We start from the raw sequence: 144,179 nt of genomic DNA, 5'->3' as shown, positions 1-144,179 counted from the left end.
GTCTGTAATTTACATCATAGGTAGACCTCAACTATGGGAGACAAACTGAGAAAAAAAAATCCAGAAAATCACATTGTCTGTTTTTTTAACATTTTTTTTGCATATTATGGTGGAAAATAAGTATTTAGTCAGAAACAAACAATCAAGATTTCTGGCTCTCACAGACCTGTAACTTCTTCTTTAAGAGTCTCCTCTTTCCTCCACTCATTACCTGTAGTAATGGCACCTGTTTAAACTTGTTATCAGTATAAAAAGACACCTGTGCACACCCTCAAACAGTCTGACTCCAAACTCCACTATGGTGAAGACCAAAGAGCTGTCAAAGGACACCAGAAACAAAATTGTAGCCCTGCACCAGGCTGGGAAGACTGAATCTGCAATAGCCAACCAGCTTGGAGTGAAGAAATCAACAGTGGGAGCAATAATTAGAAAATGGAAGACATACAAGACCACTGATAATCTCCCTCGATCTGGGGCTCCACGCAAAATCCCACCCCGTGGGATCAGAATGATCACAAGAACGGTGAGCAAAAATCCCAGAACCACGCGGGGGGCCCTAGTGAATGAACTGCAGAGAGCTGGGACCAATGTAACAAGGCCTACCATAAGTAACACACTACGCCACCATGGACTCAGATCCTGCAGTGCCAGACGTGTCCCACTGCTTAAGCCAGTACATGTCCGGGCCCGTCTGAAGTTTGCTAGAGAGCATTTGGATGATCCAGAGGAGTTTTGGGAGAATGTCCTATGGTCTGATGAAACCAAACTGGAACTGTTTGGTAGAAACACAACTTGTCGTGTTTGGAGGAAAAAGAATACTGAGTTGCATCCATCAAACACCATACCTACTGTAAAGCATGGTGGTGGAAACATCATGCTTTGGGGCTGTTTCTCTGCAAAGGGGCCAGGACAACTGATCCGGGTACATGAAAGAATGAATGGGGCCATGTATCGTGAGATTTTGAGTGCAAACCTCCTTCCATCAGCAAGGGCATTGAAGATGAAACGTGGATGGGTCTTTCAACATGACAATGATCCAAAGCACACCGCCAGGGCAACGAAGGAGTGGCTTCGTAAGAAGCATTTCAAGGTCCTGGAGTGGCCTAGCCAGTCTCCAGATCTCAACCCTATAGAAAACCTTTGGAGGGAGTTGAAAGTCCGTGTTGCCAAGCGAAAAGCCAAAAACATCACTGCTCTAGAGGAGATCTGCATGGAGGAATGGGCCAACATACCAACAACAGTGTGTGGCAACCTTGTGAAGACTTACAGAAAACGTTTGACCTCTGTCATTGCCAACACAGGATATATTACAAAGTATTGAGATGAAATTTTGTTTCTGACCAAATACTTATTTTCCACCATAATATGCAAATAAAATGTTAAAGAAACAGACAATATGATTTTCTGGATTTTTTTTTCTCAGTTTGTCTCCCATAGTTGAGGTCTACCTATGATGTAAATTACAGACGCCTCTCATCTTTTTAAGTGGTGGAACTTGCACTATTGCTGACTGACTAAATACTTTTTTGCCCCACTGTAGGAATAATGGTACTGCGTCACGAAAATTATACAAAATTGCACAAAATGTGCAGATCATACAATAAGGCACAGAGATTGAGCCACGATCTACTTATCAACTTAGGGAGAGTGCCCTGATCATTTCAACATCCATTCACTATGGCTACATGTCTTTCCTTTGGCATATTTTAAATGGATTTTCTTTCCATCAGTGTTAAAAGGGCTAAGGACTCTTTCCATGTTGGCTGGGAACATATGGCGTTTTTAGTTTCAACTGCAGCTGAGGATATAATTTCCTTTTCCTACATATGCTAGCGGATATAATTTTCTTTTCCTGCATATGCTAGCTCTAGGCATTTCTTCCTTGCCAGTGAAAGAATCTTCTTCCTGGAAGTGTTGAGCTATGCAGTTGGAGATAGGAGTAGTTGCTGGAGTGTTTTGTGTGCAGTGGTTTCATGATTGTTTATCTCCTTGCGCTTATTCCTATTTAGTTTGTTTATTCCTCCCTTTCCCTATTCTCCTCCCTATTTTTGGTGAGTGTTTTGTACTTAGTAGTTTTCAGTTACCCCTGTCTGTCTTTGTGTCTTGTTTCTCTTACAGTTCTGTCCCATGCCTCATAGGGTGGAGCAGGGGACATATTAGGGTTTAACAGGAGTATACTAAGGTTGGATACCCAGGCCTCTCTGCTATCAAGAGTACCCCTGGGCCCATATCCCTTACTTAAGACCGTCACATCATGACAGGTGCCTATCCACAGTCTTTCTAAGAGGTTTTCCATTCAAGAATTAAAAACAGCCACATATAAGGTAATCAAAAGTAACAGTAGCAGCTGAAGTTTGATAATCATCTGGATGTAGTGCCTAATGTTGCAAAGGTGAAATTAAAAAGTGCATCCATATTGGTTGTCACTGTGGAGAAACAAATGACTGGATTTGAAGCAACATTAGTGGAAAAGCCACATGTAATAACATTCAGTCTATGCATATTTTTCTGTGGCCAGTAATGTTTTATCCAAACTGTGCCCTAGAGATACCAGGCGTTCTGTGCAACAAAATGGCCTTAAAGTGCAGAAATAGCCAGATTTGATAGTTACAATTAAGCTTACAGAAATCACTATTAGCTCAACGTACAGAACCTTATTACGTGCTAATATATTCATGCTCATCAGAGTGATTTATTACCAAGTATTACCAATACATGTAATTGTTTGCTTACATGCTGTCTGGGCCACAATAAAGGCAGTTTGTATTACAAGAGTGTGAGTTTCATGCTAGTGTGTAGCGCCAAAAATGTGAATCATCACATTAGTTAAATATTTAAAAAATATATTTTTTGAAAAAATAAAATAATGGGATACGTTAAAAGAGGGCTAGATGCTGAGAACATAGTTTTGCCTATATACAAGTCACTACTGCGGTCACACTGAGAATACCGTGTACAATTTTGGTCTTCGGTGTATAAGAAGGAAGAAGGGCATAGCTGAACTAAAGCAGGTACAGAAAAGAGTAATCAAGGTTATTAAGGGAATGGGTAGATTGCAATATCAAGATGAATTATTAAACTTGGGGTTAATCAGTTTGGAAAAGCAAAGGCTTAGGGGTGATCTTATTACAATATATTTACCGCATATACTCGAGTATAAGCCAAGATTTTCAACCCATTTTTTAGGCTGAAAGTGCCCCTCTCGACTTATACTCGATTCATTGTCCCAGGAGGTCGGTGGGGGAGGGGGAGCGGAAGGTGTCAGTGGCCGTCACATCATACTCACCCACTCCTCGCACGATCGCTGCAAGTCCTCCCTGCATCACTCTGTTGTCCCGGAGCAGCAGATCTTCCTATGTTCAGCAGTCACATGGTATCGCTCATTAAAGTAATGAATATGCACATGTCTCCACTCCCACAGGCATGGAGCGCATATTCATTACTTTAATGAGCAGTACCATGTGACCGCTCTACACTGGAAGGAGCTACCGGCCCCAGGACAACGGAGAAGCAGGGAAGTGCAGAGACCACACCAGGAGGGTGGGTATGATGGGAGAGGGTGAGCCATGTTATATTCACCTGTCCCCGTTCCACCACCGGGCTGTGTCTTCCTTGTCCTCTGGCTGTGACGTTCTGGTCAGAGGGAGCAAAGACGTGTTTAGTGCGTGTCCTCTGCCTGCACAGTCACGGCAGAGACCCGGAAGACACAGCGGCTCACAGTGATGGAACGGAGACAGGTGAAAATCGCAAGTTCCGGGGGCCTGAGCCAGCAGCGACTCTAGCGACGATAGGTGAGTATGTCATTTTTTTTTGTAATCGCAGCAGCAGCATATGGGGAATATTATTCTATGGAGCATTTTATGGGGCTATTAACCTTTATGGAGCATTATATGGGGCATATTTTGTATGGAGCATCTTATGGGGCCCATCATGAACTTCAAGGAGCATTATATGGGGTTCCTGATTCAATGTGGATATTCAAAAACCTTTAACCTACTGATGTCTCAATTAATTTTACTTTTATTGGTATCTATTTTTATTTTGGAAATTTACCAGAAGCTGCTGCATTTCCCACCCTAGGCTTATGCTCGAGTCAATAAGTTTTCCCAGTTTTTTGTGGCAAAATTAGGGGCCTCGGCTTATACTCGGGTCAGCTTATACTTGAGTATATACAGTATATATGAGGGGGCAGTACAGCAAACTTTTTAATGATCTTTTTATACTTAGACCTGCGACAAGAACGAGGGGTCATTGTCTATGTGTATAGGAGACAAGGTTGAATCTTAATCACAGAAACAGATTCTTTACTGTAAGAGCAGTAAGAGTATGGAACTCTCTGCCACATGATGCTGTAATTGTTGATTCACTGCTACAATTCAAGACGGGCAGGATGCATTTTCTTGATGAATACAATATTACAGGTTATGGGCACTAGATTCTGTGGTGGGGTGTTGCTCTAGGGAAATTAGTCTAATTTCCATATGGAGTCACAAAGGGATTTTTCTCCCAATATGGAGCTATTGATGTCTGTCTCATAGTAATATAGTTAGCAAGGCTGAAAAAAGATATTTGTCCATCCAGTTCAGCCTATATTCCGTCAGAATAAATCCTCAGATCTTCATCCTGCTAAAGAACCTAATAACTGTAAGATACAATATTGTTACGCTCCAGGAAGACTTCCAGGCCTCTCTTGAGCCCCTCGACTGAGTACGCCATCAAACCTTCCTCAGGCAAGGAATTCAAGATTCTCACTGCCTCATGGAGTTTTTGCCTTCCACTGGATCAACATTTTATGCTATAGGATGAACTTGATATACTTAAGTCTATCTTCTATGTTAAAACTATGAATTCACAACATTATTTTCACAATAGCTACACCATCCCATTCCCCGCTATGTCATCATGTGTTTTATCACTGATCCTCTCTTGCTGTGAGCTCTAATTTCAGGAATGAGAAGCTGTTAAGAATACATTTTCTGTCACTTTTTTGAATCACTAAAGTTATTGGCAGTGATGTACAGTGCTGTAGATGCATCTAAAGCTTTCAAAGATAATTACCGTTGGTTTTGAGGTAATTATGTGTGAGCTGAAATCTTACCCACAGGCCTCGGTCCACACATCAGCTATACACAGTGGTTGGCTTAAATATGGTGTTGAACAAAAAGGAATTAGAGTTACTGGAACCCCTACTCTACTTCCTATTTTATGATAACACTCTACAGTTATAGATTAGGTGAATTGATTTTCCCCACCAACACCAGTATCTCACTTAGTGCCTTCATTTTGAGAAAAAGGGGTTGAATCTGCTCCAGAGCTGAAAATGGCAACAGACTGAACTACCCAATAGTAGGATTACAAGATAGATTTTTCTTTAGTTATAGTTGTTTATTGTGTAGTTGTGTATTCGTCAACTAAAACAGTAATGTGAGTAATAGTGGCATAAAATGTTCACAATATTGTAGCAAAATATATTTGATGGGATTAACAATTAGAAATACATTTCTGCAGATGACATTTGGTGGCAGGGCTGGTGCAAGCACCCAGTAGACCAAAGAAATATGTGGTTTATTGTGTCTAGGGGCTGACTGGGTCTTGTGGGAACTGCGCTTAGTAAGCTAAGGAAATTATCCCGCTCCATACAGTAAGGGAGCTAGCTGTGTTGTAAAGCTGGCATTAGAGTCTAATGTTAACTCATGGCAGCCAGGCGGGCCAACTGAAATGCCTGTCTGCCTGGGATTGGATTTTATAAGAGAGGCAGTTTTGCAATATACTACAATTTTAAAATATTGCAGTGTATTGTACAAGCGATTGCAGGTTCAAGTCCCATAGAGCAAGGGTCTCAAACTTGTGGCTCCCCAGACCGCATGTGGTCCCCGAGACTCCTTAGTGAGGCCCTCATGCTCCTGGGCCGATTGCAGACAACTGTGGCACAGAGACCGACTCTCTGCACCATAGTACAATACTTGTCTCTGGCAAATAAGTGGCTGGAAGCGGATGTCGGCATCTCCGTCATAGTAAGATCAAATAACGTAGCTACTACTAATGAGTGGTGCTCAGGTAGGTGCCCAAGCCGTAGTAAATTTTTAGATAAACTTGGCACACACAAAATGTAAATGCAGTGAGAAATTTAATGAGGTAGAGTACATACAGTAGACGTTTCGGCCTGTTTAAGACCTTCATCAATGTACCTCACTCTAATATTTCTGGGTACCAGGGTCATATACAGGACTAGGAGTCCCTGTCGTGATCAACTGGCTCGTGATGCAAAACAAGTCACAAAGTTAGGGGATATGCGTATACATATACGTGACCTTCAAAACATTTTTTCTACTATCTAATCTGTATCTTCTCCCTTTCAGTTTCATTCCATTGATTCTTGTGTTTCTATTGCAAATGAGAATAAGAATGAGTCCTCTACACTGTTACATCTTTTCAAATCTTTGTAGACAGCTATTAAGTCTCCTCTTAGTGTTCTTTTTTGCAGGCTAAACATTCCTAGATCTTTTAACTGTTCCTTGTAGGACATACTTTGTAGTCCGCTCACCCTCCTGGTAGCATTTCTCTGAACTTGCTCCAGTTTTGTAAAGTATTTTTTTAAAGTGTTGCGTAGAACTGGACACAGTATTCCAGATGAGGCCTGACCAAGGAGGAGTAGAGGGGGATAATTACTTCACATGATCTAAACTCTATACTTCTCTTAAAACATCCTAGAACTGTGTTTGCTCTTTTTGCTGCTGCATCACATTATATTAATAATAATAATAATCTTTATTTTTTATATAGCGCTAACATATTCCGCAGCGCTTTACAGTTTGCACACATTATCATCACTGTCCCCGATGGGGCTCACAATCTAGAATCCCTATCTGTATGTCTTTGGAATGTGGGAGGAAACCGGAGTACCCGGAGGAAACCCACGCAAACACGGAGAGAACATACAAACTCTTTGCAAGATGTTGTCCTGGGTGGGATTAGAACCCAGGACCCCAGCGCTGCAAGGCTGCAGTGCTAACCACTGCGCCACCGTGCTGCCCCGTGCTGCCACATTGTTGACTTATGTGTAGTCTGAGATCTATTAGTGTACCCAAGTCATTTTACATGTACTGTTTAGCTCTATTCCTCCTATTCTGATGTAATTTTTGTTTTTATTGCCCAGATGTAGAATCTTGCATTTCTCCCTGTTAAATACCATTGTATTAGGTGTTGCCCAATGTTCAAGCATATCTAGATCCTTCTGAATACTTTATCTGCTTTCTCTAGTGTTAGCTATGTCTCCTAGCTTTGTATCGTATACAAATTTGATTAGTTTACCTTCATTTCCCTTATCTAGATCATTTATAAAAATGTTGAAGAACACTGGGACCAGGACAGAGCCTTGTGGTACTCCACTTGAATCACTATTTCAATTGGATGTGCAACTATTTATTATCACTTCTTGAGTACGGTCACTGAGCCAGTTATGAATCACCTAACCGTAGTCTTGTCATTCCATTCTCAATAAGGATAGTATTAGATACTTTATCAAATGCTTTGCTGAAGTAGAGCTATACTATGTCTGCCGCATTCCCTTGATCCACCCAGTCAGTGCTTCCCTCATAGAAGGAAATTAGATTAGCCTGGCATGACTTGTTTGCTATAAAGCCATGCTGTCTCAGGTTAATTACTTACGGTAATTCTTGTCCAATACATGCTGTTTAATAATTTGTTCAAATATCTTTCTTGGTATAGAAGTAAGGCTCACTTCTTTCCTTTTTTGAAGATAGGGACAACCTTTACCTTTCTTCAATCTTTGGGACTTCTCCTGTTTTTCAGGATTTTTCAAAGGTTCTGCAATTTCCTCTGCTAACTCTTTCAGTACCCTAGGATGTAATTCATTTGGACCAGGAGATTTAAATTAATATAAATTAGCTAAGCGTTCCCTCACCATCTCTCTGTTTATGGAGAGTGTGGATTCTTTTTTTTTCCTTCAGTGGCACCGAGAAGATCAGTTGATCTTAAGAGGGGCGCTCATAAAAGATATCCCCTGACCCACTTGTAATTATCATAGGATACTGAAACTGAACATGTGTAACACAAGTCTCTATAGGTTATGTGCCAATTTGCAACTTAGAACTGATAATGGCCTTGATTTTACAGGTGCTAAAGTGGTGTGAGGTTTGATAATGGATCCAGTGGAATACAGAGCAGTAATCAAGTTCCTTTACTTGAAAGGCCGCACACCAAAGGAGACTTTCGATGAGATGAAAGAGGTTTATGGTGATGATTTCCCATCATATTATGTAGTCAAGAACTAGCATAGTCATTTCAAATGTGGTCAGACTTTGGTGCAAACAGCTCCAATTCCAGGGTGACCTCACTCTGCTATTGATAAACATACTATCCAGCAACTGGAGGTCGCCATTTTAGAAATCGCCGAGTAGCCATTCGTCACCTAGCCTAAAATATCAAGATTAGTGTGGTTTCAGGGTCGGACTGGCCCATCGGGACACCGGTGAAATGCCCGGTGGGCCCCGCCCAGAGGGGAGAAAGAGGAGGAAGGAAAAAGAAAAGGAACGCGGGCCCGCTAAATCTTTGGGCGGCGCCGATCAACGCCACAACCAGGGGCCCCCCCCCAGTGCCAGTGCTGGCATCGGGCCCCCCTTCTAATACTCACCTCTCCTCGTTCCGGCGGTAGCTGCAGACGTCTTCAGCGCCCTCTGACTCTGCGACGTCTCAGGGCAGAGGGTGCGATGACGTCATCACTGCGTGCTCAGCCTCTCTGTCCTGAGCATTGCAGAGCCAGAGAGACGCTGAAGACACTGCAGCTGCTGCCAGAATGAGGAGAGGTGAAGATTTTACTTTTTTATGTTTTTTTTCTATGGGCCCATAGTAATGTATGGAGGAGCGGGGGGTATATTGCTGTGTGGAGGAGTGGGGTCCCATAATACTGAATGGAGGACCTGGGGGGCATAATACTGTGTGGAGGAGCTGGGGGTGGCATAATACTGTGTGGAGGAGCTGGGGGCCTAATACTGTGTGGAGGAGCTGGGGGGCATAATACTGCCTGGAAGAGCTTGGGGACGTAATAATGTGTGGAGGAGCGGGGGACCATATTACTGTGTGGAAGAGCTGGGGCCTAATACTGTGTGGAGGAGCAGGGGGCCCATAATACTATATGGAGGAGCGGGAATGCATAATACTGTATGGAGGAGCAGGGTCCCATAATACTGTGTGGGGGAACGGGGTCCCATAATACTGTATGGAGGAGCGGAGATGCATAATACTGTATGGAGGAGCGGGGTCCCATAATACTGTGTGGAGGAGCTAGGGGGTATAATACTGTGTGGAGGAGCACGGGGCACACAATACTGTATGTAGGAGCAGGGGGCCCATGATGTGCTGTATGGATGAGCATTATATGGGGTCCATAATACTTTATGGAGGACTATGTGGTTGGCCATAATACTGTATGGAGGACTATGAGGTGCTCATAATAATGTATAAAGAGCATTATATGGGGCCCATAATACTGTATGGAGGAGCATTATATGGGGCAATAATACTGTATGACAGACTATGTGGTTGGCCATAATACTGTATGGAGTACTATGAGGTGCCCGTAATACAGAATGGAGCACTGTGTGGATGCCCATAATACTGTATGGAGGACTATGAGGTGCCCGTAATACAGTATAGAGCACTATGTGGTTGCCCATAATACTGTATGGAGGACTATGAGGTGTCCGTGATACTGTATGGAGCACTATGTGTTGACCATAATACTGTATGGTGCACTATGAGGTGCCCGTAATACTGTATGGCGGACTATGAGGTGCCCGTAATACTGTATGGAGCACTATATGGTTGCCCATAATACTGTACAGAGGACAATGAGGTGCCCGTAATACTTTATGGAGCACTATGTGTTGACTATAATACTGTATGGCACACTATGAGGTGCCCATAATACTGTATGGAGCACTATGTGTTGACCATAATACTGTATGGAGGACTATGAGGTGCCCATAATACTGTATGGAGCACTATGTGTTCACCATAACACTGTATGGTGCACTGTGTGGTGCCTATTGTTGTGAATTCTGCTCTTGGGCTCCCTCCTGTGGTTATGAGTGGTAGTGCTGCTGTCTTTGGATCGCAGCATTTATCAGGTGTGTCCACTTATTGCAATTTGGACTGGGCTATTTAGTCTTGCTTGATCCTTTAGTCAGTGCCAGTTGTCCATTGTTTTTGGAGGATTCACATCCCTACCTGGTCTCTCCTGTTTTGCTGTGCTTTTCTACAAAGATAAGTGCTGGCTTTGTTTTTGCTGTCCACATGCTGTGGGCCTTATAGTTCAGTGTATTTTCATGTTTTGTCTTGTCCAGCTTTGTCTGTGTAGGGATTTTTTGCAGCCAAGCTGTATCTCTGGAGATACAGATATACCCTCCATGTCTTTAGTCAGATGTGGAGATTTGTATTTTCTGTGGTGGATATTTTCTAGTGTTTTAATACTGACCGCATAGTACTCTGTCCTATTCTTTCTTTTTAGCTAGAAAGGCCTCCTTTGCTAAATCCTGATTTCAGTCTGCGTATGTCATTTCCCTCTCCTCTCACAGTCAATATTTGTGGGGTGCTGTCTATCCTTTGGGGATTTTCTCTGAGGCAAGATATTTTTCCCTTTTCTATCTTTAGGGGAAGTTAGTTCTTAGGCTGTGTCGAGGTGTCTAGGGAGTGTTAGGTACATCCCACGGCTACTTCTAGTTGCGGTGCTAAGTTCAGGGTCTGCGGTCAGTACAGGTACCACGTTCTCCAGAGTACGTCTCATGCTGCTTCTAGGCCACCAGATCATAACAGCCTATATATTGTACTATATCTGTTTTTTTTATCTGTGCATCAGGAATCATGGCATGTTTTAAAGGGGCCCACTAATACTTTTTCGCCCGAGGCCCATGAAAACCTGGAGCCAACCCTGGCGACAACGCACGTCAAGATGAATGCCGGCTGCAGCTGTGACAGGGCGCTCTGCTCTGTGACAGGCCATGTGTTGAAGTCACATAACTGCTTTGTTAAATGACTGCTGCAACCTTTGATGGGCAGGTGACCTTTCAATGTTACTGCTATGTGACGTCAGCGCGAGGCCTGTCACAGAGCAGAGCGCACTGTCACAGCTGCAGACGGCAGCCATTGTGATAACCATGCCGAATATGAAGCCACAAGAGGATGCTGGGGAGTGCAAGAAGGTGAGAAGAATCCCCCCCTCTGTAGTTGGGCGAGGTAGTGGCCATAGGGACGGACATAGGGGTCCAGGAAGGGTATATTAAATAAAGGGGCCCAGGATGAGGACATTATTACTGGAAGGGCCCAGGATAAGGACTTTATTAAGGTGGACATTGGGGTCCAAGATGGAGACATTAAATAAAGGGGCCAAGGATCTGGCACCTTATTAAATAAAGGGGTGACATGATCACTGTGTTGAGGTCCGGATGAGGAACATACATTATTGGTTTATGGTGGCAAATGGGGACATAATTACTGTAGGGGCCAATCAGGGGACATTATTACTGCTGTAATTTACTTTTGAGCTTACTGTCTTCCATGGGGAGAACAAAAGGGGGCCCTACTACTGTGCAGGGTGGCACTATGTCTTTTTTTTCTTCATCTGACATAGCATAGAAGTCGAGGAAAATAGTAAGGAATGTGCTCTGGAAGCGATCAGCTATAGCTTTCTGTTATTTTCTGCAGAAACGAGTCATTGCTGGAAGAAGTAATGGCGGTCTGCACTGGATGAAGAAAAAAGACTTCAACTACAGATGTCACTGGTGAGTCTGTGTGTTGCTTGTACACTTACACTATATACTTTATACTGTGTATAGAGCTTTTTTGTGTATTGTCACTGGTGATCACTGTATTATGTGTACACTGACACTATATACAGAGCTCTTGTGTATAATGTCACTGGTGATCCCTGTATTACCTGTACACTGACACTATACAGAGATCCTATGTATAATGTCACCGGTGATCCCTGTATTACCTGTACACTATACACCATGAACAGAGCTCATGTGTATAATGTCACCGGTGATCACTGTATTACCTGTACACTGACACTTTATACAGAGCTCCTGTATATAATGTCACTGGTGATCACTGTATTACCTGTACACTATACACGATATACAGAGCTCCTGTGTATAATGTCACTGGTGATCACTGTATTACCTGTACACTATACACTATATACAGAGCTCCTGTGTATGTCACTGGTGATCACTGTATTACCTGTATACTGACACTATATACAGAGCTCCTGTGTATAATGTCACTAATGATCACTGTATTACCTGTACACTATATACAGAGCTCCTGTGTATGTCAATGGTGAATACTGTATTACCTGTACACTGACACTGTATACAGAGCTCCTATATATGTGACTGGTGATCACTGTATTACCTGTACACTATACACTATATACAGAGCTCCTGTGTTTAATGTCAATGGTGATCACTGTATTAACTGTACACTATATTCAGAACTCCTGTGTATAATGTCATTGGTGATCACTGTATTACCTGTACACTGACACGATACACAGAGCTCCTGTGTATAATGTCACCAGTAGTGTTGAGCATTCCGATACCGCAAGTATCGGGTATCGGCCGATACTTGCGGTATCGGAATTCCGATACCGAGATCCGATACTTTTGTGGTATCGGGTATCGGTATCGGATACATAGAGATGTGTAAAATAAAGAATTAAAATAAAAAATATTGATATATTTACCTCTCCGGCGGCCCCTGGACTCAGCGCGGGTAACCGGCAGGCTTCGTTGTTCAAAATCAGCGCTTTTAGGACCTGAGAATCACGTCCCGGCTTCTGATTGGTCGCGGGCCGCCTATGTGACCGCCACGCGACCAATCACAAGCCGCGACGTAACCGCAAGCTATTAACGCGCTCATTTTTGAAAAATGAGCGCGTTAATGACTTTCAAAGACGTAGCGGCTTGTGATTGGTCGCGGCCACGCGACCAATCACAAGCCGCGACGTCACCGCAAGCTATTAACGCGCTCATTTTTAAAAATGAGCGCGTTAATGGCTTTCAAAGACGTAGCGGGTTGTGATTGGTCGCGGCCGCGACCAATCACAAGCCGCGACGTCACCGCAAGCTATTAGCGCGCTCATTTTTGAAAAATGAGCGCGTTAATGGCTTTCAAAGACGTAGCGGCTTGTGATTGGTCGCGGCCACGCGACCAATCACAAGCCGCGACGTCACCGCAAGCTATTAGCGCGCTCATTTTTGAAAAATGAGCGCGTTAATGGCTTTCAAAGACGTAGCGGCTTGTGATTGGTCGCGGCCACGCGACCAATCACAAGCCGCGAAGTCACCGCAAGCTATTAACGCGCTCATTTTTAAAAATGAGCGCGTTAATGGCTTTCAAAGACGTAGCGGGTTGTGATTGGTCGCGGCCGCGACCAATCACAAGCCGCAACGTCACCGCAAGCTATTAGCGCGCTCATTTTTGAAAAATGAGCGCGTTAATGGCTTTCAAAGACGTAGCGGCTTGTGATTGGTCGCGGCCACGCGACCAATCACAAGCCGCGACGTCACCGCAAGCTATTAACGCGCTCATTTTTAAAAATGAGCGCGTTAATGGCTTTCAAAGACGTAGCGGGTTGTGATTGGTCGCGGCCGCGACCAATCACAAGCCGCGACGTCACCGCAAGCTATTAACGCGCTCATTTTTAAAAATGAGCGCGTTAATGGCTTTCAAAGACGTAGCGGCTTGTGATTGTTCACGTGGCCGCGACCAATCACAAGCCGCGACGTCACCGCAAGCTATTAACGCGCTCATTTTTAAAAATGAGCGCGTTAATAGCTTGCGGTGACGTCGCGGCTTGTGATTGGTCGCGTGGCCGCGACCAATCACAAGCCGCTACGTCTTTGAAAGTCATTAACGCGCTCATTTTTCAAAAATGAGCGCGCTAATAGCTTGCGGTGACATCGCGGCTTGTGATTGGTCGCGTGGCGGTCACATGGGCGGCCCGCGACCAATCAGATGCCGGGACGTGATTCTCAGGTCCTAAAAGCGCTGATTTTGAACAAAGAAGCCTGCCGGTTACCCGCGCTGAGTTCAGGGGCCGCCGGAGAGGTAAATATATCAATATTTTTTATTTTAATTCTTTATTTTACACATCCCTATGGATCCCAGGGCCTGAAGGAGAGTTTCCTCTCCTTCAGACCCTGGGAACCATGAGAATACCTTCCGATACTTGATGTCCCATTGACTTGTATTGGTATCGGATATCGGTATCGGCGATATCCGATATTTTTCGGGTATCGGCCGATACTATCCGATACCGATACTTTCAAGTATCGGACGGTATCGCTCAACACTAGTCACCAGTGATCATTGTATTACCTGTACACTGACACTATACAGAGCTCCTGTGCATAATGTCACCAGTGATCACTGTATTACCTGTATACTGACTCTATAGAGAGCTCCTGTGTATAATGTCACTGGTGGTCACTGTATTACCTGTACACTGACACTATATACAGATCTCCTGTGTATAATGTCACCTGTGATCACTGTATTACCTGTACACTGACACTATATACAGAGGTACTGTGTATATTGTCTTTGTCACTGGTGGTAATAACAGTGTTGTTAGTATTGTGGTTTGCATTCATCATAATCAATATTGTAGTATTCGGGCACTATGTTGGTAATTTGTGGTCTGGTCACGGCGTGGCAGTATTTCTCCTTGTATGTGGTATCATTTGGTCCCTATATGCTGGTAATATTTATTTTTATTTATTTTTACACATTTATATAGCGCTATTAATTTCACAGCGCTTTACAGACATTATTGCCACTGTCCCCGATTGGGCTCACAATCTAGATTCCCTAGCAGCATGTCTCTGTAAATGTGGGAGGAAACCAGAGTACCTGGAGGAAACCCACGCAAACACGGGAGAACATACAAACTCATTGTAGATGTTGTCCTTGGTGGGGTTTGAACCCAGGACCCCAGCGCTGCAAGGCTGCAGTGCTAACCTCTGAACCGTGCTGCCCTAATATGTCATATTATTTGGTCACTATGTGGTGGTAATATGTGATCTGGTCATGGTGTAGCAGCATTTTTCCCTTGTATGTAGTATTATTTGGTCACTATGTAGTCTGGTCATGGTGTGGTGGTATTTCTTCCTGTATTTGGTAATATTGGTCTTGGTATAGTGGATTGTGTTGTATGGCAGTCATTTGTTCACTCTGATATTAATTAAGAGAGGATTCTTTATTTCCATTAGAGTTTTAATGTTTTGTACACAGCGGCAGAGATGCACTTACAGGGGGTTTCCTGTGGGAAAAAAGTAATCACCTCTCCACAGGATAAGTGATAACGTATTGATTGGTGGGGGGGTCTGACTGCTTGGACCCATTCAGCAATATGTGGAACTTTTTATCCCAATTAGACTGGAGTGGCATGTCCGACTAGATCACTGATCCATTCATTCACTCTGTGGCTGCACTTGTTTTTTTCTGGAAGCCCCAAAGAGAATGAATGGACCTGCGGTCAGATATCCCACCTGCATTTTAAAATAGGGATAAAAGTGTCCTGACAGGGATAAAACTTCCCCATTCTTCCGATCAATGCAGTTTCTAATGGTCGGACCTAAGCGATCACCTATCCTGTGAAGCCCATGGATCGGTGATAACTTGTTTTAACCAAGAACCCCATTATTGTAAACTATCGTGATTATACATCCCAGTTATGGGGGCGCACAGTACCAGCAGCCGCCTGTGCACGGAACCAATAGTCCCATCAAACGTAGCAATGTATAATCACTGCACTCGTACTATGAAACTTGCTTGATGCAGGTGAAAAAGTTTATTGAAACAATTGTAGCAAAAGGTAAAATGGTGAAGCGTTAGGCATAAACTCGTGGCCTTGATCACGTTATCGCTGGAACAAATGACAAAAAAGAGACAATAAATAACTATATACAGAGCAACTATGTACAAAACTATTTACATATATACAGAACTGGAAAACATGTCCAAGGACCAAAGGTGGAGGTCAAACAACAGATGCCAATGCTCATACACGTAGCGCAAATGATGACAGGACGGAAAATAGAAGCACAGGAAAACAGGAAGATACATGTATCATGCGCTAGAATTGGTGAACAAGATGATGAGACTGTAGCATACCCTAGTAGGAGGTTCCTTATATTTTGCTGTATTACAGTGTTGCCAAGGGTGTCAGCCAAAAATAAAGGAGTTTAAATAGTCCTAGAGAAAACCGAAGGCAATAATTCCGATTATTGTCATCCAGACATGATATTATCTTATAGTAGGGGCAAAAAGAAAACGGCTAAAACGTACTTATTAATTGCCTTTTAATACACGTGTGACGAACTGTTGGTCGCCGTGTAATGGAGTATGCATTTGGGTATGACTGTAGGAACAGACAATAATACGTTATCCGTTGAGTCCGTAGTAGGTATATAATAAGTGAGATAGACTATGGTATACTTGCCAGTACAATGTTCTTATTGCACCCAGTGTAACAAGCCGGTCGCCGTGGTATGAGACATATGTATAGGTTTGACTAGGGAGATACATAGATATATATTGAAATGGATGCTCAGGCTATATCAGGACAAATAGAAAGGAACCATGCTATACTTGCCAATTCGATAATTAACTTGTAGTGCACCGGATGTCCCCAATCTAAGGAAAATATACGTGGATGTCGCTGTGGGAACAGATATGCGTATGGTAAGTGGGTTGTGAGGTAGGCCTATAGTGGACAATTATACGGTTGGTGTGTTACCTGCCAATATGCAGGTTCAGTCCCGGTCCAAATATAGGGGTCCCGGATTCCACACTGAGCAGGAGCTATGATGTACAGAGATTTGGCTGCAATATAGTAGGGGGGGGGCTATTAGGATAGAGTACTAAACATCCCCTGTTACTTATCTGTAAAGTGGTCTCACATCTGTGCTTCGCTGGTAGCGTTCGGTGGGCCGGCGTCGGTGGCCAAGTGGCAGGAGCAGACGCAATCTGCGTCTTTGCTGTGGAGCGGCTGCCATGTCAGATCTGGCAGCGCTGTATAAGGCCATGGTCGGTCAGGTGACCGGATGTGATCCGGAGTGCCCACGCCTGCGCAGTCAATGCAGGGACAGGAGGGGAGGGGGAGGAAGGGGGGAAGGTCAATGGAGCTGACGCATGCGCTGTGCCTAGAGTCTCCATCTGCGTCCATGATGTGGAGGGGAAGCCGGCGTCTGTGCGGTAGCAAGATGGCGCCCGCGCATGGGTAATGCGAACTGGAGTGGCGAGGCAGGGACTGTAAGATGGCGTCCGCGCATGCGCAGTCCATATTAGAGGCTAGAACGGTGCAGGGACAGCAAGATGGCGCCCGCACCTGCGCAGTGCACATTGTGGGCTGGAGCTTCAGTGTCCAAATACCTGGGGCTAAAGAGATGTGGAACATAAGTGACCTGGGTGCGTGTACAGAGAGTGGGGATGCATCGGTGTAGTTAGAGGACCCATATAGATATTTAAATGCACAGAAAATACAAGGTGTACAAATTCATACCAACACTGTAAATATAAATGCATATATAAACGGTAGGAGTCCAAACTGAAAGAAAATAAAAGAAAAGAAAATAGGGAGAAAATAAAGAAAATGAGAAATGAAAGAAAATGGAAATAAATGGGGATGGAAATAAAGTTCTCTAAAGTAGAATCGGGGTATGGGGTTGAAAACCAATGTTGGGAAAAACAAAAATGATGAATAAAATTAATAAAAATAGTAAAAATATAAATAAAAATAATTGAAAAAAAATTAATTGAAAAAAAGGGGGGGGAACGGGGCAAATAAAGCGCTGGTTGAGGAACCAGAGGGGTATGAGTCTTACCGTCTAGAAAGTGCGCACGGTTGAGGCTATAAGTGCAGTGGGTCAGTTCGACTAGAAAAAACAAGGTAGCTCATGTTAGCCAATCAATCTCACGATTTAAACCCCTAGGGTGAAGGGTATCTAGGGTATGAATCCAATATGTCTCCCTTTGCTTTAAGAGTTGGATATGATTGCCACCCCTTCTCGGGCATGGTACCCTCTCGATTATTTGAAACCTGAGTTGGGCAATATTGTGCCTTGCCTCCTTGAAATGTGCTGGTAGTGGTAGCCATAGTTTCTCACGCCTGATGGTAGATTTGTGGCTGGATATGCGGTCCCTAATCGCTTGAGTGGTCTCACCCACATATAATAACTAGTGTTGAGCGATACCTTCCGATATCGGAAAGTATCGGTATCGGTTTGGATCGGCCGATATTCAAAAAATATCGGATATCGCCGATACCGATACCCGATCCCAATGCAAGTCAATGGGACCAAAATATCGGAATTAAAATAAACCCTTTCTTTCCTTGTAGGTTCATTCTACCTGAAGGAAAACAACTAAGAATAATGTAGGATGTATGGGGGAGGTGGCGGAGACATTAAAGGCAATGAGGATTAGTCCAATCAAATAGAATAGCATGTTTTTTTTTTTTTTTTAAAGAAGTTCGGATTGAAAAAGATATTGAGTATGTAAATTTTTTTTATTTTGTCAGATATTGATGTTTCACTATTCCACGCCCTTCCCCTTCTTTTTTTTCTTTTTTTTTTTTTTTTCTTTTCCCACACTTTCATCTTCATCATCATCAGCATCCTTGACATCAACTTCTTCACCTTATTCATCTTCTTCTTCATCTTCTACCTATTTTTTTTTTTATTACATTCTTCATATTCATTTTCTTCAACTATTATTATTCTTCCTATTCTACATATTCTTTTTATTCCACTGTTATTATTCTTCCTATTCTACTTCTTCATCATATTCTCATTTGTGACAGGCATTCCCGTAGTTGTTGTCTATAAAAGTTGGAAGATTACACCTTCCGTTCTGCCAGTCACAAAAGTTACATTTGTCCGCGTTCAGTTTGGCCTGCAGCATCAGGCTTTATCCAGGGGCACCACGAGGAGGAACGGACTCACCCCCTGCTTAGTCTTCTTCTGCATATAATTTAGATAATATCTTTTGCTCTGATATTAAGTCTTATGCTTAATGTTCTTCTGCTCTTTGTTCTGCAGCCTCTTGTTCTTCTGCTTCTCGGTCTTCCATGTTGTCGTCTCCAGGGTCTTCGTCTCCAGTGTCGTCATCTCCGCCGTCGTCGTCTCAGCCGTCGTCGTCTCCGCCGTCGTCGTCGTCGTCGTCATCGGGGTGGTCTTCCGGGTCGTCGTCATCGGGGTGGTCTTCCGGGTTGTCGACGTTAGGGTCTTCAACTTGGAAATGTAGCAGAAGGTACAAGAAGGCTGAGAAAATGCCAAGAACCAGCTGATGGAACTGGAACTCGGATGGCTACCCGAAGGTTCAAGAGCCTATGGAACTACCGAGGACCAGCTGACGTTACTGGAACCCGGTTACTAAGCAGGAGGTACCCGTGCTAAAAAGCACTACCAAGGACCGCCTGACGTTGGCGGAACTCGGATACCCAGAAGGAGGCACCTAAGCCAAAGGCTCTGCCCGGAACCAGATGACGTTACTGGAACCAGGATGGGGAGCAGAAGGTACAAGAGCAAAAGACACTGCCGAGAACCAGCTGACGGTACTGGAACCCGGATGGGTAGCCGAATGTCCAAGAGCCAATGGAACTACCAAGGACCAGCTGACGTTACTGGAACCCGGTTACTAAGCAGGAGGTACCCGTGCCTGAAAGCACTACCAAGGACCACCTGACATTGGTGGAACTTGGATACCCAGAAGGAGGCACCTAAGCCAAAGGCTCTGCCCGGAACCAGCTGACGGTACTGGAACCAGGATGGGGAGCAGAAGGTACAAGAGCAAAAGACACTGCCGAGAACCAGCTGACGGTGCTGGAACCAGGTGGTGGACCCCAAGGCCCACAGGAGAGGAGAGAACAGCTAGGCCGCGAGGCAGCCGCAGTTACCGAACCCCAACAGTCCTACAGGGGGAGCTGGGCCTACTGGCACTACAGAACCAGCCTTGACTACCAGTTCACGCAGCCCACATAGGAAGCTCCTAAACTGGAGGCACCCTGGAGTTGGCTAACTCGACCGCCCCACGACGGGGCAAGCATAGGCGTCTCAGTGAAGTTGACACAACCCGGAAACAGCTGACGGTGCTGAAACCAGGCTTGGCACGAGGGAGTACCTGTGACAAGAACACTGCCGAGAACCAGCTGGCGGTGCTGGAACCCGGATGCGTTGCCCCAGTGTGCAAGAGCCAATGGCACGACCGAGGACCAGCTGACGGTGCTGGAACCCGGTTACTAAGCTGTAGGTGCCCGCGCTTAAAAGCACTACCAAGGACCGCCTGGCGTTGGCGGAACTCGGATACCCAGGAGGAGGCACCTAAGCCAAAGGCTCGGCCCGGAACCAGCTGACGGTGCTGGAACCAGGTGGTGGACCCCAAGGCCCACAGGAGAGGAGAGAACAGCTAGGCCGCGAGGCAGCCGCAGTTACCGAACCCCAACAGTCCTACAGGGGGAGCTGGGCCTACTGGCACTACAGAACCAGCCTTGACTACCAGTTCACGCAGCCCACATAGGAAGCTCCTAAACTGGAGGCACCCTGGAGTTGGCTAACTCGACCGCCCCACGACGGGGCAAGCATAGGCGTCTCAGTGAAGTTGACACAACCCGGAAACAGCTGACGGTGCTGAAACCAGGCTTGGCACGAGGGAGTACCTGTGACAAGAACACTGCCGAGAACCAGCTGGCGGTGCTGGAACCCGGATGCGTTGCCCCAGTGTGCAAGAGCCAATGGCACGACCGAGGACCAGCTGACGGTGCTGGAACCCGGTTGCTAAGCTGTAGGTGCCCGCGCTTAAAAGCACTACCAAGGACCGCCTGGCGTTGGCGGAACTCGGCTACCCAGGAGGAGGCACCTAAGCCAAAGGCTCGGCCCGGAACCAGCTGACGGTGCTGGAACCAGGTGGTGGACCCCAAGGCCCACAGGAGAGGAGAGAACAGCTAGGCCGCGAGGCAGCCGCAGTTACCGAACCCCAACAGTCCTACAGGGGGAGCTGGGCCTACTGGCACTACAGAACCAGCCTTGACTACCAGTTCACGCAGCCCACATAGGAAGCTCCTAAACTGGAGGCACCCTGGAGTTGGCTAACTCGACCGCCCCACGACGGGGCAAGCATAGGCGTCTCAGTGAAGTTGACACAACCCGGAAACAGCTGACGGTGCTGAAACCAGGCTTCGCACGAGGGAGTACCTGTGACAAGAACACTGCCGAGAACCAGCTGGCGGTGCTGGAACCCGGATGCGTTGCCCCAGTGTGCAAGAGCCAATGGCACGACCGAGGACCAGCTGACGGTGCTGGAACCCAGTTACTAAGCTGTAGGTGCCCGCGCTTAAAAGCACTACCAAGGACCGCCTGGCGTTGGCGGAACTCGGCTACCCAGGAGGAGGCACCTAAGCCAAAGGCTCGGCCCGGAACCAGCTGACGGTGCTGGAACCAGGTGGTGGACCCCAAGGCCCACAGGAGAGGAGAGAACAGCTAGGCCGCGAGGCAGCCGCAGTTACCGAACCCCAACAGTCCTACAGGGGGAGCTGGGCCTACTGGCACTACAGAACCAGCCTTGACTACCAGTTCACGCAGCCCACATAGGAAGCTCCTAAACTGGAGGCACCCTGGAGTTGGCTAACTCGACCGCCCCACGACGGGGCAAGCATAGGCGTCTCAGTGAAGTTGACACAACCCGGAAACAGCTGACGGTGCTGAAACCAGGCTTGGCACGAGGGAGTACCTGTGACAAGAACACTGCCGAGAACCAGCTGGCGGTGCTGGAACCCGGATGCGTTGCCCCAGTGTGCAAGAGCCAATGGCACGACCGAGGACCAGCTGACGGTGCTGGAACCCGGTTACTAAGCTGTAGGTGCCCGCGCTTAAAAGCACTACCAAGGACCGCCTGGCGTTGGCGGAACTCGGCTACCCAGGAGGAGGCACCTAAGCCAAAGGCTCGGCCCGGAACCAGCTGACGGTGCTGGAACCAGGTGGTGGACCCCAAGGCCCACAGGAGAGGAGAGAACAGCTAGGCCGCGAGGCAGCCGCAGTTACCGAACCCCAACAGTCCTACAGGGGGAGCTGGGCCTACTGGCACTACAGAACCAGCCTTGACTACCAGTTCACGCAGCCCACATAGGAAGCTCCTAAACTGGAGGCACCCTGGAGTTGGCTAACTCGACCGCCCCACGACGGGGCAAGCATAGGCGTCTCAGTGAAGTTGACACAACCCGGAAACAGCTGACGGTGCTGAAACCAGGCTTGGCACGAGGGAGTACCTGTGACAAGAACACTGCCGAGAACCAGCTGGCGGTGCTGGAACCCGGATGCGTTGCCCCAGTGTGCAAGAGCCAATGGCACGACCGAGGACCAGCTGACGGTGCTGGAACCCGGTTGCTAAGCTGTAGGTGCCCGCGCTTAAAAGCACTACCAAGGACCGCCTGGCGTTGGCGGAACTCGGCTACCCAGGAGGAGGCACCTAAGCCAAAGGCTCGGCCCGGAACCAGCTGACGGTGCTGGAACCAGGTGGTGGACCCCAAGGCCCACAGGAGAGGAGAGAACAGCTAGGCCGCGAGGCAGCCGCAGTTACCGAACCCCAACAGTCCTACAGGGGGAGCTGGGCCTACTGGCACTACAGAACCAGCCTTGACTACCAGTTCACGCAGCCCACATAGGAAGCTCCTAAACTGGAGGCACCCTGGAGTTGGCTAACTCGACCGCCCCACGACGGGGCAAGCATAGGCGTCTCAGTGAAGTTGACACAACCCGGAAACAGCTGACGGTGCTGAAACCAGGCTTGGCACGAGGGAGTACCTGTGACAAGAACACTGCCGAGAACCAGCTGGCGGTGCTGGAACCCGGATGCGTTGCCCCAGTGTGCAAGAGCCAATGGCACGACCGAGGACCAGCTGACGGTGCTGGAACCCGGTTACTAAGCTGTAGGTGCCCGCGCTTAAAAGCACTACCAAGGACCGCCTGGCGTTGGCGGAACTCGGCTACCCAGGAGGAGGCACCTAAGCCAAAGGCTCGGCCCGGAACCAGCTGACGGTGCTGGAACCAGGTGGTGGACCCCAAGGCCCACAGGAGAGGAGAGAACAGCTAGGCCGCGAGGCAGCCGCAGTTACCGAACCCCAACAGTCCTACAGGGGGAGCTGGGCCTACTGGCACTACAGAACCAGCCTTGACTACCAGTTCACGCAGCCCACATAGGAAGCTCCTAAACTGGAGGCACCCTGGAGTTGGCTAACTCGACCGCCCCACGACGGGGCAAGCATAGGCGTCTCAGTGAAGTTGACACAACCCGGAAACAGCTGACGGTGCTGAAACCAGGCTTGGCACGAGGGAGTACCTGTGACAAGAACACTGCCGAGAACCAGCTGGCGGTGCTGGAACCCGGATGCGTTGCCCCAGTGTGCAAGAGCCAATGGCACGACCGAGGACCAGCTGACGGTGCTGGAACCCGGTTACTAAGCTGTAGGTGCCCGCGCTTAAAAGCACTACCAAGGACCGCCTGGCGTTGGCGGAACTCGGCTACCCAGGAGGAGGCACCTAAGCCAAAGGCTCGGCCCGGAACCAGCTGACGGTGCTGGAACCAGGTGGTGGACCCCAAGGCCCACAGGAGAGGAGAGAACAGCTAGGCCGCGAGGCAGCCGCAGTTACCGAACCCCAACAGTCCTACAGGGGGAGCTGGGCCTACTGGCACTACAGAACCAGCCTTGACTACCAGTTCACGCAGCCCACATAGGAAGCTCCTAAACTGGAGGCACCCTGGAGTTGGCTAACTCGACCGCCCCACGACGGGGCAAGCATAGGCGTCTCAGTGAAGTTGACACAACCCGGAAACAGCTGACGGTGCTGAAACCAGGCTTGGCACGAGGGAGTACCTGTGACAAGAACACTGCCGAGAACCAGCTGGCGGTGCTGGAACCCGGATGCGTTGCCCCAGTGTGCAAGAGCCAATGGCACGACCGAGGACCAGCTGACGGTGCTGGAACCCGGTTACTAAGCTGTAGGTGCCCGCGCTTAAAAGCACTACCAAGGACCGCCTGGCGTTGGCGGAACTCGGCTACCCAGGAGGAGGCACCTAAGCCAAAGGCTCGGCCCGGAACCAGCTGACGGTGCTGGAACCAGGTGGTGGACCCCAAGGCCCACAGGAGAGGAGAGAACAGCTAGGCCGCGAGGCAGCCGCAGTTACCGAACCCCAACAGTCCTACAGGGGGAGCTGGGCCTACTGGCACTACAGAACCAGCCTTGACTACCAGTTCACGCAGCCCACATAGGAAGCTCCTAAACTGGAGGCACCCTGGAGTTGGCTAACTCGACCGCCCCACGACGGGGGAAGCATAGGCGTCCCAGTGAAGTTGACACAACCCGGAAACAGCTGACGGTGCTGAAACCAGGCTTGGCACGAGGGAGTACCTGTGACAAGAACACTGCCGAGAACCAGCTGGCGGTGCTGGAACCCGGATGCGTTGCCCCAGTGTGCAAGAGCCAATGGCACGACCGAGGACCAGCTGACGGTGCTGGAACCCGGTTACTAAGCTGTAGGTGCCCGCGCTTAAAAGCACTACCAAGGACCGCCTGGCGTTGGCGGAACTCGGCTACCCAGGAGGAGGCACCTAAGCCAAAGGCTCGGCCCGGAACCAGCTGACGGTGCTGGAACCAGGTGGTGGACCCCAAGGCCCACAGGAGAGGAGAGAACAGCTAGGCCGCGAGGCAGCCGCAGTTACCGAACCCCAACAGTCCTACAGGGGGAGCTGGGCCTACTGGCACTACAGAACCAGCCTTGACTACCAGTTCACGCAGCCCACATAGGAAGCTCCTAAACTGGAGGCACCCTGGAGTTGGCTAACTCGACCGCCCCACGACGGGGCAAGCATAGGCGTCTCAGTGAAGTTGACACAACCCGGAAACAGCTGACGGTGCTGAAACCAGGCTTGGCACGAGGGAGTACCTGTGACAAGAACACTGCCGAGAACCAGCTGGCGGTGCTGGAACCCGGATGCGTTGCCTTGCCTATTAAAGATTGTCTTCCTAGAGCCCCAACTAGCGGTGTTGGAGCAAAGGGTAAGCAGGGGGAGATGAGTGTAGGCCGAAGCCTGCACTGGAGGCAGCTTTGTGTCTGCGTTGCGTTTGCAGGACACTTTGCCGGCTACACACTGGGGGAACAGCTGGCGTTGCTGAACCCCACTAACACAATGGCGTGTGTTTTTATCTGTGCAGCTAGCACTTGCGGGCAAAAACTTGCGATGTTAGAGCCCGTGTTGAAGCAGGAGGAGGAGGAGAGGAGCAGAGTGTAGGCCGAAGCCTAGTTGAACCAATTTCAAAGGAAACCTTTAACCCCCCCCTCAGGTGTTACAAAGTACAAGAGACACACCTTGTGCAGTATTAATGCTGCACAAGTGAAAGGTTGCTCTATTAATTTGTCTACTTGCACACGCTGAATGAAAGACATACACAATTTACCCCATTCTACAGTCAAACTGTAGTGGATGCGTGACTTGGTTTTTTGATGAGACGCAGCACAGGTGTCCAAAATAACGCCTTGGTGCTTGGCGCAGCTTCCTGAGCGTTGTTATTTGCTGTACAGGAGTCTGCGCTCTTGTGTTATCCCTTGGCAATGCCCTGTTAGCGCTGCCCATCTTATGACCTCATTTCATGTTGGCCGGTGCGGTTAACGATGGCCATAAATCCCAGACCCACAGTGTCTTTTCATAAAGCCACACTGCGGTGCTGGGATTCGTGGCCTTGAGCAGTAAATATTTTGGCCGCTCACACACGTCCTTACACCTGCTTCAGACTGGGCGGCCTCTGCTGATCCCTTCTCGCATGCCGCGGCCATGAGGCTGCACAGTCTGAAGAAGGCGGAAGGAGATGAGTTAAGACAGGCGAAGATATGCACTGCTCGTGCCCATCAATCACACCCTCGCAGTCAAAATAATTAAGACAACGAGGAGCATTTTATTCAGGCAGGGCGGACGAACAGGCGCAAGTAGCCAACCAATGATGTCAGAAGACGGGAAGCGCTACCAAGGGGGGTGCTGCGTATCATTAGAAAGGAAAGTCACACCTCAGGGACAGTGGAATGGTCTCAAAGAGACACATTTTGTACGTGTTGAGTTCCACGTGGGCAAGGAGAAAACGTCAGCCACCTTGTACAAATGCAGCAGTACTGCTGTACAAGGTGGCTGTTATACATAGAAACACCTGGGGGTGGTGGCCAGGCTCCCTTCAATTTCAGTTCATGTGCCTGCGTGGCGTTTGCAGGTCACGTTGCAAGCTGCACAGCAGGGGAACAGCTGGCGGTGCTGAACCCCACTAATACATTGGCTGGTGTTTTTCTCTGTGCAGCTAGCATGTCCGGGCATAAACTGGCGTTGTTTGAGCCCAGGGTCAGCAGGAGGAGGAGAGGAGCAAAGTGTAGGCCGAAGCCTGCACTGGTGGCAGCTTTTGTTCTGTTGTGCCAGCGTGGCTTGTGCTGGACACGTTGCCGACTACACAGCAGGGGAACAGCTGGCGGTGCTGAACCCCACTAACACATTGGCTGGTGTTTTTCTCTGTGCAGCTAGCATTTCCGGGCAAAAACTAGCGGTGTTTGAGCCCAGGGTCAGCAGGAGGAGTAGAGGAGCAGAGTGTAGGCCGAAGCCTAGTTGAACCAATTTCAAAGGTTACCTTTAACCCCCCCCTCAGGTGTTGCAAGGTACAAGAGCCACACCTTGAACAGCATTAATGATGCACAAGTCAAATTTTGCTCCTTGCACACGCTGAATTAAACACGTACACTATTTAGCCCATTATACTGTCAAACAGTTGTGGAGGCGTGACTTGTCTTTTTAAGGAGACGCAGCACAGGTGTCAAAATTTGCACCTAGGTACTGGGCGCAGATTCCTGAGCGTTGTTATTTGCTGTACAGGAGTCTGCGCTCTTGTGTTATCCCTTGGCAATACCCTGTTAGTGCAGGCCGTCTCATGACCTCATTTCATGTTGGCCGGTGCGGTTAACGATGGCCATAAATCCCAGACCCACAGTGGCTTTTCCTAAAGTCACACTGCGGTGCTGGGATTCGTGGCCTTGTGCAGTAAATATGTTCGCCGCTCACACATGTCCTTACACCTGCTTCAGACTGGGCGGCCTCAGCTGATCCCTTATCGCATGCCGCGGCCATGAGGCCGCACAGTCAGAAGAAGGCGGAAGGAGGGGAGTGAAAACAGGGGAACATATGCACTGCTCGTGCCCATCAATCACACCCTCGCAGTCAAAATATATGAGACAACGGGGGGCGTTGTGTCGGGCAGGGGGGACGCACAGGCACAGCCAGCCAACCAATGATGTCAGGAGACGGGCAGCGCTAACAATGGGGGTGCTGCGTGTCATTAAAAAGGAAAGTCACACCTCAGGGACATTGTAATGGTCTGTAATGAGACACATTTTGTACTTGTTGAGTTCCACGTGTGCAAGGAGAAAAAGTCAGCCACCTTGTACAAATGCAGCAGTACTGCTGTACAAGGTGGCTGTTATACATAGAAACACCTGGGGGGGTGGGGGGCAGGCTCCCTTCAATTTCAGTTCATGTGCCTGCGTGGCGTTTGCAGGTCACGTTGCAAGCTACACAGCAGGGGAACAGCTGGCGTTGCTGAACCCCACTGACACATTGACTGGTGTTTTTCTCTGTGCAGATTGCATGTCCGGGCAAAAACTAGCGGTGTTAGAGCCCAGGGTCAGCAGGAGGAGTAGAGGAGAGGAGCAAAGTGTAGGCCGAAGCCTGCACTGGTGGCAGCTTTTGGTCGGTTGTGCCAGCGTGGCTTGTGCTGGACACGATGCCGGCTACACAGCGGGGGAACAGCTGGCGGTGCTGAACCCCACTAACACATTGGCTGGTGTTTTTCTCTGTGCAGCTAGCATGTCCGGGCAGAAACTGGCGTTGTTTGAGCCCAGGGTCAGCAGGAGGAGGAGAGGAGCAAAGTGTAGGCCGAAGCCTGCACTGGTGGCAGCTTTTGTTCTGTTGTGCCAGCGTGGCTTGTGCTGGACACGTTGCCGACTACACAGCAGGGGAACAGCTGGCGGTGCTGAACCCCACTAACACATTGGCTGGTGTTTTTCTCTGTGCAGCTAGCATTTCCGGGCAAAAACTAGCGGTGTTTGAGCCCAGGGTCAGCAGGAGGAGTAGAGGAGCAGAGTGTAGGCCGAAGCCTAGTTGAACCAATTTCAAAGGTTACCTTTAACCCCCCCCTCAGGTGTTGCAAGGTACAAGAGCCACACCTTGAACAGCATTAATGATGCACAAGTCAAAGGTTGCTCTATTTAATTTTGCTCCTTGCACACGCTGAATTAAACACGTACACTATTTAGCCCATTATACTGTCAAACAGTTGTGGAGGCGTGACTTGTCTTTTTAAGGAGACGCAGCACAGGTGTCAAAATTTGCACCTAGGTACTGGGCGCAGATTCCTGAGCGTTGTTATTTGCTGTACAGGAGTCTGCGCTCTTGTGTTATCCCTTGGCAATACCCTGTTAGTGCAGGCCGTCTCATGACCTCATTTCATGTTGGCCGGTGCGGTTAACGATGGCCATAAATCCCAGACCCACAGTGGCTTTTCCTAAAGTCACACTGCGGTGCTGGGATTCGTGGCCTTGTGCAGTAAATATGTTCGCCGCTCACACATGTCCTTACACCTGCTTCAGACTGGGCGGCCTCAGCTGATCCCTTATCGCATGCCGCGGCCATGAGGCCGCACAGTCAGAAGAAGGCGGAAGGAGGGGAGTGAAAACAGGGGAACATATGCACTGCTCGTGCCCATCAATCACACCCTCGCAGTCAAAATATATGAGACAACGGGGGGCGTTGTGTCGGGCAGGGGGGACGCACAGGCACAGCCAGCCAACCAATGATGTCAGGAGACGGGCAGCGCTAACAATGGGGGTGCTGCGTGTCATTAAAAAGGAAAGTCACACCTCAGGGACATTGTAATGGTCTGTAATGAGACACATTTTGTACTTGTTGAGTTCCACGTGTGCAAGGAGAAAAAGTCAGCCACCTTGTACAAATGCAGCAGTACTGCTGTACAAGGTGGCTGTTATACATAGAAACACCTGGGGGGGTGGGGGGCAGGCTCCCTTCAATTTCAGTTCATGTGCCTGCGTGGCGTTTGCAGGTCACGTTGCAAGCTACACAGCAGGGGAACAGCTGGCGTTGCTGAACCCCACTGACACATTGACTGGTGTTTTTCTCTGTGCAGATTGCATGTCCGGGCAAAAACTAGCGGTGTTAGAGCCCAGGGTCAGCAGGAGGAGTAGAGGAGAGGAGCAAAGTGTAGGCCGAAGCCTGCACTGGTGGCAGCTTTTGGTCGGTTGTGCCAGCGTGGCTTGTGCTGGACACGATGCCGGCTACACAGCGGGGGAACAGCTGGCGGTGCTGAACCCCACTAACACATTGGCTGGTGTTTTTCTCTGTGCAGCTAGCATGTCCGGGCAGAAACTGGCGTTGTTTGAGCCCAGGGTCAGCAGGAGGAGGAGAGGAGCAAAGTGTAGGCCGAAGCCTGCACTGGTGGCAGCTTTTGTTCTGTTGTGCCAGCGTGGCTTGTGCTGGACACGTTGCCGACTACACAGCAGGGGAACAGCTGGCGGTGCTGAACCCCACTAACACATTGGCTGGTGTTTTTCTCTGTGCAGCTAGCATTTCCGGGCAAAAACTAGCGGTGTTTGAGCCCAGGGTCAGCAGGAGGAGTAGAGGAGCAGAGTGTAGGCCGAAGCCTAGTTGAACCAATTTCAAAGGTTACCTTTAACCCCCCCCTCAGGTGTTGCAAGGTACAAGAGCCACACCTTGAACAGCATTAATGATGCACAAGTCAAAGGTTGCTCTATTTAATTTTGCTCCTTGCACACGCTGAATTAAACACGTACACTATTTAGCCCATTATACTGTCAAACAGTTGTGGAGGCGTGACTTGTCTTTTTAAGGAGACGCAGCACAGGTGTCAAAATTTGCACCTAGGTACTGGGCGCAGATTCCTGAGCGTTGTTATTTGCTGTACAGGAGTCTGCGCTCTTGTGTTATCCCTTGGCAATACCCTGTTAGTGCAGGCCGTCTCATGACCTCATTTCATGTTGGCCGGTGCGGTTAACGATGGCCATAAATCCCAGACCCACAGTGGCTTTTCCTAAAGTCACACTGCGGTGCTGGGATTCGTGGCCTTGTGCAGTAAATATGTTCGCCGCTCACACATGTCCTTACACCTGCTTCAGACTGGGCGGCCTCAGCTGATCCCTTATCGCATGCCGCGGCCATGAGGCCGCACAGTCAGAAGAAGGCGGAAGGAGGGGAGTGAAAACAGGGGAACATATGCACTGCTCGTGCCCATCAATCACACCCTCGCAGTCAAAATATATGAGACAACGGGGGGCGTTGTGTCGGGCAGGGGGGACGCACAGGCACAGCCAGCCAACCAATGATGTCAGGAGACGGGCAGCGCTAACAATGGGGGTGCTGCGTGTCATTAAAAAGGAAAGTCACACCTCAGGGACATTGTAATGGTCTGTAATGAGACACATTTTGTACTTGTTGAGTTCCACGTGTGCAAGGAGAAAAAGTCAGCCACCTTGTACAAATGCAGCAGTACTGCTGTACAAGGTGGCTGTTATACATAGAAACACCTGGGGGGGTGGGGGGCAGGCTCCCTTCAATTTCAGTTCATGTGCCTGCGTGGCGTTTGCAGGTCACGTTGCAAGCTACACAGCAGGGGAACAGCTGGCGTTGCTGAACCCCACTGACACATTGACTGGTGTTTTTCTCTGTGCAGATTGCATGTCCGGGCAAAAACTAGCGGTGTTAGAGCCCAGGGTCAGCAGGAGGAGTAGAGGAGAGGAGCAAAGTGTAGGCCGAAGCCTGCACTGGTGGCAGCTTTTGGTCGGTTGTGCCAGCGTGGCTTGTGCTGGACACGATGCCGGCTACACAGCGGGGGAACAGCTGGCGGTGCTGAACCCCACTAACACATTGGCTGGTGTTTTTCTCTGTGCAGCTAGCATGTCCGGGCAGAAACTGGCGTTGTTTGAGCCCAGGGTCAGCAGGAGGAGGAGAGGAGCAAAGTGTAGGCCGAAGCCTGCACTGGTGGCAGCTTTTGTTCTGTTGTGCCAGCGTGGCTTGTGCTGGACACGTTGCCGACTACACAGCAGGGGAACAGCTGGCGGTGCTGAACCCCACTAACACATTGGCTGGTGTTTTTCTCTGTGCAGCTAGCATTTCCGGGCAAAAACTAGCGGTGTTTGAGCCCAGGGTCAGCAGGAGGAGTAGAGGAGCAGAGTGTAGGCCGAAGCCTAGTTGAACCAATTTCAAAGGTTACCTTTAACCCCCCCCTCAGGTGTTGCAAGGTACAAGAGCCACACCTTGAACAGCATTAATGATGCACAAGTCAAAGGTTGCTCTATTTAATTTTGCTCCTTGCACACGCTGAATTAAACACGTACACTATTTAGCCCATTATACTGTCAAACAGTTGTGGAGGCGTGACTTGTCTTTTTAAGGAGACGCAGCACAGGTGTCAAAATTTGCACCTAGGTACTGGGCGCAGATTCCTGAGCGTTGTTATTTGCTGTACAGGAGTCTGCGCTCTTGTGTTATCCCTTGGCAATACCCTGTTAGTGCAGGCCGTCTCATGACCTCATTTCATGTTGGCCGGTGCGGTTAACGATGGCCATAAATCCCAGACCCACAGTGTGTTTTTAAAAAATCACACTGCGGTGCTGGGATTTGTGCCCTGGTGCACTAAATATGTTTGCCGCTCACACATGTCCTTACACCTGCTTCAGACTGGGCGGCCTCATCTGATCCCTTATCGCCTGCCGCGGCCATGAGGACACCCAGTCTGAAGAAGGCGGAAGGAGATGAGTGAACACAGGCAAACATATGCACTGCACATGCCCATCAATCACACCCTCGCTGTCCAAAAAAATAAGACACCGAGGGCCGTTGTTTCGAGCAGGGGAGATGCACAGGCGCAGCCAGCTAACCAATGATGTCAAAAGACGGGCAGCGCTAACAAGGGTGGTGCTGCGTGTCATTACAAAGGAAAGTCACACCTCAGGGACATTGTAATGGTCTCTAATGAGACACATTTTGTACGTGTTGAGTTCCACGTGGGCAAGGAGAAAAAGTCAGCCACCTCGTACAAATGCAGCAGTACTGCTGTACAAGGTGGCTGATATACATAGAAACACCTGTGGGTGGGGGGCAGGCTCCCTTCAATTTCAGTTCATGTGCCTGCGTGGCGTTTGCAGGTCACGTTGCAAGCTACACAGCAGGGGAACAGCTGGCGTTGCTGAACCCCACTGACACATTGACTGGTGTTTTTCTCTGTGCAGATTGCATGTCCGGGCAAAAACTAGCGGTGTTAGAGCCCAGGGTCAGCAGGAGGAGGAGGAGAGGAGCAAAGTGTAGGCCAAAGCCTGCACTGGTGGCAGCTTTTGGTCGGTTGTGCCAGCGTGGCTTGTGCTGGACACGATGCCGGCTACACAGCAGGGGAACAGCTGGCGGTGCTGAACCCCACTAACACATTGGCTGGTGTTTTTCTCTGTGCAGCTAGCATTTCCGGGCAAAAACTAGCGGTGTTTGAGCCCAGGGTCAGCAGGAGGAGTAGAGGAGCAGAGTGTAGGCCGAAGCCTAGTTGAACCAATTTCAAAGGTTACCTTTAACCCCCCCCTCAGGTGTTGCAAGGTACAAGAGCCACACCTTGAACAGCATTAATGATGCACAAGTCAAAGGTTGCTCTATTTAATTTTGCTCCTTGCACACGCTGAATTAAACACGTACACTATTTAGCCCATTATACTGTCAAACAGTTGTGGAGGCGTGACTTGTCTTTTTAACGAGACGCAGCACAGGTGTCAAAATTTGCACCTAGGTACTGGGCGCAGATTCCTGAGCGTTGTTATTTGCTGTACAGGAGTCTGCGCTATTGTGATCCCTTGGCCATGCGCTGTGAGCGCTTCCTGTCTTCTGACCTCATTTCATGTCGGCCGTTGCGGTTAGCGATGGACATGAATCCCAGACCCACAGTGTGTTTTTAAAAAATCACACTGCGGTGCTGGGATTTGTGCCCTGGTGCACTAAATATGTTTGCCGCTCACACATGTCCTTACACCTGCTTCAGACTGGGCGGCCTCATCTGATCCCTTATCGCCTGCCGCGGCCATGAGGACACCCAATCTGAAGAAGGCGGAAGGAGATGAGTGAACACAGGCAAACATATGCACTGCACATGCCCATCAATCACACCCTCGCTGTCCAAAAAAATAAGACACCGAGGGCCGTTGTTTCGAGCAGGGGAGATGCACAGGCGCAGCCAGCTAACCAATGATGTCAAAAGACGGGCAGCGCTAACAAGGGTGGTGCTGCGTGTCATTACAAAGGAAAGTCACACCTCAGGGACATTGTAATGGTCTCTAATGAGACACATTTTGTACGTGTTGAGTTCCACGTGGGCAAGGAGAAAAAGTCAGCCACCTCGTACAAATGCAGCAGTACTGCTGTACAAGGTGGCTGATATACATAGAAACACCTGTGGGTGGGGGGCAGGCTCCCTTCAATTTCAGTTCATGTGCCTGCGTGGCGTTTGCAGGTCACGTTGCAAGCTACACAGCAGGGGAACAGCTGGCGTTGCTGAACCCCACTGACACATTGACTGGTGTTTTTCTCTGTGCAGATTGCATGTCCGGGCAAAAACTAGCGGTGTTAGAGCCCAGGGTCAGCAGGAGGAGGAGGAGAGGAGCAAAGTGTAGGCCGAAGCCTGCACTGGTGGCAGCTTTTGGTCGGTTGTGCCAGCGTGGCTTGTGCTGGACACGATGCCGGCTACACAGCAGGGGAACAGCTGGCGGTGCTGAACCCCACTAACACATTGGCTGGTGTTTTTCTCTGTGCAGCTAGCATTTCCGGGCAAAAACTAGCGGTGTTTGAGCCCAGGGTCAGCAGGAGGAGTAGAGGAGCAGAGTGTAGGCCGAAGCCTAGTTGAACCAATTTCAAAGGTTACCTTTAACCCCCCCCTCAGGTGTTGCAAGGTACAAGAGCCACACCTTGTGCAGCATTAATGCTGCACAAGTAAAAGGTTGCTCTATTTGTTTTGCTCCTTGCACACGCTGACTAAAACACGTACACTATTTAGCCCATTATACTGTCAAACAGTTGTGGAGGCGTGACTTGTCTTTTTAACGAGACGCAGCACAGGTGTAAAAATTTGCACCTAGGTACTGGGCGCAGATTCCTGAGCGTTGTTATTTGCTGTACAGGAGTCTGCGCTATTGTGATCCCTTGGCCATGCGCTGTGAGCGCTTCCTGTCTTCTGACCTCATTTCATGTCGGCCGTTGCGGTTAGCGATGGACATGAATCCCAGACCCACAGTGTATTTTCAAAAAATCACACTGCGTGGCTGGGATTCGTGGCCTTGTGCAGTAAATAGGTTTGCCGCTTACACATGTCCTTACACCTGCTCCAGACTGGGCGGCCTCAGCTGATCCCTTATCGCCTACCACGGCCAGGAGGCCGCACAGTCTGAAGAAGGCGGAAGGAGATGAGTTAAGACAGGCGAACATATGCACTGCTCGTGCCCATAAACCACACCCTCGCTGACAAAATAAATATGACAACGAGGGGCGTTGTTTCTAGCAGGGCGGATGCACAGGCGCAGCCAGCTAACCATGATGACAAAAGACGGGAAACGCTACCAAGGGGGGTGCTGCGTATCATTACAAAGGAAAGTCACACCTCAGGGACAGTGGAATGGTCTCAATGAGACACATTTTGTACGTGTTGAGTTCCACGTGGGCAAGGAGAAAAAGTCAGCCACCTTGTACAAATGCAGCAGTACTGCTGTACTAGGTGGCTGTTATACATAGAAACACCTGGGGGGGTGGGGCCAGGTTCCCTTTAATTTCAGTTCATGTGCCTGCGTGGCGTTTGCAGGTCACGTTGCCGGCTACACAGCAGGGGAACAGCTGGCGTTGCTGAACCCCACTAACACATTGGCTGGTGTTTTTCTCTGTGCAGCTAGCACTTCCGGGCAAAAACTAGCGGTGTTTGAGCCCAGGGTCAGCAGGAGGAGGAGAGGAGCAGAGTGTAGGCCGAAGCCTGCACTGGTGGCAGCTTTTGTTCTGTTGTGCCAGCGTGGCTTGTGCTGGACACGTTGCCGACTACACAGCAGGGGAACAGCTGGCGGTGCTGAACCCCACTGACACATCACCTAGTCTTTTTTTCTGTGTAGACAACACTTCCAGGTGGCAACTGACAGTGTTGAAACCCAGGGAATCAAAGAGGAGCAGAGTGTAGGCCGAAGCCTGCAGTGGAGCAAGTTGAAAGGGAACCTTTAACCCCCCCCCCCCAGGCATTTGTTGCTGAAAGAGCCATCTTGTACAGCAGTAATACTGCACATGGAAAATGGTGGCTCCGAAAATTATGCTCCTTGCAAACGCTGAAGTACACACTCATATAATGTGTCCCCTCACACCGTCAAACCATCCCGGAAGTGGGACTTTCCTTTGTAATGTGACACAGCACAGCCGTCATTCCAACCCCCTTGGTGCCGGGCACCACCTCCTCAACGTTGTTTGGTTCTGTCACGGAGCCCGCACTGTAATGTTATCCCTTGGCCATGCACAGTTAGCGGTGCCCGTCTTCTGACATCATGTAGGTGTCAGGCTGGCAGTGCCTGTGCGTCCAAGCTGCCCGAGATCCAACCTTGCAGTGTCATCTAATGTAGTCCCACTGCGGGCCAGGGATCCATGGGCATGCGCAGTGCATATCATCGCCTCTCACTCACCTCCTTCCTGCTTCTTCAGACTGTGCGGCGTCACGGCCGTGGCATGCTATTAGGGATCAGCTGACGCCGCCTAGTCTGAAGAAGCGTGAAGAAGGGGAGTGAGAGGCTAGTATATGCACTGCGCATGGCCATGGATACCAGGCCCACTGTGGGATCACATTAGACGACACTGCGAGGTGTGATTTCGGGCAGCGTGGACGCACAGGCGCAGCCAGGACGACAACAAATGATGTCAGAGGACGGGCAGCGCAAACTGTGCATGGCCAAGGGATAACATAACAGCGCAGGGTCCATGACGGAATCAAACAACGCTAAGGAGGCAGCGCACGGTGCCAAGGGGGTAGCAATGACGGCTGTGCTGCGTCACATTACAAAGGAAAGTCCCACCTCCGGGACGGTTGGACGGTGTGAGGGGACACATTACATGAGTGTGTAGTTCAGCGTTTGCAAGGAGCATAATTTCAAGAGCGACCTTTCCCTTGTGCAGTATTAGTGCTGCACATGGTGGCTCTTTCAGTAACAAACGCCTAGGGGGGGGGGGGGACAGGTCCCCTTACATTTTAGTTGTGCCAGCGTGGCGGTCGCATGACACGTTGCCGGATACACAGCTGGGGATCAGCTGACGTTACTGAACCCCAATAACAGAGGAGCGACTGTTGACTGTGCACACAGCACTTCCAGGCACCAACTGGCGGTGTTAGAGCCCAGGGACAGCAGGAGGAGCAGATTGGAGGTATTGCCGCACACACAGCTGGGGATCAGCTGACGTTACTGAACCCCAATAACAGAGGAGCGACTGTTGACTGTGCACACAGCACTTCCAGGCACCAACTGGCGGTGTTAGAGCCCAGGGACAGCAGGAGGAGCAGAGGAACAGAGTGTAGGCCGAAGCCTGATTGGAGCAAGTTGAAAGGAAACCTTTAACCCCCCCCCCCAAGACGTTTGTAGCTGAAAGAGCCATGTTGTGCAGCACTAAGGATGCAAAAGGAAAAGGTTGCTCTTTTAATTATGCTCCTTGCAAACACCGAAGTAAACACTAAAAATGTGTCCCTTTATACCGTTAAACCGTTCCGGAGGTGCGAATTTCCTTCGTAATGGGACACAGCACAGCTGTCATTCCTATCCCCTTGATGCCGTGCGCTGCCTCCTCAGCGTTGTTTTAAGCTGCCACGGAGCCTGCGCTGTTCTGTTAGCCCTTGGCCATGCCCAATTAGCGCTGCCTGTCTTCTGACATAATTTGGTGTCAGGCTGTCAGTGCCTGTGCGTCCACGCTGCTCCAGATCCCACCTCGCAGTCTCATCTAACGTAATCCCACTGCGGGCCTTGGAACCATGGGCATGCACAGTGCATAACCTCGACTCTCACTCCCCTCCTTCCCTCTTCTTCAGACTGTGCGGTGTCACGGCCGTGGCATGCTAGGGATCAGCTGACGGCGCACAGTCTAAAGAAGGCGGAGGGAAATGAGCGAGAGCCCGAGGGGAAGATATGCACTGCGCATGCCCATGGATCCCAGGCCCGCAGTGTGACTCAATCAGAAGACACTGCGAGGCGGGATCTCGGGCACCGCGGCCGCACAGGCGCAGCCAGCCTGACACCAAATTATGTCAGAAGACAGGCAGCACAAATAGGGCATGCCCAAGGGATAACAGAACAGCGCAGGCTCCGTGACAGCTTAAAACAACGCTGAGGAGGCAGCGCATGGCACCAAGGGGGTAGGAATGACGGCTGTGCTGCGTCACATTACGAAGGAAAGTCCCAGCTCCGGGACGGTATAACGGTATCAGTGAACACATTTTATAAGTGTTAAGTTCTGCGTGTGCAAAGAGCTAAAAAAAAAGAGCTACCTTTTCCTTGTGCAGCATTACTGCTGCACAAGATGGCTCTTTCAGTAACAAACGACGGGGGGGGGGGGGGGGACAGGTTCCCTTACATTTAGGTTGTTGTGCCAGCGTGGCGGTCGCAGGACACATTGCCGGCTACACAGCTGGGGATCAGCTGACGTTACTGAAACCCAATAACACTGGGTCGTATGTTTTTACTGTGCAGCCTGCACTTCTGAGCCGCAACTGGCGGTGTTGGAGCCCAGGAATAGCAGTTCAGGTGGTAGAAAGATGAACACAGCAGGAGACCTGGATGACACCCAATTACTTAATCAGGCAGAGGAGTGGCAAATTCCTGCGAGATCCAGGCCTGGTTCATTTTCAGGAAAGTAAGCCGGTCAACGTTATCGGAGGATAGTCGCATGCGACGGTCTGTTAGTACACCACCTGCGGCACTAAAGACACGTTCCGATAAGACACTAGCCGCAGGGCAAGCCAGCACCTCCAATGCATACTGGCTTAGCTCTGGCCATGTATCCAGCTTAGAGACCCAAAACTTGAACGGGGAAGAGCCGTCTGGGAGTACAGTAAGAGGGCAAGCCATGTAGTCTGTCACCATCTGACGGAACCGTTGCCTCCTGCTGACTGGAGCCGCCGGTGATGGTGTAGACATTTGGGGCGGGCACACAAAAGTGTGCCAGAGTTGTGCCATACTGGGCTTGCCTTGGGCAGAGGCACTGCTTCTGCTCCCTCTTTGGGCAGAGCCTCCCCCACTGCCTCAACGCACTGAGCTGCTTTGTAAAGCACTAGCAGCACTCCTCTCAGTTGGACAGGAGAAGATGATGGAATTCACCAGTGTGTCGTGGTACTCCCGCAATTTACGCTCCCGGGTCAACGCAGGGATGAGGTTTTGGACGTTGTCCCGGTAGCGAGGATCGAGGAGGGTGAACACCCAATAATCAGGCATGTTGAGAATGTGGTCGATGCGGCGGTCGTTTCTCAGGCACTGCAGCATGAAATCCACCATGTGCTGCAGAGTGCCAACCGGCCCAGAAACGCTGTCCCCTGCTTGAGACATGATCTCTGCCCGCTCGTCATCACCCCACCCTCGCTGTACACACTGACCACTGGACAATTGTGTCGCTCCCTCCTCTGGACGGAGCTCTTCCTCCTCCATTGACTCCTCCTCATCCTCCTCACAAATTGGCCCCTGCGTACCCCTTTGTGAGGAACCACGTGGCGCTGACTCTCCAGAAGCTGATGGAAAAGGTGACTCCTCATCCTCCACCTCTTCCACCACATCATCCCTTAACCCTTGCAAAGTTTGCTGAAGCAGGCAGATAAGGGGGACAGTCATGCTGACTAGTGCATCATCTGCACTTGCCATCCGCGTGGAATAATCAAAAGGACGCAAAACCTGGCAGACGTCCTTCATAGTGGCCCACTCTGTGGTTGTGAAGTCTGATCGGCGCTGACTGCGACTTCTTTGCGCCTGATGCAGCTGGTACTCCATAACTGCTTGCTGCTGCTCACACAACCGCTCCAACATATGTAACGTGGAATTCCACCGGGTAGGTAGGTCACATATGATGCGGTGTTCCGGAAGGCGGAATCGGCGCTGCAGAGCAGCAATGCGGGATCTGGCCAAGCTGGAACGCCGCAAGTGAGCACACTCTAGGCGGACCTTGTGCAGCAGGGCATCAAGATCCGGATAGTCCCTCAGAAAACTCTGCACAACCAAATTGAGCACATGTGCCAGACATGGGATGTGAGTGAGGTTGCCAAGGGCCAAAGCTGCCACCAGATTTCGGCCATTGTCACACACTACCATGCCTGGCTGGAGATTCGCTGGCAGTAACCACACATCGCTCTCCTGCTTTATGGCATTCCAGAGCTCCTGCGCTGTGTGGCTTCGATGCCCCAATGAAACTAGTTTCAAGACGGCCTGCTGACGTTTGGCCACGGCTGTGCTCATGTCGGTCATAGGTAAACGTTCACGGGTCCATGTGGGGGTGGACTGTGACGGATCCTGCAGAGAGGAATCAGAGGAACTGGTGTAAGAGGAGGAGTCGATGCGTACAGACTGGATTCCTGCAATCCTTGGAGTGGGCAGGACACGTCCTGCGCCACTCGCACGATCTGTACCTGGCTCAACAACATTAACCCAATGGGCAGTGAGGGAAACATATCGCCCCTGTCCATGCTGACTGGTCCACGCATCGGTGGTGAGGTGGACCTTGCTACTGACGGCGTTCAGTAGCGCATGTTTTATGTTTGCCTCAACATGCCTGTGCAGGGCAGGGACAGCCTGCCTGCTGAAGTAAAAGCGGCTGGGCACCTTGTACTGTGGGACTGCCAATGCCATCAAGTCACGGAAGCTGTCAGTCTCCACCAGCCTGAACGAGAGCATTTCCAGGGACAACAGTTTGGCAATGCCTGCATTCAGAGCCTGTGCTCGGGGGTGGTTGGCCGAGAATGCCCGCCTTTTCTCCCATGCCTGTACTACCGATGGCTGTAGAGTAGACTGGGAGTGTGAGGATGACTGGGAAGGTGGTGCTGTGGGTGGAATTACACAAGGTCTCTGGGAGGAAGCCAAACCAGCTGTGCGTGAGCTGGAGGAAGAGGCAACACGAGCTGAAGAGGTGGTAGCTGCCGCTGTTGGTTGGCCTACATCTTCAGTGTGTTTCTGTAACTCCACCGCGTGCCTGGTCCGCACATGTTTCCACATATTTGTGGTATTGAGGTTGCTGACATTTTTCCCTCTTTTTACTTTATGATGACACAGCTTGCATTTGACAAAACAAATGTCATCTGCAACTGTGTCAAAAAAGGACCAGGCACTGCAAGTCTTGGGAGCGCCCTTTTTGGCTTTGGAAAGAGACAGGCTCCTAACGGGTGCCAAAGTGGAGGCTACAGGCTCCGCAGTCTTCCCCCTCCCTCTCCCTCTTTGGCCCGTAAGAGGAAGCTCTTCCTCTGAGCTGCTCCCACCACCTTCCTGTTCCTCACGCCACGATGGGTCAAGGACCTCATCATCTCCACTACCCTCTGCCACCAACTGCTCCTCCTGGGTAGTCTCAGCAGCACAGTACGCACGAGAAAGCGGCACCTGAGTTTCATCATCAGATGCGTACTGCGCTGTGGTCACCGGAGGCACTGGCCCACCTGCCTCTTCAGAGTCAGAGAGAAAAAGGTGTTGGGCATCACTGCACACTGCCTCTTCTTCCATTTCTCCAATGCTGCTTGGCTGGCCCCCTGTTTCCAAGCCAAGAGATTCAGAGAACAGAAGTAGAGACGGCTCCTGTCCTGGGCTCTCTGACTGCCTGGCCAATTTGGCAGGTGGTGAAGAGACAGATGGCTGCTCTCCAGTGCTCTGTGCCTGAGAGGATGTGGCACTAACTGAAGTCGATGCCGAGGCGTTAGCTGCCATCCACCCGACAACGGCTTCAATTTGGTCTTCACGCAGCAGCGGTGCACGGCGCTCTCCGACAAAGCTGCGCATGAAGGACTGTTCCCTGCTGAAACTGAGTGACGACGAGTCACCGGCGCCCGCAGCAGGCACAGAATCACCACGTCCTCTCCCTGCTCCTCTCCCTGCTCCGCGCCCACGCCCACGTGCCTTACTCCCTGCCCTCTTCATCTTGGTTGACAGATAAAGATAAGCAGAAAAGTACTAAGGCCTTAGTGTGCTTATTCCTGTAATGCTCCTCCTAACAGGTGTAAGAAACACTAATGTTGTAAATTGTGGACTAAACTTTATTATTTTTCAAATGTGGCCTACACAAGTGTAAGTTGTGTTTGGTGAACTTAACCTTTTTTTTGGTGCAGATCGGGCTACAGAGCTAGTTTAAATCACACGGAGACCGTGCAGACAGCCGTAAACGGCGCTGCAAGGCCAAGAAACCCTCCTCTAGGTTATCCTATATAGTGTTTTTCCACTATTTAGCTGGATACAAGTGGAAAGACACTAATAGGAATTTTTATTTTCAAATTTTAAACTGGCTGCACTATTTGAAAAAAAGGAAATTGTTTTTCAAGGTATGAGGCAGTAACGCACCCTGAGCTGAATCCAACCGGCTATGGCTGCACACAGACTACAGGGCGAGCTGCGCTCACACAGAGACCGTGCAGACAGCCGTAAACGGCGCTGCAAGGCCCCCAAAAAAACCTCTAGGTTATCCTATGTAGTGTTTTTCCACAATTGAGCTGGAGACTGGTGGAAAGACACTAATAGGAATTTTTTTTTTTTTCAAATTTTAAACAGGCTGCACTATTTGAAAAAAAGGAAAATTTTTCTCAAGGTATGAGCCAGTAACGAACCCTGAGCTGAATCCAACCGGCTATGGCTGCACACAGACTACAGGGCGAGCTGGGCTCACACGGAGACCGTGCAGACAGCCGTAAACGGCGCTGCAAGGCCAAAAAACCCTCCTCTAGGTTATCCTATATAGTGTTTTTCCACTATTTAGCTGGATACGAGTGGAAAGACACTAATAGGAATTTTTTTTTTCAAATTTTAAACAGGCTGCACTATTTGAAAAAAAGGAAAATTTTTCTCAAGGTATGAGCCAGTAACGAACCCTGAGCTGAATCCAACCGGCTATGGCTGCACACAGACTACAGGGCGAGCTGGGCTCACACGGAGACCGTGCAGACAGCCGTAAACGGCGCTGCAAGGCCCAAAAACCCCCCTCTAGGTTATCCTATGTAGTGTTTTTCCACAATAGAGCTGGAGACTGGTGGAAAAACACTAATAGGAAATTTGAGAAAAAATGTGCAGCAGGCTGCACTAAGAGCAAAAAAGAACAACTGTGTGAGGCAGTGTGAACCCCCCCTGAGCTGAATACAACCGGGTATATGGCTGCACACAGACTACAGAGTGAGCTGCACACACACACACACACAGAGACCTTGCAGAATGCTGTTAAAACAGCGCTGCAAGGCAAGAGCAAGGTGAACAGTGAAGAACACACAGCGTTTTGCTAAATTAGCCTTTGGAAAGGAAAATAAAGCAATTAGCAAGCTCAACTGGCCCTCAGTTAGAACACAGCGTCCTGTCCCTAACTGAAATCACAGCAGAGTGAGCGCAAAATGGCGGCAGCGCTTTTTTATAGTGCAGAGTGACATCATTTCAGCAGCCAATCCCAGCCTTGCCAGTACTTACATGCCCACCATGCTAAACAGGATGTGCCCACACTTTCATTCATTCCTCATTGGCTGCTGCGTTCAATTTGAATTCTGGGAACTTCCGATTCCGGTATCCGATACGCGGGAAGTATCGGAATTCAGTATCGGAATTCCGATACCTCAAATATCGGCCGATACCCGATACTTGCGGTATCGGAATGCTCAACACTAATAATAACCCACATGGGCACTTTATAATGTAAACCACAAAGCTTGTTGTACAAGTGTAATAGTCTCTAATGGGATATGATTTCCCGGTTCGTGGATGGACTATTCCATTACCTTTGATAATGTTTGAGCAACTCATGCAATTCAAGCAGGGAAAGGTGCCCGTTCTTCTTTGGTCCGTGAGGGTCCTAGTGAGTGGTGATTTAAGTGACCTCAAATCGGCTCTTACCACTCTATCTCGTACGTTTTTGGGTCGTCTGGTGCACATTAATGGGGGATCCTTGAAGACAGGAATATTGGGATAGGCCTTATTGAGGAGGGGCCAATGTCCCCGAATGAGATTATGAATTTTGTGCATAGTGGGGTGGTGGTTATGTACAAAAGGGAGTCTTGGGTTTTTTTGTGTGTTGACTGCCCCGATGTTCAGGTCACTGATGGCTTGAGAAGATTCCATATTAAGGAGATCGGTTGGTTAGTTGCGGGCTTCAAATTTTTGTGCCATCTCCTGTATTCTGGTCTCCCTAATCAGGGGGTCGGAAACGATTCTAGTTACCCTTTTAAATTGTGATCTGGAAAGGCTGTTTTTGATGGATTTGGGGTGACAGCTGTTGTATAGTAAAAGACTGTTGCAATCAGTCGGTTTTGTGTAGATATCCGTGGTGAGATAGTCATTGATATCTTTCAATACTCTAGTGTCTAGAAATGTGACTTCATTGTTGTGGTGTACCAGCGTGAAAGACAGCTCAGATCTGACAGCATTAATGGTAGTGTGAAATTCCAGAAGACTAGTTAAGTCACCTTGCCATATACAGAAAATATCGTCTATGTACCTATACCAGGTACGTGCATGTTGTTGAAAGATGGCGTCTGGGTACACATATTCTTTTTCGAAGCGGTCCATATATAAATTAGCATAGGCTGGGGCCACATTTGACCCCATGGCGGTACCACATGTCTGTACAAAGAAATCATCTCCGAACAAAAAGAAATTCTCTCTGAGTACCAGGTTTAATAGATCCAAGCATAGTTCCTGGATGCCCATGTCTACGTTGGCCTCATTGAGAGTCAGGGATACGTTGGCCTCATTGAGAGTCAGGGAATCGAGGGTACCACGCCCGAGAAGGGGTGGCAATCATATCCAACTCTTAAAGCAAAGGGAGACATATTGGATTCATACCCTAGATACCCTTCACCCTAGGGGTTTAAATCGTGAGATTGATTGGCTAACATGAGCTACCTTGTTTTTTCTAGTCGAACTGACCCACTGCACTTATAGCCTCAACCGTGCGCACTTTCTAGACGATAAGACTCATACCCCTCTGGTTCCTCAACCAGCGCTTTATTTGCCCCGCTCCCCCCCCTTTTTTTCAATTAATTTTTTTTCAATTATTTTTATTTTTATTTCTACTATTTTTATTTATTTTATTCATCATTTTTGTTTTTCCCAACATTGGTTTTCAACCCCATACTCCGATTCTAGTTTAGAGAACTTTATTTCCATCCCCATTTATTTCCATTTTCTTTCATTTCTCATTTTCTTTATTTTCTCCCTATTTTCTTTTATTTTCTTTCAGTTTGGACTCCTACCGTTTATATATGCATTTAAATTTACAGTGTTGGTATGAATTTGTACACCTTGTATTTTCTGTGCATTTAAATATCTATATGGGTCCTCTAACTACACCGATGCATCCCCACTCTCTGTGCACACACCCAGGTCACTTATGTTCCACATCTCTTTAGCCCCAGGTATTTGGACACTGAAGCTCCAGCCCACAATGTGCACTGCGCAGGTGCGGGCGCCATCTTGCTGTCCCTGCACCGTTCTAGCCTCTAATATGGACTGCGCATGCGCGGACGCCATCTTACAGTCCCTGCCTCGCCACTCCAGTTCGCATTACCCATGCGCGGGCGCCATCTTGCTACCGCACAGACGCCGGCTTCCCCTCCACATCATGGACGCAGATGGAGACTCTAGGCACAGCGCATGCATCGGCTCCATTGACCTTCCCCCCTTCCTCCCCCTCCCCTCCTGTCCCTGCATTGACTGCGCAGGCGTGGGCACTCCGGATCACATCCGGTCACCTGACCGACCATGGCCTTATACAGCGCTGCCAGATCTGACATGGCAGCCGCTCCACAGCAAAGACGCAGATTGCGTCTACTCCTGCCACTTGGCCACCGACGCCGGCCCACCGAACGCTACCAGCGAAGCACAGATGTGAGACCACTTTACAGATAAGTAACAGGGGATGTTTAGTACTCTGTCCTAATAGCCCCCCCCTACTATATTGCAGCCAAATCTCTGTACATCATAGCTCCCGCTCAGTGTGGAATCCGGGACCCCTATATTTGGACCGGGACTGAACCTGCATATTGGCAGGTAACACACCAACCGTATAATTGTCCACTATAGGCCTACCTCACAACCCACTTACCATACGCATATCTGTTCCCAGAGCGACATCCACGTATATTTTCCTTAGATTGGGGACATCCGGTGCACTACAAGTTAATTATCGAATTGGCAAGTATAGCATGGTTCCTTTCTATTTGTCCTGATATAGACTGAGCATCCATTTCAATATATATCTATGTATCTCCCTAGTCAAACCTATACGTATGTCTCATACCACGGCGACCAGCCTGTTACACTGGGTGCAATAAGAACATTGTACTGGCAAGTATACCATAGTCTATCTCACTTATTATATACCTACTACGGACTCAACGGATAACGTATTATTGTCTGTTCCTACAGTCATACCCAGATGCATACTTCATTACACGGCGACCAACAGTTCGTCACACGTGTAAGGCAATTAATAAGTACGTTTTAGCCGTTTTCTTTTTGCCCCCTACTATAAGATAATATCATGTCTGGATGACAATAATCGGAATTATTGCCTTCGGTTTTCTCTAGGACTATTTAAACTCCTTTATTTTTGGCTGACACCCTCGGCAACACTGTAATGCAGCAATACATAAGGAACCTCCTACTAGGGTATGCTACAATCTTATCATCTTGTTCACCAATTCTAGCGCATGATACATGTATCTTCCTGTTTTCCTGTGCTTCTATTTTCCGTCCTGTCATCATTTGTGCTACGTGTATGAGCATTGGCATCTGTTGTTTGACCTCCACCTTTGGTCCTTGGACATGTTTTTTTCAGTTCTGTATATATGTAAATAGTTTTGTACATAGTTGCTCTGTATATAGTTATTTATTGTCTCTTTTTTGTCATTTGTTCCAGCGATAACGTGATCAAGGCCACGAGTTGGCCGAAACATCGTTTATGCCTATCGCTTCACCATTTTACCTTTTGCTACAATTGTTTCAATAAACTTTTTCACCTGCATCAAGCAAGTTTCATAGTACGAGTGCAGTGATTATACATTGCTACTGACCCTGTGTAGGGTCTGTGGAAAAAATCATCCAATACCATATTTACATGCATAAGGCATCGCTCACTGGGTTCCCCGGTTGCTCACACTGTTCCAGAAGCAGGAACGAGTCAGGCTCTATTGATGATGTGCCATGGAAACCAGGAAGACTTTTTCAAAAGACTGATCACACAGGATGAAAGCTGAGTCCATCACTATGATCCTGAGACTAAAGTCCAGTCGATGCAATGGAAGCATCATGAGTCATCGCCTCCAAAAAAGGCACATGCCCAACCCTCAGCAGGCAAGGTCATGCTTACAGTATTTTGAGATCAGCATGGATTAATATTGATGGATTTCCTAGTAAAGGGTACCATGATCACTCTGGCATATTATGTTTCACTACTATGGTAATTGCGGGAGGCCAACAAAACCAACAGATGTGGCATGCTCACCAAAGGTGTTTGCCTTCTGCAAGACAATGCGTCAGTTCACAACTCACATGTTGCCCAAATGGAAGCATGCCCATGTGGCTTTGAAATTCTACTGCATCCCCCTTATTCACCAGACATCTCACCATCGGACTTCCACCTCTTTCCAACAATGAAATTATTTTTGAAGGGCAAGCATTTTCCAGATGATGAGACTCTTATTTTCAAAGTCACATTTTTGGAGCAACCTATCGACTTCTACAATCGAGGTGTTCACTGTTGCTTAAAGAGATGGGAAAAGTGTGTTTCCCCAGGTGGCACCTATGTAGAGAATGACTAATAACTGTGCCAAGTTTCATCGCTCTCAGTCCGCAGGAAGTGGGTCAGGGGAAATCTTTAATGAATGCCCAGGGTACAATTGCTTTTTTAGAGAACATAGATGCAAAACAGGAATTTAAAAGTTCGGCCTTCTCAACATCATTTTTGACCACTTCAACGTTTTCATCCTGTAAAAATTGTATAGCATCTTTAACTTTTCTTTTGCTTTTGCCATACCTCCAAAATCCTTTTTTACTGCTTTTGGTCTCCCTTGGAAGCATTACTGGCTTTAGCTCTTCTATCTCTTGCCCTGCATTCCCTGAAAACAGCATTATATTCTTCTTTAGATATGCCTCCCTCTTCACATTTGATGTACATTTCTTTTTCCTTTTTAATAAGTGATTAAAGGGAACCTATCAGCAGGATTGTGCACCGTAACCTACAGACAGCGTCAGGTTGGCACCATTATACTGATTAAAATGATACCTTGGTTGATGAAACCTGTCTTGTCGCTGTTGTTTAATCTTCATCTTCAGTTTTGAGTTAATGATATGCTTGTTCTCAGGAGTGGCCTTGTGGGAGCTCTTTCTGTAATGTTCTGATGAGGTATTCATCTGTATCGCTTCTGACAGAGATAGAATAAAAAAAATTCTTCCTCCAAGATGGTGCTACCGGTCCCTGCGCAGTAGCAGCTATCGGCGATCGACTATGCAGGCGCGGCTGGTGCCATTTTCAAATGGATTTTATTTTTTTACATGAATATAAGGATAAGATCAAACAAAATACAGTGGGTAAATAAAGTATTTAGTCAGCCACCAATTGTGCAAGCTCTTCCACTTAAAAAGAGAGAGAGAGAGGCCTGTAATTGACAACATAGGTTGACCACAAATATGAAAGTCAAAATTGAGAAAACAATTCCAGAAAATCACCTTATCTGATTTGGCAAGATTTATTTTTCAAATTATGGTGGAAAATAAGTACCGTATTTTTCGGATTATAAGACGCACTTTTGTTCCCCCAAATTTTTGGGGAAAGTGGGGGGTGCGTCTTATAATCCGAATCTGTGTGCTGTGCTGTGCTGTAGAGGAGGGGAGCAGCTCTGGAGAGGTGTCAGGGGGCTGGAGTGGGCTGGCTGCGAGCTGCAGAGACAGCAGGAGGTCCCTGCTCCCGCTCATTAGCCTCATGTAATATTCACTGCACCTGCTGTCCATCACCTCGGTGCTGAAACTGCACGGAGTTGATTCACAGGGGGAGCAGGGAATATTACCTATGCCTGCATCTCCCCCACCTTCCCATCATGGATATGGCCCCCCCTGTCACTGGCAGACACATGCCCCACTGCTGCTGGAAGACACATGATAAAATAACAAACACTTAACTCACCTTCCGATGATGGCTCCCTGCTCACAGCTCCTCGGTTGCTTCCTGTGTCTGTGCTGACATCCGATCATGTGATCGGCACAGCATAGTGATGACATCACTGTGTGCCCAGGTCACATGATCCGATGCCTGGGAAACAGGAAGCACAACCGAGGAGCTGTGAGCAGGGAGCCATCATCTGAAGGTGAGTTAAGTGTTTGTTGTTTTATCATGTGTCTTCCAGCAGTACAGGGGGGGGGCATGTCTGCCAGCAGCACAGTGGTGCATGTGTCTGCCAGCAGTACAAGGGGGCATGTGTCTGCCAGCAGTACAGGGGGAGCATGTGTCTGCCAGCAGTACAAGGGGGCATGTGTCTGCCAGCAGTACAGGGGGGGCATGTGTCTGCCAGCAGTACAGGGGGAGCATGTGTCTGCCAGCAGCACAGGGGGGGGGGGCATGTGTCTGCCAGCAGTACAGGGGGGCATGTGTCTGCCTGCAGTACAGGGGGGGGCATGTGTCTGCCAGCAGTACAAGGGGGCATGTGTCTGCCAGCAGTACAGGGGGGGCATGTGTCTGCCAGCAGTACAGGGGGAGCATGTGTCTGCCAGCAGCACAGGGGGGGGGGCATGTGTCTGCCAGCAGTACAGGGGGGGCATGTGTCTGCCAGCAGTACAGGGGGAGCATGTGTCTGCCAGCAGCACAGGGGGGGGGGGCATGTGTCTGCCAGCAGTACAGGGGGGCATGTGTCTGCCTGCAGTACAGGGGGGGGCATGTGTCTGCCAGCAGCACAAGGGGGCATGTGTCTGCCAGCAGTACAGGGGGGGCATGTGTCTGCCAGCAGTACAGGGGGGGCATGTGTCTGCCAGCAGTACAGGGGGAGCATGTGTCTGCCAGCAGCACAGGGGGGGGGGGCATGTGTCTGCCAGCAGTACAGGGGGGGCATGTGTCTGCCTGCAGTACAGGGGGGGGCATGTGTCTGCCAGCAGTACAAGGGGGCATGTGTCTGCCAGCAGTACAGGGGGGGCATGTGTCTGCCAGCAGTACAGGGGGAGCATGTGTCTGCCAGCAGCACAGGGGGGGGGGCATGTGTCTGCCAGCAGTACAGGGGGGGCATGTGTCTGCCAGCAGTACAGGGGGAGCATGTGTCTGCCAGCAGCACAGGGGGGGGGGGGCATGTGTCTGCCAGCAGTACAGGGGGGGCATGTGTCTGCCTGCAGTACAGGGGGGGCATGTGTCTGCCTGCAGTACAGGGGGGGCATGTGTCTGCCAGCAGCACAGGGGGGGGCATGTGTCTGCCAGCAGTACAGGGGGGGCATGTGTCTGCCAGCAGTACAGGGGGGGCATGTGTCTGCCTGCAGTACAGGGGGGGCATGTGTCTGCCTGCAGTACAGGGGGGGCATGTGTCTGCCAGCAGCACAGGGGGGGGAGCATGTGTCTGCCAGCAGCACAGGGGGGGGGGCATGTGTCTGCCAGCAGTACAGGGGGGGCATGTGTCTGCCTGCAGTACAGGGGGGGCATGTGTCTGCCTGCAGTACAGGGGGGGCATGTGTCTGCCAGCAGCACAGGGGGGGGGCATGTGTCTGCCAGCAGTACAGGGGGGGCATGTGTCTGCCAGCAGTACAGGGGGGGCATGTGTCTGCCTGCAGTACAGGGGGGGCATGTGTCTGCCTGCAGTACAGGGGGGGCATGTGTCTGCCAGCAGCACAGGGGGGGGGGGGCATGTGTCTGCCAGCAGTACAGGGGGGGCATGTGTCTGCCAGCAGTACAGGGGGGGGCATGTGTCTGCCTGCAGTACAGGGGGGGCATGTGTCTGCCTGCAGTACAGGGGGGGCATGTGTCTGCCAGCAGTACAGGGGGGGAATGTGTCTGCCAGCAGTACAGGGGGGGCATGTGTCTGCCAGCAGCATAGGGGGGGGGCATGTGTCTGCCAGCAGTACAGGGGGGGCATGTGTCTGCCAGCAGCACAGGGGGGGGGGGGGCATGTGTCTGCCAGCAGTACAGGGGGGGCATGTGTCTGCCTGCAGTACAGGGGGGGCATGTGTCTGCCTGCAGTACAGGGGGGGCATGTGTCTGCCAGCAGCACAGGGGGGGGCATGTGACTGCCTGCAGTACAGGGGGGGCATGTGTCTGCCAGCAGTACAGGGGGGGGCATGTGACTGCCTGCAGTACAGGGGGGGCATGTGTCTGCCAGCAGTACAAGGGGGCATGTGACTGCCTGCAGTACAGGGGGGGCATGTGTCTGCCAGCAGTACAGGGGGGGCATGTGTCTGCCAGCAGCACAGGGGGGGGGCATGTGTCTGCCAGCAGTACAGGGGGGGCATGTGTCTGCCTGCAGTACAGGGGGGGCATGTGTCTGCCTGCAGTACAGGGGGGGGCATGTGTCTGCCAGCAGTACAGGGGGGGGCATGTGACTGCCTGCAGTACAGGGGGGGCATGTGTCTGCCAGCAGTACAGGGGGGGCATGTGTCTGCCAGCAGTACAGGGGGGGCATGTGTCTGCCAGCAGCACAGGGGGGGGGCATGTGTCTGCCAGCAGTACAGGGGGGGCATGTGTCTGCCAGCAGTACAGGGGGGGGCATGTGTCTGCCTGCAGTACAGGGGGGGCATGTGTCTGCCAGCAGTACAGGGGGGGCATGTGTCTGCCAGCAGCACAGGGGGGGCATGTGTCTGCCAGCAGTACAGGGGGGGCATGTGTCTGCCTGCAGTACAGGGGGGGCATGTGTCTGCCTGCAGTACAGGGGGGGCATGTGTCTGCCAGCAGTACAAGAGGGCATGTGACTGCCAGCAGCACAGGGGGGGGCATGTGTCTGCCAGCAGTACAGGGGGGGCATGTGTCTGCCTGCAGTACAGGGGGGCATGTGTCTGCCAGCAGCACAGGGGGGGGCATGTGTCTGCCAGCAGTACAGGGGGGGCATGTGTCTGCCTGCAGTACAGGGGGGGCATGTGTCTGCCTGCAGTACAGGGGGGGCATGTGTCTGCCTGCAGTACAGGGGGGGCATGTGTCTGCCTGCAGTACAGGGGAGGCATGTGTCTGCCTGCAGTACAGGGGGGCATGTGTCTGCCTGCAGTACAGGGGGGGCATGTGTCTGCCTGCAGCACAGAGGGGGGGCATGCGTCTGCCAGCAGTACAGGGGGGGGCATGTGTCTGCCTGCAGTACAGGGGGGGCATGTGTCTGCCTGCAGCACAGGGGGGGGGGGGCATGTGTCTGCCAGCAGCACAGGGGGGCACGTGTCTGCCTGCAGTACAGGGGGGGCATGTGTCTGCCAGCAGTACAGGGGGGTATGTGTCTGCCTGCAGTACAGGGGGGGGGGGCATGTCTGCGAACAGCACAGGGGGGCATGTGTCTGCCAGCAGTACAAGGGGGCATGTGTCTGCCAGCAGTACAGGGGGGGCATGTGTCTGCCAGCGGCACGGGGGGCATGTGTCTGCCAGCAGCACAGGGGGGCATATTGTGACCGGGGGCATGTGCCTGCCAGCACAGGGGGGCATATAGTGACCCAAGAGGGCATGTGCCTGCCAGCAGCACAGGGGGGCATATAATGAACCAGGGGGCATGTGCCTGCCAGCAGCACAAAGGGGCATATAGTGAACCAGGGGGGCATGTCCCTGCCAGCAGCACAAGGGGACATATTGTGACCCGGGGGGGCATGTGCCTGCCAGCACAAGGGGGAATATAGTGACCAGGGGGGCATGTGACTGACAGCAGCACAGGGGGGCATGTGCCAGCACAAGGATGGGGGTTATATAGATACCAGGATGAGGGACATATGATTTGTAAGACGGACACTGGATTTATAAGACAGACCCCCATTTAACATAAAAAATTATTTTTTTCTCTTTTTCTTCACCAAATTTGGGGGTGCGTCTTATAATCAGGTGCGTCTTATAAAGCGAAAAATACGGTATTTGGTCACCTAAAAACATGCAGTATTTCTGGCTCTCACAGACCTGTAACTTCTTCTTTAAGAGGCTCATCTGTCCTCCACTCATTATCTGTAGCAATGGCACCTGTTTGAACTTATTATCAGTATAAAAGACAACTGTCCACAACCTCAAACAGTCACACTCCAAACTCCACTATGGTGAAGGCCAAAGAGCTGTCGAAGAACACCAGAAACAAAATTGTAGCCCTGCACCAGGCTGGGAAGACTGAATCTGCACTAGGCAAGCAGCTTGGTGTGATGAAATCAACTGTGGGAGCAATAATAAGAAAATGGAAGACATAAAAGACCACTGATAATCTCCCTCGATCTGAGGCTCCACGCAAGATCACACCCCGTTGGGTCAAAATGATCACAAGAACAGTGAGCAAAAATCCCAGAACCACACAGTGGGACCTAGTGAATGACCTGCCTAGAGCTGGGACCACCGTAACAAAGGCTACCATCAGTAACATACTACATCACCAGGGATTCCGATCCTGCTGTGCCAAACCTCCTCCTGCTTAAGCCAGTACATGTCCAGGCCCGTCTGAAGTTTGTTGGAGAGCATTTGGATTATCCAGAAGAGTATTGGAAGAATGACATATGGTCTGATGAAAACACAGTAGAACTGTTCGGTAGAAACAAAGCTCTTCGTGTTTGGAGGAGACAAAATGCTGAGTTGTATCCAAAGAACACCATACCTACTGTGAAGCATGGGGGTGGCAACATCCTGCTTTGGGGCTGTTTCTCTGCAAAGAGACCAGGACAACTGATCCATGTACATGAAAGAATTAATGGGGCCATGTATCGTAAGCTTTTGAGTGCAAACTTCCTTCCATCATCAAAGGCAAGATGAAACGTGGATGGGTATTTCAGCATGATAATAAGCATCCTGGAGTGGCCTAGCCTGTCTTCAGATCTCAACCCCATAGCAAAAATTTGCAGGGAGTTGAAAGTCCGTGTTGCCCAGCGACAGGCCCAAAATATCACTTGTCTAGAGGAGATGTGCATGGAGGAATGGGCCAACATACCATATCAATGTGTGCCAACCTTGTGAAGACTTACAGAAAACATTTGACCTCTGTCATTGTCAACAAAGGATTTATAACAAAATATTGAGATGAACTTTTGTTAATAATAATAATAATAATAATTTTTATTTATATAGCGCCAACATATTCCACAGCACTTTACAATTAAGAAGGGACATATACAGACAATAAATTCAGTACAAGTTAAGACAATTTAAACAGTGACATTAGGGGTGAGGTCCCTGCTCGCAAGCTTACAATCTACAAGGAAATGGGGGGACACAATAGGTGAAAAGTGCTTGTTATTTCAGGTCTGGCAATTATAATAAATAGGGATTTTCATATAAAGCTGCATGATCCCCGGTCATCAGCCCGTGTGTTTAAGTGCAATAGTCAAGTATCAAGTGCAGTTATTGTGTGCATGGAGGGTGTGGAGACAGATGAATAGTAGGGTGCAGATTCACACGCAGATAATATTTGGAAGGAGGGAACAGGACAAAGTTAGTTTACTGAGTAGTTGATGTGGTAGGCTTGTTTGAAGAGATGGGTTTTTAAAGCGTGCTTGAATAGGTCGGGGCTAGGTATCAGTCTGATCGTCTGGGGAAGTGCATTCCAGAGAGCTGGCGCAGCACGAGAGAAGTCTTGGAGAAGGAGGTGCGAGGTTGGGATTACAGGGGATGTTGGTTAATGACCAAATCCTTTTTTTTTCACCATAATTTGGAAAATAAATCTTCCCAAATCAGACAAGGTGAGGATTTTTTTTTTTGCAATTTTAACTCTCATGGTTGTGGTCTACATATGATGTCAATTACAGGCCTCTCTCATCGTTTTAGTGGGAGAACTTGCATAATTTCTTGACTGACTAAATACTTTTGTTCCCACTGCAATTATCTGCACAATAGATATGTGATCATGCTGCAGTGCAGGCGCCGCCTCCGGCACTTTCCTGCAGAAGGTTTTTTTTCCCAAGCTATATAAATATTCATTTTGTAAACTAGGGGGCAGGTCACTAAGGGATCAGATACCGGTCAGAAACCATACACATGAATACCTAATCAGAGCACCACATGAAGACCCCCACAGACCCACCCTGAAGCACAAGCAAATCATTAACTCAAAACTGAAAATAAAGATTATACAACAACCACAAGACGGATTTCATCAACCAAGCTATCATTTTAATCAGTAAAATGGTGCCAACCTGACACTGTCTGTAGTTTACTGTGCATAATCCTGCTGACAGGTTCCCTTTAAGTTCTGTGTTTATCCACCCTGGTCTCTTTAAATGCTTCCACTTATTCCTTTTTTGAAACCAAGTGAGGAAAACGGTATTACGTGGCCACATCACGTGGGTGATATACCTACGTGTGCACAAACGTGTGCTGGCCGGACTAAAATACACTGAGTCGTTACACTAACATGTAAGGGGGGTTGTGGAAACCACAAGAAAACGACAAAAGACCAAAATATAGAACTTACCAAATAAATCTTTATTAATGTACATCACATACAGATGAAGATAAAAACCGGACCAAACTACAGGACAAAGTGCCAGACGGTGAAACACACAGGGACACTGCCACCTGTGTGAAGCAAAAGACGTGCGACTGGGGAACTGGCTATAAAGGGCAATAATACAAAACAATGCAGAGAGGTACAAAAAAGTAAAGGGATAGAGCTCATGAAAAACTGATACATAAAAATGGTTCCGCCTGTTACGGATGTAAACCATATATTCCTGGACATAAAACCCTATATTTAATTATGCACTATCAATGTGGCACTATGGTAAGTGAAAAAAATCTGTCAATGCCACCCTGGGCCCACATATAGGCTAAATTGAATAGGGAAAAGCCTGTATAAAACAATCACATAGCAGGAACGGGTATACCAAGTGTCCAGAGCTACTGGCCCATACTTAGGACTGACCCCACCCTAGCTAAACTACTCCCTGACCATCCTTTGATCACCTATCGGAGGGCCAAAAACATACGTGATCATCTCGTAAGGAGTCATTACGTTGGTAATCCCCAGAGAACACTTCCGTATGCCTCTGAGTTGAGAGTACGAGGCGGATGTCGTCCGTGTGGCCAATGTGTGGCCTGTAAAAATATTGAACGGGAGGACACCTTTGTAGACTCTTCTGGTCTAAAATGTTTAAAAATATTAAAACCAATTACGTGTACGACAAAAAACGTTATTTACTACGCTTCGTGTCCATGCCCACTCATCTATGTGGGGTTGACCTTGCGACAGTTGAAAATTAGAGTGAGGGAGCATGTTCGGGGGATCGAGGCGGCAACACAGGTGGTGGATCTTGATACATTAAAAACGATACCCAGGCATTTCAGGGTCCTGTTATGGCTGGCAATCAGGCAACACAGCGTGCAGTAATCAGCGCACATACAGAGATCTGGCAATAACCAAAAACAATAGGACGAGCTCTGAGACGTGGAATCTCTGTAGACTGCAGTACCTGATCTATCCTCACACAACTGGAAGCAGCAGTGGATTGCGCCTATCAACTACCTATGCAACTCGGCACTGCCTGAGGAGCTGACTAGCCTGAAGATAGAAATACAAGCCTGACTTACCTCAGAGAAATACCCCAAAGGAATAGGCAGCCCCCACATATAATGACTGTTAGCAAGATGAAAAGACAAACGTAGGAATGAAATAGATTCAGTAAAGTGAGGCCCGATATTCTAGACAGAGCGAGGATAGCAAAGAGAACTATGCAGTCTACAAAAAACCCTAAAACGAAAACCACGCAAAGGGGCAAAAAGACCCACCGTGCCGAACTAACAGCACGGCGGTGCACCCCTTTGCTTCTCAGAGCTTCCAGCAAAAGATAATAACAAGCTGGACAGAAAAAACAGAAAACAAACTAGAAGCACTTATCTAGCAGAGCAGCAGGCCCAAGGAAAGATGCAGTAGCTCAGATCCAACACTGGAACATTGACAAGGAGCAAGGAAGACAGACTCAGGTGGAGCTAAATAGCAAGGCAGCCAACGAGCTCACCAAAACACCTGAGGGAGGAAGCCCAGAGACTGCAATACCACTTGTGACCACAGAAGTGAACTCAGCCACAGAATTCACAACAGTACCCCCCCCTTGAGGAGGGGTCACCGAACCCTCACCAGAACCCCCAGGCCGACCAGGATGAGCCACATGAAAGGCACGAACAAGATCTGGGGCATGGACATCAGAGGCAAAAACCCAGGAATTATCTTCCTGAGCATAACCCTTCCATTTGACCAGATACTGGAGTTTCCGTCTAGAGACACGAGAATCCAAAATCTTCTCCACAATATACTCCAATTCCCCCTCCACCAAAACAGGGGCAGGAGGCTCCACAGATGGAACCATAGGTGCCACGTATCTCCTCAACAACGACCTATGGAATACATTATGTATGGAAAAGGAGTCTGGGAGGGTCAGACGAAAAGACACCGGATTGAGAATCTCAGAAATCCTATACGGACCAATAAAACGAGGTTTAAATTTAGGAGAGGAAACCTTCATAGGTATATGACGAGAAGATAACCAAACCAGATCCCCAACACGAAGTCGGGGTCCCACACGGCGTCTGCGATTAGCGAAAAGCTGAGCCTTCTCCTGGGACAAGGTCAAATTGTCCACTACCTGAGTCCAGATCTGCTGCAACCTGTCCACCACATAATCCACACCAGGACAGTCCGAAGACTCAACCTGTCCTGAAGAGAAACGAGGATGGAACCCAGAATTGCAGAAAAATGGAGAGACCAAGGTAGCCGAGCTGGCCCGATTATTAAGGGCGAACTCAGCCAACGGCAAAAATGACACCCAATCATCCTGGTCAGCGGAAACAAAACATCTCAGATATGTTTCCAAGGTCTGATTGGTTCGTTCGGTCTGGCCATTAGTCTGAGGATGGAAGGCCGAGGAAAAAGATAGGTCAATGCCCATCCTACCACAAAAGGCTCGCCAGAACCTCGAGACAAACTGGGAACCTCTGTCAGAAACAATATTCTCAGGAATGCCATGTAAACGAACCACATGCTGGAAGAACAAAGGCACCAAATCAGAGGAGGAAGGCAATTTAACCAAGGGCACCAGATGGACCATTTTAGAAAAGCGATCACAGACCACCCAAATGACAGACATCTTTTGAGAAACGGGAAGGTCAGAAATGAAATCCATCGAAATATGTGTCCAAGGCCTCTTCGGGACCGGCAAGGGCAAAAGCAACCCACTGGCACGTGAACAGCAGGGCTTAGCCCTAGCACAAATTCCACAGGACTGCACAAAAGCACGCACATCCCGTGACAGAGATGGCCACCAGAAGGATCTAGCAACCAACTCCCTGGTACCAAAGATTCCTGGATGACCGGCCAGCACCGAACAATGAAGTTCAGAGATAACTTTACTAGTCCACCTATCAGGGACGAACAGTTTCTCGGCCGGACAACGATCAGGTTTATTAGCCTGAAATTTCTGCAACACTCTCCGCAAATCAGGGGAGATGGCAGACACAATGACTCCTTCCTTGAGGATACTCGCCGGCTCAGATAACCCCGGAGAGTCGGGCACAAAACTCCTAGACAGAGCATCCGCCTTCACATTTTTAGAGCCCGGAAGGTATGAAATCACAAAATCAAAACGAGCAAAAAATAACGACCAACGGGCCTGTCTAGGATTCAAGCGCTTGGCAGACTCAAGATAAGTAAGGTTCTTATGATCAGTCAAAACCACCACGCGATGCTTAGCACCCTCAAGCCAATGACGCCACTCCTCGAATGCCCACTTCATGGCCAGCAACTCTCGGTTGCCCACATCATAATTACGCTCAGCAGCAGAAAATTTCCTGGAAAAGAAAGCACATGGTTTGAACACTGAGCAACCAGAACCTCTCTGTGACAAAACCGCCCCTGCACCAATCTCAGAAGCATCAACCTCGACCTGGAACGGAAGAGAAACATCAGGTTGACACAACACAGGGGCACAGCAAAAACGACGCTTCAACTCCTGAAAAGCTTCCACGGCAGCAGAAGACCAATTAACCAAATCAGCACCCTTCTTGGTCAAATCGGTCAATGGTCTGGCAATGCTAGAAAAATTACAGATGAAGCGACGATAAAAATTAGCAAAGCCCAGGAATTTCTGCAAACTTTTTAGAGATGTCGGCTGAGTCCAATCCTGGATGGCCTGAACCTTAACCGGATCCATCTCGATAGTAGAAGGGGAAAAGATGAACCCCAAAAATGAAACTTTCTGCACACCGAAGAGACACTTTGATCCCTTCACGAACAAGGAATTAGCACGCAGTACCTGGAAAACCATTCTGACTTGCTTCACATGAGACTCCCAATCATCTGAGAAGATCAAAATGTCATCCAAGTAAACAATCAAGAATTTATCCAGATACTCACGGAAAATGTCATGCATAAAAGACTGAAAAACAGATGGAGCATTGGCAAGTCCGAACGGCATCACCAGATACTCAAAATGACCCTCGGGCGTATTAAATGCCGTTTTCCATTCATCTCCCTGCCTGATTCTCACCAGATTATACGCACCACGAAGATCAATCTTAGTAAACCAACTAGCCCCCTTAATCCGAGCAAACAAGTCAGAAATCAATGGCAAGGGATACTGAAACTTAACAGTGATCTTATTAAGAAGGCGGTAATCAATACACGGTCTTAGCGAACCATCCTTCTTGGCTACAAAAAAGAACCCTGCTCCCAATGGTGACGACGATGGGCGAATATGTCCCTTCTCCAGGGACTCCTTCACATAACTGCGCATAGCGGTGTGTTCAGGTACGGACAAATTAAATAAACGACCCTTAGGGAATTTACTACCAGGAATCAAATCGATAGCACAATCACAATTCCTATGCGGAGGAAGGGCATCAGACTTGGACTCTTCAAATACATCCTGAAAGTCCGACAAGAACTCTGGGATGTCAGAAGGAATGGATGACGAAATAGACAAAAATGGAACATCACCATGTACTCCCTGACAACCCTAGCTGGTTACCGACATAGAGTTCCAATCCAATACTGGATTATGGGTTTGTAGCCATGGCAACCCCAACACGACCACATCATGCAAATTATGCAGTACCAAAAAGCGAATAACTTCCTGATGTGCAGGAGCCATGCACATGGTCAGCTGGGCCCAGTACTGAGGCTTATTCTTGGCCAGAGGTGTAGCATCAATTCCTCTCAACGGAATAGGACACCGCAAAGGCTCCAAGAAAAATCCACAACGTTTAGCATAATCCAAATCCATCAGATTCAGGGCAGCGCCTGAATCCACAAACGCCATGACAGAATATGATGACAAAGAGCACATTAAGGTAATGGACAAAAGGAATTTGGACTGTACAGTACCAATAACGGCAGAGCTATCGAACCGCCTAGTGCGTTTAGGACAATTAGAAATAGCATGAGTAGAATCACCACAATAGAAACACAGTCTGTTCAGACGTCTGTGTTCGTGCCGTTCTACTTTAGTCATAGTCCTGTCGCACTGCATAGGCTCAGGCTTACTCTCAGACAATACCGCCAGATGGTGCACAGATTTACGCTCGCGCAAGCGACGACCGATCTGAATGGCCAAGGACATAGACTCATTCAAACCAGCAGGCATAGGAAATCCCACCATTACATCCTTAAGAGCTTCAGAGAGACCCTTTCTGAACAAAGCCGCTAGTGCAGATTCATTCCACAGAGTGAGTACTGACCATTTTCTAAATTTCTGACAATATACTTCTACATCATCCTGACCCTGGCATAAAGCCAGCAGATTTTTCTCAGCTTGATCCACTGAATTAGGCTCATCGTAAAGCAATCCCAGCGCCTGGAAAAATGCATCAACATTACTCAATGCAGAATCTCCTGGTGCAAGAGAAAACGCCCAGTCCTGTGGGTCGCCGCGCAAAAAAGAAATAATAATCAAAACCTGTTGAATAGGATTACCAGAAGAATGAGGTTTCAAGGCCAAAAATAGCTTACAATTATTTCTGAAGCTCAGGAACTTAGTTCTGTCACCAAAAAACAAATCAGGAATCGGAATTCTTGGTTCTAGCATCGATTTCTGATCAATAGTATCTTGAATCTTTTGTACATTTACAACGAGTAGTGTTGAGCATTCCGATACCGCAAGTATCGGGTATCGGCCGATACTTGCGGTATCGGAATTCCGATACCGAGATCCGATATTTTTGTGATATCGGGTATCGGTATCGGAAGTGTAAAATAAAGAATTAAAATAAAAAATATTGTTATATTCACCTCTCCGGCGGCCCCTGGACATCAGCGGGAGGATCCGGCGTCCGGCACGGCTTCTTTCTTCAAAATGCGCGCCTTCAGGACCTGTGGAATGACGTCCCGGCTTCTGATTGGTCGCGTGCCGCCCATGTGACCGCCACGCGACCAATCAGAAGCCGCGACGTCATTCCTCAGCTAAAGTCCTAGAATGAGCGCCTTCTAGGACCTGAGGAATGACGTCGCGGCTTCTGATTGGTCGCGTGGCGGTCACATGGGCGGCACGCGACCAATCAGAAGCCGGGACGTCATTCCACAGGTCCTGAAGGCGCGCATTTTGAAGAAAGAAGCCGTGCCGGACGCCGGATCCTCCCGCTGATGTCCAGGGGCCGCCGGAGAGGTGAATATAACAATATTTTTTATTTTAATTCTTTATTTTACACTTTGATATGGATCCCAGGGCCTGAAGGAGAGTTTCCTCTCCTTCAGACCCTGGGATCCATGAGGATACATTCCGATACTTGATGTCCCATTGACTTGTATTGGTATCGGATATCGGTATCGGCGATATCCGATATTTTTCGGGTATCGGCCGATACTATCCGATACCGATACTTTCAAGTATCGGACGGTATCGCTCAACACTAACAACGAGATTATCCATTGAGGAGCACAGAGCCTGAATATCCATGTCCACAGCTGTGTCCTGAAGCACTCTAATGTCTAGGGGAAAAAAAAGACTGAAGACAGAGCTAAGAAAAAAAAATGATGTCAGGATTTCTTTTTTCCCTCTATTGGGAATCATTGGTTGGCTCCTTGTACTGTTATGGCTGGCAATCAGGCAACACAGCGTGCAGTAATCAGCGCACATACAGAGATCTGGCAATAACCAAAAACAATAGGACGAGCTCTGAGACGTGGAATCTCTGTAGACTGCAGTACCTGATCTATCCTCACACAACTGGAAGCAGCAGTGGATTGCGCCTATCAACTACCTATGCAACTCGGCACTGCCTGAGGAGCTGACTAGCCTGAAGATAGAAATACAAGCCTGACTTACCTCAGAGAAATACCCCAAAGGAATAGGCAGCCCCCACATATAATGACTGTTAGCAAGATGAAAAGACAAACGTAGGAATGAAATAGATTCAGTAAAGTGAGGCCCGATATTCTAGACAGAGCGAGGATAGCAAAGAGAACTATGCAGTCTACAAAAAACCCTAAAACGAAAACCACGCAAAGGGGCAAAAAGACCCACCGTGCCGAACTAACAGCACGGCGGTGCACCCCTTTGCTTCTCAGAGCTTCCAGCAAAAGATAATAACAAGCTGGACAGAAAAAACAGAAAACAAACTAGAAGCACTTATCTAGCAGAGCAGCAGGCCCAAGGAAAGATGCAGTAGCTCAGATCCAACACTGGAACATTGACAAGGAGCAAGGAAGACAGACTCAGGTGGAGCTAAATAGCAAGGCAGCCAACGCGCTCACCAAAACACCTGAGGGAGGAAGCCCAGAGACTGCAATACCACTTGTGACCACAGAAGTGAACTCAGCCACAGAATTCACAACAGGGTCCATCATAATTGCGATAGTAGGTTGCTACGTGTTAAGGGTATCGATATGGTTGAAGTCGGTATAAGAGGTGGTAAGATCTCTCAAAGTTTGGCACAGCTCGAAACTCGCTGGATGTGGACACTGAATAGTGTCCACCCAAACGGTCTCAATGAGACCATAAGTTTTGCGCCGTTTCTGTGATCACTGGTATGACGCGATTGATGGTGGGACATATGGTGTACTGCGCCAGTACTTGATTTTAACGTTGTTTTTAACCCATTTTCCAGCTAGGTATACTACAAGGATTGGTCGGACCGTTGGGTGTATCTTTGCAAGATCTATCGTGTCTCATTGAGTATTCCATCAGGATGACATGAATATACCACAATTACTTCGGTCCGCCTCCATCTGGCGGAGACTTTGTTTTAGTAATACGCATATTTTGTGTGTGATGTTTGTTGTTTTTCTGTTTCTTTGTTTCTCGCCACTGTCCAATTTTGGTACTTGTTGTAATGTTAGTTGTTCTAGCTTTTATTATGTGTTGGTTATCAGGTGTACATTTTTGTGTCAAGTTCGGTCTCATGCTTTGTTCATTTCACGATTCTGTATATATATGCGGCACTTTTCTATGAATATGTCCTCATTGTGACCCAGTACTTGGCCTATGCAGCCAGTCTTGCCTTATCTATGTGGGTATTTATGTGTCCTGGATCTGTGCGGTGGCACCTGCACGCATGCGTGCTGGACACTATCACTCTGGGCGGCTTGCGGCGTCTGTATGCTTGGGCGGTTGCCATGGTTTTGGCGTCGCCCTCGCGTGACGCCGCCGCTGTGAGTGTCATGTTGCCCCGGCAGCGCCTGCGTCATTTCCGGTGCGCGCCGCACATTGATCCTGTAGCAGAGTATTTAACCTGGCATGTGACCGCTTCTAACACGCCCCCTGACGTAGGAGTTCTTCTCCGAAACGCGCGTCGGGCGGACGTGCGGTCTGAGGTCCTGAGCTGATTCCTCCTCTTGGCTACAGCAGGTATATCATTTCAGCAGCCTTGCTGCCTATACCATGTGGGGAGTCTTTACATCCGGTGGGTAGTGATTATGGGACAGTAGCTCTGGACACTTGGTATACCCGTTCCTGCTATGTGATTGTTTTATACAGGCTTTTCCCTATTCAATTTAGCCTATATGTGGGCCCAGGGTGGCATTGACAGATTTTTTTCACTTACCATAGTGCCACATTGATAGTGCATAATTAAATATAGGGTTTTATGTCCAGGAATATATGGTTTACATCCGTAACAGGCGGAACCATTTTTATGTATCAGTTTTTCATGAGCTCTATCCCTTTACTTTTTTGTACCTCTCTGCATTGTTTTGTATTATTACCCTTTATAGCCAGTTCCCCAGTCGCACGTCTTTTGCTTCACACAGGTGGCAGTGTCCCTGTGTGTTTCACCGTCTGGCACTTTGTCCTGTATTTTGGTCCGGTTTTTATCTTCATCTGTATGTGATGTACATTAATAAAGATTTATTTGGTATTTTCTATATTTTGGTCTTTTGTCGTTTTCTTGTGGTTTCCACAACCCCCCTTACTTATTCCTTTTTTGGAATTGTTATGAGTTGTGTAGTGAGAATTAAATTTAGCAATATCTCCCATCCTTTTTAGACATTTTTGTCCTTTAGAACATTCAGCCATTGGACCTTTCCTACACTTTTTTTGAGTCCATTAAAATCTGTCTTTCTGAAGATGAACCTTAAAGTCTGAGTCCTCACTGGCCTTCATCCTCTTGTAATCCAAAATTCAAGGATAGCATGGTCTCTGCCTGCTAATTTCCCAGCCACCTTCACTTCCTCAACCATTTCATCCCTGTTGGTAAGAATTAGGTCCAAGATTGCAGATCCTCTTGCTCTCTCTTCTACCTTTTCAAAGATAACGTTGTCAGCAAGAGAAGATAAGAATTTTCTGTAACCAGTTCTTTTTCCTGAGAGATTCCCAACAAATATCTGAATAGTTAAATTCTATCTTGATCACTATGTCGTAGTTTTTTTTAGAACAGAGACATCAGATGTAAAAAGAGTTCATCCATATCTTCAGTCTGTCCAGGTGGCTTATTGTAAACACCTACAATAGTGTCCTTTCTGATTTCTCCTTGAATTCTTATCCAGTTTCAACAGAGCTACCAGTCTCTTACTGGGGTGTTTTCTGTGTAGTAAGTAAAGTTAAAGTTGGGCATATATTACCGGCGGTGTGCAAGTGGAAATCCCAGGAGTCCCTACAAGGGTGTTCTTTGTGGACAAAGCATTTTTTTGATGTACATCTTCATACTCGTCCTGTGTAAGAGCCTGGTAGTGGTTCTTCAGCGTTATGGTGCTTACTGCCCCCTCATCTTCCATGCTACCATTTCTCTTCTTCTACAGGTACATTGAATGGTGCTTCTTTTCGAACATTCTAAATAGTTATTTCTAATCTGTCATTATCTTCTGCAGGACCCCTGAAAAGTTCTCTTGCAACATTCTGAAGAGATTTTTCTGCTGGCAAGGAAATCCTCATCTTCTTTGATGAGCTTCAGTGTAGCTATTCTTTCCTGAATACTTTGCACCTTTTCCTCTAACAGAGTCACAAGCTTGTGTTTTTGGCACGTAAAGTTTGTCCTTTCCTCAGCAAATCTGTAAACATATTGCACACAATATGCTATTTTTTTACATTTTTGTCAAATTTATATTATTTATAAATAAACAAAAAACATATTGATCTAAATTTACCATTATCATAAAGTATAATGTGTCATGAACAAACAGTCTCCAAATCAATGGGATATGTTGAAGTGTTTCAGAGTTATTACCACATAAAGTGACACTGGTCAGATTTCAAAAATTAGGTCCCATCACATGGTATAGCCCAAAATAATGTACACAATATTACACTACCATATAGCAGATATTCTTTAACCCCTTCCCGACCTGTGATGCCACTTAGGCGTCATGAAAGTCGGTGCCAATCCGACCTGTGACGCCTATGTAGCGTCATGGAGGGATCGCGTCCCTGTAGATCGGGTGAAAGGGTTAACTCCAATTTCACCTGATTTGCATGGACAGGGGAAGGGGTACTTCAGCCCAGGGGGTGGCTTCGCCCCACCGTGGCTACGATCGCTCTGATTTGCTGTTGAAAGTGAAACAGCCAATCAGAGCAATTTGTACTATTTCACCTATGAAAAGTGGTGAAATATTACAATCCAGCCATGGCCGATGCTGCAATATCATCGGCCATGGCTGGAAACCCTGATCTGCCCCGCGCCACCGATCTCCTCCCCAGTCCTCCGTTCTGTCCTGTACTGTGGTCTGCTCCTGTCCGCTCCCCCCATCCACCTGTCCACCCCCCGTGCTCCAATCCACCCCCCCGTGCTCCGATCCAACCCCCTCATACTGACCGAGCCTCCTGGTGTCCGTCCGTCTTCTTCATGGGCGCTGCCATCTCCCAAAATGGCGGGCGCATGCGCAGTGCGCCCACCGAATCTGCCGGCCGGCAGATTCGTTCCACATTTTGATCACTGTGATAAAACTTATCACAATGATCAAAATAAAAAAAAGTAAATTAACCCCCCCTTTATCACCCCATAGGTAGGGACAATAATAAAATAAAGAAAATATATTTACTTTTATTTTTCCCCTAGTGTTAGGGTTAGAACTAGGGTTAGAACTAGGGTTAGGGCTAGGGTTAGGGCTAGGGTTAGGGTTAGGGCTAGCATTAGGGCTTGGGTTAGAATTAGGGTTAGAACTAGGGTTAGGGTATGTGCACACGGTGCAGATTTGGCTGCTGCGGATTCCTAGCAGTTTTCCATCAGGTTTACAGTACTGTGTAAACCTATGGAAAACCAAATCCGCTGTGCTCATGGTGCAGAAAATACCGCGCGGAAACGCTGCATTGAATTTTCCGCAGCATGGCAATTCTTTGTGCGGATTCCACAGTATTTTATACCTGTTCCTCAATAGGAATCCACAGGTGAACTCCGCACAAAAAACACAGGAAATCCACGGTAAATCCGCAGGTAAAACGCAGTGCCTTTTACCTTCGGATTTTTCAAAAATGGTGCTGAAAAATCTCACACGAATCCGCAACGTGGCCACATAGCCTTAGGGTTAGGGCTGGAATTAGAGTTAGGGTTGGAATTAGTGCTAGGGTTGGAAATAGGGTTAAGATTAGGCTTGTGGTTAGGGATATGGTTAGGGTTAGGGGTGTGTTGGGGTTAGGGGTGTGTTGGGGTTAGGGTTGTGGTTAGGGTTGGTATTAGGGTTAGGATTAGGGTTAGGGTTGGGATTAGGGTTAGGGGTGTGTTGGGGTTAGGGTTGTGGTTAGGGGTGTGTTGGGGTTAGGGTTGTGATTAGAGTTATGGCTAGAGTTGGGATTAGGGTTATGGGTGTGTTGGGGTTAGTGTTGGAGTTAGAATTGAGGGGTTTCCACTGTTTAAGCACATCAGGGGTCTCCAAACACAACATGGCGCCACCATTGATTCCAGCCAATCTTGAGTTCAAAAAGTCAAATGGTGCTCCCTTCCGAGCCCTAATGTGCACCCAAACAGTGGTTTACCCCCACATATGGGGTACCAGCATTTTCAGGACAAACTGGGCAGCAACTATACGGGTTCAAATTCTCCTGTTACCCTTGCAAAAATAAAAAAATTGCTTGCTAAAACATAATTTTTGAGGAAAGAAAAATTATTTTATATTTTCAAGACTCTGTGTTGTAAACTTCTGTGAAGCACTTGGGGGTTCAAAGTGCTCACCACATATCTAGATAAGTTCCTTGGGGGGTCTAGTTTCCAAAAAGAGGTCACTTGTGGGGGGTTTCTACTGTTTAGGCACATCAGGGGCTCTGCAAACGCAACGTGATGCCCACAGACAAAGTCTGCATTTCAAAACATCACAACTTCCCTTTCGAGCCCCGATGTGTGCCCAAACAGGGGTTTACCCCCACATATGGGTTATCAGCATACTCAAGACAAACTGGTAAACAAATATTGGGGTCCAATTTCTCTGTTCCCCCTGTGAAAATAAAAAATTGCTTGCTAAAACATAATTTTTGAGGAAAGAAAAATTATTTTTTACTTTCACGGCTCTGCGTTATAAACTTCTGTGAAGCACTGTGGGGCTTAAAGTGATCACCGCACATCTAGATTAGTTCCATGGGAGGTCTAGTTTCCAAAATGGGGTCACATGTGGCGGAGCTCTAATGTTTAGGCACACAGGGGCTCTCCAAACGGCATGGTGTCCGCTAATGATTGAAGCTAATTTTTCATTCAAAAGTCAAATGGCGCTCCTTCCCTTCCGAGCCTTGCCGTGTGCACAAACAGTGGTTTGTGACCACATATGAGGTAGCGGTGTACTCAGGAGAAATTGCCCAACACATTTTAGGATCCATTTTATCCTGTTGACCATGTGAAAATGAAAAAAATTGAGGCTAAATGAAATTTTTTGTGAAAAAAAGTACTCACTATGCATCTAGATAAGCTCCTAGGGGGTCTAGTTTCCAAAATGGGGTCATTTGTGGGGGAGCTCCAATGTTTAGGCACACAGGGGCTCTCCAAACGCGACATGGTGTCCGCTTAAGATTGGAGCCAATTTTTTCATTGAAAAAGTCAAATGGAGCTCCTTCCCTTCCAAGCCCTGTCGTGCGCCCAAACAGTGGTTATCCCCCACATGTGGCGTATCGGCGTACTCAGGACAAATTGTACAATAACTTTTGTTTCCGGTTTCTCTTTTTACCCTTGGGAAAATAAAAAATTGTTGCTAAAAGATCATTTTTGTGACTAAAAAGTTACCGTATATACTCGAGTATAAGCCGACCCGAGTATAAGCCGACCCCCCTAATTTTGCCACAAAAATCTGGGAAAACGTATTGACTCGAGTATAAGCCTAGGGAGGAAAATGCAGCAGCTAACGGTGAATTTCAAAAATAAAAATAGATGCTCCATACCGTTCATTATGGCCCCATAGCTGTGCCATATAGTGCTCTGCACCGTTCATTATTGCCCCATAGATGTACCATAGAAAGGTGTGCCATATAGTGCTCTGCAACATTCATTATTGCCCCATAGCTGTGCCATATAGTGCTCTGCACAGTTCATTATTGCCCCATAGCTGTGCCATATAGTGCTCTGCACCGTTCATTATTGCCCCATAGCTGTGCCATATAGTGCTCTGCACCGTTCATTCTTGCCCCATAACTGTGCCATATAGTTCTCTGCACCGTTCATTCTTGCCCCATAGCTGTGCCATATAGTGCTCTGCACCATTCATTATTGCCCCATAGCTGTGCCATATAGTGCTCTGCACCGTTCATTCTTGCTCCATAGCTGTGCCATATAGTGCTCTGCACCGTTCATTATTGCCCCATAGCTGTGCCATATAGTGCTCTGCACCGTTTATTCTTGCTCCATAGCTGTGCTATATAGTGCTCTGCACCGTTCATTCTTGCCCCATAGCTGTGCCATATAGTGCTCTGCACCGTTCATTTTTGCCCCATAGATGCTCCATATAAAGCTGTGCCATTGCTGCTGCTGCAGTAATAAAAAAAAAAAGCCATACTCACCTCGCTGCTTGCAGCTCCTCAGCGTCCCGTCTCGGCGTCTCTCTGCACTGACTGATCAGGCAGAGGACGGCGCACACTATATGCGTCATCACGCCCTCTGACCTGCACAGTCAGTGCAAGAGGACGCGAAGACAGAGTGGCGCCCGGTGTGTGGAACGCGGACAGGTGAATATAAAATACTCACCTAGTCCCGGCGCTCCTGACGCTGCCCCTGCCTGTCACACTGTCTTCGGGTGCCGCAGCTCTTCCTGTCAGCAGTCACTGGCACCGCTCAGAGGAATGAATATGTGGCTCCACCCTTATGGGAGTGGAGTCCATATTCATTTCTCTAATGAGCGGTCCCACGTGACCGCTGTACAGGGGAAGAACTGCAGCACCCGGAGACAGTGTGACAGGCAGGGGCAGCGTCAGGAGCGCCGGGACTAGGTGAGTATGCCTCAGCGCCCTCTTCCCCTCACCCGCCAACCCTGCCGCCCACCGTGACTCGAGTATAAGCTGAGAGGAGCACTTTCAGCCCAAAAATTTGGGCTGAAAATCTCAGCTTATACTCGAGTATATACGGTAAATGTTCATTTTTTCCTTCCATGTTGCTTCTGCTGCTGTGAAGCGCCCGAAGGGTTAATAAACTTTTTGAATGTGGTTTTGAGCACCGTGAGGGGTTCAGTTTTTAGAATAGTGTCACTTTTGGGTATTTTTAGCCATATAGACCCCTCAAACTGACTTCAAATGTGAGGTGGTCCCTAAAAAAAATGGTTTTGTAAATTTCGTTGTAAAAATGAGAAATCGCTGGTCAAATTTTAACCCTTATAACTTCCTAGCAAAAAAAAAAATGTTGTTTCCAAAATTGTGCTGATGTAAAGTAGACATGTGGGTAATCTTATTTATTAACTATTTTGTGTCACATACCTCTCTTGTTTAACAGAATAAAAATTCATAATTTGAAAATTGCGAAATTTTCAAAATTTTAGCTAAATTTCCATTTTTTTACAAATAAACGCAAAAATTATCGACCTAAATTTACAACTACCATGAAGCCCAATATGTCATGAAAAAACATTCTCAGAAACGCTAGGATCCGTTGAAGCGTTCCTGAGTTATTACCTCATAAAGGGACACTGGTCAGAATTGCAAAAAACGGCCAGGTCATTAAGGTCAAAATAGGCTTGGTCATGAAGGGGTTTAAAAAAATCCAAAGTGAATAGTGCTGATGTGTAAACAATTCTATGAGTAGAAATGTGGAAAGGACCTGAAAATATGGTACGATAAAGCAGTGAACCATGAAAAAAACAAAAGGCAGAGTAAAGGTTTCAGTAATAAGGTGCTGAGCATGTGTTCACAGCAGCTGTAATGCCACTCTGAGAAAAGACAGGATCAGCAACCAATATATTCTGAAGGGAGTAGAACTGCCAATGATATAAGTATGAACTACACTGCCTGCTAACAAGTATAAATTATAAAGTAAAGTTAGGCATATATTACCGGTGGTGCGCATGTGGAAATCCCGGGAGTCCCTATTGGGGTGTTCTTTGTGGGCAAAGCACTTTATTGATGTACATCTTCATACTCGTCCAGCATAAGATCCTGGTAGTGGTTCTTCAGCGTTATGGATGCTGACTTCCTCCTCATCCTCCATGCTTCCATTTCTCTTCTGCAGGTATGCTGAAAGGTACTTTTCATAGAACATTCTGAATAGTTATTTCTACTTTGCCATTACCTTCTGCAGGAGCACTGAAAAATTCTTCTCTTGCAACATTCTGAAGAGATTTTTCTGCTCTGGCAAGGAAATCCTCATCTTCTTTGATGAGCTTCAGTGTAGCTATTCTTTCCTGAAGTCTTTGCACTTTTTCCGCTAATAAAGTCACAAGCTTGTATTTTTTCGCATGTAAAGTTCGTCTTTTGCTCAGCAAATCTGTAAACATATTGCGCGCATTGCAGAACAACATATGGGTAATCTCCTTTTCCATGTTGAGCAAAACAAATTTCTGTGGAATCGCCGTAAAGATTCCTCCTAGCAGCCTGATTCAACTATACCTAAAGATCCTAAGACTCACGGCGGCTCTTCACTCTTCCCAGAATGCACCAGGAATATGCAAATTATCTCCATCGAGCTTCAATTCCTGGTTTGATGATTTCCTCCAAGCAGCTTGATCCAGCTACACTCAAAGATCCTCAGACTTGCAGCGAATCTTCACTTTTCCCTATATGATGGCAACCAGGATGGGGACATTACTACAAGAAGAGGACCAGGATGGGAACATTACTGCAAGAAGGAGACAAGGATGGTGACTTTACTATATGATGGCAACAAGAACGGGGACATTACTCTATGGTGGCAACCAGGATGGGAACATTACTATACGATGGCAACAAGGATAGAAGGTTGTGTGCAAGTAAGTACTGGAAGACTAGGTCACAGGTATATGGAGGACACAGGATGTGGTTGGCTTTGTATGCCATGGTTAGGGTTTTCAACTGGAGTCTCTGGGTAATGTGAAGCCAGTGAACGGATTGGCAGAGAGGAAAGGCTGGGAAATAGTGGGGGGACAGGTGGTTTAGTCTAGCAGCAGAATTTAGGATAGATTAGAGGGGTGTGAGAGTCTTAGAAAGGAGGCTACAATGCAGGAGGCTGCATAATGGCATACAAGGATGGGAACATTACTATGTGATGGCAACAAGTATAGGGACATCACTATAAGATGAGGACAAGGATGGGGACATTACTCCAAGATGGAAACCATTATTACAGGACAAGGGACATTAGGATCAGAGACATTATTACAGAACAGGGTATAATATTATTGGACAGGACCATTACTACAACCTAAGGGACATTATTTCAGATTTGGGGACATTATTACAATATTGAGGGCATTTTTACAGGATTTTGAACATTATTACAGGGCAGGGAACATAACTACAGGACTATGGATATTATTGCAGAATTGTAATATTATTTGTTTCAGGATATTATTAATACATCATAAATACTTTTCTAGTGACCATCAGTAAAACATTATGTTCTCTAACATATGGCATATAAACTTTAGTGACGGCTGGACCTACATGTCTTGAGTAATAATGCAATACTAAGCATTCAGCACAAAACACGCTAACAGCAGTGTGAACCAAACGTACAATAAAACACGTATGCCACTGCTAACAGCAATCTGTTCTCATTACATTTCCAAATTATTTATTTAGCATAAGTGTAGCAAAGGAGCAATCGTGTACAGCAGTTTAGAGTTTCCTAACTGCTGAACGTGTTAGCGAAGCTTTAATATTACAGTGGATTTTTGTAAACCACACAAGAACATCTGTTCATGCTGTATTAGTTTGTGGTTTTCTTGCTAAGCCTTTCTTACTGAGCACTTTTTGTTTTGTTTTTTTTAAATTTTATTTAAGCAAACCAGTAACCACTAGATGGCAGTACGCCAACTGATAAAATCATCTGCAAGTAATAAAACCAAAATAATTCCAACCATTTTCCTATATGTATGTTAGAGAATCTGCAAATCACTTCCAAGGTCTCTTTTGTTTGGTCCATGAGTGTTAGGTTCACCATCTGTGCCTGTCTTCATCTTATGAAAAAGCCAATAGTTAAGTCAAAGAGTCATATTAATGATCAGCAATTAATAGTTATTTATGCAATGCAATTGAAAATGTATACAGTGGGGCAAAAAAGTATTTAGTCAGTCAGCAATAGTGCAAGTTCCACCACTTAAAAAGATGAGAGGCGTCTGTAATTTACATCATAGGTAGACCTCAACTATGGGAGACAAACTGAGAAAAAAAAATCCAGAAAATCACATTGTCTGTTTTTTTATCATTTTTTTTGCATATTATGGTGGAAAATAAGTATTTGGTCAGAAACAAACAATCAAGATTTCTGGCTCTCACAGACCTGTAACTTCTTTAAGAGTCCACTCTTTCCTCCACTCATTACCTGTAGTAATGGCACCTGTTTAAACTTGTTATCAGTATAAAAAGACACCTGTGCACACCCTCAAACAGTCTGACTCCAAACTCCACTATGGTGAAGACCGAAGAGCTGTCAAAGGACACCAGAAACAAAATTGTAGCCCTGCACCAGGCTGGGAAGACTGAATCTGCAATAGCCAACCAGCTTGGAGTGAAGAAATCAACAGTGGGAGCAATATTTAGAAAATGGAAGACATACAAGACCACTGATAATCTCCCTCGATCTGGGGCTCCACGCAAAATCCCACCCCGTGGGGTCAGAATGATCACAAGAACGGTGAGCAAAAATCCCAGAACCACACGGGGGGACCTAGTGAATGAACTGCAGAGAGCTGGGACCAATGTAACAAGGCCTACCATAAGTAACACACTACGCCACCATGGACTCAGATCCTGCAGTGCCAGACGTGTCCCACTGCTTAAGCCAGTACATGTCCGGGCCCGTCTGAAGTTTGCTAGAGAGCATTTGGATGATCCAGAGGAGTTTTGGGAGAATGTCCTATGGTCTGATGAAACCAAACTGGAACTGTTTATTATTATTATTATTATACATTTTTATAGCGCCATTTATTCCATGGCGCTTTACATGTGAATACGGGGCAAATATAGACAATTACATTAAACATGAGCAGATAACAAGGCACACGAGTACATAAGGAGGGAGGACCCTGCCCGCGAGGGCTCACAGTCTGCAGGGGGTGGGTGAGGATACACTAGGAGAGGGAAGAGCTGGCTGTGCGGCTGTTCAGTAGGTTGAGGATCACTGCAGGCTGTAGGCTTGTCGGAAGAGATGAGTCTTCAGGTTCTTTTTGAAGGTTTCTATGGTAGGCGCAAGTCTGATGTGTTGGGGTAGAGAGTTCCAGAGTATGGGGGAAGCACGGGAGAAGTCTTGGATGCGGTTATGGGAAGAAGAGATGAGAGGGGAGTAGAGAAGGAGGTCTTGCGAGGATCGGAGGTCGCGTGTAGGTAGGTACCGGGAGACCATGTCACAGATGTATGGAGGAGACAGGTTGTGGATGGCTTTGTATGTCAGTGTGAGGGTTTTGAACTGGAGTCTCTGGGCGATAGGAAGCCAGTGAAGGGCTTGACACAGGGGAGAGGCTGGGGAATAGCAGGGGGACAGGTGGATTAGTCGGGCAGCAGAGTGTAGGATGGATTGGAGTGGTGCCAGAGTGCTAGAGGGGAGTCCAGAGAGTAGGAGGTTGCAGTAGTCGAGGCGGGAGATGATAAGGGCATGCACTAGCGTTTTTGCAGTGTTGCGGTCAAGGAAAGCACGGATCCGGGAAATATTTTTGAGTTTGAGACGACAGGAGGAGGCAAGGGCTTGGATATGTGGCTTGAAAGAGAGGGCAGAGTCGAGGATCACCCCGAGGCACCGGGCGTGTGGGACTGGGGATAGTGAGCAGCCATTGACATTGATGGATAGATGTGGTGGAGGGGTAGAGTGAGATGGGGGAAAGATGATGAATTCTGCTTTGTCCATGTTCAGTTGTAGAAAGCGAGCAGAAAAGAAGGCTGAAATGGCAGACAGACAGTGCGGGATTTTGGTAAGCAAGGAGGAGAGGTCAGGTCCGGAGAGGTAGATCTGCGTGTCGTCGGCGTAGAGATGGTACTGCATACCGTGGGATTCTATGAGCTGTCCCAGGCCGAAAGTGTAGATGGAGAAGAGTAGGGGTCCTAGAACAGAGCCTTGAGGAACACCGACTGACAAGGGGCGAAGTGAGGAGGTGGTGTGGGGGAGGGAGACACTGAATGTTCGGTCTGTCAGATATGACGAGATCCAGGAAAGGGCCAAGTCTGTGATGCCAAGGGATGAGAGGATTTGTAGCAAAAGGGAGTGGTCAACAGTGTCAAAGGCAGAAGACAAGTCCAGGAGAAGGAGGACAGAGTAGTGTCGCTTGCTCCTGGCAGTTAGTAGGTCATTGGTGACTTTAGTTAGGGCAGTTTCAGTTGAGTGATGGGAACGGAAGCCTGATTGTAACCGATCAAAGAGGGAGCAGGAGGAGAAGTGGGAGGACAGTTCAAGATGGACGTGTTGCTCCAGCAATTTGGAGGCATAAGGGAGAAGAGATATTGGGCGATAGCTAGACACAGAGGATGGGTCGAGGGAGGGCTTTTTGAGGATGGGTGTGATCTTGGCATGCTTGAAGGATGAGGGAAAGACACCTGTTGTGAGTGAGAGGTTGAAGAGGTGCGTTAGGGTTGGGATGAAGACCGTGGAAAGGTTAGGGATGAGGTGGGATGGGAGCGGGTCAAGCGTGCAGGTGGTGAGGTGTGATCTTGACAGGAGGGTGGAGAGCTGATCTTCTGTCATGGTGGAGAAGCTGGTTTTGGAGGAGCAGGGTTGAGCAGCTAAGAGGGGCAGTGGGCGCTGTGGGCCAAAGCTTTCTCTGATCGTATTGATCTTCTGTTTAAAGAAAGAGGCGAAGTCATCAGCAGAAATGAGGGGGGAGGGAGGAGGTGCGGGGGGACGGAGTAGAGAATTGAAAGTGTTGAAAAGCTGTTTAGGGTTGTGAGACAGGGAGGATATGAGGGATGAGAAGTAAGTTTGTTTTGCGGCAGTGAGCGCAGACTTGAAGCTGGCGAGGGACTGCTTGTATGCAGTGAAGTGGTCGGCAGAGTGGGATCGCTTCCATCTCCGCTTAGCAATCCTGGAAGCCCGTCTCAATTCTTTGGTCAGGCTGGTCAGCCAGGTCTGCCTGTTAATTGTACGAGTTTTACTATGCATGAGTGGGGCGGCCGAATCGAGTGTTGTTGTTATTGTGGTGTTATAAAAAGTGGCAGCAGCATCTGTGTCATGAAGGGAAGCTATGTCTGTGAGAGGGAGAAGGGACTCAGAGAGTGATTGTAAGTTGAGATGTTTGAGATTTCTGCGAGGGTGTGTGAGTTTGTGGAGTGGGGGTTGCACACTAGGAGAGGAGAGGGACGAGAATGTCAGTAGGTTGTGGTCGGACAGGGGGAGGGGTGTGTTAGTGAGATTAGTAAGGGAGCAGAGGCGGGTGAAGATGAGGTCCAGCGTGTGGCCATCTTTGTGAGTGGCCTCAGAGGACCATTGAGTGAGGCCAAAGGAGGCAGTCAGTGATAAAAGTTTAGAGGTAGCTGAGGTGAAAGTGTCAATGGGGACATTGAAATCACCCATGATGATAGTGGGGATGTCAACAGAGAGGAAATGAAGTAGCCAGGTGGTGAAGTGAAGTGGTCGAGAAAGGTGGAGATGGCTAGTTCTGGGGGGCGGTAGATGACAGCCAGCTGGAGGTTGGAGGGGGAATAGATGCGGACAGAGTGCACCTGAAACGAGGGAAGAGTAGCGGAGGGTGGTAGCGGGATTGGAGTGAAGGAGCAGGTGTCGGACAGGAGCAAGCCAACTCCTCCACCGCGTTTGTTGCTGGGGCGAGGGGTGTGAGAGAGGTGGAATCCGCCATAGGAGAGCGCAGCTGGAGAGGCCGAGTCAGAGGGGGTGAGCCAGGTTTCAGTGAGGCCGAGGAAGGAGAGTTTGTTGGTGATGAAGAGGTCATGGATAAATGTCAGTTTGTTGCAGATGGAGCGTGCGTTCCATAGTGCTCCAAGTAGGGGGAGCTGGGGAGTGGGGGCTGGATGAATGGGTATGAGGTTGTCGTGGTTGGGAAAACATGCGGAGGATCGTGGCAGGGGGTTAGAAACGAGTGTGGGGATGAATTGAGGAGGGCCAGGATTTGGGGATATGTCACCAGCAATGAGGAGTAGCAGACAGAATATTAGAAGGTGGGAGCAGGATAGGACATGATGCGGCCGTGTGTGTCTGGATAAAAAGGATTGTATGTGGAGGAACAGTTCTGAGGAGAAGGTGAGATGGCTGGGGAGTATTGAGGGAGAAATGACTAGTTCCTTACTAGGAGGAGGGATTGCAGGAGATTGTAAGAAGGAAAGTAGTATGGGGGTGAAAGAGAAAAGAAACCGAAACATTGTAGTGGTTAGTAGTCTGTTACCTTCCAGTCAATTCCAGTCCAATTCAGTCTAATTCAGAATCATAATTAAAAAGATGTAATTTAAAAGATGGAAGTTAAAAGATGATTTGCAGCAGACTGAGTCTATAGCAGACTCCTGCATGTGAATATATCCCCAGTTAAGGGCAATCAGGTGTGAATGAGGGGGTGGCTGGGTATGGGAGACCAGATGTAGAGAGTTAAGCAAAGGTCATAAAGTGAGGGAGGGGTAAGACTGACCACTCAAAGAGATGCCAGGATCACACAATGGGATACATGAAAACAGGTCATGGAAACAAGCTCATAGGTGAGAAAGCATACTAAAAGGATTATATGTGCTGCACCAAGACACTCAGATCCAGGGGAAGCATAGAAAAGCCAGTGCAGTATACAGAGACATTCAGAAGCCAGGGAGAGCTGGGTAATGTCAGTGCATACCATGGAAAATCAATGCAGTATACAGAGACATTCAGAAGCCAGGGAGAGCTGGGTAAAGTCAGTGCATACCATGAAAAATCAATGCAGTATACAGAGACATTCAGAAGCCAGGGAGAGCTGGGTAAAGTCAGTGCATACCATGGAAAATCAATGCAGTATACAGAGACATTCAGAAGCCAGGGAGAGCTGGGTAAAGTCAGTGCATACCATGGAAAATCAATGCAGTATACAGAGACATTCAGAAGCCAGGGAGAGCTGGGTAAAGTCAGTGCATACCATGGAAAATCAAACTGTTTGGTAGAAACACAACTTGTCGTGTTTGGAGGAAACAGAATACTGAGTTGCATCCATCAAACACCATACCTACTGTAAAGCATGGTGGTGGAAACATCATGCTTTGGGGCTGTTTCTCTGCAAAGGGGCCAGGACGACTGATCCGGGTGCATGAAAGAATGAATGGGGCCATGTATCGTGAGATTTTGAGTGCAAACCTCCTTCCATCAGCAAGGGCATTGAAGATGAAACATGGCTGGGTCTTTCAACATGACAATGATCCAAAGCACACCGCCAGGGCAACGAAGGAGTGGCTTCGTAAGAAGCATTTCAAGGTCCTGGAGTGGCCTAGCCAGTCTCCAGATCTCAACCCTATAGAAAACCTTTGGAGGGAGTTGAAAGTCCGTGTTGCCAAGCGAAAAGCCAAAAACATCACTGCTCTAGAGGAGATCTGCATGGAGGAATGGGCCAACATACCAACAACAGTGTGTGGCAACCTTGTGAAGACTTACAGAAAACGTTTGACCTCTGTCATTGCCAACAAAGGATATATTACAGAGTATTGAGATGAAATTTTGTTTCTGACCAAATACTTATTTTCCACCATAATATGCAAATAAAATGTTAAAAAAAACAGACAATGTGATTTTCTGGATTTTTTTTTCTCAGTTTGTCTCCCATAGTTGAGGTCTACCTATGATGTAAATTACAGACGCCTCTCATCTTTTTAAGTGGTGGAACTTGCACTATTGCTGACTGACTAAATACTTTTTTGCCCCACTGTATGTGGACTGGATCCATACAAGCATAATCTCTTCCCTTTTTTATTCTGCTTAAAATGTAATAGTTAAAGAGCATTTGACACCAGATAGTACTCATATTTTTCTGGACTTAATATAATTCAGTTCACTTATTAAAACGTTAAAGGGAATCTGTCTCCATATTTGACCCATCTAACCTATTTCCATGGGCATGCAGGTTATATACTGCTGAGGAGAGTGCTGCCTGTGTGTCTCATATCAGCTAGCTTGTGGATAAATCATCTTTTATCACTTTATATTACCTCTTCCAGGCTCCGGGGAGGACGCTGCCTGAAAGATAACTCTGCCTCCAGAGCTTATTTTACGTGAAGGAGGAGTTATCTCTCTGCTCTCCTCATATCACTGCAGAGCTGTGTGTGATTATACCTGACACATCTGCAGGTTCTTCTCAGCTTCAGCTTCTATCTCACAGGCAGACAGGGCTGTAATATCATTGCAATACAGCAGACCTGAGAAAAGCAAACATTTATTTTTAAGAAGACAAAATGTAATTTCTCCTGTTCCATGTAAGTTACTTGTCTCATACTGGTAACTCCCCTTCTCGAAAATAATTTCTGGAGGCAGAGTTATCTTCTACCAAGCGTCCTCTCTAGAGGCTGGAGGAGGTAATTTATATATAAGAAGAACGTGGGTTTCTTTGGAATTAGACATCAGATCACAGATATCAAGGTATTATTTGATAGGAAGGGGTTAAGAATAATAAAATATTAAGCTCACATCCCCTTCTGCGGCAGCTACCCTCCTTGTTCTCAGTTTGCTCCCTTTGACTTTTTGCTGCTGATTCCTAGGCTTTAGGTGTGTCCAACATTGACAAGGTGGCACTAATGTCATAGATGTGTGAAGTTTAGCCAGAGTGGGAGATGCAGGAGGCCTAGGAGGCCTAGAAGCGAGTGAAGGACAAGGGGGAGGAGGACAAGTGAAGGGAGAATATAATATTATATTATTTTTATCTCCTTCATGGCCATCTTTTTATTACGTTTTGGAGTCTGGAGAAACCTCAGAGCATAATAAATGGCTTTTATTGGTTATTAGGTGTTATTTTCATTAACATTGAATGTATTCAAATTTTCCTGACAAATTTAAATGAATCTACCAGATTTAAATTTCAGAGGTTTGTGTCAAGACTAGTGTTGAGCATTCCGATACCGCAAGTATCGGGTATCGGCCGATATTTGCGGTATCGGAATTCCGATACCGAGTTCCGATATTTTTGTGATATCGGGAATCGGTATCGGGATTAAGATTCATGTGTAAAATAAAGAATAAAAATAAAAAATATTGATATACTTACCCTCGGACGCGCCCTGGTTGTCACCGCTGCAACCGCCATGCTTCCCTTCCTAAGAATGAGCGCGTTAATGACCTTCGATGACGTCGCGGCTTGTGATTGGTCGCGGTAGCGTCATGTGACCGCTCACGCGATCAATCACAAGCCGCGACGTCATCGAATATCATTAACGCGCTCATTCCTAAGAATGAGCACGTTAAGGACTTTCGATGACGTCGCAGCTTGTGATTGGTCGCGGTAGCGTCATGTGACCGCTCACACGACCAATCACAAGCTGCGACGTCATCGAAGGTCCTTAACGCGCTCATTCTCAGGAAGGGAACATTGGCGGTTGCAGCGGTGACAACCAGGGCGCGACCGAGGGTAAGTATATCAATATTTTTTATTTGTATTCTTTATTTTACACATGAATATGGAACCCAGGGCCTGAAGGAGAGTTTCCTCTCCTTCAGACCCTGGGAACCATAGAGTAATACCTTCCGATATTTGTGTCCCATTGACTTGTATTGGTATCGGATATCGGTATCGGCGATATCCGATATTTTTCGGATATCGGCCGATACCATCCGATACTTTCAAATATCGGACGGTATCGCTCAACACTAGTCAAGACATTATGTAACACTTCATTTAAGGAAGCACTTCTCCTCCCATCAAAGTTATTATCCTATTATTATAGTGCAGACATCATATTATATAGTACTGTGTGCTTACAATTGATCATTTTGCCTTTCTACCCTTTCTACCCAGCTAATTCTTCTCTTTTCGCTGCTCTATATAAGAAAAGGAAGTCTCTTTTTCCTGAATGAATCATTCCCTTCTTCAAATCCTGACCAAGCTGCTCCTCCCCCCTGCCAGGGATTTTTGCAATGCCTCATGACTTGTGCAGAAAAAAATGTCTTTCTGTCTCTTGCCTCTTCTGAGAAAAAGAGGACTTAAACTCTATAGCGCCACCTGTTGGAAGTAGCGATCCTTCCAACACTTCCAACAAGTGGCACTATAGAGTTTAAGTCCTCTTTCTCAGAAGAGGCAATTTGCATATTATATTTCCCAGAGGAGCATTAGTAACATAGTAACATAGTTAGTAAGGCCGAAAAAAGACATTTGTCCATCCAGTTCAGCCTATATTCCATCATAATAAATCCCCAGATCTACGTCCTTCTACAGAACCTAATTGTATGTTACAATATTGTTCTGCTCCAGGAAGACATCCAGGCCTCTCTTGAACCCCTCGACTGAGTTCGCCATCACCACCTCCTCAGGCAAGCAATTCCAGATTCTCACTGCCCTAACAGTAAAGAATCCTCTTCTATGTTGGTGGAAAAACCTTCTCTCCTCCAGACGCAAAGAATGCCCCCTTGTGCCCGTCACCTTCCTTGGTATAAACAGATTCGCATGGCGAATAAGCCTCCTTACCTTGACAAGCCAGAGATGGTAGGTCACTCTCCATAAGGAGAAACGATACCCCTTAGACCCCAGTCCAGAGTCTCTCACCTAGCCAAATTAGTTTTCATTCTTTGCACTGACGAGGGCCAACAGCCCGAAACACCGTGTCTGCGAATAGAGATTCTAATTTGGCTTTCATACTAAGTCATATTGCACGACTCGTTAATGAGTTGATTGTGACTTGTAGTATCGCTACTTCCAACAGGTGGTGCTATAGAGTTTAAGCCCTCTTTTTCTCAGAAGAGGCAATTTGCATATGAATAAGTTCTATAAAGCTTCAAATAAGTCACAGTAGCTAATAAAGTGCAACATATCATAATATAATTACAGAAAGTGAACCAAATTATGAAACGATAGATTCAATGAATGTTGGCATAGAAGCACACATTCAGAAGTCATACAGTATTATCTTATGGGCCCCAGATGTTCATAGCTTTGATCATACACAAAATACTAAAAATGATAGTCCAGGATTGATGTAATATATTACATCAATACTATCAATACTAATAATATACTATACTAATACTATAGTATTATATATATAGTATTAATATAGTATTTATAATACTATCAATAATATCAATACTGTGATATATTGCACAGTCAAAAACAACTGTCTAATGTTACAAAATTAGTCCAATCGAATATATGCCCTTCCACACACAGCAAGGCAGTTGTCCATTGAGTAATTTAGACTTCAATTCGCATGATGTCCTACTGATACACTCCCATCAAACTCCAAAATCTAAATTAATGAAAAATAATAAAATGAATACATTTTTAAATAACGTAAAACTAGCGATGAAAACATGAGTGAAGGGAATAAACATAACAATATAAAATGACTAAAAGTTCACCCAATTCCTAATATATTTAATAATTAATAATGGATACCCAAATTCTAAAAAAGACCCATAGCTGAAATTTTCATTAAGACCTGCTGGAGTAACAGTGTTGAGTATATATCAAGCGCCTCTCAGCCTGGGCTAGAATTTTAAATAGATTTCTCCTACTTGATCCCATAGAGATCTGATGATCAATAGCCCTGACGTAAAGCTTACTTGTATCACAGTTGTGGTAACACCTAAAATGCTTGGGCAAAGTTTTCAGTTGTTCGTCATTTTGTGCTGTTCATGCTTTTTCTATGTCTCGAATATGCTCTCTTGTTCCTATTTTAACCCCTTTACCCCCAAGGGTGGTTTGCACGTTAATGACTGGGCCAATATTTACAATTCTGACCACTGTCCCTTTATGAGGTTATAACTCTGGAACGCTTCAACGGATCCCAGTGATTCTGACATTGTTTTCTCGTGACATATTGTACTTCATGACAGTGGTAAAAATTCTTTGATAGTACCTGCGTTTATTTGTGAAAAAAAAACGGAAAATTTGGCAATTTTCCAACTTTGAATTTTTATGCAATTAAATCACAGAGATATGTCACACAAAATACTTAATAAGTAACATTTCGCACATGTCTACTTTACATCAGCACAATTTTGGAACCAATTTTTTTTTATTAGGGAGTTATAAGGGTTAAAAGTTGACCAGCAATTTCTCGTTTTTACAACACCAATTGTTTTTAGGGACCACATCTCATTTGAAGTCATTTTGAGGGGTCTATATGATAGAAAATACCCAAGTGTGACACCATTCTAAAAACTGCTCCCCTAAAGGTGCTCAAAACCATATTCAAGAAGTTTATTAACCCTTCTGGTGCTTCACAGGTATTTTTGGAATGTTTAAATAAAAATGAACATTTAACTTTTTTTCACAAAATATTTACTTCAGCTCAAATTTGTTTTATTTTACCAAGGGTAACAGGAGAAAATGGACTGGAAAAGTTGTTGTACAATTTGTCCTGAGTACACCGATACCCCATATGTGGGGGTAAACCACTGTTTGGGCACATGACAGAGCTCGGAAGCGAAGCAGCATCATTTAACTTTTCAATGCAAAATTGACTGGAATCGAGATGGGACACCATGTTGCGTTTGGAGAGCCCCTGATGTGCCTAAACATTGAAACCCCCCACAAGTGACACCATTTTGGAAAGTAGACCCCCTAATGAACTTATATAGAGGTGTGGTGAGCATTTTGACCCACCAAGTGCTTCACAGAAGTTTATAATGCAGAACCGTAAAAATAAAAAATCATATTTTTTCACAAAAATTATTTTTCTCCCCCAATTTTTATGTTCCCAAGGGTAAGAGTAGAAATTGGACCCCAAAAGTTGTTGTACAATTTGTCCTGAGTACGCTGATACCCCATATATGAAGGTAAACCAATGCTTGGGCACGTGGGAGAGCTTGGAAGGGAAGGAGCGCCGTTTGACTTTTCAATGCAAAATTGACTGGAATCGAGATGGGACACCATGTTGCGTTTGGAGAGCCCCTGATGTGCCTAAACATTGAAACCCCCCACAAGTGACACCATTTTGGAAAGTAGACCCCCTAATGAACTTATATAGAGGTGTGGTGAGCACTTTGACCCACCAAGTGCTTCACAGAAGTTTATAATGCAGAACCGTAAAAATAAAAAATCATATTTTTTCACAAAAATTATCTTTTCGCCCCCAATTTTTTATTTTCCCAAGGGTAAGAGAAGAAATTGGACCCCAAAAGTTGTTGTACAATTTGTCCTGAGTACGCTGATACCCCATATGTGGGGGTAAACCACTGTTTGGGTGCATGGGAGAGCTCGGAAGGGAAGGAGCGCCGTTTGACTTTTCAATGCAAAATTGACAGGAATTGAGATGGGATGCCATGTTGCATTTGAAGAGCCACTGATGTGCCTAAACATTAAAACCCCCCACAAGTGACACCATTTTGGAAAGTAGACCCCCTAAGGAACTTATCTAGATGTGTTTTGAGCGCTTTGACCCACCAAGTGCTTCACAGAAGTTTATAATGCAGAGCCATAAAAATAAAACAAAAATTTTTTCCCAAAAAAATTATTATTTAGCCCCCAGTTTTGCATTTTCCCGAGGGTAACAGGAGAAATTGAACCCCAATATTTGTTGCCCAATTTGTCCTGAGTGCGAGGATACACCATATGTGGGGGAAACCACTGTTTGGGCGCATGGGAGGGCTCGGAAGGGAAGGAGCGCCATTTGGAATGCAGACTTAGATGGAATGGTCTGCAGGTGTCACATTGCATTTGCAGAGCCCCTAATGTACCTAAACAGCAGAAACCCCCACAAGTGACACCATTTTGGAAACTGGACCCCCTAAGGAACTTATCTAGATGTGTTGTGAGAGCTTTGAACCCTCAAGTGTTTCACTACAGTTTGTAACTCAGAGCCGTGAAAATTAAAAAAAATATTTCCCCCCAAAATTATTTTTTAGCCCCCAGTTTTGTATTTTCCCGGGGGTAAGAGGAGAAATTCTACCCCAAAAGTTGTTGTCCTATTTGTCCTGAGTACGCTGATACTGCATATGTTGGGGTAAACCCCTGTTTGGGCGCACGGGAGAGCTCGGAAGGGAAGAAGCACTGTTTTACTTTTTCAACGCAGAATTGGCTGGAATTGAGATCGGACGCCATGTCGCGTTTGGAGAGCCCCTGATGTGCCTAAACAGTGGAAACCCCCCAAATATAACTGAAACCCTAATCCAAACACACCCCTAACCCTAATCCCAACAGTAACCCTAACCACACCCCTAACCCTAATCCCAACCCTATTCCCAACTGTAAATGTAATCTAAACCCTAACCGTAACTTTAGCCCCGACCCTAACCCTACCTTTAGCCACCCAACCCTAACTGTAGCCCTAGCTCTAACCCTAACCCTAGCCCTAACCCTAACCCTAACCCTAGCCCTAACCCTAGCCCTAGCCCTAGCCCTAACCCTAGCCCTAACCCTAACCCTAGCCCTAACCCTAGCCCTAACCCTAGCCCTAATGGGAGAATGGAAATAAATACATTTTTTAAATTTTTTAATTTTTCCCTAACTAAGGGGGTGATGAAGAGGGGTTTGATTTACTTTTATAGCTGGTTTTTTAGCGGATTTTTATGATTGACAGCCGTCACACACTGAAAGACGCTTTTTATTGCAAAAATATTTTTTGTGTTACCACATTTTGAGAGCTATAATTTTTCCACATTTTGGTCCACAGAGTTATGTGAGGTCTTGTTTTTTGCAGGACAAGTTGACGTTTTTATTGGTAACATTTTCGGGCATGTGAAATTATTTGATCGCTTTTTATTCTGATTTTTGTGAGGCAGAATGACCAAAAACCAGCTATTCATGAATTTCTTTTGGGGGAGGCGTTTATACCGTTCCGAGTTTGGTACAATTGATAAAGCAGTTTTATTCTTCGGGTCAGTACGATTACAGCGATACCTCATTTATATCATTTTTTTATGTTTTGGCGCCTTTTATACGATAAAAACTATTTTTTAGAAAAAATAATTATATTTGCATCGCTTTATTCTCAGGACTATAACTTTTTTATTTTTTTGCTGATGATGCTGTATGGCAGCTCGTTTTTTGCGGGACAAGATGACGTTTTCAGCGGTACCATGGTTATTTATATCTGTCTTTTGATCGCGTGTTATTCCACTTTTTGTTCGGCGGTATGATAATAAAGCGTTGTTTTTTGCCTCGTTTTTTTTCTTACGGTGTTTACTGAAGGGGTTAACTAGTGGGCCAGTTTTATAGGTCGGGCCGTTACGTACGCCGCAATACTAAATATGTGTACTTTTATTGTTTTTTTTTTTTATTTAGATAAAGAAATGTATTTATGGGAATAATATTTTTTTTTCCTTATTTAGGAATATTTTTTTTTATTTTTTTTTACACATTTGGAATTTTTTTTTTAACTTTTTTACTTTGTCCCAGCTGGGGACATCACAGATCGGTGATCTGACAGTTTGCACAGCACTCTGTCAGATCACCGATCTGACGTACAGCACTACAGGCTTCACAGTGCCTGCTCTGAGCAGGCTCTGTGAAGCCACCTCCCTCCCTGCAGGACCCGGATGTCGCGGCCATCTTGAATCCGGGCCTGGAGCAAGGAGGGAGGTATGGAGACCCTCGCAGCAACGCGATCACATCGCGTTGCGGCGGGGGGCTCAGGGAAGCCTTCAGGGAGCCCCCTCCCTGCGCAATGCTTCCCTGTACCGCCGGCACCTCGCGATCATGTTTGATCGCGGTGTGCCAGGGGTTAACGTGCCGGGAGCGGTCCGTGACCGCTCCTGGCACATAGTGCCGGATGTCAGCTGCGATAGGCAGTGAGCCATGAGCACGGCCGATCGCGTATGACGTACTATCCCGTCGGTGGTCATAGCGGCCCACCCCACCTCGACGGGATAGTACGTCTGATGTCAGAAAGGGGTTAAGTTGTCGGGTGGTCATCCCAAGATAAATTTTCTTTCACGGGCTTTGGGCTTAGTAAATAACACCCTTCGATAAACAAATTAATAGATGTTGAGTTTTGTATAAACGGGTCCCATCAGAATTACTGAATTATTTGCTTTTCACTAGATTCTTGCATGCTTTACAAAAGGTGCATGGAAAAAATCATTGGATAGAACTGGCTGCAGAACCAGCTTGTTTTTGGTTGGGTAGGTAGTGACTGCGTACCAAAAGATCATGAAGATTGCTAGATATTTTTGAAGTTATTAATGGTCTTGAATGGAGAATTTGCTTTAGTACTGAGTCCGCTTTCAATAGATTCCAGTGCTTGGAAATAATACTAGTAAGTTCACACAATTGACTATTAAATGGTGTAACTAGCCTGGCCTGTTGTTCATGATTATCCCTATCTTGGACCTTCTTTTGTATAACAAATCATTGTAGGGGGTATTACATGCCCTATTATACCCTTTACGGATCTGTATTTTTCTATATCCCTGTTCCCGAAAACTTTGGTAAACGTCTTTTCCTTGCCAACCAAATGCCTCATCAGTAGAGCAGATACGTTTAATTTGCAGGTGTTGGGCAATGGGGATCTCACAGATGGTAGATTTTGGATACGATGGGTAGTTGGTCAGAGGAACCCTCCTATGAAAGCACACTTCATCGATAAAGCGGATCCAATGATACACCCTATCAATTTCGTCTATGGGATTATAGGAGAAGATTTCCCTCTCCCATGTTCCTAAAAACAAATTGGCGTACGATGCAGCAGAACCACCATCCATGGTGGTTCCTTAAAGCTGTACATATCTATATTTATTTTAAAAATATTTATTTTAAAAATGAAACAATTGTGCATGAAGATGTATTCCAGAAGTTTCAAAATAAGTTCACCCAAAGGTCTTTCTAAATTACTAGCTTCAAGGAACCAAGAGACGGCTTTGAGGCCATCCTTGTGCAGAATTGAGGTACATAGGCTTTCCACATCTGCGGATACCAATAGCTTGTTATCCTGTAGGAATAATCCATCAAGACTGCATAGTGCCGCTGTTGTGTCCTTAATATATGAGAATAGTGTGACGGACCATAGGTTTAAGGTAGAAATCTACCACTTGACATGTCAGCCAGTGGTAGAAAGTTGGTAGCCATGGCTTAAATGCAAGATTAGCTTCCATCAAATTTTGGAGGATAATTCCCTCCTCAAAGACCCTGGTAAATATGTCAGAGAGTTCCTGTTATAAAACAGGTGATTATGGATCAATATTTTATAGCATGCTTTTTCACCCAACAGTTTGAGTGTCTGTTTCTCATAGAGCAAATTTGGCAAAATTACTACATTTCTGCCTTTATCTGCCGATTTGATAGTCACATCAGTCCAGCTGTGAATTTCCTTGATAGCTCTATCTTCTAGTTTATTGATAGGAGATGAGGAATTTTTGCTCAGTTTTTCAATGTCAGCAGTGACCATCCTGCCAAAGATGTTCACTGCTGGACAGGTGTTAAGGCTGGGAACTTTTTTGTACTTGTTATACAAATGGGTAGGGTACATACTTACCACAGATGTTTCCTTTTCTTCAGTTAATGATTCTGATATCGCAAGGGCCCTCCTCCTCCATCTCAAAAGGAGTATCAAATGAAGATCTTTCATGGAAAAGCTTGAGGATCAATTTTCGTGCACTTTAATACATACTTACTCTGTAATTACTGTATCACTTTAATATATATTCATTTTTATAATCTAGGCACACTCCATTATATGATATTGTATATAATCTTACTTAGTATATATAATTGTTTTATCAGTACACCAGCATATAATCTCTGGGTGATGCATTTAGATGTGGTATTTAATGGAAGGAAAATGATAAATGGTGTCTCTTACCCTGTCCATGCACCTTTAGATTCGTTCAAAATTTAATTATTTTATGTATACAAATGAAGAAATATGTTGTGTCCAATTTTTGAGGATTTTTTTAATAAACATTGTTAGAACATTATAGTCATATTTCCTAATTTCAAATTAATTATCATATATACTCGAGTATGATCCAACCCGAGTATAAGCTTAGTGATCTAATTTTGCCACAAAAAACTTATTGACTCGAGTATAAGCCTAGGGTGGGAAATGCAGTAGCTACTGGTAAATTTCAAAAATAAAAATAGATACCAAGAAAAGTAAAATTAATTGAGACATCAGTAGGTTAAGTGTTTTTGAATATCCATCTTGAATCAGGAGCCCCATAAGATGCTCCATACAAAATGTGCCCCATATAATGCTCCGTAAAGGTTAATGATGGCCCCATAAGATGCTCCATAGAAAAATATGCCCATATAATGCTGCACAAAGGTTAATGATGGCCCCATAAGATGCTCCCTATAAAAAATATGCCCCATATAATGCTGCATTAAAGATAATGATGGTCCCATAAGGTGCTCCATACAACATTTGCCCCATATAATGCTGCATAAAGGTTGATTATGGCCCCATAAGATGCTCCATAGAAAACTTGCCCCATAAAATGCTCATCATATCAGTGCAGTTTATGCCGACATAATTACTGTATATCTGCTGCTGCAATAAAAAAAATGACATACTCACCTCCCGTCGCTTCCTGCTGCTCCTCAGCGTTGCCGCCGGCTCTCTGCAGTGACTGTTCAGGCAGAGGGTGCACACTAACCAGGTCATCACGCCTTCTGACCTGAATGTCACAGGCAGAGGACCCGGAAGAATGGGGACAGGTTATTATCGCAAGTGCCGATGTCCTGAGCAAGCGGTGGCACAGGCACCTGGCCTCCATAGCGCTTCGGTGTCACTGCCTGCTCAGGACACTGGCACTTGTCCCGTGCCGATGCTGATAACTGGCCCTGTCAGCAGCCACCGGAACACTTACCGAGGCTGCAGGGGAGTGCGGACATGTTCCGGGGACACCGGGGACCTAAACACTGGGACCCTGACTCGTGTATAAGCCGAGGGGGTCTTTTTCAGCCAAAAAGGGGGCTGAGAAACTCATCTTATACATGAGTATATACGGTAAATGCATATTTTTTTAAAAAAACACTACATTAGGCAACATATCTTTATGTAACATTCATACAAGAGCAAGAAGAAAGTCCAAAAATTAGATAGCCATACATTTCAATTTCATGGAACTAGATCTTGCGCATTCTGTCATGCAGTTTCCCCCTCAGGAGTAATGAAATATGATGCACAAATATCCATAATCTTAAGGCTGTTGTTGTGTAGTAGGGCCAGAAGGAAGGGAGTGGGCACATCCTCTTATGTTTCATCATATGTGCATCATAACCACATTCATGTATGCGGGTAAACTTATGTCAGACCACACATGCCTTGATAGCACCATTAACATTATGATCACTTAGTTGTAGAGCACCCAGAAGCACATGCTATTTGGCACAAAGGATGCAAAGGCACACTCCACAATTCTGCGATCATGAGCAAGACGATAGTTGAAAATTCGCCTTTGGTAATTGAGGCTTTGATGTGGGTATGGCTGCATCACATGTCAAGTTAATTGACAAGCCTCATCTTCAATCAACTTATATGGTGTTGGTTCATCTCTTGACACCGGAAGAACACATGGAGGTGGCAGACCAAGGTCATTATTGCTAAGCCGGCATGCCATAACCGATTTGTTAAATTTTCTAGAATCACCTGTTCCCCCACAGGCCCCAATATAAACTATACAAAACATGTCATCACTATCCACTAAAGCTAACAGTTCAACTGAAATATACTGTTTACAATTAAAGTATTCAAACCCAGAGTTGGGTGACTTCTTGACTCTGATCTGTTGCCCATTTAATGTCCAGATGTAGTTAGGAAATTATGTTTTTTATGAAAACTCAAGTAACATTTGCTCCTAGTCTAGTTGGTCAGGCTACGGCAAAACATCAGAATGGAGTTTCAGCCATACAGCTCTGGCAAAAATTAAGAGACCACTGCAAAATGTTCAGTTGGTCTGATTTTTTCTCTTTTTAGGTATATTTTTGAGAAAAATATAAATTGTGCATTTATTCTATAAATTTCTAGTAACATGTCTCAGAATTTCCAAGCAATAAATTTTGTATTTTTTTCTGACAAAGAAAAATGGTCAAAATAAAAAAACCCCAGTGCTTTCAGACCTCAAATAATGCAAAGAAAACAAGTTCATAATCGTTTAGAAACAACAATACTAATGTTTTAACTCGGGAAGAATTCAGAAATCAATATTTTGTGGAATAACCATGATTTTTAATCACAGCTTTCATGTGTCTTGGCATGCTTTCCACCAGTCTTTCACACTGCTTCTGGCACAAAAATGTAAGCAGTTCTTTGTTTGATGGCTTGTGACTATCCATCATCCTCTTGATTACAGTCTAGAGGTTTTCAATGGGCTTCAGGTCTTGAGATTGAGCTGCCCATGACAGGGTTTGGATGTGGTGGTCTCTTAATTTTTGCGAGAGCTGTATCTGTGTACAGGTGTTCTTGACAATTGCTGATATCGTAGACTTTCCCAGGAGAAATTTGAAATGAAGGGTGGCAAAGGAAACACAAGTAGCTAGGAACCTAATGGACACATAACAAATTACATAATGAGAATCTCCTACATAACAGTCAAACGAAGAAACTAATTTTTATTTATGCGAATAGATAAGCTAAAATTGCTTGAATTATACAAATTATACAACCACACATTTAAAAACATAGTTCAGGAGACATTATATTTTAAAAAAGAAACAAAAAAAAAACAGAAATGGAAAAAAAATTTTTTGCCTTGTGTAAAAAACATACAAATAATACCGTAGAGTCAGAAGAAGTCATTCTTCAGTGGGACGTATAAAGCTGCATATTTGTATTCTGGTAGGGTATGCTTGGCCTCAGAACCTCGAAAAGCTTGTCAAATGTAGATACACTCATCAGAGTGTATTCATAAAACGTTTGGGGATGCTTGTATAGCTCATCGTACAGTCAATGAAAGTGACCTTTTGTTGCCAGTTTGGTATCCAGTATTGATGACAGCTCCTCGGAACTGGTACAATTGGGTACGACTTGCCATAGCACTGAGATAACACCCAGTGAAGTAAGATGTGCTCGGTAGTATTAAAGGTCAGGGTGAAGGACATTTTTGGAACAACAAATGCAACCAAATAAGCCTACAGTTTTAATGGGAGGGAATATCCCAACAAGATGTATGTGCTCCCATTGTCCAACAAGAGAAATATTTGTAGGTTTGGACCCAAGGTTTGCTTATTCTTTTTAGTGAAAACACATGAAGAAATTGCATGGCTATAGCATTAAAAAGGGATTTCATTCGCATCACATACGCTCAGACTAGGGAAAAAAAAGCACAGTCGCATTGCACTCGCAGAGGAATCGGAAATAAAATCTCATAACACTCGTCCGACTCTCCTGCATTATAATCAGACCAATTTTAAAAACGTTAGTGTGTCTCCGGCAGGCAGGAGAAACGCTGCATTAGAATAAGCTAATACATTATTGAATGCATTTTTGTGTCTTTTTCCATTTATATAAATTGGAGAAAAACTTTGAAAAAACTCTAAAAGTTAGATATCCAGCAAATTTGAAACTGCTGCAAATCTGCAAGGAATAAACAAGCAACATTGGCATGAGGTTTCAGAAATCTCATTCTCTCTGCAGGTACAATAAAATCCTGCATCTTTTCTTGGCAAAAAACTCGCAGAACAACACGCAGAAAAATGTGTGAACATAACCTTATCATATTTAAAGCAATGACTAGCTAATTCGATCCTTCTTTCCATGTGACCCCAACAGAAAAAAAACTGTAGCCAAAAAGATCATTGGAGTATTTTTAGAACAAATTTTAGTTATTGGTATGCTTTATTAATAATGTGCTAACTCTAACCGAATGCATAACAGAACAGCTGACCAGACACACCATATGCATATACATAAGCTCACAGAACAGGGGTCAAGGGACAATGGTTCTCCCAAAAGCAAAGGTCCGATGTTCGGCTATCAGACATTTTTGTGTATACTGCGAATATGCCTTGAAATATCAATATAAATTATAAAAGTGAGATAATAATGTTAACTATGTATCTAGTTCATACATTATGTACTAAGAATAATAAAGTACCAAGTAAAGGAATACAATTCTGCAATCAGGCGACTACATGATAAAGCTATTGGGGGAACATAGCAGTAAATATTCTGGGAGGTCTGACTCTTTACAGGGAATGGTGATGATGATGACTAGTAAGCAGACACCGATGGGGACTGGGTCATACATTACTGTGATTTTTTGACATAGGATCTGTTTCCTTCTTTGTAGAGCTAAAAAACAGAAAGCTTCAAATCCTTTGCTAAGAAGACAGAAAGTAATCCATTACTTGATAATTTTTTACAAGCTAAATTAAAAAGATTATTTTATTAATAATTGGTGTCAGATTCATTTTTTCTACTTTGAAAATCCAGTGGCGAAGATGCTGCTGTACCTGGTGAAAGTCACAATGGCCAGGATCTTTAGCCAATTTGGTTTAGTAAATGGTGGAAACTCAAAAGCTGGTTCCTTACTTATCCCATATTAATGGCATACCCTGCTAAAACCAGTCAAGCTGACCACAGCCATTAGATGAATATACAGTACTAGATGGTGGCCCGATTCTAACGCATCGGGTATTCTAGAATATGCATGTCCACGAAGTATGTTGCACAGTCCACGTAGTATATTTTCCCCAGCCCACGTGGTATATTGCCCAGCCACGTAGTATATTGCCCAACCACGTAATATATTGCCCAGCCACATAGTATATTGCCCAGCCACGTAGTATATTGCCCAGCCACGTAGTATATTGCCCAGTCACGTAGTATATTACGTAGCCATATAGTATATTGCACAGCGACGTAGTATACAGCACAGAGTCACGTAGTATACAGCACAGACACGTAGTATATTGACCAGTCACGTAGTAAATTGCCCAGTCACGTAATATATTATGTAGCCATATAGTATATTGCACAGCGACGTAGTATACAGCACAGAGTCACGTAGTATACAGCACAGACACATAGTATATTGGCCAGTCATGTAGTATATTGGCCAGTCACGTAGTATATTGCCCAGCCACATAGTATAATGCCCAGACACGTATGTAACAGATTAAAAAAGACTTAAAATAAAAAATAAATATATATTCACCTTCCAAGAGGCCCCTTGTAGTCCTGGCGCCTGGGTGCGGTGCACGCGGCAGCTTCCGATCCCAGGGTTGGTATGAGCGCAGGACCTGTGATGATGTCGCAGTCACATGACCGTGACATCATGGAAGGTCCTTCTCGCATAGCATCCTTGGCACTAGAGCCTGCCGCTTGCACTGCCGAGGACACCGTGCACGTCGAAGGGTGAGAATTTTTTTATTATTATTATTTGTAACATTAGATCTTTTTACTATTGATGCTGCATAGGCAGCATCAATAGTAAAAAGTTGGTCACACAGGGTTAATAGCTGTGCTAATGGAGTGCATTATACCACAGCATAATGCGGTCCATTAACGCTGCCATTAACCCTGTGTGAGGGCTGACTGGAGGGGAGTATGGAGCGGGCACTGACTGCGGGGAGGTAAGAGCGGCCATGTTGCCGGCGGACTGTGCCTGTCGCTGATTGGTCGTGGCAGTGGTCGTGGGCGTTTTGCCATGATCAATCAGCAACTTGGATTTCCATGACAGACAGAGGCCGCGACCAATGTATATCCGTGACAGACAGAAAGAAAGACAGACAGAAAGACAGACAGACGGAAGTGACCCTTATATATTTCAGCACCAGAGATATTCCACACAGATTTAACTAAATTGGCCAAGTAATATGAAGTAATCTTCTACAACCTATTCGAGAGCCTTTTGATAAACGACATTGTTAGTTTTTCCTTCAGGTGCAAAGACAAACAGATTTTTGGCTGTTCCAACTCTTGAACAGGCCACATAAAGTTGACCATGAGAAAAGCATGGAGACTGTAAATCGATTCCAACTACTTTCAAGGACTGTCCCTGAGCCTTGTTGATGGACATAGCAAATGCCAGTCGAACAGGAAACTGGAGGCGTTTAAAATCAAACGGCAAATCAGATGGAATGAGAGGAATTGTTGGTATGAAAACATCTTCTCCTGTGGCACATCCTGTCAAAATGGTTGCCTCAATTACATGTGGAAACAGGTTCTTAATCAAGAGTCTTGTTCCATTACACAGCTTTGGTGGATCCAAATTCCTCAATAACAGAATAGGTGCTCCAGGTTTTAGAAAGAGGTTGTGAGGAGGAAGTCCTTGTGGCTCCAAGGAATTGAGGAACTCAGTTGGATAAAATAATGCTTTAGCAGGGTCTATTACTGTATCTACTGACTTGTAGATTGTGCACACACCTGGAAGGAGATTTAGAATTTGAAGATTGATCTTGTTGACGCTGTCATTTTTGGGAGCTAGAATAGCCCTTTCACACAGCCAGCCAGAATTTTTGAAGTGGAGTTGAATGTTTGGAAAAACCTTTGCTTTCAACTCCTCAATGGAAGTCACAATGCAACAAAAGTTGCTTGGGAAGGTGATCTGTCCAGTGGTTGAGTTTACTGGTGCCTTGCCATCTCCAATAGTCAACAGCTGGCTCGAAAACAGTCCAGCAGAAACATCGCCTGTCATGTAGACCCTCATGTTTGTGTTCAGTGACATTTTCTTTACTTTTCTCCAAAGGTACGATGCTTTCAGACAGGCATTGAGTTCGTCTGCAGGGGTTGATCTTGGAATAACAGGTAGTGTTTGGCGGAAGTCACCTGCCAAAACAACAACTACTCCTCCCATGATATATTTGTTGCTACGCAGGTCTTGCAGAAGTCTGTCCACTGCTTCCAGAGCCCTTTTGTGTGACATGGTGCATTCATCCCAAATGATAGCACTGCATTTTTGAAGCAATTTGGCCAGTCCTGATCCCTTGGCAATATTACACACGAGGCTGTCACTATGAGACAGGTTAAGTGGTAGTTTGAATGTCGAATGTGCTGTCCTGCCACCGTTTAAAAGCGTAGCTGCAATTCCAGAAGATGCCACTGCAAGTGCAATCTTTTTTTGTTGTCGAAATTTTGCCAGGAGCAAGTTGATTACAAATGTCTTTCCTGTTCCACCTGGAGCATCGAGGAAGACAATCCCACCTTTGTTGGTTTCACTGAAACTTAAAATATAGTTATAGGCGTCCCTTTGATCTGGTACCAATATTGGCTCGTTCTGAGACACACATGCTGTCAGTTCATCAATATTATAGTTTGTTTCTATGAAAATCTCCCTACACATTTGGATGCCTTCAGGATTTCTTATTGGAGCAGGCAAACCAAGCAACTGTAAGGCTTTTCCTGACATTGCTATGCACTGATCTTCAAGGAGCATTAAAGTTTCATTGAACATTTCCTCAGTGAAGTTGATGAGTTGCTGAGGATTTTCCCTTCTAATCTGCATGAGGATGTCCTCACTGAGATCAGTTTTGAACTTTGTCCAAATCTCAAGAGGATTTGAAATGCTACATGTTGTTAGAATAATAGCAAAGAGGTGTCTTAGTCGCTTTGGGGTTTGTGTGGCTGCAGCTTCACTGAGGGTCATGTGTTATGTTTGCTAATGACAGGTGTTATGAAGGCAATCCAGAAACACAGTGTGCTTAGCGATCAGAGCGCACACAGTGATCTGACAAATACCCAAAAATACAAGAACGAGCTCTGAGACGTGGAAACTCTGTAGACTGCACACCTGATCCTATCCTAAACACAACTAAAAGCGGCTGTGGATTGCGCCTAACAACTACCTAGGCAACTCGGCACAGCCTAAGAAACTAGCTAGCCTGAAGATAGAAAAATAGGCCTGACTTGCCCCAGAGAAATTCCCCAAAGGAAAAGGCAGCCCCCCACATATAATGACTGTGAGTAAGATGAAAAGACAAAACGTAGGGATGAAATAGATTCAGCAAAGTGGGGCCCGATATTCTAGGACAGAGCGAGGACAGTAAAGCGAACTTTGCAGTCTACAAAAAACCCTAAAGCAAAACCACGCAAAGGGGGCAAAAAAAAACCCACCGTGCCGAACTAACGGCACGGCGGTACACCCTTTGCGTCTCAGAGCTTCCAGCAAAACAAAAGACAAGCTGGACAGAAAAAAAGCAACAAAAAAGCACTTAGCTATACAGAGCAGCAGGTCACAGGAACAATCAGGAGAAGCTCAGATCCAACACTGAAACATTGACAAGGAGCAAGGATAGCAGCATCAGGCGGAGTTAAGTAATGAAGCAGTTAACGAGCTCACCAGAACACCTGAGGGAGGAAGCTCAGAAGCTGCAGTACCACTTGTGACCACAGGAGTGAATTCAGCCACAGAATTCACCACAGTACCCCCCCCTTGAGGAGGGGTCACCGAACCCTCACCAGAGCCCCCAGGCCGACCAGGATGAGCCGCATGAAAGGCACGAACAAGATCGGAAGCATGAACATCAGAGGCAAAAACCCAGGAATTATCTTCCTGAGCATAACCCTTCCATTTAACCAGATACTGGAGTTTCCGTCTAGAAACACGAGAATCCAAAATCTTCTCCACAATATACTCCAATTCCCCCTCCACCAAAACCGGGGCAGGAGGCTCAACAGATGGAACCATAGGTGCCACGTATCTCCGCAACAACGACCTATGGAATACATTATGTATGGAAAAGGAGTCTGGGAGGGTCAAACGAAAAGACACAGGATTGAGAATCTCAGAAATCCTATACGGACCAATAAAACGAGGTTTAAATTTAGGAGAGGAAACCTTCATAGGAATATGACGAGAAGATAACCAAACCAGATCCCCAACACGAAGTCGGGGACCCACACGGCGTCTGCGATTAGCGAAAAGTTGAGCTTTCTCCTGGGACAAGATCAAATTGTCCACTACCTGAGTCCAGATCTGCTGCAACCTATCCACCACAGAATCCACACCAGGACAGTCCGAAGACTCAACCTGTCCTGAAGAGAAACGAGGATGGAACCCAGAATTGCAAAAAAAAGGAGAAACCAAGGTAGCCGAGCTGGCCCGATTATTAAGGGCGAACTCAGCCAACGGCAAAAAGGACACCCAATCATCCTGGTCTGCAGAAACAAAACATCTCAGATATGTTTCCAAGGTCTGATTGGTTCGTTCGGTCTGGCCATTAGTTTGAGGATGGAAAGCCGAGGAAAAGGATAGGTCAATGCCCATCCTACCACAAAAGGCTCACCAAAAGCTTGAAACAAACTGGGAACCTCTGTCAGAAACAATATTCTCAGGAATGCCATGCAACCGAACCACATGCTGAAAGAACAAAGGTACCAAATCAGAGGAGGAAGGCAATTTAGCCAAGGGCACCAGATGGACCATTTTAGAAAAGCGATCACAGACCACCCAAATGACTGACATCTTTTGAGAAACGGGAAGGTCAGAAATGAAATCCATCGAAATATGTGTCCAAGGCCTCTTTGGGACCGGCAAGGGCAAAAGCAACCCACTGGCACGAGAACAGCAGGGCTTAGCCCAAGCACAAATCCCACAGGACTGCACAAAAGTACGTACATCCCGTGACAGAGATGGCCACCAGAAGGATCTAGCCACTAACTCTCTGGTACCAAAGATTCCAGGATGACCAGCCAACACCGAACAATGAAGTTCAGAGATAAGTTTATTAGTCCACCTATCAGGGACGAACAGTTTCTCTGCTGGACAACGATCAGGTTTATTCGCCTGAAATTTTTGCAGCACCCGCCGCAAATCAGGGGAGATGCCAGACACAATGACTCCTTCCTTGAGGATACCCGCTGGCTCAGATAAACCCGGAGAGTCGGGCACAAAACTCCTAGACAGAGCATCCGCCTTCACATTTTTAGAGCCCGGAAGGTACGAAATCACAAAGTCGAAGCGGGCAAAAAATAACGACCAACGGGCCTGTCTAGGATTCAAGCGCTTGGCAGACTCGAGATAAGTCAAGTTCTTATGATCAGTCAATACCACCACGCGATGCTTAGCTCCTTCAAGCCAATGACGCCACTCCTCGAATGCCCACTTCATGGCCAGCAACTCTCGATTGCCCACATCATAATTACGCTCAGCGGGCGAAAACTTCCTGGAAAAGAAAGCACATGGTTTCATCACTGAGCAATCAGAACCTCTCTGTGACAAAACCGCCCCTGCTCCAATCTCAGAAGCATCAACCTCGACCTGGAACGGAAGAGAAACATCTGGCTGACACAACACAGGGGCAGAACAAAAACGACGCTTCAACTCCTGAAAAGCTTCCACAGCAGCAGAAGACCAATTAACCAAATCAGCACCCTTCTTGGTCAAATCGGTCAATGGTTTGGCAATGCTAGAAAAATTACAGATGAAGCGACGATAAAAATTAGCAAAGCCCAGGAACTTTTGCAGATTTTTCAGAGATGTCGGCTGAATCCAATCCTGGATGGCTTGGACCTTAACTGGATCCATCTCGATAGTAGAAGGGGTAAAGATGAACCCCAAAAATGAAACTTTCTGCACACTGAAGAGACACTTTGATCCCTTCACAAACAAAGAGTTAGCACGCAGGACCTGAAAAACCATTCTGACCTGCTTCACATGAGACTCCCAATCATCTGAGAAGATCAAAATGTCATCCAAGTAAACAATCAGGAATTTATCCAGATACTCACGGAAGATGTCATGCATAAAAGACTGAAACACAGATGGAGCATTGGCAAGTCCGAACGGCATCACTAGATACTCAAAATGACCCTCGGGCGTATTGAATGCAGTTTTCCATTCATCTCCTTGCCTGATTCTCACCAGATTATACGCACCACGAAGATCTATCTTAGTGAACCAACTAGCCCCCTTAATCCGAGCAAACAAGTCAGATAACAATGGCAAGGGATACTGAAATTTAACAGTGATCTTATTAACCCCTTCCCGACCCATGACGCCACGTAGGCGTCATGAAAGTCGGTGCCATTCCGACCCATGACGCCTATGCGGCGTCATGGAAAGATCGCGTCCTTGCAGATCGGGTGAAAGGGTTAACTCCCATTTCACCCGATCTGCAGGGACAGGGGGAGTGGTAGTTTAGCCCAGGGGGGGTGGCTTCACCCCCTCGTGGCTACGATCGCTCTGATTGGCTGTTGAAAGTGAAACTGCCAATCAGAGCGATTTGTAATATTTCACCCATTATAACGGGTGAAATATTACAATCCAGCCATGGCCGATGCTGAAATATCATCGGCCATGGCTGGAAATACTAGTGTGCCCCCACCCCACCTCTCCGATCGCCCCCCCACCCCCCCGATCTGGCCGGTACACTGCTCCGGCTCCCCTCCTCCCTGTGCTCCGCTCCCCCCCGTGCTCGTGTCCGCTCCCCCCGTGCTCCAATCACCCCCCCGTGCTCCAATCACCCCCCCTGCACTCCGATCCACCACCCCCCGTGCTCCGTTCCACCCCCCCGTGCTCCATTCCAGCCCCCCCGTGCTCCATTCCACGCCCCCCGCGCTCCGTTCCACCCCTCCCGCGCTCCGATTCCCCCCCCGTGCTCCGATCCCCCCCCCCGTGGTCCCCCCCCACCCTATCATACTTACCGATCCAGCCGTGGTCCCGTCCGTCTTCTCCCGGGCGCCGCCATCTTCCAAAATGGCGGGCGCATGCGCACTGCGCCCGCCGAATCTGCCGGCCGGCAGATTCGTTCCAAAGTGCATTTTGATCACTGAGATATAATCTATCTCAGTGATCAAAATAAAAAAAATAATAAATGACCCCCCCCCCTTTGTCACCCCCATAGGTAGGGACAATAAAAAAATAAAGAAATTTTTTTTTTCCACTAATGTTAGAATAGGGTTAGGGTTAGGGGTCGGGTTAGGGTTAGGGGTAGGGTTAGGGGTAGGGTTAGGGGTAGGGCTAGGGGTAGGGGTAGGGTTAGGGTTAGGGGTAGGGTTAGGGCTAGGGTTAGGGCTAGGGTTAGGGTTAGGGCTAGGAATGTGCACACGTATTCTGGTCCTCTCCGGATTTTTCCGCTGCGGATTTGATAAATCCGCAGTGCTAAACCGCTGCGGATTTATGGCGGATTTACCGCGTTTTTTTCTGCGCATTTCACTGCGGTTTTACAATTGCGATTTTCTATTGGAGCAGTTGTAAAACCGCTGCGGAATCCGCACAAAGAAGTGACATGCTGCGGAATGTAAACCGCTGCGTTTCCGTGCAGTTTTTCCGCAGCATGTGTACAGCGATTTTTGTTTCCCATAGGTTTACATTGAACTGTACACTCATGGGAAACTGCTGCGGATCCGCAGCGTTTTCCGCAGCGTGTGCACATACCTTTAGAATTAGGCTATGTGCACACGGTGCGGATTTGGCTGCGGATTCGCAGCAGTGTTCCATCAGGTTTACAGTACCATGTAAACATATGAAAAACCAAATCCGCTGTGCCCATGGTGCGGAAAATACCGCGCGGAAACGCTGCGTTGTATTTTCCGCAGCATGTCAATTCTTTGTGCGGATTCCGCAGCGTTTTACACCTGTTCCTCAATAGGAATCCGCAGGTGAAATCCGCACAAAAAACACTGGAAATCCACGGAAAATCCGCAGGTAAAACACAGTGCCTTTTACCCGCAGATTTTTCAAAAATGGTGCGGAAATATGTCACACGAATCCGCAAAGTGGGCACATAGCCTTAGGGTTAGGGTTGGAATTAGGGTTGTGGTTAGGGTTAGGGGTGTGTTGGGGTTAGTGTTGTGGTTAGGGGTGTGTTGGGGTTAGGGTTGTGATTAGGATTATGGCTACAGTTGGGATTAGGGTTAGGGGTGTGTTGGGGTTAGTGTTGGAGTTAGAATTGAGGGGTTACCACTGTTTAGGCACATCAGGGGTCTCCAAACGCAACATGGCGCCACCATTGATTCCAGCCAATCTCGTATTCAAAAAGTCAAATGGTGCTCCCTCACTTCCGAGCCCTGACGTGTGCCCAAACAGTGGTTTACCCCCACATATGGGGTACCAGAATACTCAGGACAAACTGCGCAACAATTACTGGGGTCCAATTTCTCCTGTTACCCTTGTGAATCTAAAAAAATGCTTGCTAAAACATAATTTTTGAGGAAAGAAAAATGATTTTTTATTTTCACGGCTCTGCGTTGTAAACGTCTGTGAAGCACTTGGGGGTTCAAAGTGCTCACCACATATCTAGATAAGTTCCTTGGGGGGTCTAGTTTCTAAAATGGGGTCACTTGTGGGGGGTTTCTACTGTTTAGGCACACCAGGGGCTCTGCAAACGCAACGTGACACCCGCAGACCATTCCATCAAAGTCTGCATTTCAAAAGTCACTACTTCCCTTCTGAGCCCCGACGTGTGCCCAAACAGTGGTTTACCCCCACATATGGGGTATCAGCGTACTCAGGAGAAACTGGACAACAACTTTTGGGGTCCAATTTCTCCTGTAACCCTTGGGAAAATAAAAAATTCTGGGCTAAATAATTATTTTTGAGGAAAGAAAACGTATTTATTATTTTCACGGCTCTGCATTATAAACTTCTATGAAGCACTTGGGGGTTCAAAGTGCTCACCACACATCTAGATAAGTTCCTTTCAGGGTCTAGTTTCCAAAATGGGGTCACTTGTGGGGGGTTTCTACTGTTTAGGCACATCAGGGGCTCTGCAAACGCAACGTGACGCCCGCAGAGCATTCCATCAAAGTCTGCATTTCAAAACGTCACTACTTCAATTCCAAGCCCCGGCATGTGCCCAAACAGTAGTTTACCCCCACATATGGGGTATCACCGTACTCAGGAGAAACTGGACAACAAATATTGGGGTCAAATTTCTCCTGTTACCCTTGGGAAAATTAAAAAATTCTGGGCTAAATAATTATTATTGAGGAAAGAAAACGTATTTATTATTTTCACGGCTCTGCATTATAAACTTCTATGAAGCACTTGGGGGTTCAAAGTGCTCACCACACATCTAGATAAGTTCCTTTGGGGGTCTAGTTTCCAAAATGGGGTCACTTGTGGGGGGTTTCTACTGTTAAGCCACATCAGGGGCTCTGCAAACGCAACGTGACGCCCACAGAGCATTCCATCAAAGTCTGCATTTCAAAACGTCACTACTTCACTTCCGAGCCCCGGCATGTGCCCAAACAGTGATTTACCCCCACATATGGGGTATCAGCGTACTCAGGAGAAACTGGACAACAACTTTTGGGGTCAAATTTCTCCTGTTACCCTTGGGAAAATAAAAAATTGCAGGCTAAAAGATCATTTTTGAGAAAATAATTTTTTTTTTTTTTTCATGGCTCTGCGTTATAAACTTCTGTGAAGCACCTGGGGGTTTAAAGTGCTCAATATGCATCTAGATAAGTTCCTTGGGGGGTCTAGTTTCCAAAATGGGGTCACTTGTGTGGGAGCTCCAATGTTTAGGCACACAGGGGCTCTCCAAACGCGACATGGTGTCCGCTAACAATTGGAGCTAATTTTCCATTCAAAAAGTCAAATGGCGCGCCTTCTCTTCCGAGCCCTGCCGAGTGCCCAAACAGTGGTTTACCCCCACATATGAGGCATCGGCGTACTCGGGAGAAATTGCCCAACAAATTTTTTCATTTTTACGGATCAATTTGTGAAGCACCTGGGGGTTCAAAGTGCTCACTATGCATCTAGATAAGTTCCTTGGGGCGTCTAGTTTCCAAAATGGGGTCACTTGTGGGGGAGCTCCAATTTTTAGGCACACGGGGGCTCTCCAAACGTGACATGGTGTCCGCTAAAGAGTGGAGCCAATTTTTGATTCAAAAAGTCAAATGGCGCTCCTTCCCTTCCAAGCCCTGCCGTGCGCCAAAACAGTGGTTTACCCCCACATATGAGGTATCAGCGTACTCAGGACAAATTGGACAACAACTTTCATGGTTCAGTTTCTCCTTTTACCATTGGGAAAATAAAAAAATTGTTGCTAAAAGATAATTTTTGTGACTAAAAAGTTAAATGTTCATTTTTTCCTTCCATGTTGCTTCTGCTGCTGTGAAGCACCTGAAGGGTTAATAAACTTCTTGAATGTGGTTTTGAGTACCTTGAGGGGTGCAGTTTTTAGAATGGTGTCACTTTTGGGTATTTTCAGCCATATAGACCCCTCAAACTGACTTCAAATGTGAGGTGGTCCCTAAAAAAAATGGTTTTGTAAATTTCGTTGTAAAAATGACAAATCGCTGGTCGAATTTTAACCCTTATAACTTCCTAACAAAAAAAAATTTTGTTTCTAAAATTGTGCTGATGTAAAGTAAACATGTGGGAAATGTTATTTATTAACTATTTTGTGTCACATATCTCTCTGGTTTAACAGAATAAAAATTCAAAATGTGAAAATTGCGAAATTTTCAAAATTTTCGCCAAATTTCCGTGTTTATCACAAATAAATGCAGAATTTATTGACCTAAATTTACCACTAACATGAAGCCCAATATGTCACGAAAAAACAGTCTCAAAACCGCTAGGATCCGTTGAAGCGTTCCTGAGTTATTACCTCATAAAGGGACACTGGTCAGAATTGCAAAAAACGGCAAGGTCTTTAAGGTCAAAATAGGCTGGGTCTTGAAGGGGTTAAGAAGGCGGTAATCAATACACGGTCTCAGCGAACCATCCTTCTTGGCTACAAAGAAGAACCCTGCTCCCAGTGGTGATGACGATGGGCGAATATGTCCCTTCTCCAGGGATTCCTTCACATAACTGCACATAGCGGCGTGTTCGGGCACGGATAAATTAAATAATCGACCTTTAGGGAATTTACTACCAGGAATCAAATTGATAGCACAATCACAATCCCTATGCGGAGGTAGAGCATCGGACTTGGGCTCTTCAAATACATCCTGATAATCAGACAAGAACTCTGGGACCTCAGAAGGGGTGGATGACGAAATCGACAAAAATGGAACATCACCATGTACCCCCTGACAACCCCAGCTGGATACCGACATGGAATTCCAATCCAATACTGGATTATGGGTTTGTAGCCATGGCAACCCCAACACGACCACATCATGCAGATTATGCAACACCAGAAAGCGAATAACTTCCTGATGTGCAGGAGCCATGCACATGGTCAGCTGGGCCCAGTATTGAGGTTTATTCTTGGCCAAAGGTGTAGCATCAATTCCTCTCAATGGAATAGAACACCGCAAAGGCTCCAAGAAAAACCCACAACGTTTAGCATAATCCAAATCCATCAGATTCAGGGCAGCGCCCGAATCCACAAACGCCATGACAGAAAACGACGACAAAGAGCATATCAAGGTAATGGACAGAAGGAATTTGGACTGTACAGTACCAATGACGGCAGACCTAGCGGACCGCTTAGTGCGCTTAGGACAATCAGAAATAGCATGAGTGGAATCACCACAGTAGAAACACAGACCATTCAGACGTCTGTATTCCTGCCGTTCAACTCTAGTCATAGTCCTATCGCACTGCATAGGCTCAGGTTTAACCTCAGGCAGTACCGCCAAATGGTGCACAGATTTACGCTCGCGCAAGCGTCGACCGATCTGAATGGCCAAAGACAAAGACTCATTCAAACCAGCAGGCATAGGAAATCCCACCATGACATCCTTAAGAGCCCTTAAGAGCCTCAGAGAGACCCTTTCTGAACAAAGCTGCCAGCGCAGATTCATTCCACTGAGTGAGTACTGACCATTTCCTAAATTTCTGACAATATACTCCTATATCATCCTGACCCTGGCACAAAGCCAGCAAATTTTTCTCAGCCTGATCCACTGAATTAGGCTCATTGTACAGCAATCCGAGCGCCAGGAAAAACGCATCGACACTACTCAATGCAGGGTCTCCTGGCGCAAGAGAGAATGCCCAGTCTTGAGGGTCGCCGCGCAAAAAAGAAATAATAATCAAAACCTGTTGAATAGGATTACCAGAAGAATGAGGTTTCAAGGCCAGAAATAGCTTACAATTATTTTTGAAACTTAGAAACTTAGTTCTATCTCCAAAAAACAAATCAGGAATAGGAATTCTTGGTTCTAACATAGATTTCTGATCAATAGTATCTTGAATTTTTTGTACATTTATAACGAGATTATCCATTGAAGAGCACAGACCCTGAATATCCATGTCCACACCTGTGTCCAGAATCACCCAAATGTCTAGGGGAAAAAAAAAAGTGAACACAGAGCGGAGAAAAAAAAAAAAAATGATGTCAGAACTTTCTCTTTCCCTCTATTGAGAATCATTAGTTGGCTCCTTGTACTGTTATGTTTGCTAATGACAGGTGTTATGAAGGCAATCCAGAAACACAGTGTGCTTAGCGATCAGAGCGCACACAGTGATCTGACAAATACCCAAAAATACAAGAACGAGCTCTGAGACGTGGAAACTCTGTAGACTGCACACCTGATCCTATCCTAAACACAACTAAAAGCGGCTGTGGATTGCGCCTAACAACTACCTAGGCAACTCGGCACAGCCTAAGAAACTAGCTAGCCTGAAGATAGAAAAATAGGCCTGACTTGCCCCAGAGAAATTCCCCAAAGGAAAAGGCAGCCCCCCACATATAATGACTGTGAGTAAGATGAAAAGACAAAACGTAGGGATGAAATAGATTCAGCAAAGTGGGGCCCGATATTCTAGGACAGAGCGAGGACAGTAAAGCGAACTTTGCAGTCTACAAAAAACCCTAAAGCAAAACCACGCAAAGGGGGCAAAAAAAACCCCACCGTGCCGAACTAACGGCACGGCGGTACACCCTTTGCGTCTCAGAGCTTCCAGCAAAACAAAAGACAAGCTGGACAGAAAAAAAGCAACAAAAAAGCAAAAAGCACTTAGCTATACAGAGCAGCAGGTCACAGGAACAATCAGGAGAAGCTCAGATCCAACACTGAAACATTGACAAGGAGCAAGGATAGCAGCATCAGGCGGAGTTAAGTAATGAAGCAGTTAACGAGCTCACCAGAACACCTGAGGGAGGAAGCTCAGAAGCTGCAGTACCACTTGTGACCACAGGAGTGAATTCAGCCACAGAATTCACAACAGTCATGTCCCAGTGTCCATCATTTTCCAGAAGTCCTTTTCTTTGGCAAGCTTCCCTGAATGTTTCACACACATGGCCTCCGACGGTCTTCAAGTCAGAAAATGATGTAGGGCCTTTGACAACATGAAGTAACATGCGCAGGTAGAAGCACTCTGCATTTGACGGATGAACAGTGTAGACGCGACCAAGCGTATCAGTTGCTTTCACCCCTGGATAGCCTTCAATATCAAGGCCCCGTTTCCTCCATTCCAGTGTTTTTCTGGAGGCATTCCAAGTGTAGTACTTTGGTAAATCACAGTAGAGAATTGTTTTTGCAAAAGCGTCTTGTTGACACAGCTCAAAAAATGCCAAGAGGGTGGTCTTAGGTGGTGTTAGGAGCTGCTGCTGCAAGTTTACTGGGTTAAAATAAATTCTCTGTCCATTTTCCAAGTGCACACTCAGATGCACAACTGGTGGGTAGCGCTCATGAATGGAGAAGCCTAGTATTCTCCAAACAGCTTCATTGCTGCTTATGTACCTGCCCATCTGGAATGCCTCCACTTCATCAATAATAGGTCCATTTTTCTGGAGTTCAAAAACTGCTTGATCACTTCCTTTGTGGACATATTTGCAGATATACTTGATAGATTTCACAGAGTGGCAAGATTCGACATTTATGTGGGCCTGGAAGATTTTTGAGAGCAAAGGGTTGTAAGGCACTACCCACCTGTTGTCAATTTCTATCTCTTGGAGTGATGATCCAACACGCATTTTGACCTTTGCTGTGAAACCACCATCCCCTGGCTTTCTTCTTCGGTAGACTGGATATCCATCTTGTCCTGTTTGGGTTTCTTGAACCAGGGATCGTGGGTAATGCTTTGAACACCTGCCATCAATCATACAGGGAGAATTTTTGTTGAGACTCCCACACGGACCATGGATCATGTTTTTTGTGATGGTGTCAAACAGCAATGGGTCAATCCGAAGGTCTGGCAATTCGGCACTGATGATATTGTCAATTTCGGTAGGCTGTATTTTTTGCTTCAGCCAGATCAAGATGTGGGCGTGAGGAAGGCCTCTTTTTTGCCATTCAACTGAATACATCCAGCATTGCGTCTCACCATAAATATGTGATTTTGTGATGAGATTAGTCATTTTTGAAAGTTTCTGTTTGAAAACCCGAGCAATAAGGTCATGGCGATTCACTGATTTTTGGCCCGGCAACAGGTGCCCTCCAATTTCCTCCCAGGCAGGATTGCAAGTAAAGGTGATGATGAAAAGATCTGGACGGCCATACTTTCTCACATAAGTCATTGCATCCTGTGTGTATTCATGCATGTGTCGTGGGCTTCCAGTGACAGTTGATGGAAGAATAACCATTTTCCCCAACTCTTTTGGATCAGCATCATTTGCAACAGCATCTCTAAGGTGAATATATTCCTCTGCCCTGAGCTTCTTTTGATTTAGTCGGATATATAAAAGACGTTCACTCTCAATCTTTGCATACATGTCAACAATAAATTGGTGGAAGAGGTGTTTGCATTTCAAGATGTGATTTTCCTCTGCAAATCTTGTCATGATCCTATATGCATAGAAGTCCATGGCAGACACTTTTTTTCCTGAAGGGTTGCCTGTTGTAGGATCTGTCTGAGGTATTCCAAAGTGATAGCCATCCTGTCCCTGCCAAAAGATGATTGGATATTGCAGTGCATCATAGGACCTGTGAGTTTCTGCTACTCGTTGCAAACTATTGTTCCTTTTCTGAAGCACAATGTCACGGCTTTGAAAATCATTGCCTACAATCAAGATTGCTACATCATCAAATGTGGGAGCATTGAAACGTCGCTGATGTTCACCTTGTGGTGTTTTGTCAGCTCGAATTACAACTTTGTAATCGTCATTTGGCATGCATTCAAGTGCAGTCTTGAAAAGTTGAACATATGGATTGTTGGTGTGAAGGAACTGCTGCAAAATAGTGACAATATCAAGGCGAGTGTTAGGAATTAAAGAGCATCTCCGCTGAGCCTCTGCTTCTGCATTTCCCATGAAGAAGAGTTGAAGAAATTGAGGTTCTTCTCCTTGTAATGGAAGCAGTGAGCCAATTGAGTGGTAAACCTGTCCTTGAACTTTGAATGTCGGCAGAAATCCTGTTGTAAACATTTTTGTTGCACCAAATGATGTCATTTGGAAGCAGGAGTTGTACTTCCTGATGTTGTCCAAGAAATGCTTTGATATTGTACTGGTACCCATCATCAGAGACTTTAGGGGATCTGGTGGTAACAGGAGAGGTGGAAGTTTTATCTTGCCATTTGCACAGCATAAACCTGGCGGTTCATCTTTCCATTTCAGGGCACTGCAGTACATGCAGACCACATCCATTTTTCCTATCTGAACTTTAGGATTATCCTGATAGTTTATGTCTGACAGGTAACAAAAGGCAGCATGTTTCAAATCTCCAACCATTTCCTGTGCCCTGGTGGAAGAAATAGCAATTCTCTTAGCGGCAAGTCGGCCTTCTCTCTGCTGAGATGACTCATTGGCTCTTGAGGAAGCAGTTCTTGTTCTCTTGTCTGCAAGCCTCGCTTCCCTCTCCTCAGAAAGTTCATTGGCCCTTGAGGAAGCAGTTCTTGTTCTCTTGTCTGCAAGCCTCTCTTCCCTCTCCTCAGAAAGTTCATTGGCCCTTGTGGAAGCAGTTCTTGTTCTCTTGTCTGCAAGCCTCGCTTCCCTCTCCTCAGAAAGTTCATTGGCTCTTGAGGAAGCAGTTCTTGTTCTCTTGTCTGCAAGCCTCGCTTCCCTCTCCTCAGAAAGTTCATTGGCTCTTGAGGAAGCAGCTCTTGTTTTCATGTCTGCAAGCCTCGCTTCCCTTTCCTCAGAAAATTCATTGGCTCTTGAGGAAGCAGTTCTTGTTCTCTTGTCTGCAAGCCTCGCTTCCCTCTCCTCAGAAAGTTCATTGGCCCTAGAGAATGCAGCTGCTGTTCTCATGTGTGTCAGCCTTGTTCCTCGGTCTTCACATTTTTCATTGGCTCGTAATGCAGCTTTTCTTTTCGCATCAGCTGACATTCGTGCCATGGAATTCCTTTTCTTATGATGCATTTTTGTGGTAAAAATAGTCTGTAACTGGCAGTTTCTATATCCTCTCACATAGATGTAATGTGACTGACATCAGCCTTTCCACCAACACACCCTAACAACATGCTATTACCTCACACAAGCTTTGTTATACTGAGAATGTCCTGCCTATATTAACCAATCAGAGCTCAGATTAATTAACTGTAGCAAAGTAGAAGCTGAGCTGTGATTGGTTGTTATTGGCAGACTGATAAATCCCCAGCCAACAGGAAGCCCTCCCCCTGGCAGTATATATTAGCTCACACATACACATAATTGTGGTAAAAATAGTCTGTAACTGGCAGTTTCTATATCCTCTCACATAGAGGTAATGTGACTGACATCAGCCTTTCCACCAACACACCCTAACATGCTATTACCTCACACAAGCTTTGTTATACTGAGAATGTCCTGCCTATATTAACCAATCAGAGCTCAGATTAATTAACTGTAGCAAAGTAGAAGCTAAGCTGTGTTTGGTTGCTATTAGCAGCCTGATAAATCCCCAGCCAACAGGAAGCCCTCTCCCCGACAGTATATATATTAGCTCACACATACACATAATAGACAGGTCATGTGACTGACAGCTGCCGGATTTCCTATATGGTATATTTGTTGCTCTTGTAGTTTGTCTGCTTATTAATCATATTTTTATTTTTGAAGGATAATACCAGACTTGTGTGTGTTTTATGGCGAGTTTCGTTTGTCAAGTTGTGTGTGTTGAGTTGCGTGTGGCGACATGCATGTAGCGACTTTTGTGAGATGAGTTTTGTGTGGCGACGTGTGTAGCAACTTTTTGTGTGTCGAGTTGCATGTGACAGGTTAGTGTGTTTTGCGCGTCGATTTTTATGTGTGGTGTGTTTTGAGTATGTGCAAGTTTTGTGTGAGGCAACTTTTGCATGTGTTGCAACTTTTGTGCATGTGGCAATTTTTCCGCGTGTGCAAGTTTTGCGTGTGGCGAGTTTTCCTTGAGGTGAGTTTTGCACGTGTAGCGAGTTTTGCGTGAGCCTAGTTTAGCATGTGGCGAATTTGACGTGTGGCGAGTTTTGAGCGGTGACTTTTTGTGCATGTGGCAATTTTTCCGCGTGTGCAAGTTTTGCGTGTGGCGAGTTTTCCGTGAGGTGAGTTTTGCACTTGTGGCAAGTTTTGCGTGAGCCTAGTTTTTGCATGTGGCGAGTTTTGCGCGTGGTGAGTTTTGAGCGGCGACTTTTGTGTTTTGACTTTTATGTGGCGAGGTTGGTGTATGTGTGGTGAAATGTGTGCTGAGGGTGGTATATGTGTTCAAGCACGTGGTAGTGTGTGGCGCATTTTGTGTGTGTGTTCATATCCCCATGTGTGGTGAGTATCTCATGTCGGGGCCCCACCTTAGCAACTGATCGGTATATACTCTTTGGCGCCATCGCTCTCATTCTTTAAGTCCCCCTTGTTCACATCTGGCAGCTGTCAATTTGCCTCCAACACTTTTTCTTTCACTTTTCCCCATTATGTAGATAGGGGAAAAATAGTTTGGTGAATTGGAAAGCGCGGAGTTAAAATTTCACCTCACAACATAGCCTATGACGCTCTCAGGGTCCAGACGTGTGACTGTGCAAAATGTTGTGGCTGTAGCTGCGACGCCTCCAACACTTTTCATTTCACTTTTTCCCCATTATGTAGATAGGGGCAAAATTGTTTGGTGAATTGGAAAGCGCGGGGTTAAAATTTCACCTCACAACGTAGCCTATGACGCTCTCAGGGTCCAGACGTGTGACTGTGCAAAAATTTTTTGCTGTAGCTGCGACGCTTCCAACACTTTTCCTTTCACTTTTTTCCCCATTATGTAGATAGGGGCAAAATTGTTTGGTGAATTGGAAAGCGCGGGGTTAAAATTTCACCTCACAACATAGCCTATGACGCTCTCGGGGTCCAGACGTGTGACTGTGCAAAATTTTGTTGCTGTAGCTGCGACGCTTCCAACACTTTTCCTTTCACTTTTTTCCTCATTATGTAGATAGGGGCAAAATTGTTTGGTGAATTGGAACGCGCGGGGTTAAAATTTCACTTCACAATATAGCCTATGACGCTCTCGGGGTCCAGACGTGTGACTGTGCAAAATTTTGTGGCTGTAGCTGCGACGGTGCAGATGCCAATCCCGGACATACACACATACACACACACACACACACATTCAGCTTTATATAGTAGATTTTACTCGGTTTCAAATCTCTTCCTGTAAAATATCTTTTTACTGCAGCATAACTTACCCATTGAGTTGTATTTGTCTGGTGCTTTTATATCTATGACCTATCTTTGAAATAATTTATCAATAAAAGATTAGTGATGGTGCAAGTCAGCGGCCAGATGTTATCATTTGCTGAGCTGCGCAATTGCTGAGCTGCATAGCCCCATCACCTGCTTAATGGGCATGGCTGACTCCTGACTGCACATCTAAGAATATATGAAATGCCCGCCAGGGTACTCGGTACCAGGTCCGGTACTTAACCCCTATCTGACCTCGGACGGGATAGTACGTCCGAGGTCAGATCCCCTGCTTTGATGCAGGGCTCCGCGATGAGCCCGCACCAAAGCCGGGACATGTCAGCTGTTCAAAACAGCTGACATGTGCCCGTAATAGGCGCGGGCAGAATCGCGATCTGCCCGCACCTATTAACTAGTTAAATGCCGCTGTCAAACGCAGACAGCAGCATTTAACTACCGCTTCCGGCTGGGTAGCCGGAAATGACGTCATCGCCGACCCCCGTCACATGATCGGGGGTCGGCGATGCGTCAGGATGGTAACCATAGAGGTCCTAGAGACCTCTATGGTTACTGATGACCGGTGGCTGTGAGCGCCACCCTGTGGTCGGCGCTCACAGCACACCTGCATTTCTGCTACATAGCAGCGATCAGCAGATCGCTGCTATGTAGCAGAGCCGATCGCGTTGTGCCAGCTTCTAGCTTCCCATGGAGGCTATTGAAGCATGGCAAAAGTAAAAAAAAAAGTTAAGAAAAATGTGAAAAAAATAAAAAAAAATACAAGTTTAAATCACCCCTTTCGCCCCAATCAAAATAAATCAATAAAAAAAAAATCAAATCTACACATATTTGGTATTGCCGCGCTCAGAATCGCCCGATCTATCAATTAAAAAAAACATTAACCTGATCGCTAAACGGCGTAGCGAGAAAAAAATTAGAAACGCCAGAATTACGTTTCTTAGGTCGCCGCGACATTGCATTAAAATGCAATAACAGGCGATCAAAAGAACGTATCTGCACCAAAATGCTATCATCAAAAACACCAGCTTGGCACGCAAAAAATAAGCCCTCAACCGACCCCAGGTCACGAAAAATGGAGATGCTACGAGTATCGGAAAATGGCGCAATTTTTTTTTTTTTTAGCAAAGTTTGGAATTTTTTTTCACCACTTAGATAAAAAATAACCGAGTCATGTTAGGTGTCTATGAACTCGTACTGACCTGGAGAATCATAATGGCAGGTCAGTTTTAGCATTTAGCATTTAGTGAACCTATCAAAAAAGCCAAACAAAAAACAAGTGTGGGATTGCGCTTTTTTTGCAATTTCACCGCACTTGGAATTTTTTTCCCGTTTTCTAGTACACGACATGCTAAAACCAATGATGTCGTTCAAAAGTACGACTCGTCCCGCAAAAAATAAGCCCTCATATGGCCAAATTGACGGAAAAATAAAGTTATGGCTCTGGGAAGGAGGGGAATGAAAAACGAACACGGAAAAACAAAAAATCCCAAGGTTATGAAGGGGTTAAAGGGATGTGTCACGGTGGTGGCGACCCGCTCCGTGGCCCTGGGAGCCCATGTTAAAGGGAAGGTCTTTAAAGGGATTTGTGAGATAATAAGAGTTTGTGACCCCACCTGTGGCATTCGATCAGGGATGACTGACGCTGCCTTAAGGGTCCACTTTGGTGATGTTATGGCAATCGGCATGGTGTAGCTTCCCACAGGTGAAGCTGGGTCCCCAGGGCTCTCGGTGTAGTAGATGAAGATGGTGAATGGTGCGATAAAGAACGGAGGACACAGGTTTGCAGTCTCTAAACCTGATTTACTGATGGTAGTAGGCAGCCCCAGTCCAGGGCACGAGATTACAGGCAGAGGCAGGGTCCGGCTGGCTTGGAAGCGAGTTCAGAGTCCAGCTTTAACAGGTGGAGTTAAAAGCCTTCCTTCTAGCGCTGTGTTGTTATAGTCCCTTACTGCCTATGGCTTTGTAGCAAGGTCCTCACGGTTATCTCTGTCCTTTGTTGAACTGGGACACAAACCCGTATGACAGGTGACTCAAGCCTTTTTACAGGGTCTTTATCATGACCCGGGCTCTATGTGTCACTGTGTCTCCTGGGTGTTAGGGCGAACAGGTGATGTATAATCCAGCTGTCCTGCCAGTTTCTGCTATGTGTCTTAGAGTCCCACAAAAGCCTCGGTTTTCCAGCTTCCTGTGTCTGCGCTCAATCAGGGAGGTAGCCCAGTCGCTGCTATTCTCCCTTGTTTTCACTCTCCTGTGCTTCGCTCTCCTGCACGTTAGCTAAAGGCTGTTCTTCCTTCTGTATCTCGCTATCTAGGAGCTAGGGCACCTCAGGCTGTACGGCCCCTCACCCGTCAAGTCAAAAAGGAGTAGAATTCAGTCCAGGTGAAAAAATAGATGAAAAACTTCATACCACCGGACTATATGCCGCTCCTTTTTGACTGGTTTGTAGTATTTTGTTTCCAATTGGGTTCATTGGAGTTTGTGAGTGCATCTGCACTTTGATGTGCTGTCAGCTGTCTTCCCCTTTTTTGCCCACTGACAAAGACATGAACAGTTTATAATTTTATGTGTAGAATAATTTTAACATTGAGAGGTAGAATATCAAAAATAACATCCAGAAAATCACATTGTATAAATTATATAAATTTATTTGGATTTTACAGGGAGAAATAAGTATTTGATCCCCCACCAATCATTAAGAGTTCTGGCTTCTATAGACCAGGTAGATGCTCCTAATCAAATCATTACCTGCATAAAGTCAGTTATCTTACATAGTCACCTTATAAAATACTCCTGTCCACATACTCAAATAATCAGTCAGACTCTAACCTCTACAATATGGGCAAGACCAAAGAGCTTTATAAGGAAGTCAGGGACAAGATCATAGACCTTCACAAATGGGTTACAAAGCCATAAGTAAGACGTTGGGTGAGAAGGAGACAACTGTTGGTGCAATAGTAAGAAAATGGAAGACATAAAAAATGACTGTCAATCAACATCGATCTGGGGCACCATGCAAAATCTCACCTCATAGGGTATCCTTGATCATGAGGATGGCGAGAGACCAGCCTAAAATTACATGAGGGGAACTTGTTAATTTTCTCAAGCCAGCTGGGACCACAGTCACCAAGAAAACCATTGGTAACACATTACGCCGTAAAGGTTTAAAATCCTTCAGTGCCCGCAAGGTCCTCTTGCTCATGAAGGCACATGTGCATGCCCATCTGAAGTGTGCCAATGAACACCTGGATGATTCTGTGAGTGATTGGGAAAAGGTACGGTGGTCAGATAAGACAAAAATTTAGGTGTTTATCATTAACTCAACTCACCGTGTTTGGAGGAAGAGAAATGATGCCTATGACCAAAAGAACACTGTCCCCACAATCAAGCATGAAGGTGAAAACATTATGTTTTAGGGGTGTTTCCCTGCTAAGGGCCAGGACTACTTTATAGCATCAATGTGAGAATGGATGGAGTCATGTACCGTAAAATCCTGAATGACAACCTCCTTTCCTCAGCCAGGATATTAAAAATGGGTCATGGCTCAGTCTTCCAGCAAGACAATGACCCAAAACATGCAGCCAAGGCAACAAAGGAGCTGCTCAAAAAGAAGCAAATTAAGGTCATGTAATGGCCTAGCCAGTCTCCAGACCTTAATCCCATAGAAAACTTATGGAGGGAGCTGAAGCTGTGAGTTGCCAAGTGACAGCCTCAAAATCTTAATAGTTTAGAGATGATCTGCAAATAGGAGTGGACCAAAATTCCTCTTAGCATGTGCACAAACCTCAAAATCAGCTACATAAAACATCTGACTGCTGTGCTTGCCAACAAGCGTTTTGCCACCAAGTATTAAGTATTGTTTTCCGGAGGGTCAAATACTTATTTCTCACTGCAAAATGCAAATATATTTATATAATGTGATTTTCTGGATTTTATTTTTGATATTCTATCTCTCAAGGTTAAAATTAACCTACCCTTCAAATTATAGTCTTTGTCAGTGGGCAAACATACAACATCAGCAAGGGATCAAATACTTATTTCCCCCACTGTATAAAGTGAGGAAAATAAGTAAACGATACACTGAAAATTTAGCAAGCTTTCCCACCTACAAAAAGTGGAGAGGTCTGTAATTTTTATTGTACATACACTTCAACTGTGAGAAAGAGAATCTTAAAATAAATCAAGAAAATCACTTTGTATTATTTTTAAATAATTAATTTGCATTTTATTGCATGAAATACAGTTGATACAGTTGAAAAACAGAACGTAATATTTAGTACCGAAATCTTTGAATTACAGCTGTCAGACGTTTTTTGTAGTTTGCACACACTGCAGCAGCGATTTTGGCCCACACAGATCTTCTCCAGATCTTTCAAGTTTCAGGGCTGTTGCTGGGCTCAGGTCAAGAGGCTGGTAAGGTCACTCCAGGATCTTGAAATGCTTCTTACACAGCCATTCCTTAGTTGCCCTTGTGTATTTCAGGTCATGGCCATGCTGGAAGACCCATCCATAACCCATCTTCAATGCTCTTACTGAGGAGAGGAGGTTGCTGGCCAAAATCTTGTGATTCGTGACCCCAAAGTATGATGTTTCCCCACCATGCTTCAGGGTTGGTTTGGGATAGTGTGGTGTTCTTGAGGTTGAACTCATCCTTCTTCTTCCTCCAAATACGGCAAGTGGAATTGATACCAAGAAAGTTCAATTTTGATCTCATCTGACCATATTACCTTCTCCCATGCCTCCTCTGGAACATTTGGGTGGTCATTGGTGAACTTCAAACAGGCCTGGACATGTGCTGGAATGAGCAGGGGGACCTTGCGTGCCCTGAAGGATTTTAATCCATGATGGCGTAGTGTGTTACTAACGGTAATGTTTGAGACTGTGGTCCCTGCTCTCTTCAGGTCATTGACCATTGATCAGGTCTTCCCATGTAGTTCTGGGCTGATCGCTGATCTGTCTCAGAATCATCTTTACCCCACAAGACTGAGGAAGATTGACAGTCATCTTATGTTTCTTTCATTTTCTAATAATTATGCCAACAGTTGTTGCCTTCTCACCAAACTGCTTGTCATGTAACCCATCCCAGCCTTGTTCAGGAGTACAATTTTGTCCCTGGTGTCCTTAGTCTTTGGTCTTAGCCATGATGGAGAAGATGGAGTGTGATTGATTAAGTGTGTGGACAAGTGTCTTTTATACAGGTAACAAGTTCAGACAGGTGCAATTAATATCGGTAAAGAGTGCAGAGTAGGAGGGCTTCTTACAGAAAAAACTAACAGGTCTGTGAAACTAGAATTCTTGCTGGTTGGTAGGTGATCAAATACTTTTCATGCAATAAATGCAATTGAACTACTTAAATCATACAATGTGAGTTTCTATTTTTCATTTTTAGATTCTGTCTCTCACAGTTGAAATGTACCTATGATAAAATATACAGACCTTTCCATTATTTGTAGATGGGAAAACTTGCAAAATCGATCAAATACTTACTTACCCCACTGTACATCACATAGGATACACTTGGGCTGGAGCATATACATCACATAGGAGACACTGGGGCTGGAGCATATGCATCACATAAGAGACAGTGAGACTGGATTATATGCATCACATAGGAGACAGCGTGGCTGGAGTACATACATCTCAGAGGAGACACTGTAACTGGTGAATATCCATCACATAAGAGATACTGAGGTTGCAGTATATACACTAACGAGCAATTGAAAGTAAGGGAAACTATCTCTACACATAAGACTCTACTCTCAAGAACCATTTATGACACTACTAATATTCCACTTTGACCTTATTTACACTGACTAGTAAAAGTATAACCATGTTTTGAATTTTTTACTTTAAGGGTCCATATCTCACCATCCTTTAGCCCTGCCTGTGAATCCCAGCCCCGCAGTGTCTTCTTATTTATTCATACTACGGGGCTGGGATTCACAGGTAGGGCGTCCGCACAGGCGCAGTCAGCTGGACTGCATATGAGGACAGACGGGCAGCACTCACTGCGCCGGCCCAAGGTAGGAGAAAAAAGCACAGGTGCCGGCTCAATTCAAAACAGCGGCGAGGAGGCGGCGCCTGGCGCCAAGAAGATTTGAGTGACGGCTGTGTGGCATCTGCAGCAGGGGGGAAAGGCCTGCCTCCTTGACTGAAGAAAAGGTATTTCGGAGAAATTACAAAACTGATTATTTCGGCAGTTACAGCACCCAGAAAAGAGCCACCTGGTCAGAATGCAGCATTAGTGCTGCACAAGGTGGCTCATTTAGTTAAAAATGCCTGGGAGTGGGGGGGGGGGGGGGATGACAGGTTCCCTTTAAAACCAAAGTTGGGCATGGTTCATGACATTGCCCTTTATGTGGTTTTAGATAGGGTAAACTGACTGTCATGTGAGTTATAATGGCTCAAAAGCAAAAGTGTTAATTGACAAGCTCCAATATATGCCTATGCTGGCAAATCTCCATCATGCCATGTTTTATTAATGTGATGCTACCTGCTATGTTGGACATGATGTTTCTCTGCAGTCAGTGCTCTGCAGCTCAACAAGAATGGCATCATGTGGCAAATATTATATTGGAATTTATCAGACAGTAGTCGATTTATTTTTTATTTTACTTGCAAACAGCGCTATTAATTTCCAAATTGCTTTATAGATATTATCATCATTGGGGTTCAGAATCTAACTTCCCCATCAGTATGTCTTTGGAGTATTGGGGGAAACCATAGAAACTGGAGGAAACCCACACAAACACGGGAAGAACATAAAAACTCCTTGCAGACATTGTGCTTGGTGGGACTTGAATCAGGGGCCACAGCGCAGCAAAGCAACAGTACTAACCACCGAGCCACCAAATTCTGGTGCACTCCTATCATAGAATCATAGAATGTTATGATAGGAAAGGACCTCAAGGGTTATTGTGTCCATTCCCCTGCTAAAAGCAGAGAAGGTTTCAATAAACCATCTCAGAGAGATGTCTTTCCTGTCTGTTTGAAGGCTTCCATTGAAATAGAACTCACCACCTCTCATGGCAGCCTGTTCCACTCAATCACCCTCACTGTCAAAAAGTTATTTCTAATATATAATCAGTATCTTCTCCCTTTCAGTTTCATTCCATTGCTTCTTGTGTTTCCATGTGCAAATGAGAATAATGATGATCCCTGTACACTGTGAGATCCCTTCAGATATTTGTAGACGGCCAATAAGTCTCCTATTAGCCTTCTTTTTTGGAAGCTAAACATTCCCAGATCCCTTAATAGTTTATCGCAGAACATACTTTGCAGTCAGCTCAACCATCCTTGTAGCTCTTCTCTGGATTTGCTACAGTTTGTCAATGTCTTTTTTAAATGTGGTGCCAGGAACTGGACACAGTGTTCCAGATGAGTAGTTCCTACAGTCAATTTTGGATTATAGTGCCCCAAGAAATGTATAAATACACATTATGACAATTTATATGAAAATTACAATGTTTTATTGAACACACAAAAACATAAGAAGCAGTGCAGTAATAAAAATGTGTAAAAGGTGATGACAAAAAATCTAAGGCTCACAAATTCAAATGATTGTGTGGCATATTGCATGTACCAAAAATTGCCCAATGAAAACCAAGAGTAGGATAGCATATCTGCTAGCAAAAAATGCAAGAAAGTCTAAACACAGTGTCTCATAGTATGCCCACAATTCTAGTTCGCAATGGAAACAAATATTTAGTATCAAGACACAGTCTAAAAAAACAGTAGATGCCTATTAGGCCATGTTCACACAATCCTTTTTTTAATGCGGAACCGCCGCGATTTTGCCGCTGCGGGTCCGCAGCTGTTTTCCATGCAGGGTACATTACAATGTACCCTATGGAAAACAGGAACTGCTGTGCCCACATTGCGGAAAATCCCAAAAAAAGCCGCGCTGAATAGCTGCGGTAAAAAAGAAGTACCATGTCACTTCTTTTTGCGGAACTGCAGCGGTTCTGCACCCATTGACCTCCATTGTGAGGTCAAACCCGCAGTAAAACCCGCAGACAAAAAAAATATCTGCAGGTTTTCTGCGGTTTGTGGTGCAGAACCGCTGCAGCAGGAAGTGCGTGGGCGGAGTGTGGCTGTCCCCCCGTGCCCCAATCCCACCCCCCCATGCTCCGATGCCACCCCCCCGTGCTCCGACGCCCCCCCCGTGCCCTAATCTCCCCCCCTTATACTTACCGGGCCTCCCGGTGTCCGTCCGGCCGTCTTCTCCCTGGGCGCCGCCATCTTCCAAAATGGCGGGCGCATGCGCAGTGCGCCCGCCGAATCTGCCGGCCTGCAGATTCGTTCCAGGCACATTTTGATCACTGTGATAACCTCACAGTGATCAAAATAAAAAAAAGGTAAATGCCCCCCCCCCTTTATCACCCCCATAGGTAGTAACAATAATAAAATAAAGAATTTTTTTTCCCCACTACAGTTAGAACTAGGGTTAGGGTTAGGGGTAGGGTTAGGGTTAGGGGTAGGGGTAGGGGTAGGGTTACGGGTAGGGTTAGGGTTAGGGTATTTTCAGCCATTTTAACCCTAAAAAAAGAATTCCTAGAAAACACACAGACTCTGCAGAGAAAACTGCATAAAAAACTGCACTAAAAACCGCACCAAAAAGCACCAAAAAACGCACCTGCATTTTCTGCCAAGAGCTGCGGTTTTTAGTGCAGAAAAAACAGCAGGGAAATCAGGAATGTGTGAACATGGCCTTAAAGTGCTAAATACAGTTCCTACCAATGTGGGACATAAGTAAGGTGCACACTATAGTTCTTAGCTCCAACTCATGTTTTAAGCTAAGCTGAAAGGTCCTGGGCCTGACTCTCGAAAATTCCATCTATGAAACATATTAGTTTCATCTGCAAAAGTTGTCCAATAGGGACCGCATGTATAGTTGAGGATGTATGTGCAGATGTAGCATGGAGCAACGCATTAACTGATGTTTCATTATGGAATACATCAGTTTGAATCGTGCCATCAGTACATGACATGATTTTGACATCCAAGAAATCAATCTCACTTGCTGCGATTTTATATGTTAATTTGCTATTGGGATTATTTTGGTTCAAACCACGGATGAAATTCAGAAAGTCAGGCTCAGGACCCTGCCAGATGATGAATACTTCATCGATGTATCTGTACCACCACTGAGGCTGGGAGGCGGCGCACATGCCATCCACAAAAATCTCCCACTCCCAGTATTCGAGGAAGAGATTAGTGTACAATGGCATGCATGCCACGCACATCTCAGTGCCATGACCCTGAAGGTAAACCCAATCTTTGAATGTGAAATAATTATGAGTTAAGATGAACTCTAATAATTCCAAGACCACTATTCCAGATAAGGCCTGACCAAGGATTAGTAGAGGGGATAATTTCTTCACGTGATCTAGACTCTATCCTTCTCCTAATACATCTTAAAACTTTGTTTGCCTTTTTTGCTGCTGCATTTCTCTGTTGACTCATGTGCAGTCTGTGATCTATTAGCATATGTCAGTCTTTTTCACATGTGCTGTTCTTAGCTCTATTCCTCCCATTATGTAGGTGTAATTTTCGTTTTTCTTGCTCATATGTAGAATCTTGCATTTCTCCCTGTTAAATACCATTCTATTTGTCGCTTCTCATTGTTCAAGCTTATATAGATCCTTCTGAATCCTGCCTCTGTCTTCTCTAGTGTTAACTATCCCTCAAACATTGATTGTCTGCAAATTTGATTAAATTACCTTCAGTTCCCTTAACTAGATCATTTATAAAAATGTTGAAAAAACACTGAGGCCAGGACAGAGCCTTGTGGTGCCCTACTTGGAACACTCTTCCATTTGGATGTGCAACCATTTATTACCACTCTTTTTGTACGATCTCTGAACCAGTTATGAATCCACTAACTGTAGCCTTGCCAATCCAATACTTGGTCATTTTTTTCAATAAAGATAGTATGATATACTTTATCAAATGCTTTGCTGAAATTGATATATAATATATCTACTGCATTTCCATGATCCATACAGACAGTGATTCCATCATATAAGAAAATAGATTAGTCTGGCATGTATTCTTATCCAAGTACTTACAGACATGCTGTTTAATAATTTGCTTAAAGATATTTTCTGGTATAGAAGTAAGGCTCACTGGCCTGTAATTTCCTGGCTCTTAAACTATATGAGTTATTTTACACTGCATGATATGTAATGTTAAATGATATCTTACTGGCAACATGTTTGGTGGTTTACTGCAGTTCAAAAGCCTATTTACAAATCACATTGATGATCTGTTCTGTTGTGAATTTAGCTTTTGGGCTCCCTCCGGTGGTTGTAGAGGGTAATGCAGTTGTGCCTGGACTGCAGGATTGGACAGGTGTATCTACTAATTGCAAAACTGACTGGGGTATATAGCTTTGCAGGACTCTGTAGTCCCTGCCAGTTGTCCATTGTTTTTGGAGGATTCACTTCCCTGCTGGTCTCTCCAGTTTGCTGTGCTTTTCTACAAAGTTAAGTCCTGGCTTTGTTTTTGCTGTCCACCTGCTGTGGACCTTATAGTTCTGTGCATATTCATGTTTTTGTCTTGTCCAGCTTTGTCTGTGAAGGATTTTTTGCAGCCAAGCTGTGTCTCTGGAGATGCAGATATAACCCCCATGTCTTTAGTCAGATGTGGTGATTCGTATTTTCTGTGGTGGATATTTTCTAGTGTTTTTATACTGACCGCATAGTACTCTGTTCCATTCTTTCTTTTTAGCTAGTGTGGCCTCCTATGCTAAAATCTGATTTCATATCTGCGTATGTTATTTCCCTTTCCTCTCACAGTCAATATTTGTGGGGGGCTATCTATCCTTTGGGGATTTTCTCTTAGGCAAGATAGGTTTCCTGTTTCTGTCTTTAGGGGAAGTTAGATCTTAGGTTGTGCTGAGGGGTCTAGGGAGTGTTAGGTACCCCCCACGGCTACTTCTAGTTGCACTGCTAGGTTCAGGGTTTGCGGTCAGTACAGGGACCACCTTCTCCAGAGTCCGTCTCATGCTGCTCCTAGGCCACCAGATCATAACAGTACAACTGGCCAAAAATGAGTTAATTGCATCTCAGAGGAAGGGAGGGAAGCTTTTGAGCCATTTTTTTTCCTTAGCCTGTTTGGTATTATTCTCCCTCTTTATCTCTGGGTGTCTACGGAATCTAGTAATAACATGAATTTTCAGGAGTTAGTTTCTCGGGTGGATCAGCTTGCTGCTAGGGTACAGGGTATTTCAGATTTTATTGTTCAGACTCCTGCCTTAGAACCTAAGATTCCCACTCCTGATTTATTCTTTGGTGACAGATCCAAATTTTTGAGTTTCAAAAATAACTGTAAACTGTTTTTTGCATTAAGACCCCGGTCTTCTGGTGATCCTATTCAGCAGGTTAAAATCATCATATCTCTGCTGTGTGGTGACCCACAGGATTGGGCATTTTCCCTGGAAACTGGCAATCCTGCTTTGCTTAATGTTGATTCGTTCTTTCAGGCATTGGGGTTGTTGTATGATGAGCCTAATTCTGTGGATTAGGCTGAGAAAATCTTGTTGGCCCTGTGTCAAGGTCAAGAAGTTGCAGAATCGTATTGCCAGAAATTTAGAAAATGGTCTGTACTGACTAAATGGAATGAGGATGCCTTGGCGGCAATTTTCAGAAAGGGACTTTCTGAATCCGTTAAAGATGTTATGGTGGGGTTCCCCATGCCTGCTGGTCTGAGTGATTCTATGTCTCTGGCCATTCAGATTGATCGGCGCTTGCGCGAGCGCAGAGTTGTGCACACTGTGGCGTTGTCCTCTGAGCGGAGCCCTGAGCCTATGCAGTGTGATAGGATTTTGTCTAGAGCTGAACGTCAAACATTCAGGCGTCAGAATAGGTTGTATTTTTACTGCGGCGATTCTGCTCATGTTATTTCTGATTGCCCTAAGAGTATAAAGAGAATCGCTAGTTCTGTTGCCATCAGTACTATACAACCTAAATTTCTGTTATCTGTGACCTTGATCTGCTCATTATCATCATTTTCTGTCATGGCATTTGTGGATTCAGGCGCCGCTCTGAACTTAATGGACTTAGAATTTGCCAGACGTTGTGGTTTTACCTTGCAGCCTTTGCAGAACCCTATTACTTTGAGGGGCATTGATGCTACACCGTTGGCTAAAAATAAACCTCAGTTTTGGACACAGCTGACCATGCGCATGGCGCCAGCCCATCAGGGAGATTGTCGTTTTCTGGTGTTGCATAATTTGCATGATGATATTGCGCTGGGTTTTCCATGGTTGCAGCTACATAATCTGGTGTTAGATTGGAAATCCATGTCTGTGACTAGATGGGGTTGTCAGGGGGTTCATGATCAGGTTCCTTTGATGTCAATTTCCTCTTCCCCCTCTTCTGAAATTCCTGAGTTTTTGTCAGACTTCTAGGATGTATTCGATGAGCCCAAATCCAGTTCCCTTCCACCGCATAGGGACTGTGATTGTGCTATTGACTTGATTCCAGGTTGTAAGTTCCCTAAGGGCCGACTTTTCAACCTGTCTGTGCCTGAAAATACCGCCATGCGGAGCTATATTAAAGAGTCTTTGGAGAAAGGGCATATTCGGCCATCTTCTTCACCGTTGGGAGCGGGGTTCTTTTTTGTTGCCAAGAAGGATGGCTCCTTGAGACCCTGTATTGATTATCGCCTCTTGAATAAGATCATGGTCAAATTTCAATACCCCTTGCCTTTGCTTACTGATTTGTTTGCTAGGATTAAGGGGGATAGCTGGTTTACTAAGATTGACCTTCGAGGGGCATATAATCTTATTCGTATTAAGCAGGGTGACGAATGGAAAACTGCATTTAATACGCCCGAAGGCCATTTTGAATACCTTCTGATGCCATTCGGCTCTCTAATGCCCCATCTGTGTTCCAATCCTTCATGCATGATATCTTTCGGAGTTATCTTGATAAATTCATGGTTGTATATTTGGATGATATTTTGATTTTTTCCAATAATTGGGAGTATCATGTGAAACAGGTCAGGATGGTATTTCAGATCCTCCATAATAATGCTTTATTTGTGAAGGGGTCAAAGTGCCTCTCTGGAGTGCAGAAGGTTTCTTTTTTGGGTTTCATTTTTTCTCCCTCATCTATAGAAATGGATCCGGTTAAGGTTCAGGCCATTCATGATTGGATTCAACCCACATCTGTGAAGAGCCTTCAGAAATTCTTGGGCTTTGCTAATTTTTATCGTCGTTTCATTGCCAACTTCTCTAGTGTGGTTAAACCTCTGACCGATTTGACCAAGAAAGGCGCTGATGTGACAAATTGGTCCTCCGCGGCTGTTTCTGCCTTTCAGGAGCTTAAACGCCGATTTACTTCTGCCCCTGTGTTGCGTCAGCCAGATGTTTCTCTTCCATTTCAGGTTGAGGTTGACGCGTCTGAGATTGGGGCAGGGGCCGTTTTGTCTCAGAGGAATTCTGATGGCTCCTTGATGAAACCGTGTGCCTTCTTTTCTCGGAAGTTTTCGCCTGTGGAACGCAATTATGATGTCGGCAATCGGGAGTTGTTGGCTATGAAGTGGGCATTTGAGGAGTGGCGACATTGGCTTGAGGGGGCCAAGCACCGTATTGTGGTCCTGACCGATCATAAGAATCTGATTTACCTCGAGTCTGCCAAAAGGCTGAATCCTAGACAGGCTCGATGGTCCCTGTTTTTCTCCCGTTTTGATTTTGTGGTCTCGTACATTCCTGGTACTAAGAATGTTAAGGCGGATGCCCTCTCTAGGAGTTTTTTTCCTGATTCCCCTGGGGTTCTTGAGCCGGTCGGCATTTTGAAGGAAGGGGTGATTCTTTCTGCCATCTCCCCTGATTTGCGATGGGTTCTTCAGGAATTTCAGGCTAATAAGCCTGACCACTGTCCTGTGGGGAAACTGTTTGCTCCTGATAGATGGACTAGTAAAGTGATTTCTGAGGTTCATTGTTCTGTGTTGGCTGGCCATCCTGGGATTTTTGGTACCAGAGATTTGGTTGGTAGGTCCTTCTGGTGGCCTTCTTTGACGCGGGATGTGCGTTTTTTTGTGCAGTCCTGTGGGATTTGTGCACGGGCTAAGCCTTGCTGTTCCCGCGCTAGTGGGTTGCTTTTGCCATTACCGGTCCCCGAGAGGCCCTGGACACATATTTCTATGGCTTTTATTTCCGATCTTCCTGTTTCCCAAAGAATGTCGGTTATCTGGGTTGTCTGTGACCGATTTTCTAAGATGGTTCATTTGCTGCCTTTGCCTAAATTGCCTTCTTCTTCTGATTTGGTTCCGTTGTTTTTTCAGCATGTGGTACGTTTGCATGGTATTCCGGAGAATATTGTGTCCGACAGTTTATTCCCAGTTTATTTCTAGGTTTTGGTGGGCATTTTGTGCCAAGCTGGGCATTGATTTGTCTTTTTCTTCTGCATTTCATCCTCAGACAAATGGCCAGACTGAGCGAACTAATCAGACCTTGGAGACCTATTTGAGATGCTTTGTGTCTGCTGATCAGTATGATTGGGTGGCTTTTTTGCCATTGGCCGAGATTGCCCTTAATAATCAGGCTAGTTCGGCTACTTTGGTTTCGCCTTTTTTTTGTAATTTTGGTTTTCATCCTCGTTTTTCTTCTGGGCAGGTTGAGCCTTCTGACCTTCCTGGTGTGGATTCTGTGGTCAACAGGTTGCAGCAGATTTGGGCTTATGTGGTGGACAATTTGGTGCTGTCTCAGGAGGAGGCTCAACGTTTTGCTAATCGTCGTCTTTGTGTTGGTTCCCGGCTTCGGGTTGGGGATCTGGTTTGGTTATCTTCCCGTCATGTTCCTATGAAGGTTTCTTCCCCTAAGTTTAAGCCTCAATTTATTGGTCCTTTTAGGATTTCTGAGATTATTAATCCGGTGTCCTTTCGCCTGGCACTTCCGGCCTCTTTTGCTATTCATAATGTCTTCCATAGATCTTTGTTGCGGAAATATGTGGAGCCCGTTGTTCCCTCTGTTGATCCTCCGGCCCCTGTATTGGTCAATGGGGAGTTGGAATATGTTGTTGAGAAGATTTTGGATTCTCGTTTTTCGAGGCGGAAGCTTCAGTACCTTGTCAAGTGGAAGGGTTATGGCCAGGAGGATAATTCTTGGGTTTCTGCCTCTGATGTCCATGCCGTTGATTTGGTTCGTGCCATTCATCGGGCTCATCCTGATCGGCCTGGGGGCTCTGGTGAGGGTTCGGTGACCCCTCCTCAAGGGGGGGGTGTACTGTTGTGAATTCAGCTTTTGGGCTCCCTACGGTGGTTGTAGAGGGTAATGCAGTTGTGCCTGGACTGCAGGATTGGACAGGTGTATCTACTAATTGCAAAACTGACTGGGGTATATAGCTTTGAAGGACTCTTTAGTCCCTGCCAGTTGTCCATTGTTTTTGGAGGATTCACTTCCCTGCTGGTCTCTCCAGTTTGCTGTGCTTTTCTACAAAGTTAAGTCCTGGCTTTGTTTTTGCTGTCCACCTGCTGTGGACCTTATAGTTCTGTGCATATTCATGTTTTTGTCTTGTCCAGCTTTGTCTGTGAAGGATTTTTTGCAGCCAAGCTGTGTCTCTGGAGATGCAGATATACCCCCCATGTCTTTAGTCAGATGTGATTCGTATTTTCTGTGGTGGATATTTTCTAGTGTTTTTATACTGACCGCATAGTACTCTGTTCTATTCTTTCTTTTTAGGTAGTGTGGCCTCCTATGCTAAAATCTGATTTCATATCTGCGTATGTTATTTCCCTCTCCTCTCACAGTCAATATTTGTGGGGGGCTATCTATCCTTTGGGGGTTTTCTCTTAGGCAAGATAGGTTTCCTGTTTCTGTCTTTAGGGGAAGTTAGATCTTAGGTTGTGCTGAGGGGTCTAGGGAGTGTTAGGTACCCCCCACGGCTACTTCTAGTTGCACTGCTAGGTTCAGGGTTTGCGGTCAGTACAGGGACCACCTTCTCCAGAGTCCGTCTCATGCTGCTCCTAGGCCACCAGATCATAACACTGTTCTGCCTATTGCATATTCCCTAATGCTGATGTTCCACATATACAAGAGTGTCCTGACGCTATAACTGGGGTTGACTTTGAAGGTGACATCGGAATAATAGTAATAATCTGAATAAAATTGATTCTCTTGAATGGCAGCTAACCAAGAAGCTGGATTCATATGCAAGAAAGTGAATTAAAGCAATTTTGGAAAATTGGTGCAAGAAATAAACCATGCCCACAATATGTGAACCCAGCCTAGGAATACAGAATCACAACCAACTGCAGAGGAGAATAAGTGAATGAGTTTTTTAGTAGTATCCAAGTGTTACTGATGCCTCTCACCCAGCCAAACCAGATCTCCACTTTGCACTGACGAGGGACAGTACCCCGAAACACGGTGTCTGCAAATTGAGATTCTGGTTTGGCTATTATCCTAAGTCATGTGACAAGGCTCGGTAAAGGGTCAACATTGACTTGTAGGATTGCTACTTTCAATAGGTGGCACTAGAGTTCTAGTCCCCTTCCTCTCTGATGAGACAATTTGCATAATTACCGCAAACTTATGCACTGTTTCTCCCCAGCAGATGGCATTGGTCTCATGAAGCAATGCAATAAGTTGTCACACTTGAAATTACAATGGAAATTGGAGGCAGCTCTTAAGACAGGATGGCAAACAATGAGCAGCTGAGTAGCCGGAGAGGTTAGGGGTAAGGTGAACATAAGTTTTTTCATTTCTACATCTTACATTTATTATCCTTTGGGATTTGGAGAGATGTCAGAGCATAATATGAGACATTTGAATTTTGTCAAATCTGATCAACTGTCCCTGCCAATAAAATAAAAGATGACTGCTATAATAATATATGCTAAACATCCTTACTACATTCTAAGCTAGCACATTATTAATGTAATGCATGTGTCACTTGTCTATTTTACAGGCTTTACAAATGTATCTTCTGAAAGCACGAAATGGAACATAATCTCCATGCCTAAATGACAAGGTTTCGTAGATGTATCCCCTACCTTTGCACCTGAATAGAATGAAAGCCTCTTCATAACCGTCACTTCTTCAAAGAACAAGGCAGATAAAACCCTCTTAACAGAACACTTACTTACCTTCTCAGCAACCTGCTCTTTCATCTGCAGAAGCCTCTTTACAAACTCATGGATATAAAAGGAGATATTGCAATGAACATATACCGTAGTAAAAGTGTATGAGTTTCCATTACTATGAGTCATTTATACTTGTATACGTGTCTATTGATATAAATGTACATTAGTTTGTCGAAATTCTGCGTTCCAATGAACATATGCTATGCAGTAAAACTAAAAACATATGGAATTTTTTATTTCCAAGATTAAGGCAAGAGACAAGTTTATCTGGGAATAAGGCTCAGATCAAGGTGTAAGATTTATATACCGTTAGACCATTTGACATGAACTTACAGATAGATTACAAATCTGGCTTGCTGTACTAGTTCAGCCCCGGATTTCTGTGTAGCCAAGACATAAGTAATTTTTATGTGCAGTTGTACAGTCATGAGGCCCTTTAAAGCAGCATCACTGATAGTTCAGCTATGGGAAATGCATTATTTCTGTTTTTTTTCCGAACAGCTGCTTCCCACCCCTGCTACCAGCTGCTTTCCAAATTACCAAGCTATTAGATCCATTATTTCGTATGACTTCATTGTACGGGCAGCTGGGAGTTGCACCCCCTCAGTCTGTGATGTATCTCCCCAAGAATCATCTATCTTGTTCAATAATATTTTTTTCTGGGTCGAAGATAAAAAAGATTTGGCTGCAATCTCACTAAAGGTCAAAATCATTTCTAGGATTTAGCAAAGCATAAAGAGAATTAAAGGAGGGAATTCGGTCATGCTATTTTGTGTTCCGCGTCTTAAGCCTCTTGGTGCTTGGAGGGCATTGAGCTGATCTCTGTTCTGAGCAAGTTAATAGCTCTTAGCCTTGTGCATGGCACCTTAGAAATGATGTGTTATTACAGCGCAACAGTACCTGAAATGAAAACCCAACAGAGTTTATCTTGGACAAAAGGAACAAATTATATACCCCGCTGAGAAAGCAGAGTGACATTGTTTGGCTTGCGAAGCTTGGAATTGATGTTCTCTGCCTGCAGTAAAGAATAAAGATATTCTTGGGCTCCTTGTTGTTGGAGGCTCCAAGTGAAATAATTTTGTGTTATAAAGACCTGGCAGTCACCGATGCTATTAAATGCTAAGACTATTTATCATTATTTATTATTACTATTGCTAGAAGCATTCATTAGTTAAGGTGCTCACTTTCTAACATCGTGCCAGTGTTGCTATTTCAAGTTTACTGGTGACAGTAGCAGAACAAAAATTTAGTGAGGCAATAAAGAACTTTGCTCCATCAATGGATTCAACTTTTTTTTTATAAGGGTAAGATAGGGTGAAAAAAAGTGATACCATTTCTGGGAGCCATTTTGTGCCACCCAGGATGGTCTTCACTTCCTTTCTCTCAAACATGAAAGAAACCTTCATGCAGTTATGGAACAGTCTTACCATTTTTCTGCCAATTGTCGGTGCCAAATTTCTACTTCGAAGTGTCTGATTTATGGGCTCGCTTGCATTGCTGGGGGAAGTTAATGGGTGCTTTCCACACCGGATGGACAGACAGCAGATTTTCTGTCCAGATTTTCTAGTCGAAAAAAAAGCTCATTTACACTATGCGGGGAAAATAATCACCGTAAATTGAACGGCACTGCAGACTTGACATCAATAGTCTGTCCATGCTGAATAATTTTATAGAATGTTTTCAGAAATTTTCAGCATTAAAATCCACATCATTTGGTACAGATTTGGCCATTGCAGAAAAGACTTGTGTAGACGCACCAGTCATAATTCACAATCACCACTGGCCTTTAACTATGACAGCCTAAATTTTACTTGGCTAGAATAAATCGCCAACAGAAGAGAGTCCTATACTAATTATCATGATTGAATCCCCAAGTGCCCCATCAAGGCCAGACTGGCCATCTATCAATTCTGGCAAATGCCAGAAGGGCCTGTCTGGTCATGGGCCGCCTTGTCTGCTATGTTGTTAGCAGAATCGGTGTTCTCAAGACACCCATACTGTTAAGTCGCTGACTCCGCCACTTACCCCAGCAGACCACGGGTATCATTAGAAATATTGGTCTTGTAGAAAAGCTTCCTTTCCTCCATCCAGGGTAATATTAGTAATATATCCCATCTGGTGCTTGGGGGCGGGACATTATGGGCCTGTGTGATTTCAAATGCCAGGGCTGAATTTCATCCCCAAGTCCGCACCTGTGCCCCATAGCATAGAAAAGTCTGCAGTCCTTTTATGTTATAACACTTCATGGGAAATATTGTATTTCCCCAATAACGTTGAGAATATATATCTGCACTGGTCAAACATTTATAAGTGTTCAAGATAAAAAATTATTGCACTATATCTATTGTAAGGATCTGCAATGCTGGTGGTGGGGGCAGATATTGCTAAGTCTTTCTCGCACTTTTTTCTCATGCATTGCTAAAAATGTAAACATTTTCTGCATGATTATGGTGCATTGCCTTGTGATATATAGCTTCTGTTTGGTGCATACCATACATCATTTTGGCATTTTTAAGAAATGCTGTACACCACTGCTGGCCGGGCCGTGTATTTTTACATAGTTCATTTTAATTGCGTTTAACATTTCTCTTGATACATTACAGCATAAAACGCCCTGGAGAGAAGCAGCAATAAGCCACATGAGTGCAATTTAGCTTTCTTTTTCCTGTGCCAAGAGGCAATATATTAGCCTTAAATTACAGCGCCACCTTTACTGAACATCATTTGGGTAATAAATAACTTAAAATAATTTTCAAGCCTTTAAATTATTTTCTGATATCAATGTGCCCCATTTCCTAGAAAAAAAAATGGTATTTATAGCTATCTTGGTTACTAGAATGGATTAAATTTTAGACAAACCAGTATATAATGTCCATATTGCAATTGAACTATAGTAAATAATTTGTTCTTATCATTTTCATAATAAATATTTTTATGATTCAAAGCATTTTTTGTTATGCAGCTCTAATACAAAAGTTTTGTCTGTCTTCAGCCACCACTAGGGGGGGCTTATGAGCTGGAAGTCATAAAGTTCAAAGGATACAGTATTAATTTGCTTTCAGTATCTTACCCCTTGTGGTGATTGTTGGTACACTAGTAACATAGTAACATAGTAACATAGTTAGTAAGGCCGAAAAAAGACATTTGTCAATCCAGTTCAGCCTATATTCCATCATAATAAATCCCCAGATCTACGTCCTTCTACAGAACCTAATAATTGTATGATACAATACACTAGCTGGAAACATTTAAGGGAACCTGACAACTAATAGATGCTGTCCAAACCAAATGCAGTATATATCAGACACTGGCTGAATAATTTCAGCAATATATGTTTAACTCTGAAATGCTTTGGCTTTTTAGAGAAAAACATATTTTAATAGCTTCCAGGGACCGAGCTGCACAGGAGACTAGTCAAAGAGGCGGCTCCCCGGTAGCATCACCCTACCCTAATGTATTGTCACCAGGGGGTGGTGATAGAAGCATGGAGTGACAGCAATGCCACCCGGTCAGGATGATTAGTTTGAGGGTGGTGCTATAAGCTGTGGGGAGATGATGGTGTCACACACACTGCTTCTATCTCGGCCCCCTGAAAACATCTTGTATCAAAGTTAGAAGCAACAGTGGTGGAGACAGAAGCAGAGTGCCGGAGCTGTGTTCACCTCTCCTGCAGCGTCTATTACCAGGACCATAGAAATAGGACATATTTAGAGGGTAACACTGCCAGAAACTGTAGTAAGTAAAAGCAGCGATGCCACCTGATGACACCCTGTTCCATGGGAGGCGATAGACGTTGCGGTGAAGTGAGTGCAGCCCCATTGACTTCCCATTTGAGAATCCTCTCAAACAAAGCATCACAGGAAGGGAAGTAAAAAAGCACATTTAGGAATTCGCTAGATAGGGAAAGTGTAGGGCATTGTATATTAAAGTTAATTACAAAAACAAAGTGTAAGTCAAAAATTGAACAAGCTTTCTAAGACCCCTAGGGAACAGATAGATTTTTTATGTGACTCTATGCTATTCATTTTAACACATAACTACTTTTTATACGAGAAGAACTACTACTCCCAGCAGCGGGGTACTGCTATGGGGACCAGGTTCGCGCCCAGTTATGCAAACCTCTATGTGGGTAGGTGGGAAGAGGATGCTATATACCCAGGGGGCAGCCTGGGCGCTAGGAGGGCGCGAAACGGCCATCGTCAGGCCTGCCGCACTCTTTACACCTGTACCCCCGGCCGTGAAGACTTTTATCATGAATTAATAAGATACCTGTCTTGGAAGGATCGGTGAGTGCTGCCTTTCTTTATCTTCTTTGGATTTACTGGCATGTGTTGTCGGCAGAAGCACCCGAGGTCCGGCGGTTATATCTCCATTGCAGGCGTGAAGGCTCAGCTGTAATAGAAGGAGGTGGTGCGGTCTACTGCGCTTCTTAGAGACTGATATCCATATATATATAAATGGACTCTTTATTGATGCCGATGAGCCACTTTTTCTGCACTCTTGCCTCTCCCGAAAGCTAGGATCCCAAAAGTTGCACCACCGGCAGGTGATATAATTCACTGTTTTTGTGAAAAATGAAAAAGTATTGTTATTAATTGACATTTTGGTTAAGTATGTTACATACAGTCATAAAAGTTTATCACCTGGGAATGTGCTGGGAAGGCCCATTGTTTCATTTCTGAAGAGTTCCAAAAACAAAGATTGAGCTATGGTTTTAAAAAAAAACAGACAAGTGTGCATGTGTCTACATTTAAAAAAAAGATTATTAAGTGGCGACATACAGGTATGCATTGCCAATTCTGACAATTTCATTACATTTAAAAAGTGGCTTCTTATTAAAATAAATGAAATATTATTTCTAAAAACATGTACATAAATAAAAAAAATCATAACATTTTGTGGGACTTACTCATTGTTGTTTGCGCTTCATAATTCGGATACATCTGGTGGCAGGTGTACATGCAAGATGCATCACGTCTGGTTTTATCTTGATGCGTTGGTTCTGTTTTGTCCCACAGCTCAGGACGCACCTGCACTAGCACAATAAGCATCTCAATATTTAAGTGAGGTGCCACGGTTAGTATCTCTGTGGAGGTGTGAGCTTTTTTTATAGGTTGCCAGGATGGGTTTGGTTTACAACTTCCTGCATTGGGCTGATGCAATTTCTTGGGCCAGTGGAGGAAAAAAAAAAAAAAAAAAATCGCATGGCATTCGGATTTTTATTGCTGAATGCAAACTGATTTCCGAATACAATCAGACCATGCTGAGATTTTTTTCCGCGTCTGCACGATCTGTTCCGAGCTGAAAAAAAAATCGCAGATGAACACTCAATCATAGAAAAGCATTGGTCAGAATGTAATTCGATTTTTAAATGGAATGAATTCATCTGATTTAATCGCAAGTGGGAGCAAAGCCTTTACTTGAGTATTTGCAGCAGATTTTTCTTCTGCAAATATTGAACATGTGCCCACACCCATGGTGTGATTTTGGTCCTGAGATGGTGATGCTACGTCATGCACCGACTCTTCATCACCTCCACAAGACACAACACTAGTTTTACCTACAGGTATCGCCTGCTATGTGGCTAGATCCTACTTGTCAACTTTCAGCTGCAAACCTTTTGGAAAAATGTTGCAAATTTGCTTATAGCCGGAGACCTTTTTTGAATCTACTCCATGTTTATTTCCTCACTTATCCATACCCCATTCCCTGCCTCCTTGAATGAAAAAGCAGAAAGGTTTGTCATTTTTGTCTGGCATCATAAGAATTTAAAGAACACGACTAAGCCGAGTGCTATGAGATGTTTTAGCAGATATTACTCGACCAAATGTTATACTATGGGGCAGAGCAGATCTCCCATTATTTTTTCATGCAGATTCGGCATGAGAAAACAATTGCAGCATGCTGTGGTGGCTAAGATATTCGGATCACGCACACCAATACAGGTCTATGGGTGTGTTTAACCCCTTTCTGCCAGCTGACGGAATAGTACGTCAGCTGGCAGATCCCCTGCTTTGAGGTGGGCTCCGGCGGTGAGCCCACCTCAAAGCCGCGACATGTCAGCTGTTTTGTACAGCTGACATGTGCGCACAATGAGCGCGAGCGGAATCGCGATCCGCCCGCACCCATTAACTAGTTAAATGCCGCCGTCAAGTGCTGACAGCGGCATTTAACTAGCGCTCCCGGCCGCGCGGCCGGAGGTGCCCCCCATGCTGACCCCATCACATGATCGGGGGTCAGCAGTGCATTGCCATAACAACCAGAGGTCTCCTTGAGACCACTGTAAGTATTCGGGCAGAAATCCGAGAGTGGACCCTCTGGGTCGTGACTCTAGAGCCCCCCGGGGTCGAGCGGACCAGATGGAATCACCCCCTATACAGGGAGTGTTAGGAGCAGGACCTCGGGGGAATGGAGACACAACAGCTAGAGCCAAAGGGGCGACCCAAGAAAAAGAAGGAAACCAAAGGCTATAAGGATGGCAGGGAATAATAGGAGAATAAGACTTAACTGAAAATGACTGGAACACGGAACGGCAGAACACAGCAGGAACACGGACTGGCTGGACTCAGCAGGAACACGGACCGGAAGGACTCAGCAGGAACACGGGCTGGCAGAACACAGCAGGAACACGGACTAGCAGGATACAACAGGAACATGGACTGGCAGGATACAGCAGGAACACGGACTGGCAGGATACAGCAGGAACACGGACAGGCAGGACACAGCAGGAACACGAACTGGCAGGATACAGCAGGAACACGGACAGGCAGGACACAGCAGGAACACGGACAGGCAAGACACAGCGGGAACACGGACAGGCAGGACACAGCAGGAACACGGACAGGCAAGACACAGCGGGAACACGGGCTGGCAGGACACTAAGACAAAGTAAAGACTGGGCTGAGAGAAGACACTGGTACAGGGGAGCCTAGGGCATAGGGACACTGACGGCAGACAGTGCACCTACAAAGCAAAGGCGTCTTACCTAGGGAGACGCCGGGAAGAAATACCCGATGGGTGCCGCCATGTTGGGGCGGAGCCACCGGGTCGCGACCTCCCAGAAGGCTCTGCGATGGAGGAGACGCGACCGCGCATGCGCAGAGGGACCGGACGCCGTGAGCCGGCGAAGGAGGAAGCAGAGCGGCGCTGGACAGGATCGCGAGTGCGCCGAGGGACGGGAGAAGCCGGGTAAGTATGCGCAGCGTGCGCAGCGTACGTAACAACCGCTATGGTTGTTGATGGCCGATTGCTTTGAGCGCCACCCTGTGGTCGGCGTTCAAAGCAACCCTGCATTTCTGCTACATAGAGGTGATCTGTACTTCACCTCTATGTAGCAGAGTCGATCGAGTTATGCATGCTTCTAGCCTCCTAAGGAGGCTATTGAAGCATGCCAAAATTTAAAAAAAAAGTGATTAACAATATTAAAAAATAAAAAATATATAAAAGTTCAAATCACCCCCCTTTCGCCCCAATCAAAATAAAACAATTAAAAAAAAAATCAAACATACACATATTTGACTACACAGTAACAAGAGGTCAGTCGACCGGCACTGAAAGAGCTCTCCTTCACTTAGACCCCAATAATTTCTCCTTGGAGACCAGACGAAGTAAGCTTCTTCTGAAGACGGGGAGGTGCATGCACTAGGAGCAGCTGAATCACCAATACATGAAGAAATGAATGAAAGCAGCACTCACCCGTTATCTTCAATGATAATATAGTCCTTTATTGACCGTGGCTCAACATTCCCAGCTAGGGACAAGGCAGGCTACAACATGAGGAGGGAGCGGTGAGGGAGGGTGCAGAGACAAGACAGACGAAGGCCGTTTCGCGAACAATCGCTTCAACGGGTCCAGCTCCGGGGGTGAAGGGGTTAAAACAACGGACTGCACTGTGAACATACCACAAATGTAATTGATAGAAGTTGTTGTGAACATTATTTATGGACATTTATGTGCAAATAAAACTCTAAACCTTTGTCCTACTGAAATATAGCAATGGATCCATGTAACTTTAATCACCGAGGCCTTTACAGAAAATTTCTAGCAACTTTTTCTGTTTTTTATCTGACTAATATGGTCATCAACCCACATTGAAGATACCAGACTTACACTGTATAGTTTACTTCCTATGGGAAGAGACCAAGCTGCTAGCTATGTGAATTAAATTACATTTCACACCTTAAACTCAGATTGCAGAGGTCTGCCAATATATCTCTCCCCTCCACGCACTCTCCTGCGTGAACTGTCTGAGGCTCTTCAACAAAGAGACAGTAGTCGCAATCACATTTCAAGGGTTATTCATGATTAAACTCTACAGCAAATTACAAAGTGCTGATTTTCTTAAATTAAATCAAATTAATTCAAGCATCAGTGGGTCAAAAGAGAAAATAGAAATGTCTTTTGATTTTTTTTTCATTTTACTTCTGACCTAATGACAATGACAAGCAATTTAATTTAGGCTATTGAATTAATTTACTCGCCGCAGCAGTGCTTGCGGAATCTATAAGTATTCCTTATCACTATGTGACTTCAATCACTTGAGTTCTCACTAAACTGAGTTCTTAATACAGCTACTTTGTATTCCTCCTTGCTGCATTATGTCATTCAAATGTCATAACAGAAATTTTCTATTTTTACCTCTTTTTTTCTCATAATATTCCTGCATACAGTAAATTTCCAACTTAAAAAAGTTACTTAGAAACTTGCTGATTGAAGGACAAAGCATGGGAAACCACCAAGGAATTTTTTTTTTACAAGGGTGTAACTGGTAGGAGGGGAGGGTATACATATGGCCTTTGGCCACACTCACATATTTAGTATTTGGTCAGTATTTTACATCAGTATCTGTAAGGCTACTTTCACACTAGCGTCGGATTCGGTCCGTTGCATTGTGTCGGGCCGAGATTCCGACGCTAGCGTTTGATGCGCCGCACAATGGGTGCAGCGGATGCATTTCTCCAGCGCATCCGCTGCCCCATTGTGAGGTGCGGGGAGGTGGGGGCGGAGTTCCGGATGCGCATGTGCGGTCGGAAAAAGCGGTCCGTCGGCAGCAAAAAACATTACATTTAACGTTTTTTGCTTCCGGCGATCCGCCACAACACGGCGCAACTGTCGCACGACGTTGCGACGTGTGACAATACGTCGCAATGCGTCGGTAATGTTACTCTATGGGGCAAAAACGCATCCTGCAAACAACTTTGCAGGATGCGTTTTTTCCCCTAAACGATGCATTGCGACGTATTAAAAAAACGCCAGTGTGAAAGTAGCCTAAGCCAAAACCAGGAAGGAGGAAAAGTACAATAGGAACACATCACCACTTCTGTATTCATCACCCACTACCGGTTTTGGGTTATAAATACTGATGTACATACTGACCAAATACTGTATGTGTGAATGTGGCTTTAGTTGTTGTCACTACTAGCACAAGAGAAACAGTAAATGGTAACAAGACTACATACATTGAAAAGCTTTAATCATGTGACCGCGATGTCATCGAAGGTCTTACACTCACTGCATTCTTAGGAACGGAGGCAGACGCTTGCAGCGCTGAGAGCCAGGGTTCTTCGGAGGTGTGAGTATATCCATATTTTTTATTTTTATTCAATAAAAGAGGAGGGGGGAGAGGGAAGGTTAGGAGCTTGACACGCCGAGACATGCATCTATAAGCCGTTGCAAATGAATATAGCTGGTGGGTGCTGTACCTGCTGGTGATTTCAGCTGAAGTAGAAGAAAGGAAAGGGGAATATCCAGCACGCCCATCCAGTGTAAGTAAAATATCCAAAATTTATTGAAGCATAGTCTAATACTATCTAATAGACCCCTAATACTATCTAATAGACCTGACAGAATAACAAATCTGCAGGTGGTTGGGCATTTAGGAAATAGCGACCACAATATTGTGCAGTTTCACCTGTCTTTCACTAGGGGGACTTGTCAGGGAGTCACAAAAACATTGAACTTTAGGAAGGCAAAGTTTGAACAGCTTAGAGATGCCCTTAATCTGGTAGACTGGGACAATATCCTCAGAAATGAGAATACAGATAATAAATGGGAAATGTTTAAGAACATCCTAAATAGGCAGTGTAAGCGGTTTATACCTTGTGGGAATAAAAGGACTAGAAATAGGAAAAACCCAATGTGGCTAAACAAAGAAGTAAGACAGGCAATTAACAGTAAAAAGAAAGCATTTGCACTACTAAAGCAGGATGGCACCATTGAAGCTCTAAAAAACTATAGGGAGAAAAATACTTTATCTAAAAAACTAATTAAAGCTGCCAAAAAGGAAACAGAGAAGCACATTGCTAAGGAGAGTAAAACTAATCCCAAACTGTTCTTCAACTATATCAATAGTAAAAGAATAAAAACTGAAAATGTAGGCCCCTTAAAAAATAGTGAGGAAAGAATGGTTGTAGATGACGAGGAAAAAGCTAACATATTAAACACCTTCTTCTCCACGGTATTCACGGTGGAAAATGAAATGCTAGGTGAAATCCCAAGAAACAATGAAAACCCTATATTAAGGGTCACCAATCTAACCCAAGAAGAGGTGCGAAACCGGCTAAATAAGATTAAAATAGATAAATCTCCGGGTCCGGATGGCATACACCCACGAGTACTAAGAGAACTAAGTAATGTAATAGATAAACCATTATTTCTTATTTTTAGTGACTCTATAGCGACAGGGTCTGTTCCGCAGGACTGGTGCATAGCAAATGTGGTGCCAATATTCAAAAAGGGCTCTAAAAGTGAACCTGGAAATTATAGGCCAGTAAGTCTAACCTCTATTGTTGGTAAAATATTTGAAGGGTTTCTGAGGGATGTTATTCTGGATTATCTCAATGAGAATAACTGTTTAACTCCATATCAGCATGGGTTTATGAGAAATCGCTCCTGTCAAACCAATCTAATCAGTTTTTATGAAGAGGTAAGCTATAGACTGGACCACGGTGAGTCATTGGACGTGGTATATCTCGATTTTTCCAAAGCGTTTGATACCGTGCCGCACAAGAGGTTGGTACACAAAATGAGAATGCTTGGTCTGGGGGAAAATGTGTGTAAATGGGTTAGTAACTGGCTTAGTGATAGAAAGCAGAGGGTGGTTATAAATGGTATAGTCTCTAACTGGGTCGCTGTGACCAGTGGGGTACCGCAGGGGTCAGTATTGGGACCTGTTCTCTTCAACATATTCATTAATGATCTGGTAGAAGGTTTACACAGTAAAATATCGATATTTGCAGATGATACAAAACTATGTAAAGCAGTTAATACAAGAGAAGATAGTATTCTGCTACAGATGGATCTGGATAAGTTGGAAACTTGGGCTGAAAGGTGGCAGATGAGGTTTAACAATGATAAATGTAAGGTTATACACATGGGAAGAGGGAATCAATATCACCATTACACACTGAACGGGAAACCACTGGGTAAATCTGACAGGGAGAAGGACTTGGGGATCCTAGTTAATGATAAACTTACCTGGAGCAGCCAGTGCCAGGCAGCAGCTGCCAAGGCAAACAGGATCATGGGGTGCATTAAAAGAGGTCTGGATACACATGATGAGAGCATTATACTGCCTCTGTACAAATCCCTAGTTAGACCGCACATGGAGTACTGTGTCCAGTTTTGGGCACCGGTGCTCAGGAAGGATACAATGGAACTAGAGAGAGTACAAAGGAGGGCAACAAAATTAATAAAGGGGATGGGAGAACTACAATACCCAGATAGATTAGCGAAATTAGGATTATTTAGTCTAGAAAAAAGACGACTGAGGGGCGATCTAATAACCATGTATAAGTATATAAGGGGACAATACAAATATCTCGCTGAGGATCTGTTTATACCAAGGAAGGTGACGGGCACAAGGGGGCATTCTTTGCGTCTGGAGGAGAGAAGGTTTTTCCACCAACATAGAAGAGGATTCTTTACTGTTAGGGCAGTGAGAATCTGGAATTGCTTGCCTGAGGAGGTGGTGATGGCGAACTCAGTCGAGGGGTTCAAGAGAGGCCTGGATGTCTTCCTGGAGCAGAACAATATTGTATCATACAATTATTAGGTTCTGTAGAAGGACGTAGATCTGGGTATTTATTATGATGGAATATAGGCTGAACTGGATGGACAAATGTCTTTTTTCGGCCTTACTAACTATGTTACTATGTTACTATGTTACTAAAAAACAATATTAAAAAAGAGAGAGAGAGACTCTCTCTGCCTGACGCGTTTCTGGCGCCCTTAGTCATAGGAACTAATACCATATAGATGAACAGCTTTATATATAGCAAGGAACCAATCACAGACATAGCAATCAATTACATTGAAAAAAGCTGCAGCTAAACACACATAACAAGACTTTTTCTCCTATTTCAAATATATTGAAATTGCATAAATATATACTTTAAATTGCCGCAAGATCTATCTGTTAGTTCAATATATGTAAAAATGGTCATTCCTGTAATTCATACCGTGTGGATGTTTAGTGTCTAAAGTCAGAATCCAAAAGGCTTCCCGCAGTGCTAATTGTTTCTTCCAATCTCCACCTCTAGGTGACTGACTAACCCTTTCTATGCCAAAAAATGAAAAATCTGATAGGTCTCCTTTATGTACAGAAATAAAATGTTTCGTAGCCCCAGAATAGCCTGAATTATTGTTATTTATATTAGCTATGTGTTCTGAAATTCTTTTTTTGATTTTCCTTGTGGTATAACCTATATAGCAAATGTTGCAAGCCTTACATTTGATGCAGTATATGATGTGGTCAGAATCACAATTAATAAATGATTTTATATTATAAGTAACATTGTCATTCGAGGAAAAGGTAGTTCTTTTGTTGTCTGCAAATTGGCAGACATTACATCTGTTACCAGAACATTTAAAAAAACCTTTTACTGATAACCATGATGTGGGAGTTTTTTTCTGGCGCACCATACTGGGAGACAAAATATTCCCCAGTGTGCAACCTCTCCTAGCCACTACTCTGCATCCATTCTAAAAAATTGTGCATAAAGATTTGTCCTGAATGACTACAGGGAGATATTTAAAGGGACACTGTCACCTGAATTTGGAGGGAACAATCTTCAGCCATGGAGGCGGGGTTTTTGGGTGTTTGAATCACCCTTTCTTTACCCGCTGGCTGCAATATTGGATTGAAGTTCATTCTCTGTCCTCCGTAGTACATGCCTGCACAAGGCAAGACAAGGAGGCATATCACCCCAACAGGCAGGAAGAAGCAGAAGCAGTGTGGTGGCAGCATACAGAAGGCGAACATTCGTTCCCCACAACACCAACATGGCGGAAGTTGCCATTCCAACTGTTAGATCTTCCCGAGTCTGGTTATTTTTTAAAGACTCTGCCAATTACCCCAAACAGGCCATTTGCAGCACTTGCAATGCCGCATCAGCAGGGATAGCAAAACTACCAGCCTGACCACCACCAGCATGATTAGGCACATGGCAGCAAAGCACCCGACTTTGTGGACCGAACCCTAGGCTGCAGGTGACAACACTGCATCTTCCATTGTTTTGCGTAGAAGCCAATCCCCAGTTCACCGTGACTGTGAAGATGCCTTGGGCCGACAGTCAACCAGCACCATCATCAAGCTCATCCACGTCCTTGTTCCAGCCCAGCCTTCAGTTGTCTATACCCCAGTAATTGGAACGCAAGTGAAAATATCCAGCCAATACACAACAGTCCACAGTACTTAACTGGAACATTTTTTGTCTGCTTGCACTCAAAATGTTGCTTTTAGGTTTGTTGAGGCAGAAACTTTCCGCAAACTGATGGCGGCAGCCATCCCAAGGTACTCGGTCCTCAGTCGCCACTATTTCTCCCAGTGTACCATACTGGCATTACACCAGCATGTGTCCCAACAACATTACCCTTGCCCTCATCAATGCTGTTACTGGGAAAGTCCACCTAACCATGGACATGTGGACAATTGCTTGTGGGCAGGGACAGTACATCTCACTGACAGCACACTGGGTTAACATAGTGGAAGCTGGGACCCAGTTGGACCTTAGGATGGAACACATCCTCCCCATGCCAAGGTTTGCAGGTCCTACGTCAATCATGGTTGCCCCACAGTCTACAACTCCTGCACCTCCTCCTCTTCAGCCTCCATCTCTGAAATGAACACATCAGTCAGAAGCTGGAAGCACTGCCTCAGCAAAGTGGCAACAGGCTGTGCTGAAGCTAATCTGAATAGTTGACAAACCGCACAATTCAGAAGAGTTGTGGACAGTGCTGAAAAAGCTGTCAGATATTTGACACTGCTGAACCTACAGCCAGGCATGATCATGTGTGACAATGGCCAGAACCTGGTGGTGGCTCTGAGGCAAGGTGTGCTCACACACGTACTTTGCCTGGCCCATGTGCTTAACCTCGTTGTTTATCGTTTTCTGAAAAGCTACCTGGAGCTTCCGGATCTGCTAGTGAAAGTACGCCATCTGTCTGCCTATTTTAGAAAGTCAGCTACAGATTCAGGTGCCCTTGCCGTGCTTCAACAGCGTTTGCAGCTTCCAGCTCACCGACTGGTGTACGATGTCCCAAAGCATTGGAACTCTACACTGCATAAGTTGGAAAGGATTTGTGAGCAGAAGAGGACAGTTGTTGACTACCAGCATCAACAAGGCCGTCAATATTCAGTTCAGACTCCACACATAAGACATAAGGAGTGGACATGGATGTCAGACATATGTGCCATTCTCCAGAACTTTGAGGACTGCACCAAGATGGTGGGCGGCGATGATGCCATAATTAGCATTACCATCCTGCTTCTCAGCATTCTGAAAAGCTCTCTGCTCAAAATGAAAGAGGATGCATTTCAGGCAGAGCACGAGGACTTGGAGCAAGGAACCATACAGGGTGATTACACTCAGCCCAGCCTCATGTCAGAGCAATGTGGATTGTTCGACAATGAGGAGGAGGAAGAACAGGAGCTATTTTCATGCACTTTAAACGGTACTACAAGCACAGCTGTCATACCGCCTGTTCATCAGGGATGGCCTGAGGACAGGGAGAAGGAAGAGGAGGATGAGGAGAAGAAGGACAGCATGGTCAGTCGTCCTGTTGGTGAGGACACAGAAGTCTTGCCTGTTAGCAGTCTGGCATGCATGGCTGACTTTATGATGCGCTGCATTTCCCGTGACCCTTGCATTATTTTCGGTGACACTCATTACTGGTTGGTGACACTCCTAGACCCACGCTACAAGGAGAACTTTCAATCTCTTCTTCCAGAGGCAGACAGGTGTACAAAAATGTTGATGTACC

The sequence above is a fragment of the Ranitomeya imitator genome, chromosome 4 (assembly GCF_032444005.1).
Source record: "Ranitomeya imitator isolate aRanImi1 chromosome 4, aRanImi1.pri, whole genome shotgun sequence".
Classification (NCBI taxonomy): domain Eukaryota; kingdom Metazoa; phylum Chordata; class Amphibia; order Anura; family Dendrobatidae; genus Ranitomeya; species Ranitomeya imitator.
Note: the sequence above shows the minus strand (reverse complement) of the source record.